Source organism: Solea solea, chromosome 4 (assembly GCF_958295425.1).
Source record: "Solea solea chromosome 4, fSolSol10.1, whole genome shotgun sequence".
Taxonomy (NCBI): Eukaryota; Metazoa; Chordata; class Actinopteri; order Pleuronectiformes; family Soleidae; genus Solea; species Solea solea.
The window spans coordinates 8436244-8580422 of NC_081137.1; the positions used below are offsets into that span (position 1 = coordinate 8436244).

Here is a 144179-nt window from a genome sequence, read left to right on the forward strand (position 1 = left end):
AATGAAGACCCATCTAGATTTGAATATTTCTCAGGAAGTAATTTGATGACTTGCCATCAACAAGTTCCATTTCTGATATTTTGTTTTAGTTTTATTTATACTGTATGTATTATTGAAGGCTGAACAGAGAATGTAATTTACAGAGGCCACGATTTTATTTTTCTGACATTCGCATCTCCAGATCCAACAGCACCCTCCTCCTTCTCCACCCAGAGATAGGTGCACGATCCCGGCTTGTTCAAAGTCCGACCCATTCCTCTTGACTTCTGGTCTCATTTTGGGGCCGTCAACAAATTAACGTTGAAATGCCAATATTTACATAGAAATTAGAGGTAAATGGAATAAAAAGAGGGGTGTCCTCACTAGGCAGTCTAGTACTATGGTCCTGTACTGATTTGAAGTCTTTAGGTCACATGACCTGAAAGATATTAAGCTAAAATGCTACTATTTACATTAAAAAAAAAAAATAAAAAAAATATGAGGTATTTAAATGGAATGAAAAGAGGTGTGTTGTGACTAGGCAGTCTAGTACTATGTTTCTGCACAAATTATTGAGCTAAAACGCTAATATTCCAGATTTGTCAGATTTCAGTCATATAAGTATAGACTTCTTAAAGAGGCCATAGCATAGTCCAATCTCACCTATATGTGAGATATGGAGGTGTACTTAAAAACATGAAGTCATTTTTATGGTCAAAAACGTCCTAGTTGCTACAAACGAGCCGATGTAAATGTCTCATCACTGACACTCTCGTCAGCTGCGCTGTTTCAGACCAAAACCACACCCTCAGAACGGACTGTCTTGTGATTGGCCAGCCAACGAGAGCTTTCCCACTGTCTTATGATTGGCCAGTTACCTGGAAGTGACGTAATTGGCACATCAGCTCTCAGACCTGCAGCTCCCCCTCTGGAAAGGCGGATGCACCGCTAGCGATTATCAAAACATTGAGTAATGCCGTAATCCCTTACGCATTTGATCCCGAGTCTGACCCAGAGTCAGAAGACACTGTGACAAGTGAACCACCTCCATCGCAAAGACTACTACAGGACGCCTGTAGCTTGGATAACGTTGTGGTTACCGAGACGATAAACACACATGCAAATGAAACACGAGCGTAGCGTGTAGCTTAGTGTGTAGCTTAGCCTGCAGCCGGCTATCGCTAATGCTAAACGTCAAAACAAGCACACAAAGACAGTTTTACGGTTTGTAAAAATTGGAATATACGTATTGTTGGCACTGTTCCTTCCTTTAGGTGAAGTTTGGTGCTGTGTCCTGCTTTATATTACTACTTTCAACCGTAGAAGAAGAAGAAGAACTATACTCTTGTTGTAGCTGCGTATCGGTTGTACGGAGCTACGGTTGAAAGTACGTCACCGGATGTGCCCGACTCTAGTGCCCGGACTAGGAGGCACTGCTGTTTAGTGGTGCAATTCGCCAGTGACGTAATTAGTCAATGGAAGTGCCGCTTCGTAGAGCTCAGGAAAACAATCAAACCCTGCGGTCTCAGCAGTGGCTGAACTGATTGTTATGGACTTTTCGGGCTTCATAAACGAGGTAATGACGCAGATACACACAAAAACGCTTTGGGGCTATGTCCTCAGTAGTGCAGGATTTTATGTTTCCTGAAATGACCCATAGGTGGCGACATTGCTGCTGAACTTCAATCACACACCCTACTGGAAAAGGGGCAATAGAAAGACAATTAAGAAAAAGAAAGTTTGGACATTTTGGAAAAACAGAGAAGGTGGTTGTAGGTGGTCAAACTTTTGTTTTTAATCTTAAAATGGGGTGTTTCAAAAAAGGACAGACAGAAGGTCACGGTTTTAGTGATATAAATGTGACATCTGAGCAGTGGTCTGCAGTTACAAATGCTTTTTTAAAAGCAACAACAAAGACTATCTGAAGTGGTTAAAGGTCATCTGGATTGAAGTCAGACACGGAGTCCAAACAGAGGTGCTTCATGCAGGTAGGCTACTGTTTAAGAGCTAAATAACTAAATAGGCTAACTTTTAAAAGCTATTGTATTTTAGGTTCCGATATATTTTTGTTCCTGTTTAGGAAAATGTCAAGGTTATTGGAAACTGTGATACTGATGAACAGAATAAAAGAAGAAGAGCTTTCTAAAATCTGCACAGAACCAACAGGTGAAGACAATGAGGACAGTACACAGGACAGCGGAGACCTGTGTGTCGCACAGCCAGAGTCTGACAGAGGAGAAGAGGACAAAGGTCCTGAAAAGAAGCTCAAAGTGAAAAAATTGAGGCACAGAAAAGGACAGGACAGTACTGATAGAGAGAGTGATATCAAGAGTGACGAAGACGGGCCAAAATCTGTCATAGACAGTGCAGAAGAGGTCAGATATAAGAAGACTGTAGGCCAGACAAAAGTTCTCCCTAATAGCAAAAGGAAAATTACAACAGTGCACTAAGAGAGACTACAGAAAGTGGCAAGCAGGACCAAAAGTGTTCAAAAATAGTGATAACAAAAAAACAGTGGAACAAAATCAAGCCTAAATATGGGAATGTAAAAATCTGTCCCCCATGGAATGATATATTTTATAAAAAAATTTTGGGAAAGAATCCATGCTGCACACTCACATTCAAGTATCAGCATGTTAAGAAGAGTCACAGCCGTAAACGGAATTCAAAAATTGTTCTGTGCCTCAGCACAATGTTCATTTTCTCCAAAAAAAGAAGGCCTAAATCAGCAGATAAAAAAAATATGTTTCAAAGTCATGCATATTGGGGAAGTTACACACCATAAAAATGAAAGAAGATGTAGACCAGCGAAATACCTGCGGAAGCTCTAACCAGTGGTGTCAGTAACTATTACTACAGTATGTTGAAAAGAATGCCGACTGAAAAGATCATGGCTGGCAACATAACTAGAAGCCTCACTAAAGACATTCTGAAGAAAATATCCTCTGAGGAGAAGAAGAGTGCAAGGCTCCACAACAACATAATGCTTGAGCTCAAAAATACATCAATGAGAGCAGTAGTCATGCATCATCAAAAGGCTATCTTCGCCACCTCCAAATAGATCCTTTTGCTATACATTTACAGACAGACACAGGGATAAAGATTTTGGCTGAATACTTAAAGCAACCATCACCCATCACCCTAGAGGGTAATGGTTGCTTTAAGTGTTAGCTTTCTTGATGCTACAGGTAGTATGATACAGAAAATACCTGAACAAAAGAAACCAGTCTTGTATTATGCTTTAGTTTTGCCAGGCATGGGAAAGGATAAGCCTCCCTTGCCTGTCACAGAACTGATATGCAACAGGCATTCCATTCCAACCCTTACCCATTGGCTCATGGAATTCAAGAGGAAATTATCTTACACAACAAAAAGACAAATACCACAGGTTGAAACTGATTACAGTTGGGCTTTGATGAACAGTGTTCTTCTATCTTTCAACAAGGAGAATATTTCGGTCTACCTGGCCAGAGCTTTCGAAACAGTGTCTGGACAACCTGCAGTGATTCCCAGCATCACTGTCCTGCATCTGTGTTCTGCTCACATCATGAAAGCTGTCTTCACAGCATTTGGGGGAAAAAAAAACTGAGACAGAGGCATATTGGAGTATGCAACATTCTGTTTTGCTTACCTCCTCAACTGCACAAGTATGCATGTGGCCCTTGAGGTTTTTTATCACGTGTGTGATTTTTGATGCAAAAGATTCCAGTGATTTGGTCAAACAGAGCAAAACTTATCTTGACAAGTGTGTTTTACAAACCAAGGACATGCAGCTGGAGGAAGATGAACTGGTGATGGTAGAGGAGGAAGGCACCATTGGGAAAACTGCCAACAGTATAGTTGGAAAATCACCTTTCACAGGTGCTTTTCAGCTCAGACGGGACCAAGCAGAGTGCAACATCCTGTCAGATGATGTAGTTGGTCAAAAAAAACATTAACTCTGTCCCGGTATCATTGATGTGCTGATGAGAAACTATATGGGGATTTTCCCATGTTGGAGTGGTTTGTTGCTTGGCAATCTGTCACGGCATGGAAAAAGCCCAAGTATTGATAAAAAAGACAACATAACCAAAGCAAGAGATACCAACTGCCATGTTGAACTGTGGTTTGGTTTGGTCAAACACTCCATCCTGCAGAAGAAAAAGTACCTTAGACCAGCAGAGTTCATTTCGAAAAAGTTTTCCTCATTAGAGGGAAGATACATATAGAGCACATTGACCAACATAATCTGCCAATTCAGATTCTGGACAAAAACCCTGAAACGCTCAGTTTAAGCAAGACAGATGACGACAATGAAGGCTATTTCAGGAGGTCCACAGACTATGACAATGAATTTGTTTCTCAACTAATGAATTGCAATCTGAGTTTCTTAATGTTAATATGTACATACTAAGCACACAGGAGATCAGATTTGTGTGTATAATTTGCAGTTAATTAACAATGTACAAAATGTAAAACACAACTTGGCAACAATTTTTCAATAATGACATCATTTTTACAAAAATTATGAAAATGCTCTCTCTCTGGTACACACTCGCACACAGTTACACACTCACACAGTTACCCACTCACACACTCACTCAGGGATACTCACACACACACACACACACATGCTGGACACAGCTGGCTCCGGGTCTGGCTCTTCTGGCTCACCAACATCTTCGTCAGAATCAGAGGCTTCAGTGTCCTCCTTCGATGGAACTACATTGTATAAAAATATTAATATTAGAAATGCAACCACCATTGGAAAAACAACACACATCAGTAACCAACATTTCAAATATCTAAACTTAACTTAAAATGACTGAACTGAGCATGTGATTGTGACTGCGACTGCTTCTGTAGATGCTCTGACCTGGCGATGATGGGCTGTTTTGTGCCTCACATTCTCTCTCCTGACTAGTCCCGGGATGAACACTGCAAGGACTGCTGATCTCAGAGCTGAGTTCTGTCTGTCTGTCTGTCTGTCTGTCTGCCTCATCTTTGCCTGACTTGCTTCTCTTTAAGAAGAAGTCATGTATCTTGTCCCCCTGTCTTTTCATTCTCAACTGACCATATGAAAAAATAAGCCAGTCTTGTTACTCCTAGCATCACTTATAATTGCACAATGTTATTAAATCCCCACTTCAAGCCTAAAAAAGGTCAGGAGACATAGACCACTGTAGATGTAAGTTTAATATTCAAACTTTTCAGCTAGTTGACAGGCTGGCTACCATCTTCATGTTACGTTTTTAATAGATTTTATTTTCAGATTTATGTAATGTATACAAACATATCAGTAACATATACCAACAGTATAGAGACATGACAAAGGTCAAGACGTGAAGGATAAACAGAGCATGAAACAGCTAGCTGGCTGATTGTCTGCTAGTTTCATTCCTCTAAAATCATCGGAGAAACATGTAAATGTATCCTAAGCAGCAACCTGAATTAAATGTAACGTTAGACGTTAATGCGGAGCGGCTGTTGGAAGCTGACACTGGTCATCTGTAGACGCCATGAGATGTAACTTAATGTTAACGTTGTTAACTTTATACCCGTGGCTCACTGACAGTGACTCATTAGGAGGTCCAGTGCTACCCCGGCAGTGCTACCCTGGTCCCCCCTCTAGCTTTGCCTCTGCTCACATAACTGATTACTTTCTCTTCTCTGGTTGTTTATGTATTTTCTGATCAGTAAAAGTTTGTTTTAGTAAATATTCTTACTCTTACACAAGAAGTTCCTAAGCACAACAAATATAGGGCAAAAGAGCAAAAGTGTTAGAATTTGTCAATGAAAGTCTGTTTTGTTTTTTGCCACTGTAGGTAAAATTTGACAACTATGGCGCTATTCTGTCATTTGTGCTTGTCAACAACAACCACTGGAAATTACTGGTTTGTAATTTACATTTCATTATGTAGTATTCAAACTTCAAAAGTAACGTATTTGTGGCTATAAGTATTTTCCTTCTTTTGTTCTGTCACAGTACATGAATGCAGCCATAAGCAGCGTATTCATACTGGATCCAGCATCATCATCATCAGAGCTTGCTGACTCTGAACATGCTGCTAAAAGAATACAGTAAATAAACATTCAAGTTTTTTTTTATTTTGTTATATTAAATACCTAAATATTTAAATTAAGTCACATCTAGTTTCATACATTCATTCACATTTCACAAACAACACTAAAAGCTGAATTATGACAATTTGGGAACTGAAAAATATCAAAGTTAGTATTTATTCAGTCATACCCATTCCTCAGTGATAAAGTGAATACATGCAATGGTTATTTAATGGTGACACCAAATATCTGTCTGGGCGGACTGGGCGGATGTGAAGTGGAGAGGGGGAGTTAAGTCCCACACACTTCAACAAGATGGAAGCAACTGCTTGACATTGTTGTCAAGGTAAGATTTTTTTATTTCATCATGTCATGTAATTTTTTTTTTCTGTGGAAGGCAAATTTACAAATCTGTTCAAACATTTGAACATTTCAACAACCGCAAAGTTCTCAGGTGCCTGCGTAAAGTTGACAAACTAATGGTAATACCATCTATGTGACTTAAGGACAGAACTACCTCCCAGTAAGACACTGGGAGATAGTTAAAAAGTAATAACTCCGAAAAACCAACCATGAAAAAATAAATACTCAGAAAAACAGAAATAATTATCTTTTCAAGTGAATGCAATGCGTTTCCGTAAATATTGTCATTTGGTCCCTAAATGAGACCTCGGAAGTCAAGAGTGATGGGTTGGACTTTGATTAAGCCTCGATCTTGCACCTATCTCGGGGTGGAGAAGGAGGAGGAGGTCACTGGTGGGTCTGACTGAACGGCAAATGCTACACAAAAAGGTGGCCAATACATTAGCTCAAGCTATAGCCGGAGCCAGAGTGACAGTAATTGGCTTGGTAAACAGCATATAAACATTTCTTTGGCAACTTTAATCTGCTACAGAACACCCTTCTAATGTACAAATAAAAACACAATAAAATAATAGCGTGTAGTCTGGGAAATAACATGCAAACAGGACGCCAATACGGGATACACGAGACACGAGGCAGCCATTACTTCAGTATAAGACTCACTTTTAACTTGGTTAGCATACCTTGTCACTAATGACCAGAATCATCTTATAACTGTATTAATTTGTGTGGTGGACACTGACCTGTAACAGTAGGAAAAGTACATAAAGAAGTGAGACGAGATGACATGTGTTGGAGTTCTTTCTCCATTCATCTGGATTATATGAACTCAGGTACTGCACTCACATGGCATTGTGGAATGCTACTGTTGCCACCTGCTGGCACAATGTGGAATAGCATGCCCTCATTTTCCTTACTTTATTACTCTGACATGACAAACCTATAAATTAAGTAAGAGAGCAAATAAGAAAATATATCTTCAAAACAAAACATTGTTTTGTGTTGCGTGTTGGAGAAGTTCCATTTTTGTTTTGTCTGTTTAATTTAGTTTATTTCCTTAGTTTGTTTTGTGTACTTTATGTTTTGATCAGTGCCAATGACATTATTTCTTTAATTTCATTTCTAGTAGTACATTTGTAGCAATTCTTCTTCTTCTGTGTTTGGAACATATTTTGATTATTATAGGAATTCATTTTCTTTTCTTGTTGCAATCATTTGTAAAGTATTTTGTTTCGGGCCACCTGCCTTAACAGTTCAAGGGGCTGTCTGTGCTTTGCAGACCTTTCAACCCTGAAACATTTTTCTGAGTAACAACTTACCGGGGAGTTATTGTCAGCTAGTGTCGTGCCTGTGCACTGTTTTGTTTGGTGTCTTTTGTGTGTGTTTTTAGTAATTGTTGGTTTGGTGTGTTTGAGTGCTCATTGTTACTATTAAACAGCAAAAGTTCAGTGACATTACTGGTGAAAGCAAATACTGATACTGAAATAATGGCATACAATAAATATGGTGAACTACATGGATGCAACATTTGGTTGGTTGTCACTGGGATGCAGAGCTAGAGTTCAGTAGGGTGACAGCTGCAGGAAAGAAGCTTCCTCTGAACTTGCTGATTCAGGTCTGGAGAGACCTGTAACGCCTCCGGGAGGGGAGTGGGGTCTGTGGTTGGGGGCACTGCGTTCGTTGTATATAGTACTTGAAAGCGATACTTGACCAAAAGTACAAGTATCTTACCAGAAAATGACTTTGGTAGAAGTTAAAGTCACCTTTTAGAATATTACTTGAGTAAAAGTCTTAAAGTACCTGACATTCACTGTACTTAAGTATCAAAGGTAATTTTCTGAAATAAAATGTACTAGAGTATTAGTAAAGTATTAGCAGTAAAAGTAAAAGTATTTCAAGAAAGTGAGCAATTACAATTTTGAATATGACATTTATTGTGGCTTCTTTACAATAAAGCATAATAGGTAGACCTACATGAGAACAACTTCAAACAACATTAAAATTAACCTTCTGTCATGAATGGTGACAAGCTCTCTCTCTCTCTCTCTCTCTCTCTCAACCTCCATGTGTCTGCTTGTATTATTGAAACTTTTGGAGTCTGTGGAGCTTCTAAACACACTGTGTTTTAATTCAACTTGGAAACGAAATCTGCAGTTTATCTGCGCGAGCTCGCTAGCTCACCGGTTGGCTGCTCAGCTGAGAGCTGAAACAGCTGAAAGCTGAAACCTGGCGTCCGGAGTGTACAACAGAAACCCGGAGACAGGAGACCAGAAACCCGAAGACCAGAGCCTCGGTGTCGGACACGGTAAACAACGAGCTGCTGGTGTGTTTTAAGTCCACTTGGAGCCGAAATCTGCAGCTAACAACTGAGCGGCTAACAGCTGGTGCCACTAAAAACAACTAGCGACAACAAACAGGCATTAAATCACCATCTCAACTTTTATTTTGTAGTAACAAGTAACGAAGATGGTTAAGGGAAATGTATCAGAGTAAAAGTACACATTTTATTTAATGTAGTGGAGTAAACACATAATTATCTCTCATGATTAATCACCTCCCCATTCACTTCTATGTCAGATATTCAACGTACAAATAGACAGTGAAGAAAACAAACTCTTTGAATGAAAAAGCAATTATTATTTAACATTCGATTTAAACCCATACAGTTGTCTATATTATTCTGATTCACTTTATATATTTGACATAGGCTAACTGAAAATCACAAAGGACATGTTATGTCCCTCCAACAGGACTTTAACATGACAGAAATAACTGAAAGATGTCTCTTAAACAGACACTGGACATTATAAATAACTGAAAATCACAAAATGCATGTTATGGCCCTTAAACAGACATTTTACATTACTGCTGAGGGGCACATATTCTCTTCTTTTTAGGTTTGCTGCCCTCTCTCTCCCAGATGTCATGTTTATTAACTGCAGACACACACACACATACACACATACACCACAATCATCCCCATATTTTTTCTATAGGATTATTTCTGTGCCACATGCACTTGCGTGAAACTGCTCCTGGTCTGTTCCTATAAAACAATACTAGGCTACACTTTCGAAACTCTTAAAAATCCTGCACGACAGCCTGTTTACAGCAGCTCTTGCTACTTTCTACTGTAAATGTCCTCAGTGAGGGATTAACGAAAGGCAATCTCATTAGATTTCTTGAGCTGTGGGGTTAAAACGGTCATGTCAGTAACGTAATTAAAATTAATGCACTTCACAATTTCACATTCTCACAAAACCAGTGAGACTAACAAAATGGACCGAGAGGGATAAAATCGACTTTGTCACTTCATCTCGTGTTTGACGCCAGGATGGAAACGAGCGTAACGGTTGGTCGAAATCTTCTTCTTCCCGCAGGCTAAAGTTGCTAAAGTACGACCCATAGACTGTAGCCTGTGTGTTATTGCACTGATGCACGTAAACATATGAACTCAACGCTGTTATTCCCCTTTCATGTAGTTTGAAGTGACACATCGTAGCAGCGTAGTTTAATGTCAAAATGTGTATCTGCTTGAACTATCACTTTAACTGCTTTAGCTGTTACACCCCCTTGTTTTTAAAAAATCAGTGCATCCACCAAAGCCAGAGGTCTCAAACTCGCAGCCCCTGGACCAAATGCGGACCCCTAATTAAATTGATGTGGCTGACCAATTTGCATGTCAAGAACATCACTTCTGTCTGTCGCTGTTTCGCTCATTACTGTGCTTAACAGAATTTCCACATGTTGTTGAAAAAATGAATCCATGTGGATAAAGTTTTAAAAATAGAGAATATCTGTTTTCAGATCAACTCACGGCATGTGAAAATGAAAGTGGTGTGGTACATGCAGCATATAATTCTCAAAACTAGCGATGAACAAAACTCAGCCTCAATGTGTGTGAGATTTTCATTCCATTGTTGATTACACTGAATTACATCACTGCATATTAGTTTTATAGGATCTACAGATCTTTTTTTTTTTCCATGGATAGAACAAAGATAATGACCAATTAAACATTTATTTGATTATTTGCTTCAAAGTTGGCTGCATCAGTAGTGACCCCAGTCAAAGGACAACTTACACACTGTCCACTTTGTCACAAAAACACTTTGAAAAAAGGTTTGAAGTCAGTGTGGTTTATTTTATTCCTTGCTATAACACTTTATAATAAGTACACACTATCAAGCATTAGTTAAGCATTAAAAAATATTGAATTCATCATTAATAACGCACGAATACTCATTAGCATGTAGTTTATAAACACAGTTATCCAAATACAGTGTCCAAATAGCTGCTTTAATCCCTCAGTTCGGTCCAGCAGGAGGATCCTCTGTACACAAACTGCCAATCAGCATCCACCTCCAACAAACAAGCTCTCTGATCAATTTACAAGGGACTGCTGTCTCACCTCTCCAGCAGTCGCTCAGTACATGCCATCACTTCAGCACTGTGTATATTTAGTGGCTTGCTTATAAATGAAGTAAAATGAGTAAACATGTGTTATAAATATTTATAAATGCTTAACTAATGCTTGATAGTGTGTACTTATTATAAAGCATTACCTATTCATTTTGTGTATGTATTGGGTAATTATGCGCATGCATGCATGGTTTTATTTATGGTTGTCTGTGCTCTGAACAGCTTGGGTCCAGAAGGCCCCAGTGATACTCATGGTTCCCCCCTCCACCACAAACAAATACACATGCTCTTTCAGCTGTGAAGACTCAAACTGTGACTCATTCAAGGAATATTCTACTTTCCCCCCTTCTCATTTCTTCATCTTTCCCAGAGCTGAAATACTAAAATGTTATTTAGCAATGACCTTCAAACAGCTGTAGACACATTTTATTTACTTTTATGTCACATGTCACATGTCTATTTTATACACACATAACACTGACCCTACTGTATTCAGCAGCTACATTATATAGTGGCAGATACATTTACTTTCACATATTCTTGTTAAAAGCCATAATTGATGGTTAATGTAAAAACTTGAGTAAAATTACTCTCAGATTAAGATGTAAATATTAGACACTATTAGACCATGAAGGAGTGAGAGAAAGAAATCATAAAACTTAAAAGTAAAAATGCAAACTAACTTGTGTTTCCCCTCAGTAACTATACAGGCAACCATTTCCTCATTTCCTTCTCTCTGATCCTGACTACACTGTTGCATGCAATGACTCCACCTGAAACTTTTTTTGGCTTGCAATAAATTGCTTCTACATGAGGATATTCACTCCCACAAAAATGTAAATCTTGGCATGAAACTGGAGAAATAAGTGATAAAAAATCTGTCCCGGAACGCAGTTTTAAGATCATTTGAGGCGAGAAATTAGTCATTTAGAATTCAAAAATGTTGTTTGTGTATTAAGATGGTAAGTATTTATTGTTCGGCAGCAACGTTGTCGGAGGTGATCAGCTCCGCGTCTGAGGACGCTCGGTGTTCACAGTGCCCGGCACAGAGCAGCGTTACCTCGGCCTGTCCTGATGAAATGATCCGCTGGCTCAGACGTCTCCGTCATTAGATACTTGCTGTGATCGATAGATTTGTTGTTGACGCGTTATTTTGTTTTTAATGTAAAAGTTTTGACCTGACAGTTAGAAAGTTTGTATATTATTAATGTTTTATTTCTTTTAACTTTGAATTTTAGATTTATATTAAAGTTGCACTGTCATTGTATATGTGTGTGTATATATACAATATATATACATAATAATAATATAAGTATTATAATATACGTAATATATCTATTTCCACATGGTACTGTATTTTAATAATATAATATAGAGAATAAGAGGATTACACATTTTCCCATCAGAAAAGGTTGTCTAATTGCCAGATAAAGCTGTAAACATATTATTAAAATATCACAGATTTAAGCAAGCATATTTGCTTAAATTTGCAAGCAGACAAGTGAGTCTTTTTTTTGGCTAAAATCAGTTTTTCCTTGTGTCTCTGCCAGCAGCCAATCTTGGGTTACAATTAAAGAACGAATGATACACTGACGGTGGGTAAAAACCATTAACCTCTATGTTGAGAGCAACATCTCAACATAGTGGATTCGGCCACATTTCCATTAATCAGCAACTTAAGAGAGAGAGCTGAAAGTGAGGCAGATGTTGCTCTTCATCTTTCTTATGCGAATTGTTGTGTTCCCCAGTTTTCCAAAAGCACATAAACTCTGTGGTCAAGTAGTAAGCAGAACTCACTGAACCAATTTCTTCCCATTAATCTCAACTCCCACATCTGAATATGTCTCTAGATGGTGGTGACATTGACCACAGCTGTAATGAGAACAGTTGTATAGAAAAGTGCTCACTCATAAACGGATTCTTTCCCTGAAGTTAAACCACATCTACAGACATCATGAGAAACATGGTAATGTCAGAGAGAGGGAGAGAGAGACAGACACCAACACACAGGGAAAGAGAGAGACACGGAGTATGTCGAGTATGGTGTTGTTTGAAACCAGTTTTTCGTTCACAAATGTTTATAAATACATGATTGACTCAGTCATTACCTGTCTCACCTACTATCGAGAAGACACTGACAGATCTACAGCTGCACACAAGAACATGAGAAAGATATCCGGCTATCTGGGCCAGTCTGCTCAGAATTTTCCTATCTTTTGTATTGGCGGGGGATCTCTATACTGTAAACTGAGGTTAGATACAAAAAAAAGCGGAGGTATCCTACAAATAAAACTTAAAAAAGGAAAAAAAAAAAGTTATTTATTATTTACCACTGCTCCACAGACATCATCATATTTGCAATTTAAAAAGTTACCTCACCTTGCACTTAATAAAAAAAAAGTTCACTCTGTAGTGTAAATTATCCTTCATGTTTCCTGGAGTAAAAGTTCAGTCACGTTGCCAATGAAACAGGGTGATAGTGCACTGCCCTCCTTAAGCCACACGAAAAAAGAGAGGAAAAAGATTATATTTTGCTGGTCTAAGTCTTAATATTATGGTCCAATCAGCAGCCTGAGTGTCACTTTCCAAAAAAAACAAAAAGACAAACAAAAACAAACAGTAGCCCCGCCCCAGCCAATTTCAGTCAGATTGAAAACCTAGCAAAGTAACTGCAACTCCCACTGAGACCTCCCACGGCCAAGCGGACATGGCCTGATGCCGGCAGAAATGGAAATGCCTTTGCTTGCTTCTATATAAGTTGTGCTAACTTTACCTGCGCTTAATTGACAGTTTCATCATGAAAAAAGAAGCACCAAACACCTTTCTCTTGCTGCAAAGTAAGCCGTTTCATAGAAGAAAAGCTTTGGCTTATAGAATTCTGAATGGACCAGCCGAACGTCGCCATAAAGCAGCAAACAAAAGATAGAGGGAGGAATTACACATTCTTTAACCAGGAGCTGATATGAGAAGAAGGACTGGTTGCCCTCAGACCAGTGCCATGTTTTGTTTTCCCTGCCTCCTCATTCAGATACCGGACATCGAACAAGCCTGGATTCAGACAGGTATTACAGACTTAAAACATTTCTCTGAAATAGCAAAACAACACGAATAGACAAGGATATACACTGCCTGGCCAAAAAAAAAGTTGCCACCTAAAAAAAGGGTTTACGGCACTCATTCACTGTGGCATTGTTTCCATAAGCTACTGCAATGTCACAAGATTGATTTCCATCCAGTGTTGCATTCATTTTTCACCAATATCTTGTATTGATGGTGGGAGAGTCAGACCACTGAGCATAGCCTTCTCCAGCACATCCCAAAGATTCTCAATGGGGTTAAGGTCTGGACTCTGTGGTGGCCAATCCATGAGTGAAAATGATGTCTCATGCTCCCTGAACCACTCTTTCACAATTTGAGCCTGATGAATCCTGGCATTGTCATCTTGGAATATGCCCAGGTCATTAGGGAAGAAAAAAATGCATTGATGGAATAATCTGGTCATTCATTATATTCAGCTGACCTCATTCTTTGGGCACATAATGTTGCTGAACCTAGACCTGACCAACTGCAGCAACCCCTTACCCCTAACCCCTATTTGCTTAGTTAAATCCATTACATTTATTACATGTCATTTAGCAGACGCTTTTGTCCAAAGCGACTTACAAGTGAATTGAGTACAATCAGCCAGGGGTGGAGTTGAACTTGCGACCATGAAGTCTTTGGTACACAGGGTACCGGTCTGAACCACTGAGCCACTCCACCCCCAGGTGGTGATTCTTTTTTTGGCCAGGCAGTGTATATGGACAATGCTTTGCGAACAAAAGAGAGAAGCTTGCATGTTTAAAGGAGAGATGGGCAAAATGCCTGAAAATACACAACAAAAACTTTTGTTCAGATCATCTGTGTTGAGTTCTCTGCGGCTTCAGTAGCAGACCTGATGGCCTTCCTCTTTGCCTCCCCGGTGAGGCCCAGCACCGTGAAAACTTTACAGAGGGACCACCCTGCAAATCCTCAGCAGCCCACCTCCAGAGGTTCACAGCAAGTTTTCCAGCCTTGCCTCCTGCTCTCGTCCACCAGCTCCTGGTACTTGGCACGCTTCCTCTCATTGGCCTCATCCATACGCTCTTCCCAGGGCACTGTGAGCTCCAGAATGATAAACTGCTTGGTGGAATCTGACAAAATGATCATGTCTGGTCAGAGCCGTATAGATGTTATCCTGGCTGGGATCTTCAGCTGTTTGCCAAGATCCTCTTCCAGTTTCCAGTCAGTGGTGGAGGTGAGAAGGCCAAACTTCGCTCATGGTTGCGTGTTGGGCTCTCTCCGTCTCTGTGGAACCTGATGGTGTTGATGGCCGTGGCTATGCTGTCGGCAACTGCCCTAAACACCTGGTCGTGGCGCCAGTGATAATGCGTGTCTCCAAGGGCTTTTGGGCAGCTGCTGAGGAAGTGTTCCAGGGATCCCCGTCCTGGACACCGGAGACAGGATGGTGTTTCTGCCGATGCCTAGATTCCCTGCAGGATACTGCAGGACGTCCTGTGTTCTAGACACCATGAACTCTTCTGCAAGGCCGTCAGGTTCTCCATAAAGGCTCTTATATGGCGTACTCCTGATTTCGTCCGGCTTCATAAACAGTCTTCTATAGAATCTGTCTGTACACCTGCAAAGTTATGGACACTTTGGTTTGTCTGTAGGAACCATCTCCTCCATACCACACAAGTGAAATATTTTCAGCCTTACAGTGGTTTTAAAAATAGTGATTTGTCTCAACACAATTCTAATGCCCTGTGAACTGCCTAGCTTTTTTTGTCGTAATTGCAAAACATGAAATTTCTCAAAAATTGTCCGATTGACATGATTGTGTTACAAACACATAATATGTCTCCTTTAACAGCAGCACAGAATTACTGAGCGCTCCAGTGGATTTAGGGGTCCCTTCTTAAGCCAACAGTTTGTTCTTGAGGCTGTTCACTTTTGGGGAAAGCTTTGAACAATCCAGCTGGAGGAAGAGTTTCTGAAAGGCCTCAAAAGTGTACCTGAGCTCCTTGGGATAGGCGAGATTCATTGCATACGTCAATTCAATAAGCATGACACATGCCCTTGGAAAGTTACACAGAGTGGTCAGGACCTTTGTTCCCTCTATCACAATCCCGATGTCCTCTGTACCCTCTGACAGATTAGTCTGAAGGTCCTAAATAAACAGAGACAAGAGAGAGCGATCACCTTCTATATATTTCAATATGCATGTCAACTTACATCATACTTTCATAGTACCTTCAAATTTTCAGTACAGGAATAGAAGCTACACTTCTAAAAAATTATCTCAGAGAGATTGCAAATATTGGCTATTTACCAAAATATTGACGCTAGCAAATAAGAGTGGGTGGTAGCTGGTGCTAAAAGAGTCATTTACATTTATACAGAACATACGCTGGTAATAGCAGAGTAATACATGTAAAACACATGGACATTATTTAAAATGTGTTTCAAAATGAAAATGTTTAATCAGACATTTTTGACAATGTCTGATTAAACAATATTTAATTAGGTGACCATTAAGTCACAAACTGCTGTATTAAAAAGATATGCACTGATTTAACATACATTTTTATAGACAGTGAAAGGAAGGATACCTTCTATAGGATAGCCTGCAATCTCAATCCCATAGTTCCGCCCTTTGAGTGGAAGAGGTTCAGAAGCCTGGTAGAGTATTCATCGAGCATGGACATGAACTTTGATTCCAGTTGCACTGTTGTTATTCTGTGAAACTCATCCTGGATCTAAAAGACAAACGGTGTAACCTGTGAACCATATTTTTAACTTGAAAATACCTGAAAACATGTTTTACAAAACAGATGACAGTAACTCAACATATTTTGTACCAAATAGTAAACCCCTCACAGTTGCAAAGGAATCCTTGTGATTATCATACACTTGCAACTCACAATAGATGCATCAAATAGAGCTGGCCATCTGCTTTGATGTCCTTTATGGTGGGTGACCGGTTGATGATTTCATTTCTTCTCCATCTCCATTCTCTGTGAGCCTGGTTATAAGAATATGAATAGATAGAACCAGAGGTTTAGACCATACATACAGTGAATAATACAATAAAGATCAAGAAACAATTAAACTCAGAGAATACATTAATGACAAATAAAATACACTTGAATTTTCATTTAAAAATATATATCGTTCAAAAGCAAGTTCAAGTACTAAACTGCACGTAGTCATTTTTATCAAGTGCAGGTTACTAGTATTTATTTAGTAAATATTAATTGAGCCCAGTCCCAGTTTTTACAGTGTAATTAACTTCCACCTAATATAATGAGTTATGCATTTTCGACTGAGTTTTGTGAGTTGTAAGTATTGAAAAACGCAGGTTTGCAAGTCACTTCAGTTAAGTATAAATTACAGTGTCAACTTAACTTAACACAATGAGTTAGAATATGAGAACCGGATCTCTCTCTCTCTCTGGTGTGGCGGCAATATCAAGGCGTGGTGGGTGCAAATAGTCCTGAAATTTGATCTTGATCTGATAAGGAATTGAGAAGAATGATATGAGACTTTTATAACACTAAAGCAGGCTCTCCACTCTGCTGCCCCATTAACAGAAGAGGGAAACAGAAGAAAAGGAGGACATACAATGGCCAAAGGTGTTAAGAAGTCAAAGAAGAGTAAGGTCAACTACTGCCCAGATCCACCTAAAGGACAGAGTCCTGAAAACATGGAGGAAAAGCGTACATTGATGGAGGTTGAAATGCTGAAAAAGGACCCTGATCACCAGCTGGGGGAAGACCTGATGGTTGCTACGTTTTATCAGCGCAGAAAAGAGATTATTGGAGATCAACCACTCATTACCGAAGTAATTTCTAGATGGCCAGCTCTGTTCCATGAGAGACAGGTACTCAGTCACAATTGCACATTCCACAAAGAGACAGAAAGCATGTTGTGCCAGACACTGTATACTCTTGTCTTATTAACAAATATGTTTGACTAATATCTTTTATCTATGTCTCCTCAGATTAGGGCAGAATTCAAGAGAATCATCACTACAGACCTTCTGGAATCTTTTCTCGACAGACTCGATGGCCTGGTCGGGAGACTGCTGGAGTTGTACAAAGCAGCAACTAGGTCTGGAAAGAAGCAGTCACTCAGAGACATTTTGGACTGCCTTGAGAAAGATGTAAGTGGAGAAGCTGATGTCCACAAAATAAGGCACTGTTTATTATGTTTGCTAAAATATTTCCATCTTACTGCAGCTTTCTTTGTCTTGTAGTTGAGAGGAGGACTGCTGCCCTGCTTGGTCTGCCACACTACATATCAGGCGAAGATCCATCAGTCATCATCAGGATGTGTGATGTAAGACCTTGGCTCTCCCTAAGCTTCCCTCAGCAAAGGTAACAGCAATCGTCCTTCTCCACCAGGTGGTCCGTATCCACGGTATCCCAAAAGACGTGCTGTCAGACCGGGGTCCTCAGTTTGCCTCCCGCTTCTGGGGGGAGTTCTGCTCCTTGCTGGGGGCCAGTGTCAGCCTGACGTCCGGATACCACTCCCAATCCAATGGGCAGTTGGAGACCTGTCTACGGTGCCTGGTATCCCAGAATCCAGCGACCTGGAGCGAGCACTTGTTATGGGTGGAGTATGCGCACAATTCATTGCCCACTTCTGCTACTGGTCTGTCACCACTTGAACGTTGCCTACACAGGCTGGGTCGACTGGGAAGAATACGACCCAGAGGAGAGGTCATGGGTACCAGCGAGCTACATCTTGGACGAGCAGCTAATCAGAGACTTTGATGCCACGACCTTGTAAGGGTCTGGGCCGGACCAAGGGGGGGGGTACTGTTACACGTCGGCAAATTTGTTAGTTATGTTTGTTTTGGGAGTCATGTTTTTGTCACTTCCGGTTTTATGTACCTCTTCGGTGTAGGTCTTCCTCTTGAAATAATTTCCTTCTTTTCTCCAAACGATCGCCGTGAAAAGTGCACACGAAGGAGATCAGAAACATGATCGATTGGTGGTGTTAATGCAGTGGCCATAGCTTACTTCAAAACCCGCCAAAGGTTCAAACGTCGTTGATGACAACAGCGGGACAGCGGGACAACATCGCTGGGCCTGGGGCGTTCTGTCACTATGCATCAAATTTTGATTGGCTGACGACACACGTCAGTCAAAGTTATAACCAAATAGGAAATGGCAGCTTCAACGAAAGGCCAGCAATACTACTAGAGCAGGTCCACGGAGCTATGATGCGTTTAAAGACATATGGAAAATCCAGCTCAGCTTCACTAAAAATAACCATATTCTTTCTGGAAATATAACCATAACATACTGAAAAAGTAATTGAATTTTGACACGTTCAGACACACATTAATTTGATTATTAAAAAAATATAATAACAATAATAATAAAAAAAAATACTTTTTGAGAAGGCCCTGCTGGCCCTGACAGCCCACCACTGCATCTGATTAGTATTGCAAAAGTGTGTATATTGCCAACCTCTTCCCAGTCCTTCATAGCCTCAGTGTCATTAGCCATAATCCAATTACAGGTAGTGTGGAGGAGAGGTGAAAATTTCTTTTACCATTTTTACATTTTTCTAGGTTGTTAAGGAAGGCTCTATTTTCACTCTGTTTTGTAGCTTGTCTGTGTGTGTTGCAGGGGGCGGGCCTAATTGGACTGATTGACAGGCCTATAAGGAGACGGATCATGGGTCTGTGGTGGGCGATCTCTGCTCACTGCGCTCCTCGACTCTGCCCTGTGTGCTGCTCTGCTGTTCCGACCGTGGCTCCACTGTTCCGTTTGGGTTTGGGATGGAGGGAGCTGATTTGTGAGCGTAGACATTTGGGACTCTGCCTTTGACCGTCCACCTCACTTTAATAAATGTAACTTAAACTTTGACACTACGGTGTGGTCTCCCCTTTATGTTGCGTCTGCTTGAGCCAGGCAGCCGTAGCATGTGGGGGCTCGTCTATTGTACCGTATATTGTATGTTGCCGTGCATAAATTAAATTGATGTTGTGAAACGCGTGTCTCATTAGCGCGATTGGGATCAGCTGTCAATGAGAATCAGCTGTGAGGACGCGGTGTGTTCTTTGGGGAAACCCCTCTGTAGCGATTTGATTGATTAACGTGAGCTGTGACATAAGTGGAAATTCCCCCGCTTCATTCATTCGATTGGGTCAGCGGGGCTAACAGAAAAAAAAAAAAAAACACAACTTGGCAGGTGGTCTGTTCTTTTCCTTATTTGAAATACTGGCCACAGACCATGGATGGAATGATTCAGAGAGGCTTTTGTTTTTACAGAGTACTATTTCGGGCAAAGCACAAGAAGCTTTTATCGCTTTGAATGAGTTGCAACGGAAACATTATAACACTGTAAAAGAAGCGATTCTTAAAGGCGACATAGACCGGAAGCTCCAATTAACGCTGCTTTTGTGTGTGTATCTGCTTCATTACCTCGTTTATGAAACTCTAAAGTTTACGAACAAACCTCACTACTGTAGCTTCTCCTGGTGCAGGCACTAGTCCGGGCACATCTGGTTGCGTACATTCAACCGCAGAAGAAGAAGAACTACTCTCGTAGTAGCTGCTGAGATGCAGATCATCCATCGTGCCAGAGGGGGAGCTGCGTATCTGAGAGGTGACATACTAATTACGACACTTCCAGGTACCTGGCCAATCACAGGACAGTGGGAAAGCTCTCGTTGGCTGGTCAATCACAACAAAGTCCGCGTTCTGGGGATGTGATTTTGGTCTGAAACAGTGCGGCTGACGGGAGCGTCAGTGAGGAGATATTTCGATCGGCTCGTTTGCAGCGACTAGGAGGTTTTTGTAGTTCTGTAGTTAACATCGAATCTGTTATGTCTCCAGAGCCTGAGCCTGACCAGTGTGCTGTGGACTTCCCTGTTGTGTTCGCCTCTTGTGTGGTGACCCGTGCCATGAGTTGGGCCAAAGAGGGGGGACCATCAGAGGGGTTAAGTACAGGTGGTATTCGCTTTGATTTGCCGGTATTACCACCAACACTCTCCCGTGTGACGCTGGCCTGGAAGATGGCCAGTAAAAACTTGACAAAGGCCCAACACCGAATGAAAAAACGGTATGACGGTCGTGCTGTTGAAAGAGAGTTTAGCCCCGGTGACCAAGTTTTAGCTTTATTGCCCATGCCTGGTTCATTGTTCTGTGCTAAATTCTCTGGTCCTTATGCCGTTGTATGTCAAGTGTCTGAGTGTTACTACCTGCTAGCAACTACAGATCGGAAATGGTCTACAAAGGTGTGTCATATAAATCTTCTTAAGCCTTACTATTCCCCTGATCCATCCCTAGATGGCTCATAAAGTCATGAGCTTTGGGTTGAGGAATGCACCCGCAACTTTCCAGCGACTTATGAACAGGGTTGTGTCCAGCCTGGAGGGTGTACGGTGTATTTAGACAATGCCGTGGTAGTCTCAGATACTTGGGAAGAACATTTGGTCCGTATACAAGCATTTTTTGAACGGTTGGTAGAGGCTAAACTTGCAGTGAATTTGACTAAGTGCAAATTTGCTCGCGCTACAGTAACTTTCTTGGGCAAGGTAGTCGGTCAGGGTCAGGTTCGTCCAGTGCGGGCAAAGGTCCTGGCCATACCAATTTCCACCAGCTCTACTTGTTATCATAGTACCTGGTACCAGGTACTATTTTTAGTACCTGTGTGGCGACACGAGGTATGGGGGAATGCCTTTTTAAGGCAGCATCGATAAATTTAATTGTTGCCAGACAACGCCACCCTGGGAATTTCACCCAGGGATTTCTTATAAGTGAACTCACCCCAAATAAAGGGAGGCACTGAGGTTCGTTATGCAACGAGACAGAGACGGCAGTTCAATAATACAAAAACACTTTTATTTACACAAATTTCTATTTTAAAAGTAATATAAAAGAATTACTCACGTAAGGGGACATATAAGGGAAACCAATCAGTGCTGAGACCTACAGCGAAAAACCGTATCCAAAAGAAAAGGGATCCCAGGAACACCACACGTGAAGCAAATAAAAGTAAACAAAACAAAGAAGCTACAAAGTGCTAACACAACAAAAAGGGGACACCGTGACCAGGACACCAATCCACCACCGTAGGCTCAGCACCTGAATGGGGGCGACCAGAAAGCAACAAATTAGAAAATAACAAATAATGAAACAAAACAATAACTAATAACAAAAGAGAAATCAAAGAATTAATTGTACAGGAATTATAATAATTAAACCCAATGACAAATAAACAAAATTCTATATAAAAGCAACTGGAAAGCAACCCATAATAACCCAAAACTAACAGAATAATTGTAATTATGGGTTACAGCAAAACAAATTACAAACGAAAGTAAAGAAATTACCACAAAAGAACAAAATCAAATATATGTTATATTCCCACACTGTCCTCTCATGCAAGTACACACACACACACACACACACACACACACAGTTAAGATGAGGCTGCGCCAACAATCGAAGATGCGTTACCAAGCGACCGCTTCGCCCTGCGAGCAACGGGTGAAGCATGTACACTATCACCAGCCGAATAAACGGACAAGGCGATCAGAAACTGGGTGGAGCAGTGAGTGTCCGGCGTAAGGCGAAACAATAAGTCCCGCAAACACACAGTTCCAATGCGGCACAGCAATCAGTCCAAATAATCTCTTCAACTGAGGGAAAGAAGTGGAAACAGAGTAGAAGCAAAGCAGCAGCGGTTCTAGGAGCGGATTAGTCGGCGCTGCGCCGTTACGGTCAGTCGTCCTACGATGAAGTGAACAAACAATGAGAAACTTATGAATGGCTGGAGGAGGAAGCTAAGACCACTGCACTACATACCGATCAGGCGATCCCGGCCAACACAGCGTGGGACGGAGGAATCACGCTCCCCGAGAGCGACCAGCGGCGGACAGTGAGCGGCACACAGCGCGGCACACAGCGCGCAGCCAGCAGCAACACCCAGGTGGACCTTTATAAAACAATAACATTAGCACTGGATGGGCGACATACGTGAGAAGTGCAGCCGGCAGCCCACCTGTAACCACACGAACGCGGAAATGGAGGAAGCACAGGAGTGACGCGACCCAGCCTCCAGCAAGCAAGGGGCTGACAGGTGCTTTACGCCCGCCTTTATGTGGCAGTCTCCCACGGTGATTGGGTGGAACTGCAGCACACCTGACAGTTACCAGGACAATGAACTACGTATTGCCACACCTGCTCAGGCGAGGTCCAAAAGCGGGCTGAGTAGGTACTATGTGATGATTGGTCAGACTGCCGGCCACTGACTGGCCAGAGTGCCGTCACAGGAAGAGACGTCCCACACACAAATCAAGCCGAACAGCGCCAAACTGTAGATCACTTAAAACTACCTAACAATCCTAAAACCGTGGGTTAATCTCCAACAACTACCAGGGAAATCTCTATATTTAACTGAGGAGTCTGGCGTACTTAGGGACAGCAACGTTGATCGCGAGCGGCATCACAGACTCTGCTGCTGTCGTCTGTGGAGTAGGAGTAAATGCTGCGTTTGTGTGTGTATCTGCGTCATTACCTCGTTTATGAAACCCTAAAGTTTCAGAACAAACAGTTGAGCCACTGTTGAGAAAATAGTTTTTTTTTGTTTTCCTGGGCTCTGCGAAGCGGATCGGCACTTCGTATGTTGATGATGTCATCAGTATACCTCACCACTCCACTCACCACCGTAGCGCCTCCTGGTACGGGCTCTAGTCCGGGAACATCCGGTTGCGTACATTCAACCACAGAAGAAGAACTACTCTCGTTGTAGCTGCTGAGATGCAGAGCATCCACCGTCCCAGAGGGGGAGCTGTGTATCTGAGAGCTGGCCTACCAATTACGTCACTTCCAGGTACCTGGCCAATCACAGGACAGTGGGAAAGCTCTCGTTGACTGGCCAATCACAACAAAGTCCACATTCTGGGGGTGTGATTTTGGTCTGAAACAGTGCGGCTGACGAGAGCGTCAGTGAGGAGATATTTCGATCGGCTCGTTTGCAGCGACTAGGAGGATTTTATCCATGAAAACAAGTTAATATATGTAAGTAGACCTCCATAACTAACATATATGTGCGAAACGAGCATTCGATGTCACCTTTAAATCTCACAGGATTTTGACCTGTTCACTCTTGAGGAGATCCTGGCGTGCAACATTTTCTTCCCCCCTGCTTGATTTAGGACATTGTGTGCTGAACTATTCTTGGGTAAGTGTTTTGTTTTATTTGTTTTATCACATACACATAACTGTATAGCAGTCATGATAACATGTGTTACACCCTTACTGGCTCAGTGTTTTAGAGTTGCTACCATAGAAGTTGTGGCGTTACCTAGCTAACTGTTAGCATCTTTAAAGGGGACATATTATACCCTATTTCCCCAATTAAAATAGTTACCTGGTGTCCTAATGAACATGTCTGTGACATGCTTTGGTCAAAATACCATAAGGATGAAGCACCATAGTAGTTCAATAACCCTGCTAAACCCGCTCCTTTCAGAACGCTCTGTTTTGTGCGTGGTCCCTTTAAATGCAAATGAGACACAGGCAAACTGTAAATCAGTTAAAAAGACTTAGGGACAGCACCGCTGATCGCCACCACTGATCGCCAGCGGCGCGTGGCGAGCTGCATAAACTGCCGCTGTATGTGACTGTATCAGACTGAGTCTGTGCTCCAGAGCTGGCGATCAGCGGTGCTGTCCCTAAGTCTTTTTAACTGATTTACAGTTTGGCAGTGTTCAGCTTGATCCTTGTGTTGGAGGTCTCCGGAGCACAGACTCAGTCTGATACAGTCACATACAGCGGCAGTTTAGTCTGTGCTCCGGTCATGGAGGACGTACTGAACAAATATTTTTAATTAGGACGTGTCAGAGTGGTCAGTTATGAGCTCTATGTGACCTTTTCTTAAAAATGTGTTTGTACGTCGGTGAAATACGGTCGCTGACTAAATACGGCGACCGCTGGCCGCAGTCTGATGCAAAATGGTGCGAATACACAAACACATGTTTGCTGACTTTATCCGGCACATAAGCTTCATATATAAAATCCTCTGAGGCTGAAAGTTTGTGTAAAACACTGCTCCACTGTGCAGCCACGAACAGCACACTTGACATAATACCGCTCTTCCTCCCTCGCCTGCACTCTCGCATTTTATAGGGACAAGTTGGAGCTAAGGTGGAGCTAAGGTGGAGCTCTCAAAGTAAACTTACTGGTGGGGTGGTAACATTCGTGGTGGAATGCGTATGCTGCCATCATAAGTGCAGGGAATTCAACATCATGTGTTTTATCGCCTATACTTACACTAAGGGGAACCACGAAAATGGACTGAGTATTCTTTTTCCACACTTTGGAGACTGGTAGGGCCTCCAGAGTCCCAAATATAAGTATTAAAATGGTTAAAAAGTTGATTTTGCATAATATATCCCCTTTATCTTAAGAAGGAGGGAAGGCAGGGCTGTTTGAATGAAATGAATTGATGTGAGTACCTGTAGTATTTGGAAATAGGTAATGACAGACTTTTAGGCGGAAAGTTTCATTTTAAAGTTACCTGACAGCTAGTTGGACAAAACTAAAGTGTGTGTGTGTGCATGCGCTGTTTCTCTCTCTCCCTCTGTGTGTGTTTGTGTGTGTACATGCTGTTTCTCTCCTTTCTCTCTTTGTGTTTTCTCTCTTGCCCTCCCTGAGTTGTGTGCATTTGTGCGCTCTCTTTCAGTGTCCACCAGTGTTTTCTGTGTGTTGTATCTCTCTCTCTCTCTCTCTCTCCATTTGTGTCTCTCTCCCCTCCCTCTTGCTTTCACTGCTACGAACAGAGCATCATGTCTGATATTTAATCAATCACCCACCACTTCGATCTGTGTCAGTTGTTTTTTTTTCTTTTTTATTTCTCTGGAAAGATTTACTAACATGTTTAAAACATCATAATGCCTTTTTTGTTCCAAATGTGTACTTCACAGGAGAGAAACTGTGTCTAAAGTTTAAAGAAATTAATTTAAATATACTTTTTGTGTTTATTCTCCATTCAAAATTGTGTGGTTAATTTGTTAATTGCTTTTTAATTGATTGACTATACTATAATACTATAAATATATGTTAAAGGTTCAACATAGGAGGCAGTTACCACATATAAACCATTCATAATATCAGTGTCAACATTTAGGTCATGTATTTATGCAACAATAGATAGGGGCAGTTGTCGCTATCCATGTCCATACAAAGGTTGCCCATGTACGTTTACCACAGGAAGCAAACTCCTCAATCACACATATAAAAGTCACGCTAAACAGAACACTCAAGAGTCAGTAGTTCCAGCTTGTACATTCCAGTGTCATGTGTGCTTGTGCAGAGAACTAGCAACAGAAAGAGATTTTTTTCAGCACATAAATAAACATCTTAGGGACAGTGAAACTGTCCCATGTGGGTTTTTAGGATGCACATTTAAGACCAATATTTACAGTATATTCAATACCCACAAAAATAGGAAGCATAACCAATATTCATTAAAAGGTTTTAGAGCTGATGTTATCACTGCAAGCAGTCAGTTGCATCAGACAGACATTTCTGCAGATAGACCAGCAGGGTCTGTGGATACAGATGCTAAAGAATAACACTTGCGAAATGTTATTGAAGATAAAATCGCTAGCATCTTATTGAAGTTGGAAAACATTGTCCATGTGCTAAGGGCAGCAGTTGATGAAGTCTTCTCTGAACTTCACTACATATTCACTACAGCATCTTTGCCTATCACAAAAGTGATTATTTTGGATGTGTTTCACAGTCACAAACTACAAGTTGATGAGTCCTTAGTCAATGAGTTTTCCAATGTGCTATGCAATTCTAACTTATTGGCCATAGCTATTGCAAAGGATGGTCCTCTTGCCACTGCGTACAGACGCACACAGTATTATACCTCTCATTTTGGTGTTATAGAGCCAGTGGAGTATATACTTGATTCCCACAGAAGTAGGACATTTCAATATATTCCTCTATTACAGTCATTACAACACTTATTCTCTCATAAAGGTGTCCTTGAACATTTTGAAACTCCAAGGATCAAAAAGCAGCCACTTGCTTCTCTTCAGTATTCTTACATAAGAGATGGTGAGTACTATAGACAACATTTGTATCAGTCCGGTGAAAGTTTGACAATAGCAATTCAACTTTATGTTGATGATTTTGAGGTGTGTAATCCTCTAGGGACATCTTGCAAGAAGCACAAACTCACATGTGTCTACTTGGTTTTGGGTAATTCACCACCAGGTTCACATTCAAAGCTCACCTCGATCTACTTAGCTGTTCTTTGCAAATCTGATGATGTCAAGGCATATGGCTATGAGAAAGTGCTAGAACCGCTCCTACAAAACTTTATCATATTGGAAAAACATGGAATCTTTATTTCACAGCTTGGTCAGTTTGTCAAAGGTTCTGTCCAGTGTGTAATAGCTGATAATCTTGCAGCGCATGGAATTGGTGGATTTGTTGAGAGTTTATCTAGTAGGTCAACTTGCAGGTTTTGTACTGGAGATAAATCAGAATTTCAGACTAAGGATGTCAATTCCATGACTCTCATGTACAGTTTGCTCAAGAGAATTCTACTATTTGCACAGATGTAAAAGAAAACAGTGTGTTTTCACAAAGTACCTCACTCATTTTGATGTTTGCACTGGTTATCCCCCTGATATTCTCCATGACCTCTTTAAAGGTCAAACTTGCATGCTGTATCAGTTTATTGATCTCCAAAAAAGTATTGACCCTTGATTTTCTTAACAGATTGATCCAGACATTTCCATACAAGTGGGGAGACAAAACCAATTGCCCCCAAGCCATCCCACGATCTTTCAGATCTTGCAACACGATACGTGGTAATTCGCATGAAAATTGGACCCTGCTAAGATTGCTTCCCTTGTTAATTGGACAAATTGTGCCTGAAGATGAGCCTGCATGGCAGGTGATTTTAGATCTTAAGGACATAGTTGAGTTGAATGTGGCTCCTGTTCACACAGATGAGACAGTTGCATATCTTGAGGCGAAGATCTTTGAACACAGACAGTGGTATCTTGATGTCTTTCCACATACTAAGCTACTACCCAAGCATCAATATTTGGAACATTATCCGCACATGATCCTTGCTTTGAACCATTAATTAATTGCACTATTGACAATGAGATTTGAAGCTAAACATAGCTTCTTCAAGCAGGTTGCCCGGCATACAAACTGCTTCAAAAATATATCTGGTCACTTGCTGTGAAACACCAGTTCATGATTGCAAATCACATCTATTCAGCTACTCTCAAGAGATCATGCTTGGAGGTCACAGATACCTCATTAATGCCTGTTGACATTCTCAATGAAGGGGTAGTGTCTGCACTTAGGCAAAGATACCCAGATGTGACTGAGGTACATGTGGCAAAAAGGGCATCTTACAGTGGTATACATTACAGTGAAGGAATGCTTATAGCTCATGGATCTGTAGATGGACTACCTAGATTTCGCAAGATCATTTAGCTGTGCATCATAAAGGAAGAATTATGCTTTCTTGTGAAAGATGCATGTGCTTGGTATAGGGAACATTATCGTGGGTTTGAGTTATCTGAATCACATACTGGAGAAGTTGCCCTCATTGAGCTTGGTGACCTACAGGATCCATAATTCATGAACCTTACCTCAGTGTCTGAAATTCAAAACAAAAGCACTCTGAAGGTAATATACTTAGCCCCCCCACGGCCCTATGTCACTTTATATCCAGTTGACTAATTTGATGAGAATGCAGGTGCTAGTTCCTCAGAGTCTCACACCCCAGCTTCATCTTTAGCCTCATCCTGCAGTGACAATACTCTACACACTTCAACCCCTCATTCAAGTCCTGAAAGGCAGCCCGCCCGAAATTCACTTACAAGGCTGAATTTGAGCTACTGCTAAAAGATACAGAGTTTGAGGCAAATGGCTCATACTTCAACCCTGGACCAAGTCATCCTAGATGTTCTTGCACAAGAAATGATGAGGTACATAAAATATCCAAAAGACTATCAGTGCGAAGAGGTAGCAGCATCTTTGACAAGGGCTCATCCTTGTTTGGGGCAGCTTGGATCTAAGACAGGATTTTAGGGATGGAAACAATCCCTCAAGTATAAAATGCAGAACTATCGAACAAAACTTGGGCGACTTGGACATCCTGAAACTGTATGAACTCCTTGAAGCACAAAAGGGAAGGCCAAGGCAAAGCTGTAGCCAACATTAAGAAACCAAGAAAGGCTGAAGTTAACTATGTTCCTCTGCACGCGAAAGGTGAAACTTCAGAAAGCTTGGAAAAAGAGAGAATTGCCTTGTTATCAGAAGTTAAGAAGCGGGACAATGAAGTGGTGATTAAAGAAAAAATGCAGAAAACTCCCTCAGACGACTAGAGATTGTGGAGCAGAGACCCATGATCAAGGAATTCAAAAACAGATGGCCCGCCCTGTTTCAGGAGAGTGAAGTAAGTCAATTTGTAATAGGTTTTATTGCTCTTGGTACTGCATATTTTCCCCTAAATGGACATTATTAGGACAAGAAGCAAATACTTTTTCATTTGTTTAATATTTTTCAGCTGAATGCAGAGTTCCTGCGGATCACTACCAAACCTTTACAAACAAAGTTCATGTCCCAATTTGACCTCCTCTCCAATAAGCTGATGAAGAGTTTGGAAACCAAAGGAGGAGTGAAGGGACAAAGATCAAGGCTGTCTTTGCCAGCAATGATTTGGTCAGTACAAATGCATGTATTATTCTGTCAATCTTGTCTATGTTACAACTTTGTATAGCAGAGGTCATTAACAGGCGGACCGCGGTCCAAGTCAAAACCCAGACGCTGTCCTATACGGACCTGGACCTACAGTGAATAAATTATTCAAGTATTTTAAATGTTGACGGAGTGCTTCTATTTTGACCAGTGCAGCTTCTCTAAACTTTACGATACTGGTTGAGTGAATCATGAAATCCACTGTTCAATTGTATTTCGAGTTAAGCCATCCCAAGCCAATCAAATCTGTGCATCCCACTAAATATTGCGACCCTGAATACGGACAGATGAAGGCAGTGAGGAGCGAGTGACAGACAGGGCATCAGTGAGTGTTATAGCGAGAGAAGACGAAGAGAAAAGAGCGATACAGCGAGAGAAGACAGAGACGAGTGAGCGAGAGTGAGAGAAAACTAATTACCAGGTGTGCTCTCTAAGAAGAGAAAAGTGGAGAGCGAAAATTAGAGCATTCAACCCAGAATGGACAGACTCATTCTTCCCCCTGGAAGCACAAAAACAGTCTGTCTCATATGCTCGGAGACCATGGCACTTATAAAAAGTGGCAACGTGACACGCAACTATGAGACCAAACACAAAGTTTTTGACCAAACACACCCACTCAAATCTGATCTTAGGTTACTATAATAATGATACATATGTTCAGTGTTACATAATTGTATAAAAGTGACAATAAATATTGTTGAAATGCTTTTGAATTGTTCTTTCCATATTTGATCTGACAGTCAGTTGTTGAATACATGCAGACTACTAGGCTACTTATATGTATATGTCACTATGTCATTATGATGTTCCAGACCTTTGCTTGAGGAAATTTTAGTGGACCTAATAGAATTTTAGTTCAATATCCATGATGTATAGTATAATTCATAAATCCACAATTCAATTTGAAGTGTGTCACATTAAAAAACACTGTTAAAATAAACAAAAAACATATTTTCATACAACATGATGCAATATTTTCGGTAACATCTTCTCACTCCACTACCATCACAAGCACAATTGACTAAATTCTATCTTTATTTGTTGCTCCTGCTCCAGGAAGCTATCAACGCAAAGAGGGAATGCATCCTTAGAGGTCTTGCCACCTACCTAAATGAGGACCCTGACTCATTCTTCAAGGAATATCTGGTAAGTTTATTACAGTGTTTCCAAGTTAGCCTCAAAAATGTGTTTGTACAGATTTCAATGAGGAGTTGTCATTTTATCCTAATAGAATTAAATGTAACCAATCCTTGATCTTAATCAATTAATCGATTATTAATCAATCACCTTAATTAATCGACAACTATTTTGATAAACGATTAATCGGTTTGAAGCTTTTTTCAAGATTAAAACAAGATTTAAGCTTCTTAAATGTGAGTATTTTCTTAATTTCTTTGCCCTGGATAACAAGAAATCATTAAAGGTTAATCATTTTGGTTTGCGGACAAAACACGACATTTGAGAACATCATCATTTCCAGGTTTGACGATGTTTTCTGATATTTTGTGGACCAAACGATTCATCAAGTCATCAAGAAAATAATCGACAGGTAATGAAAATAATCATTAGTTGCAGCTCTAGACTTTTGTGCCAATATTCTGTCGGGGAGTCTGTAACAAAAGTTGTATCTCCCGTGGTTAAAATAGCACATGCTAAAGCTCTAATGCACACTAATGTGAAATACCCCATCGCAGACCTGCTAACCTTGAAAAAGATGTTTGAGTAGCAACTTACTGGTTGATTTATTGTCAATGTTATTGTTCTTACATATGGAGTTGGTGCACATGCTTACTAATCACTTCCCCACTCACTTCTGTCAGATATTAAACATACAAATAGACAATGAAGAAAACAAGAACTCTTTTGATCTTTTAATAATTGAAATTCCCACAATGAGCAAAGACTAGGCACTAGGCAGTGGAGCGAAAAAAACTCCCTTATAACAGGAAGAAATCTCTGACAGAACCAAACTCAAAGATGTGCAGCCATCTGCCTCGACCGGTTGGGGCGAAAGTAAAACTGGGGGACAGAGGAGAGGTGGGGTAAAGTTGTATCAAGTTATAATTTTAGAAAGGACACTTCTGAGTCAGTGATGACATGTTTAAAGAACTACAATGTTATTTATACAAGCAGCAGCAGAGATTGTTGATAACAACTTTAATTATATATTATTATAATAATAATAATAATAATAATAATGGTGATGATATGAATGATAATTATAATAATAGCCTCGAAACTGGATCCGGACCTGCAAGAGGCGGACACACATACAGAGAGAGAGAGAGAAGACAGGAAGGAAAGACACAAACTAGGGAGAGAAAGAACAAAGTTAATGACATTGTTTGTTTTGTTCACCTGGATAAAATGCAGCAGTACAATGACAGCTCAGAAGTGGCCTCATTGCAGACACCAATGTAGCACAGGGGGGAGAGACCTTTGCAATCGCCTGCACATGATTCACTGTAAAAGCAGAAAGCATCTCAAAATTTGGCAGAGTCCAACTATATAAATAATCTTCAACTGTTGACATGAACTGAAATGTGTGCTCAGCTTTCTCATCAGGCAGAGTAAAAAACAAACCTTCTGGTGTACAGTGGATAGAGGCATGCAGCTTGCAAAGCAAATCTCTCCCCATCAGACCAATCTTAGCATATTACCTACACTTTTAGAAACTCGCCCGAGCAGGTACTAATAGCTAAACAATATTTTGTTTAACTATTAGTCCTTAATCGGCAACAATTAAGGACTAGTTAAGGACTAATATGTCCTTTCGGCAACGAAAGAACATATTCAGAATTATATCACTTTGTTTTCTGACCCCAAACTGCGCACGCATTCTCGCTAGCCTTGGAATGTTTGTATACAATGAAAGGGTCTATAATAGGATCTTTTGTGGGATTTTTAGAAATTAGTATTGTGGCTGCTTGCATGTTCACTGATTTTTCTGATCTTGTTTACTCCCCTATGTCTCCGTATTTATGTTGGTTGAAGGCTGAATGTGAGTTATCAGCAGCTGCAGGACCTGGAGTAGGAGGAGGTGGTGCTGGGAGTGCAGGATATGGAGATACGGGAGGGACTGCCTGCTGAGGGCCGGACGCCTGCATTCCTCCCACCCATCCCTGTAGCATGAAGCCCGCTCCTCCCACCCAAACTAGTGGTGGTGAGCGGATGATCAGGAGCTGGTGTTGACTGGAGGAGTGAGGGGAGGGAGAAAGCGAGTTTTTTGGAATAACGAGTGAATTAACAACATATCAAAGTAGTTTGAAGGAGTGTGGGAGCAGGAGGAGTTGGATTGAGTGGTTGGGTGGATATCGGCCGATGACCTGTAAGGTTCAGTGTACGATATCTCAAACTCTTTCTGTCAGAAATGGCGGAGGCGATAGTGGCAGCGATCGAGAAAATTCAAGTCGCGCAAATGACGTGTTTGAGGCGATTGAGCATGACTACTCTGAGAATGGCTCAGAGATAGGCAGCTGGGCAGGAATGGAATTTGGTGAAGGGAGAGAGGGGGAAAATGAGGGAGAGTGGAGAGGATATAAAGGTATGAACCAATGCAGCCAAGCAAAAGGGAAGAAGAGATTAAGAAGGGACGGTGATGAGCATAATCAGAGTGAAGAAGGGGGCTTGAGCAAACACAAACGGTGAGACAGGAGAAGTGTATTGCTATAATAAGGTATGATGAAAAGGGACAGGAAAAAATTAAGAAAATAAATCCATTCACGATGACAACAAATCCGGCTAGTAAAATAGGAGAAATACAATATGCAAAGGTACTAAGTGATGGGAATCTGTTGGTGAGGTGAACAGTGAAGAACAAATTGATTTGCATTAAGTTTAAAAGAGATAGGAAACAACAAGGTGGTCAGCACCAGAAGGGTGGGAACACAAAATGGAGGGTGCAAAGGAGTAATAACGGGAGTGCCTATGAATGTAAGAATGGAGGAGTTAAAGAAAAGCATCAAAGGTGGAAAAGTAAAGGAAGCGCAAAGGCTAAAGACGACAAGAGATGGAGTGAAAAAAGATAGTGAAACAGTGATGATTGAGTTTGAAGGCGAGAATGTGCCCAAGAGAGTGTTCCTGGGGTTTGTGAGTTTCCCAGTGAGAGCATATGTGCCAAAACCATTAAGATGTTTTAATTGTCAAAGGTTTGGACATATAGCCAAGAACTGCAAAGAGAAGAGGAGGTGTGCAAGATGTGGGGGTGACTATGAGTATGGGAAGTGCGGACAAGGGGTGCAGCCTAAATGCTGTAGCTGTGCGGGAGCTCATAGTGTAGTATATGGTGGGTGTGAGATTATAAGGGAAACGAATATCCAAAAAATAAGAGTTGAGAGAAGAATCACCGATGCAGAAGCTGTGAGTGTATCAAGAACACAGAATCAAGATAGACATGAGCAAAGAGCTGTGGAAACGCAAGAAACACAACAAAAGGCAGATGACAGGACGTATGTGAAGAAAAGAGACTTAGTGACGTTCATAACATGAGTGATCAATAGTACAGCCGAAGTGAAATCAAAAAGTGTAATGCGAGGAGCTTGCTGGTGAATGGACAGAAGTTTAAGCAATTTATCAAGGCAATGGCAATAAGACCAGATATAGTATGTGTTCAAGAAACATGGCTAAAACCAAGGTTAGACTTTGTGGTACATGGGTATACAGTGATAAGGAGCGACAGAAATGATGGTGGGGGGGTGGGTGTGCCACATTCATTAAGCAAGGTATTCCATATAGGATGCTGGAAAAGGGGGAGGATCAGGAGTATATAGTGGTGGAAGTGTGGGAGAAAAAGGAGAAGGTGGTTATAATTAATTATTATAATCCATGTAACAGGTTGGAGCTGGATCTGTCAGGCACAAGCAAGGGTGAACTCACAAAGCAGAATCCAGACAAGGCAACAGTTCAGGGTCTTTATTCGGTCAGGCGTTGGTACACAGAGATCAGTCCAAAACAGGCAAAAGAGAAGTCAAAAATCAATCACGGTCTAGGCACAGTCACAAGGGAATCAGAAGTTAACGCTGGAACATCTCGCACAAGGGCAAAGACAATCTGGCACTGAAGGAGGGGAAGACAGAGACTAAATACTCAGAGGAAGGTCACTGGTGGACAACCACACTCTATGGCCACTCTGGTAGGATGAGGCAGGAAGCCGGTGCCAGTCCGCCGCTTTCTTGTAGTGGGCCAAGTTCCTTAAGAGGGCCTGTCGAGCTAGGGTCCATATCTGGTGACACCGACGGACCAGATCCAGTGCAGAGGGGACACTGGCCTCCCTTTCCAGTGAAGGGAACAGAGGAGGCTGGTAGCCTGGAATGGAGACATGCCAGATGAGGAACAAGGTAAGGTGTTATGTGCATACTCCACCCAGATCACATGCTTGCTTGCTCCAGGATGAGGGGTTCTGAGAAGCGATGCACCGCAACCCAGTCTCCAGTTCACACTCTCTGTCTGTCCATTGGTCTGAGGATAGACTGACGGTGGCCCCGAGTAGGTTGCAAAAAGCCTTCCAGAACCTTGCCACAAACTGTGTCCCCAGGTCAGACAGGATATCCCTGGGGAAACCATGAAGACGGAAAACATGGTGCAAAACCACCTCTGCTGTCTCCTTGGCAGAGGGGAGATTAGGCAGTGGAATAAAATGAACCATCTTAGAGAATCAATCAACAACTGTAAGAATGGTGGTATTACCTTCAGAAGGGGGCAAGCCAGTAACAAAGTCAAGGGAGATGTCTGACCAGGGGCGATAAGGCACGGGTAGCGGGCACAGAAGGCCAAAGGTGGTCTTGTTCCTAGAGCATACTGGACAGGCAGATACATACTCAGTTACCTCCTTCCTGAGAGATGGCCACCAAAATCATTGTCGGATGACAAAGATAGTTCTCTGAATCCCTGAATGTCAGGAGAGGAGTGATGAATGCGCCCAGTGGATGACCTGAGAACGGAGAACAGGAGGAACAAACAAGACGGTTGGGGGGAACCCCATTCGGAATCCGACATCTCTTATTGGCCTCCTTGACCTTATTCTCAATCTCTCAGGTAACAGTGCCAACAAAACGTGAAGGATGCAGAATGGAAGAAACAGCCTTAGGCTCAGATTCAGGAGAAAAAAGTCTTGAGAGGGTATCAGGTTTAAGGTTCTTGGAACCTGGACGATAGGAGAGGGTGAAGTTAAACCTATTGAAAAATAGTGTCCATCTTGCCTGCCTGGCGTTCAGTCTCTTGGCCGTTCTCAAATACTCCAAATTTTTATGGTCTGTCCACACCAAGAATGGCTGCTCAGCCCCCTCCAACCAGTGTCTCCACTGCTCCAGTGCCACTCTTATGGCCAGAAGCTTACAGTCGCCAACATCATAATTCCCTTCTGCAGGTGAGAGTTTCTTGGAAAGAAAAGCACATGGATGTAGTTTACTGTCTTTGACTGACCTTTGAGATAAAACGGCCCCGATTCCAATGTCGGAGGCATCAACCTCTACCACAAACTGGAGGGATGGGTCTGGTAGGACGAGGACAGGTGCAGTGGTGAAACTCCTCTTCAGCTTCTGGAAGGCTGTCTCGGCCTGTGGGTTCCAGCAAAACTGACACTTGGAGGAGGTTAGAGAATACAGAGGAGAAGCAATAGAGCTGAAGTTTCTAATAAACGTTCTATAAAAGTTAGCAAACCCCAGAAAATGTTGAACCTCCTTCCGACTGGAAGGAGTTGGCCAATGAGCCACAACATTGACTTTCACCGGATCCATCTTCACTTCCCCCTCAGACACAATGAACCCTAAAAAGGAAACTTTAGCAACATGAAACTCACATTTTTCTGCTTTCACATATAACTGATTCTTCAGGAGTCCCTACAGAGCCGGCCAGACATGGTGAACATGAGTCTCCTCATCCGGGGAGAAGATGAGGATGTCGTCCAGGTATACAAATACAAACGAGTTCAGTAAAACAGAAAAAAAACAGCTGGAAAACAGCTGTGGCATTAGTTAATCCAAAAGGCATAACCAGGTATTCATAATGTCCACTAGGAGTATTAAAGGCAGTCTTCCACTCGTCCCCCTCCCTTATTCTGACTAGATGATAAGCATTGCGGAGGTCCAGTTTAGTGAATACTTTAGCACCTTTTAACAGTTCAAAGCCAGAAGAAATCAAAGGGAGGGGTTACCTGTTCTTGATGGTTATGTTGTTGAGGCCTATGTAGTCGATGCAAGGCCTGAGGGTCTTATCCTTCTTGCCCACGAAGAAAAACCCTGCACCAGCTGGCAATGAGGATGGGCGGATGATTCTTCTTGCCAATGAGGAGTCGATGTAGTCCTTCATTGCCTGCCTGAAAGGGAATAGAGGCGCCCCTTTGGAGGAGAGGTGGCAACAGATCGATGGCGCAATCATATGGGCGGTGAGGTGGTAAGGAAGTGGCCTTTGACTTATTAAAAATGTCTTTAAGATTCATGTAGAAGGTGGGAACTTTAGTGAGGTCAGGGAAATCCGTCTCTGATGGGGGAGGAACGGAGTTCGCAGGGACTTGAGAAACAGGGGCTTTGACTACTCCTGGAAAACAGCGATGCTTGCAGTCTGCTCCCCAAGCTGTGACCTTGCCTGTGGACCAGTTAATGTGGGGATTGTGGAGTACGAGCCAAGGATGGCCCAGAATCAGGGGGTGTTGGGGAGCCATGGTACAAATGAAAACTTAGAGTCTAAACCGCTCTGGCCTGGACAGGTGGATGTGAGGAGTGGTGGGTACCACCACCGGAGGTGGGGGCTCGGGAGATGTGACTGGAGAATTGCTGACGCTGATATCACTGGAGGTGGGCAACATCTGCAGCTTCTGCACCTGCTCCACTAAAAAGCTCATCTGTGACCCAAAAGCTGACATAAGACTCTCCTGATGAGTGGACCGCTCTCTCACCTCATACCTGAGATGAGCTACTGTAAATGCTCCTCTTGTTGAAGAATCCTCTGTCCTTGGGCTTGAAGAGCAGCACGGAGCTTATCTGGCTATGCGGAGTGCATAGTGTGGCCAGATTGTACTGTTAGGCACAAGCAAGGGTGAACTCACAAAGCAGAATCCAGACAAGGCAACAGTTCAGGGTCTTTATTCGGTCAGGCATCGGTACACAGAGATCAGTCCAAAACAGGCAACAGTATCCAAAACGGCAGGCAAAAGAGAAGTCAAAAATCAATCACGGTCTAGGCACAGTCACAAGGGAATTAGAAGTTAATGCAGGAAAATCTCACACAAGGGCCAAGACAATCCGGCACTGAAGGAGGGGAAGACAGAGACTAAATACTCTTTGTCAAATGAGAAACAAGTGCAACACATTAGGGCGGGGCCAGTAATCACACAGGAGGGAAACTTGACAGGAAGTGGATCTGAAATGAGACAATGCATGAGTACCAAAATAAAACATGAACCAATGAATGAATAGAAAAACAAATAACATAACTTAAATGTCAGAACGGGACATGACAGGATCAATTACTGGCAATACCAGGGCAAAACAGTCAAAAAATAATATGGTGTGCAGATTACAATGCCCATAGCTCAGTGTGGGGGGGCATGCAAACTAATTCAAATGGGAAAGCAGTTGAAGAGTTGATGGATGAAAGGAACTTGGTATCTATTAATGATGGGAGACGAACAAGGGTGAACACAGCTACAGGTAATAAGTCAGCATTAGATGTAACACTAGTGTCAAGTGCCATTGCGGGCGTCTGTGCGGATTTGACTGTAGGTAGTGACCACTACCCAGTGACATGTTCGGTAGGAGAGAGAATGGAAGTAAGTGGTCAAATAGTGGGTATACGCTAAGGCGAAATGGGATCTGTTTTAGGTGTTGAGTGACGAAGAACTGACAAGAGTGGATGTTTCAGGAGATATAGAGGAGATGAATGAGAACATAGCCTCAGGAATTTTAAGGTCAGCAGAGGGAGCCACATAATAATGAGTAAGAGCAACATAAATAGGAAACTGGTACCGTGGTGGACAGAAGATTTGTCGTCAAGCTGTTAAAAATAGAAACAGAGAATTTAAACAACTCAAAAGAACCCATAGCGTGCAGCAGCTAATCCAATATAAGAAGGCACAGACAGTAGTGAAAAGAACAATACGCCAGGCCAAAAGGGCAAGCTGGAGAGAGAATTTTGTGAAAAAATAGGAAGAACACCTGTAGGAGAAGTAAGGAGAATGATAAAAAAGATGGGGGAGATGGAAAGATATGGGATTATCCAGTCATGACGTGTGGGGAGGAGACTGCAATTTCTAACAGGGATAAGGCAGACATGATGGCAAAGTCATTTGCAAGAGTACATGGCATTGAAAATCTATCAGAAGAGGGGAGGAGGAGGAGGAGAGAGAAAACAATGAATCAGTATCCAGGTATGCTAGACAGGAGGGAAGAAATGGGGGAAGCAATTGACAAACCATTTACTATGGCAGAAATGACGAGGGCAATAAATAAATCAAGACCAACCTCCCCAGGGAAAGATAAGATATGCAATATAATGCTAAAACAGTAGAGAATGGGACCCCTCAAAGGAGTGTGATTAGCCCTTTACTCTTTACAGTAATGATTAATGATGTGTTGTCAAAAGTACCAAAGGAGATAGGTAGGTCACACTTTGAGGATGATGGAGCCTTGTGGAAAAGAGGAAGGAATGTGGCATATGTTGTGGGCAAAGTACAAGGGGCTATTGATGAGGTGGTGGAGTGGGGCTATGATTGGGGATGCCGGTTCTCAGTGGAAAAAGCCCAGTATTTTAGCAGGAAACGAAGAGAGAAAGAATGAAACTGAAAATGTATGGGAATGAGCTGAAAAGAGTTGGAACATTTACATTTTTGGGTGTAGTGTTTGACTCACAGTTAACATGGGCATGGGCATATTGATAGTATAGAAGAGACATGCAAAAAAGTGATAAATGTGTTGCGATGTTTGACAGGTAGGAGTTGGGGAGCTCGTTGCTCGGCACTGAAAAGAGTGTATGTGGCTTTAATAAGATCAGTGTTTGATTATGGCCGGATTTGCTTATTTGTCAGCTGCTAGCTGGATGTGATTTAGGCACAGGCGCTGAGAGTCTGCAGTGGGGCTGTTAAGACAACGCCAATACCTGCATTACAGGTAGAGATGGGAGAGGTGCTTCTGGGGCTGAGAAGGAAGCAGTTGATGGGAAATTACTGGGCAAATTTGGGGAACATCGAATATGTTGGGGGTCTACATGGTGGAGATGCTGGCAGTGTTGGTAGCTCTAAGATGGGTGGAAGAGGCCAGACACAACAGGGTACTGAAATATTGCAGTCAGTTACTAGAGTAATGAACAGAGGAGGTCAGGTTGGATTTATGTGGGTACCAGCGCATGTAGGAGTGAGGGGGAATGAGAGGGCAGATAAATTGGCAAAGAGGGCGTTAAGAAAAGAAAGAGTGGAAATGGAAGTGAGTGTTAGTAAGGCTGAGGTTAAGAGTGTCATCTGAGGGAAAATCAACCAAATGTGGCAAGAGAGGTGGGATAGAGAGGGTAGAGGGAGGCATTTCTATCAAATACAGAACAGTGTTAGGGTCAATAGGGTAGGTATGGGACACAGGAGAGAGGAGGTTTTGATATTGAAGTTGAGGCTAGGGCACTGTGCACTGAATTAAATCACTTAAACTGGTAGGGAAACATCAGACAGTACTGTGTGAGAGTTTTTGACTCCTTATTGTAATTCTGTGGTGGTGAGATTTGGTGCATTAGGTAAGTTGGGTACCCTACATTTTACATCACGTAGGTCATAATTTCTGTTAAACACACTAGGTTTATTGGTTGGTGCCACACATGTATTTTTTGGTAAAGACTCTTTGTAGATAATTAAGTTTGGCCTTTGTGTTTGATTTTGTGTGTTGTATGTTAAGAGTAGTCAGACCTTGTTTTGTTCTTTTAATTTCAATTATTTGGCACCACCACTTCTGCCCATTTCTCCCACCATTTTCTGTTTCACAAACCTTTGTTGAACATTTTTTTGATAACTTGTTAAAAATAAAGCTTTGATTTAATTCCACTCCACGTTGACCTGCCTATCTTTTGGCTGTTGTAGTGTTGCTTCCCTGATACTTTTAGATAGGGGATGTAACAAGGAAGTAGGATAGAAATTGGAAAATATATAGGGTAAGGGTATGTGTGTGCGAGTGTATGGTGTGATGTTGGCATATTTTCTGGCTCACACTCCAGAGTAGAAGGGGGCGGTAATGCCCCTATAGATGGATGCCAATCGCCGTAAAACAAAAAGAATTAGAAGAAGAAGTAGACGTCAGTACGTTATGAACGAGTGTACATGCTACAGCTCCTGAACTGTTTTCACATTTCCTACAGGAAATAAATGTGTTACTCCGACAGTGAGCGCCGTTTCATTCTTAAAACACATACATACCCTACACTCAAAAAAAAGATGTTTTGGATTTACTTAACAATGTTTTGTCAAGTGGTTCCACAAAACTTCATTAAGTAGATGATAATAAACCAGATTTCATACAATGTACTCAATAGAATTAAGTATGTTGTAAAAAAGTTAAATAAGTGAGTTGAACTTAATTGGGTTACTTTCTTTTTACACATGAAGCCTATGTTAAACTTATGTGATATGGTTAAGTTAAGTGAATGGACTGGATATACATTAAAGCAATACAGGGTTATTGAGTAAAGGCAACTTAATGCGTCAAGTTAGACCTAATTGAGTTTAGTTTGTTCAATTTAAATGTTAAAAATAGAAAAAAGGCCTTCAACAGAGAGGAAAAACATTAGTTGTTTCAAAACAGCATTTTATTTAGTGTTGATAACCATTCAAAAAGCTAGTTATACAACACTTGAACACGTAAAAATGCTTCACATGTATGAAAATTACATGTATAATGAACAACATGTCTTGTTATAAGCTTCCTCACACAACATCCTTGCAAAGTACAGCATGTACAGTAAAAACATAGCTCTAAATCCCAGAGTCAGAAAATGTAAAAAAAAAAATTCAATATCAAAAATAAATCAATTTAAACTGGTTTTAACACTTTGGTGCCACAAGAAACTTTTTTGCATTTTCAATCAACTTATACCTTAGAGATAAAAGTCAGAGTAATGACGGTCAAAACTACAGCTCAAGTCAACAGGATAAATGTGAACCGGGTCCCTGAACAGGACAAGAAGGTTAAAGTGCACCCTTATGCACTGTAACATTACATTATAAAGTTATAAAGCCACGAGAATTGTATTATTTTTTAATAAGCAGCAGTAACAAATAAAGTAACAAACAGGGAGTGAAAATTACAGCTCAATTAAACATAACAAAATTATGAACTGTCACTGAACAGCCTCCAGGCTTCATGCATTCATTCCAGCAGTTTGTTTTTGAGTACCTGGATTTTGTTTGAAAGCCTGTGTATCAAGTTCCATCAGGTTCTTTTGAATGAATTCAAACATGTACCTGAGATCAGTTGGATAGCTCAAAGTTTAGGTTGTAGATGATCCCCAACAGTAAGGCACAAGCAGTGGCGACATCTTTGAGTTCATGAAGCACCTGCACACCTTCGACTATGATGCCAACATCTTCTGGCAGTTCATCAACGTCTGCACCTGGATGTTTAATCACATAGATGCCAATGAAAGTTTGATCCAAATCTATCTGGGTTTCAACTCTAAAAACAGACAAAAAGACAAGATAATTTAATAAAAACTCTCCCACTGAAACACATGTTCACGTCATGAACATATACAGACCCTATCAAGGGAAAAAAAATACTGACATTGGATAGGTTTATCAAAGTGCACAAATTATATATTCAGCGATATTTGTAGGCAATGAAAGTAAATGGAGGCAAAACTCAACACCTCTCCTTCACAGAAGCATTGAATCTTGGCGAGTCAATTACAAAATTTTACTCATTGAAGAGAACATATTTAGCACTCTATTCATTGTTGAATGAAAATAGCACGTTAAAACAACAGATGACTTACTCCATACTCCTTCACTGGCTTTTCAGGGTCTTCATTGAGATAGACAGCTACTGCTTGGAGGCTACAAGCTCTCCTTGTTTAGATGGATTCATTCTGCAAAACACAACAGGAAATATACTACATAAATAAGTCACTGACATTTAGAAGATGGATGAATTCCAGAAAATGATCCCTGACACAGATATCAATTGGTCAGCTAGCCTTCATGCAGGTGACAGGTCACTCACAAATGCATAAAAGGCCAATTGGCAACAAGGGCAGAGCAAATAAGTGTGAAAGGCAGCAGTTGGCTACCGAGTGTGAATTGTGTTACCGTAAGGGTGTGGGGTCAGATTTATTTTGCAGGTATGCATTAGCATGCAAGTAATTTTACACAAACCTGGTCAATGACAGCCATAATGTTTTTGATTTTGCGTCCTGCTGCTCCTCCTTTCTGACGGAGCACTCTAGACAACTTCTCAGAGTAGCGGTCGAGCTGCGACATAAACTTTGGGATGGTCGTAATGCGGGTGAACTCAGCACTAACCTAGGTACATGTTTCAACAAGACAAAAACAAATCAAGTACAGAAGAAGGTTAACACCAAATATCTTAAAAAAGTGAAAGTCAATGTGAAGCAAAGACAATTTATTTATGACCTGAAAATTCAAGACTTGCCTCATGTTCCATAAATAGAGCCGGCCATCTACTTTTGAATACTGCAATGAAGGGCATGTCTTGAACCACCTCATAACACCGATGAGCAAAGGTTTTCTCCATTTTCTCTTTTATCACTTGATGGTTGTTCCTTTTCTTGACCTCAGATAGCAGTTCCACTCGCTCCTTCTCAAGACTCTCTTTGTCTTCTCCAGCTGGGTACTGGGGGCAGAAATTGACTTCAGCCCTCCTGGGTTTCTTTACTTGGTTAGGACTGGAGGAGTTACCAGGCTTTGCGGTGTTTTTTTGCATCTGTAATTCATAGGAGAATGGAGGAAGAGGTAAACTGAGTGGCCAGCCTTGACATCTTGGTCAAAATCACTGACCAGGTACTGAAGTCTGAACTAGTATGTGACCTGCTTAAATGACTATGAAGAGCATTCCAAGTTTTGAATATCCACAGGCAATCGGAATAAGTGCATGGATATGGGTGTCTGCGGCTTAAATTGCCATGAGCTAACCTGTATTGTTTTAGTAGAAGGACTCTTGTTGATACAGTTGGTCCACAGTCCTTACAAGACCACATTCATATCTGTTGAAAAAAGAAAGTGAGATTACAGTCAAAACATTAAAGATGGTCTATACATGAGACCCTTCAACTATCTTGCCAGATTCACAATTGAATTGACTGTTGCTATTAGTTTATATGTCTTGTTACAGGAATCATGTTTTTTTGGACACTTTTTGCTTGATTTTAACTGATATACTGTATTCTAATAATCAAAAATGTTGTAAAATACAAAATTTAGCTTTCAAAAAACTCAGGAATTTTTTTTATATATCATTTTCCAAGAAAAATAATGACAACTTTAAGTACTTTCATGATGATTAAAAAAACTATTCCATTTAATATTTTTGGATTGGTTTACAAATAAAGCTAACTTATCGTTATAAATACTATTATGGTTAAAGTAGTGATCATAAAATAAAGTCAGGACAGAAAACCTGCAGACTTATGATCATATTATTAGGAACAATACCAACGTGCTAAACGTAGTTGTAGAACTCAACATTCTTTCACTCAACATGTTTATCTTCAACTCTCTTCATGTGTTCATCAGATTAATCAGTAACTTTATGAACAGATAAGGCGCATTTCGACCGGCTCTACTCGCCTCAGCACTGTTTAAGTAGCGTTTCCACTAGCATAGCACCTGGTACCTGGACTGCACTGCACTGGCGGCCATCTTGCGTTAGCCGTTAGACACTCCGCCGTAAGACATCTACACTTTATATATCTATGTACACAACTGTATACAACTTACGCTATTTGATTTATAAAGTAATGGCAGTGAAAATATGATTACTTACCTCGTATTTCGATGATGGTTGTGAATCCCGAGCGTGCCGTGCTTCTCCTCGCGTGGGACAAAAAATCACAAGGCGGGAGTAACGTAATCTCGCGTGATTGCGAACGAGATGAGAGGGGATGTACGGTGTGCGCAGAGGGACACATTACTGTAGTGTTTTCCGTTTTACATGATTTTTACTTAACAGAGTTAATTTGGGCAAACTTACACAGCCAAGTAAATCTGGCATAGCATATTTTTACTTTAAAACAACACAACTAACTTAAGTTGATATAAAAAACTTGTTTTTTTGAGTAATAAGAAAATAAAACTATGACTTAAAGCCAAGAATAGTGACAAATCCTTTTTTGAGTGTACACTTGACCGTCAGTGGCCCTGCAGATGAGCCACAAGCTTTGGGTAGTCCCCCTTTGTATGGCAAAAGTGTTTGAGTTGTATCTCCTCAACTTATTTTGTATTTTTAACATGGGAAAATATTTAAGCCACAATCAAGTAGTAATTAACTGGACTACATTTGCCTGCATATTCATTTCAGGCTAACTGAAATGAATACAATCAAATGACACTGTTGACCGTGATTCAACAGAACTTTTTATTTCTAAACATTAAATATTTTATTCATCAAAACGTTCATGAAGAACGGAGGTTGCATGTTTTCAAATTGGCAAGCTGTGTGCAACTTCTTAGTCATTTAAAGATTAAAAGTGATTACAACTAAATAAAGAGCATGTATTTTATCTTATACGTTTCTTGGTTGAAAATGAGACACCCTGTCTCAGTGGGGTAACCTGTATACATAAAGGTTAAAAAAAGACCTGCTGCAGCTTACTTGCTATTACAATCGCTATCGTTACAGCATGCAGAAATTACTGGTTAGCAAACCAAACTTAATTGATTTAATGTATACAAATAATGACTATTCATACAGTATTCAATATCAAAATTAGTTCTTTATCCATTCTTACTTTTTCCTCCGTCACTGTTTACAAATAACATGCTTTTTTCTGTTGTCGTTTTCTAGCTTTTGAGTTCTCTCTCTTCATCCTTCTTCCTCACGTTTCAGACGCAGCCTCTTCTGACCCAATCAGTGTCAAGTAGGCATGTCAAAAGGCGGTTCTCTATCCAGTTCTTAATACATCATGGTTGGGAGGGTAGGTGGGTGGAGCTTCCGCATACGTTTGTTACACATAAATGTGTTCTAATGCGGTATGTTTGTGCAGGCATGGTGCAGTAATCATTGTTGTACTGTTTTTATACACGTTTAACTAGATTACTGCTACTCTTGTGTTTTGCACCATGAGTTAGTGTTCATGCAGTTAATGACCCTCTGGGTTTTCACTGAGTGTGGTGTCTTAATCAACACTGAGTGTCAAAATAAAAGGCACTTCTTATTCAATTGAATTTCCTCTACAAATTATGCATTTAAACACACATTTTGGTGAAATCCAGTTATTACATTATCGGGTTTTCATTATCGGCAGAAAAAAAACATACTGATACGAACCGGTGTTAAATTAATAGGCTAATATTGTAATACTGTAATGACCTGAACCAAAAACTAAAACTCAATCACAGAACTAGTAACTGACATTAAGATATCTGGTATAATAAATTACAGACAAAATTAGTAATGATTTTAATGGCTTTATTTTTTGAATAAATATACTGAAATCAAAGGCAATTACAAATGTTTGTAAAAGAAGATTATTTGCTCAGAGCTCAATAAATGTATACATAGTATACAGTACAGCCTGTGTATGTCAGTGGTTCATTTAGCTGTACACAGTGCAAAAGCTTGTAGAAAAATGTAATCCAACCATACAGGATCCATCCTGTAGCTGGATGTTGGACTGAACAATGTCACCCATGAAAAAACAAAAAAAGAATATAATAGGTTATAGAATTTCATTAAGTATATAAAGGGGGCATCTTGGTTCAGGCTGTGGGGCCTTGAACAAGGAACTCCTGGAAACCACATATTCTGCACAGTATTACAAAGGGCTTGTTTTGCTTTCCCTCAGTTTTATCGTTTCACTGGTAATACATTATCTGTGCTAACAGTAACAGACAGGCCTCACAACTTGCTAAACACTATTGAACCGAGGAGACAATCATAGTCAGATGAAGGAAGCAATCAACCCATTGAACACAGTACATGTGATAAGTGTGTGAAATCTGAGATTTCAGGATAATCTCAAGAGAGCTGTACAGTTTTGGGTGTAGCCGAATTAAATCCCTGACCAAGCAGTCACACTAGCTAATGAGAAGCAAACCACAGCTCAGTGTTTCCTATATTATGTTTTTTTTTTTTTGGTTTGTTCTGAGCTCAGATTTGAGTTTGAACTGTTTCCATGAGTGCGGTCAGTTTGTCTTGAAGGCAGGAGATGTCTTCCTATTTTACAAGGAGAGCACCGTGACAATAAGAAATGTCTGCTCCATTGCTTGTGTATGTGAAACTTTAATAGTTTACTAAAGCATGCTAAATAATGATATAGTGGCTGTTACTGAAGAAATATAATTTGTTCCATCAACTTGTATTTCTACAGTTATTACAATACAGCTGCTATGTAACTGATTCAAATGTATACAATTGGACCAGATAAACACAAGTTAATAACTGTATGTGTAAATCATTTTCAAAAACATGGGCTTGATGACCAGTGAAGGGCAAATGAAGTGTTGTGCAGCATACAGATATGAAATTTTAGTCGACTTGGTACAAAGTTTTGTAAACCTTGTCATATTTTCATTTTCATTTACATTGTTAGAAAATAAAATGGGATCATGACCCATACGCTAAAATTAAAAATGGGTATTCTGCATTTGCTGAGGAACTGGTGGTGGATTTCTGCAGGAGTCGACACTCTCTTCCAACACCGGTGAACATCGAGGAAATGGACATTAAAATGGCAACAAGTACCTGCGTGTTCACATAAACATTAAACTGGACTGGTCTGATCATACTGCTGCACTTTACAGGAAGGGTCAGTGCAGAGTCTACCTGTTGAGGAGACTAAGGTCTTTTGGAGTTCAGGGAGAACTCCTTAAGACCTTCTATGACTCAGTAGTGGCATCAGCCATCTTTTTTGGAGTGGTCTGCTGGGGCAGTAGTATCACAGCTGCAAACAGGAAGAGGCTGGACAGGAGTGATTAAAAGAGCCAGCTCTGTCCTTGGATGTCCCCTTGGTCCAGTGGAGGTGGTGGGAGAGGAGAATGACTGCTAAGCTATACTATCTCTGATGGACAATGTCTCCCACCTCATCCTAAATGTCTGAAGGAGCGTTATCACAGGTCGTTCCTCCCTGCAGCCTGCAGCTGTTAGACTCTACAACAAGCACTGCTCTCAGTAGACCACACATTAGCAGGCTATTCATCCCACGTGAAATACTGTGATTTTACACATTTTTAAGTGCAATATACATATAATATCACACGTTCAATTTCTGTTTATACTGTAGATATCGAGCCCATATTGTATATAATCTGGAAACTGTCTATGTAATGTACATTCTTTTTTTTTACGTTTTTTATAGTCTAATTGTTAATATCTTTCTATAGTGTACTTTCTTGAAGATTCATATTTATTATCTTCATCTTTACTGTATTGCTGCTGTGACAATGTAAATATCCCCACTGTGGGACAAATAAACTTATCTGACAGTAAAATGGATTTTACTGAATCATTTTGTATTATTTTGCTATTAGAATTACACCTAGGTCATTCTAACAGTCCTTTAAATTAAGAGTGACAAGAAGCAAGTTTCCTGAGTCATGAGGTCAACAGTCTCAACTAAAACAGTCTCAAGAAAAGATGGTGTTCATAATACTTGCAGCTGGGCAATTTGGGACCAGCATTTGTAGTTCAATGGTTTTAGTCACTAGCAAAGCCTTTCATTACAGAAGTCCAGCTCCTGTGGTTTGTGTAAGCCAGAGCAGTGGTCCCGTGGGAGGAGATGCCCTGATTGGGTTTTGCATTGCAATGGTCGTCTCTTGAAGCCCTTCCCACAGGTTCTGGAGCAAGGTGACCACAGCCCGATATGCCACTCAGGACATGGGTCTCCACAAACCCTGGAGGATGAGGGTCTTAGTGAAGAGTCACAGTCCAACCCTGGATTGTCATCCTGTCTCTGACACTCCACCATGCGCCTCTGGATACCACTACCACAGGTCACTGAGCACTCATCCCAGCCTGTCGATATCCATTTCCCAAAAGCTGTATCCTTGCTGTAAGACTCCTTCAGAGTGTCTCCTCCCTTTTCGGTGGCTTTATCCTTCGCCAGGACACTGTTATGGAAGTTTATATGCCCCTCCTTCCTCAGAGTCTTGTCCCCCTTTGTCTGACGAGCAAGGTAGAAGGAGTAACGGATTCTAGGAGGCGTCCTCTTGCCTGCACACAATACTTCCACAATCAGAGTTTCTCCTAAAGGCTTCACAGCCTGCAGGGTCTCAGAGAGGCCAGCAGTGCCACTGTAGCGCAGCAGGCTATTTTTTACCATGATGTCCCTTTCTCCAGCAGATACAATGTAGTTCCCATTGAGAAGGTAATAGCCCTGGCTGTTCTTTACGGCTAAATAGTTGTCATCACTCATCATTCCCTTGTAGCCTCGCTGACGGATGTCTATGTTGGCTGCACCCACTGGCAACATAACCACAAAGTTGTAGCCATGCCTGCATGCCAAAACATGTCACTGAGAGATTATAATAAAGTGAAGTTGATAATGCTATCACATTGGTCATTGAACAAATTACATAAGAGGTAATTATTTGCTATTCTATGATGTTATGCTTTTTACTCACACAGGCTTTGTGAAGAGTCCTGACACCTTTTTGCAGCCCTTGTTATCACCGCCACAGATTTCACACTTATCATACTTCTTGTTGGAGCCAATTTTTCCATCACAGCCAGCCTTGATGCACCTTCCTTGGACACACACTCCTGTGGAGTCTGGGGAGCATGGGGTCCCATCTACTACCTGTAAACACACTTGAATCTTAACTGTCACATTGAATTTTCATAGTAATGTTTTCATACAGTACAGGAAAATAAAACCTGTTAGTCAGAGGAAATTAAAAGACCAAATGATTGTTCACACATTCTGTCAAAAGCTTACTTCTGTTTCATGCTTTTTGTTGCAAAGCTTTATATATTAATTTGATGTTATTATAGGTGCTACATTTACTTTAATTTCTCTTCTGCAAAATGTGATTCCATAATGTGGGCAGATGGTGATAATTATTGGTTGCCAAACGCTTGTCATCTCTATCTTTACACCACTGGCAGAAGGAATGGTACAGTGCCTTGCTATTAAAGCAGAAGGAATGGAAAGGCAAAGGGTAGCTCTTTATTATCATAACTTACCTACCAGCAAAAAAAAAGTTGTTTTCCACTACTAGAGCAGTTAAAGGAACCAATCCTGACACAAACCTAACTGATGAGGAAAAACAATAATTTAAACATAATTAAAGATAATGCAGAAAATGTGGAAATAATAAAACTTGCTTAAATATCCATTAAAATATTTAAGTAGAGGTGTATTGCTGTCACGGTGGGAATTTTTTTTTTTTATCAGTATCACGTTATAACGTGATATTATATTGTATAAACGTGATAATTATATTGTATAAATGTGATCATTTTATGAGAACCAGAGCTTTCACTTTCTGCAGCAGTACATCCGAGGACTGGATGATGCAGGACAGGGCAGATGTTATATGTGTTAACAAAGTTAAGGGGCTGTTCACACTTTGGGGGCATGAAGAACAAGTGACAGCAAGCGTTCGTACAGCTGTCTTGAATTAGTGACCTATCAGCCAATCAGACAATAGTATTCACTGTTGCTGGGCAGACTGGACGTGCTGCACGCTTGCACAGCTTCGCAGACCGCTTCCACACAGCTGGAGTCGCAAGACTAGGTTTTTTTGGGATTCTTCTCGCACGGAAATACACTGTAAATGTTGTAAACACAGCAAACAGGGCAGTATTTCTACCGAGCGAATAAACTGGAGCACGCTGAGCTCGCGAGGACTCTTTCTGTAATGTGTTTTCTGAAATGAGTGGAAACACAAAATAAGTTCTCAAAAGCACTGGGAAGAAACTCTGCAAAAACGTCAGCGGTCAGTCTGACAAAGAAACTGTAACGATCTGGCAGCAAGGTACTGGAGTATTTAAGCAGAGCCTTGATGAGATTGGCACCAGGTGTGTAACCTGCAGCTGCCTGATCCTGGGACCCGCCCCTAGTGAGAGAGTGACACACAAGGAAGGGAGGGGAAATGCAGGAAAAAACAAACTGCCAGGCATGGATATGACGAATGATGATGAAATAGAAGTGCTGCGTATACACTCCAAACCCGGTAAGAGCCAGCTCATACGAGAATTCAAATGTAATGGGAGGTGTTTAGCCAGAGAAGGCAGTACATACACCCATTTTTAACATAAATACGTAATTCAAATACTTTAACGACCAAGAGTTGGACCTGGATCACTAAATAATATTACTAGATAACCAGTTTTAACCTGAAAAAAGTTACTCTTCAATTATCACTTTTATACAATATAGTATCACGTTATAATCTATGATATTTGGTTACTCCATGGTTAAAACATACAGCTGCTTTGTGCCTCTTCAGCTCACTCCACACCATGCGATCTGAAATATAATAAATAATCTGTCCTCCTCTGGCCTTTCTTCGGTCTATGACCAAAAGCAGCTGGCTGGCGAATATTAGAAATGATCCTATATGGACTCATATCTTTAGTTCTATCTATTGTATCTTTCATTTTGTCTGATTACCAGCCACATTACCTTGGGTGCCAAAACATAGAAGTAGCCAGTGGCATTAGCTCTGCAAATGAGTTTACATCTGTCATCAGGTGACACTCCAGAATACTTTGGTATCCACACCACAGAGGGAGCTATGCCGTTACTGTTGAATAACCGGCCACTGCTCTCACACTGCTCTTCACGGTAAGTTATACCTGCACAAAGTGGAAAAAGGGAGAGTAAGAAGATGAGAAGTGTGAATGCTGCAGGGTAAAATGTCAATGGACATTCTTGACTTGTTTTGAGCGACTCATACCTGTGTCAGGACAGTGGTTCAAGTTGCAGGAGCGGTATTTGACCCGAACCCCTTGGCAGTATTTACCACCATTTAATGGAGCTGGGTTGTTACACTCTCTTTTAGACAAATGGACACCACCTCCACATGTGCGTGAGCAGAAACCAAATGTGCCCCACTTACCCCAGCGGCCATCCACCTGGAAATACACAAGAAGGAATAACAAGAGACCCTCGTGATAAAACTCTACAGTATGTATTAGTTCAAGAATTGAGTCTGTGTGTGAAAGCTACCTTCATATTTTGGACCCATTTGTCAGAGCAGACACCTTTGCCGCACACTTTTCCAACCCCACAGCTAGTGCCATCTGCCCAGGGGAAGTGTCGAGTCATGCACACCAAATGGCCATTAGACTTTCCTGTGCACCACAGACGACCGCATGGTGGATGCATGAAAGGACAAGGCTTGGAGCCCTCTCCAAATGCAAGTTCACACTGACGTTCCAGGGTGTAGATTACTCCCGGCAGCAAGTCCGGGAGGGTGAGCGGGTTCTGAGGCTGGTCAAGCAAACATTTCCCTAGAAGAGGGAGAGTTATATATGGATTGTGGAAGTAGTTATTACCATGTGATCTGGGCTCTTTGAACTGGAAGTTCAGCTTGATGCAGTGTATTCACGACAAGCCACATATTACATGCAGACAAACACGCATGATAGCCCCACACATAGTCACCCACCCCATTTCATCCTGAAACTCTCCCCATAATCCCTATGCTCCTGTTCTCTTGTTTGTATGACTTCCAGAGATACATTTATACTAGAATAAACCTTTGGATTGGAAATGTTAGCTTTAATCGGTTAACCAAAATACAATGCACCTAGTACCAAGGCACAAATCCCATTCACAATAAATGACACACAAAACCTTTCCAGGAACAGGCTAATATTTTAATATGCTAGTGCTTGGAAACATAAAAAATGTATGAAAACAAAGGAAGGAATCTTCAGAGAATCACAAAACATCTCACTCAAATGGGGAAATTACACATTCAAAATGAGACAATTGCACTTGGGGAAAACTGGTGCTAGGTCTCAGTTTGCATCCTTGCACACTCATGCACTTGCTACTCTGAGTGTGTTCACAAAAAATGTCTCCCAGGTTGTTCCTGGGGCCATTTTGGAAGTGAAAATGTATTGAATAGCCATTTGAGGAAGACTCCAGTGATAGCAAGAACTCCATTTGAATCTATGAGAGTATGGGAAATGTACGGAGCCCCAGACATGACATGGGGAAAAAAAATTATTTGTTCCCACAAAATAGGTCAAACGAGTGCACGGAATATTCATTTGTTCCCACAAAATAGGTATAACGTCCATCCATCATCTACCACTTTATCCTCCACATGAGGGTTGTGGAGGGTGTTGTGCCAATCTCAGCTGACATGGGGCGTTAGGCGGGGTACACCCTGGTCAGGTCGCAGTCCATCACAGGGCCATATGTACAGACAAACAACCATCCACTCTCACATTCACAGAAAGTGTCCAATTTACCTAATCTTCCTATCGCATGTTTTTGGACTAGGTCATGAGAATGTTAGTATTTCGTGGCCAGACATGAAATAGAAATGAGCTTCTAATTATAAGTAAACATTTTCCATGGGGGTTTATGAACTTAATTGCTAGTTGTTGTTTTTTTTAAATAGAACATGATTTCAATTTGTAAACTGTTTTCCAATTTAGAGGAAATCAGACATTATTGCACATATGAGTGGACACTAGTGTGATTGACAGTATCATCCAATAGGAGCCTTGTTTGCTGGTGATGCCTCTATACTTGCAATATATAAACATGGTGCTGGGCAAATCCAGATTCTGGAGTTTTCAAAAATAGACCTCAGATTCTTAAGGTTGACATCACAACCAGTTGCCACCTACTTTACCTAGTGCACTAAACAGTTCATTGTGAACACTTCTCGCCATAAATGTCTAAATTGTGCATCTAAAACATGCAGGACAGTGGCTCCCCAGGACCAGGAGTGAGAAACCCTGGTATACACCAATGTTCCCAATCCTGGTCCACAGGGACCCCTGCCCTGCATGTTTTAGATGTTGACCTGCTCCAACACACCTGATTCAAATGAATGGGTAATTATCAGGCTTTTGCAGAGCTTGATATATATATAATATAAATATACACTTCAAACCTGACTAGTTTTTTTCAGGTTCCTTTATTTTAAATAATGATTTTTCTTTTTTTTTTACCTTGCACAGGAGCCGATCCATCTTCTCCACAGCAGATAATCGCTCACTTCTCTAGTTTCCTACATTCGCCATTCAAACAGCTATGTGCCTGACGGTTGCACCTGGCTTTTAAATGGAATGGCAAACAAACGTCTACTCCAAGGTGCAGGAAAGGAGGTTCTGATCGATAGTTGAACCTATGAGCAATGTGGTTTTTTTTGTGTTTGTCCTGGCTGTGTGTGTGTGTGTGTGTGTGTGGTGAATGAACAATGCTTTTTTTCCTCTTCACTGCTTTTTGAAGTCTAGATTTATGACAGTCACCCATGAGAACCCAGTCTACAACACTGTTGGGTCATCATCAATCATTCCCTGGCCAAACAAAAATACTTTTCTGTGTCTTGTTCTGGATCTTCTATTCTTTTCAGACCATCCCTGAACTGTAAAGAAAACTTTACAGTAAAACTGCATGGGAAATACTGGGGCAGATATATAGCTCACTAGCCAAACCTCTCTGGTGACTCTCCCCAGAACAAGCCCTCTAATTTAGGACAGATGTGGAGCAGTTTTAAAGTAAAATTTTATCATTGCTTCCAGGCCAAGTCCTGTGGCGTGGCCTGCTTGGAAAACAATCTGCATCCAAATGATTTTGTTGGCTTTCAATAGATATTTCTTCATCATGACATTACACTGTTGGCCAGCAGATATTGCATTATAACTATAGATGGACAGTAAAATCCAATCCTGGTCTCAGTTGCATTAAAATAATATGACTGAAGTTGGAAATCAGGAAAAAGTCTGACACAAACTAGATTCTTCCACCAGAGCATGAAATCATGCTTGATATGGTGACATGTTTATCAACCAATTAAACCTTATTCAATGAGTCTGCCTTGGGGATCTTAATAGTAATCATCAGTCATTCATTGCCATTAAGAATTGAAACGATTAAAAATTAATACTAATGCAACAATATTTCTTTAATTTAGTTTGTTTGTGAGGCCTCACATGCTGTGTCGTTATACCAGGAGAGTATGTACAATAACCAAAGTACTAATAAAAGTAGCAGAGTCAAACTTCCTGGATTAAAATGCTCTTTGCTGCAAACAGGGAGCTGTGGCTGGCCCTTGCCTTGCACAACCAAAGTCCTGACCCAGGAGGAGTATAGTGAAGCTTACATAACATTATTGTCTGAGTATCATTACTTTTCAAGTGTATCTAATGGCACTGAAACGAAGTAAAACCCTTCCTCCAGATAGAGTTGTATGTCCCGAGACCACTTTTACATGGTCTCGGTCTTGTCACCGCCTCGACGGTCTTGGTCTTGATCTCGGTCTTGTCTTGGTCTTGATACCCTCTGGTCTTGGTATTGTTTTGGTCTCGGTTTAGGCGGTCTTGACTACAATTCAGTGCCGTCACAGGAAGAGACGTCCGACACAAAAATAAAGCCAAACAATGCCAAACTGTAGATCAGTTAAAAATACTTAACAATCCTAAAAATGTAATCTAATCTCCAACAACTACCAGGGCCATTCCTAAAATGTCAATATTTAACAGAGGAGTCTGGTGTATTTAGGGACAGCACCGCTGATTGCGAATGGCGAGCTGCATAAACTGTCCAGTAACTGTGTCAGACGGTGTCTGTGCTCCATAGACGTCCGACACAAGAATCAAGCCAAGTGCCGAACTGTAGATTACTTGAAAATACCTAATAATCCTAAAAATGTGGGTTAATCTCCAACAATACCAGAGAAATGTCTAAAATCTCAATATTTAACAGAGGAGTCTGGTGTATTTAGCGACAGCAGTGCTGATCGCGAGTGGCGGGCGGCATCACAAACCCTGCTGCTGTGTCTCAGTCCAGTGACTGTCAGACGGAGTCTGTGCTCCGGTCAATATTTTGATTTAACTGATTCTAGTGATTCAGTTACACTGAAAACAACTGCTTTACAAGTCACTAGTCACTTGTTTGTGTGTTTGTGTGTGTGTGTGTGTGTGTGTGGTGTGTAAATGCATGCTTGTGGCATGTGCACATGGCTTTGTATTGTTGGATTGCAGTATTGTACTTAAAATGGTGGCGTTTCACTACATAAATGGGATCATTGATAATTATTGAAAATAACATCTGCATATCACAGTTGTGTTGACTTAACATTAGGCCTAAACCATTTCAGGGAACTTGATATCATACAGTGTAATTTGCAAATGCAATTTCAGGTTTATAATTGTGTATCTTCAATTTGATGATACAATTTCATCTACAAATTAAGTATGATTTAAAACAGTTACATATTTCCCATTCTTTAGGTGACCGGTACTGACTTTGTGACCAGTCAGTACCAGTCATGTCAGTCCCTTCACAAAAGTTAAGGGAGTCTCAATCCTCTAATAGTGCAGTAACAGCCATCATACAATTGCTACACATAGTTTATTTCACCCAGTCTGTGAAAACATTTACAGTGAGTGAGCTCACATGACATAATATGTCTCTGTATTGTTCTGTCTGTAGTTGAAATGATACCTTGTAATATGTATTGACTGTAAACTGCGGCTAAACCCTAGTAAGCTGCTGTTCTTAAATTCATGCAAGTTATTGTGTAACTTCAACACTGGTCTGTTTTTTCCCCGTCTCGGTCTTGTCTCAACTTGGTCTTGGTCATGACTTGGTCTGTCTTGGTCATGCTCTTGGTCTTTTCTTGGTCTCGATACCCTCTAATCCTGTTGACTGTGGAAAGCCAATATGACATGGTTTTCCAGGTTGGCCAGACAATATCTGCACATCCCAGGGAGGGAGTTATGTGCAGCTGGACTCACTTACCGACACAGGTTTATTTATTTATTTTGTATTAACAATACAGCACATTTAGCTTAACTACCAGCTGACATAAGCATCTTTTTTAAACAACAGGCTCATTGTTTAGTTTTGTTAGTGATTTTTTACACAAATTCACTTAACTAATGTGCCACTTACGTATGAAATTTAAAATTTAAACTGAGAAAAGTATGTGCATTTCTGTTAGCCTATTTATTATTTAACATACAAGTTAGCCTGGCTAATGTCTGACTGCATCACACTCTAATTTGAGATGGAGTCTGAAAGGGGAGTAGTCACCTCCCATTTTCGAGAGGCATGACCAACAGACACAGATGAAAATGCCCCTGTGCTGATAGACCTACAACCAATCAAACCAATGATCAGGACAACAAACATGCTTATTGTTGTTTTCTAGGAGTGATGGCTAACTAGTAATGGTGATTACCAGCTTTTGCCTGTGGGAGCTCCATGGAGCAAGTCGCTTAAAATGGAAACAACAGCCAAAATGTAAAAAAGCTGCTCTTATGTGTATACATCCATGTTGGATGTCTTGACTTTGGCCTCATACATAAGACTCAGGGCAGCCAGAAACTCACCATGCCCACTGTCCAGAAATTCAGTGATGATAGCAGCACTGCAGGGAGACCAGGGGCTGGTGCGGTTGATTTGAATAAGTGTGGGAGACATCATGTGGTTGTCCTGCAGTATCCCAAATACATCCTCACAATCCTTTACATTGTCATGTGGCATGCTAAAAATGTGTCCTGCAGATACAGAACACAATATCAGATATGTGTCTATTATGAACATACACATGCTTTAATCTATGACCGTACTCATGCATTCACACAGAAAAGTGGTGGTGTCTCCCAGCTCACCAAGTTCATGGGCAGTGGTGAAGGCTGAAGGCAGGCCATCATCTTCAATCACAGAACAGCTTCTCTTGGGGTCACACATGGTGCCAACATCTGCCATGCCAAGAGTGTCACAGGTGGAGGCTCCACACAGATCCTGGACAAAACAGAAGTGAGCTGAACAGAGAAAGCTGGCAGATCACGGCACTTAATTAACTCACAGGCAATTCCCATCGAATGACTGGGCTTCTTCGACGCCCTTGTTATTTGCTTGGATCTTAGAACATAGAGACATGAAACATGAAAGTTGAGTAAGTAACAAAACAAAAAGCAAAAATTATGCTTTTAACAAGTCTGACTGTAAATGGTCTTTACTACTATTGTAGTCTTGATGACCACTCAAAGCTGCTTTACACTACAGTTTTTGCCATTTCTCCATTCACTTGCACTTTCATACAGTGCATCTATGTGCAGCACATTTTCTATCATACATCTTTCATACCCATTTACACACTGTTGGCACAGCTGTCAGGTGCTGGGTTGAGTGTCTTCATTTGTGTTAATGGTGTAAATGATGAAGGTGGCCGCAAATAAATCAATGTATGGACCAGTCGGGAACCTTCAGGGCCTTCTATGCCTTCAGACAGAGAAGGCCCAACATTAATTCTGGACCAAAAAATATGAGTATTAAATAATTATATGAATTAATTAGTATTCATTAATTTATTATACATATATAATATATATTTAAAAAATATAATACATATAATATAATATATATTTTAATAAATCTATGTCTTCCATTATCTCTGGCCGATCGCATTAACTCAGTTAAGATGGTTATTCTTCCAAAATTTCTATACTTATTCCAGACAGTTCCTGTTTTCTTGCCAAAATCATATTTTAAAGAACTAGATAAATGTATTAGCACATTCATTTGGAATAAGACTATACCACGTGTATGCAAATCTGTCCTGGAGAAACGCAAAACAAATGGTGGTCTTGCACTGCCAAACTTTTTATATTATTATTGGGCAGCAAATATTCATAAAGTGATTGTCTGGGGGGCTCATACAGACATCCAATTGTGAGAGGCACTCTACGTATATGGACCCAATTTTGTAAACACTTTGGCCTTACGCATGCTTCGGTGTCAATGCCTTTTATCGCCAATCCCCTTTTTAGACCCACTTTGTTAGATGCAGCTTTTCAGACTTGGTTTGGGAATGGCCTTCATTGTGTAGGGGACCTATTCATTAATGGGCTGTTTTGACCAGTTTGTGAAAGAGTTCAACCTACTAAAGTCAAACCTCTTCAGGTACCTTCAAGTACGCAATTTCACTCGTACATATTTTCAATCATTCCCGCACAAACCTCCAGCCTGCCCACTTGATGAATGTCTGAAGCTTAAGCCAGGTTGTGTGTCTCATATATATCATTTACAGGACATGGAAGGTCATTCTCTCCACCATCTGAAAGAACGGTGGGGTGAATTGAGCATGGGGCTTTCTGAGGAAACCTGGCAAAGAGCTATCAAAAGAGTACATACATCCTCAATTTGTGTGAGGCACGGATTGGTTCAATTTAAGATACTCAACCGCCTGCACCTGTGTGGCGTCAGACTGGCCCAGATATACCCCGGCTCAGATCCAAACTGCATCAGATGCCATCAGGCTCCTGCCACTCTGGGACACATGTTTTGGACATGCTCAAAACTACACACATTCTGGTCAGAGATTTTCAATACATTCTCTTATATTTGTAAAAAAAGAATTGAGCCAGATCCAGTTATCTCAGTATTTGGGGTTACCCCTAGCAACAGCGGGATATCGAAACATCATTCAGACTTCATAGCATTCTCAACATTACGAGCCCGCCGACTTATCCTTTTTGGTTGGAAATCGACCACACCTCCATCCCATTCAAGTATGTATGTACTGTATGTATATTATATACGACGCACACTGGAGATGATATCCATGTATGGCATTCATGCAATTGTGTCTATTAGTGCTGTCTGTTTCAACTGTTTTGTTTTGTCTTTTTTTTTTCTCACTACAGTTTTTTGAAAACTCAATAAAAAACAATTTGAAATAAAAAATCAATGTCATTTAATTTAATACAATACATTTAATACATTTTCTCTTATCTATGTTCTACAGTTAAGTTTACTGTCAAGTTCCCATCAGCAATGAAAGGGTTACTGTCCTGAAACATGTTATCCAATCAGAATCGTCCGTCTGGCTCATTCCTTGGTTAAGACTTCTCGAATCCCGGAGAAGGCCAAACTATGTGTTTTGATCTGGAGAGTGATGGGCAAATTGACCAATCACTGTTTGATTTTAAGTGGGCGGGCCAAAATAAAAGATCCTCGGCCTTCGTGAAATCCTAACAGTGCAAGTCTAACTGCAGACCACAGACACGCCCCCCAGTGCTGAGAGAGGTTAAGAGAGCGATGTTGTGGCTAGCCTGATAGCATCGCCTTCATCAAGGCGGCCTTTCACAGAAAAACTTCAAGTAATAAAAAATGGAAGTCCAACTCCAGAACTCGAATTAAAAGAAAAGGTTATGAGAGTGGAAAGGCATTTCAAGACCGAAAATTCTTATTAGTTGGAGATGTGCGCACAGTGTACTGAAAGCTGCACAGTGGAAACTACGGGCTGCATTTTGACTTCCGCAGGCTCAAGATTGAACTGACAGTCATGTACAAAGGAGCCCATCAGACCCTCTGCACTTTACGCTTTCAATTCATCGTACTGTTGCTTTTTTTCCGCGATTATTTATTTTCTCTGCAATGATGGCTGAGGTGAAGTGTGGATTCTGTCTCTCAGAACCCTTTTGCCGAATCACAGGTTCCATACTGTAGTCACGTCATCTCTCTAAATAACCCGTTATTCCCTTTGTGTTTAGTACTGCTATGTTCTTGCATCTTGTACTGAACAGCTTCCATTTTATTTTTTCACTTTCCCTTGAGTAACAAAAGGTCAAAAGTTATGAAAACATTCCACTATTGTCCCTGTTGCAAAGATAAAAAAAACATTTAACATTTAATGATTTCAGGCCTGTGGCGTTGACATCTTTAGTTATGAAGAAGTTGGAGAAGCTCATTAAAAGTGAATATACATACAGGCCTCGTAGAGGTTTGGAGGACACCACTGTCACACTGTTACATCTTCTGTATCGCCACCTTGAGGGATCAAAACTCAGGCAAGACTGTTGTTCATAGATTTCTGATTTACTTTTAACACTATCCAGCCACATCTGTTAGCAGAGAAGCTAATCAGTCTTTTTAAATTGGATTTTAATCTTGTTGGTTGGATACTGGACTTCTTGACCAACAGGTCCCAGTGTGTGAAGGTAAATGGCTGCTTTTCAAATCAGCTCCAGTCCTCCTCTGGATCTCCGCAAGGATGCTGTCTCTCCCCATTACTTTACATTCTGCACACTAATGACTGTCTCAGCAACTATGCAAATAGACACATTCTTATTTGCTCTGTCATCGTGAGTCTTCTTGAAGGGGATGAGCTTCTTTATGGGCCTGTCATAGATGACCTTGTATCTTGGTGTGATGAATCCTTCCTCCAACTAAATGTGTCCAAAATAAAAGATATGATGGTCAGTTTTAGGAGGTCTAGTCCTTGTCCTGTATTAACCAGCATTAAAGGTGCAGATATTGAGCTGGTGAACAGCTCTAAATACCTGGGAGTGGCTGTGGATGATAAATGATGCTTTGATGCTCACGTTGCCTCCACAACAAAAAAGGTTCAGCAACCGCTCTATTTCTTGAGGAAAATGTCATCTTTTAATGTCCGCTCAGAGATGATGACCCTCTTTTATAGAAGTTATATTGAATTGAAAGTTCTGTATTGTATAAGTGTTCAGAAAGGCATCTTTGATTTTGACACCAGAACAAATTGCAAATGCAAATCGTACTTGGCAATAAAGCTCTTCTGATTCTGATTCTGAAATGTGCAGATCACCCTCTTCAGTCTGAATTTGTACTGTTGCCGCCAGGACGTCAGTGGAAGGTGCCTACTCTTCGGACTAAGAGATTTAAGGATTCCTTTGTCATTCAGGTGCTGAATAGCAGATCATTTATCAATGATTTGTAATTGCCAGGTGCTCATATTTATTGTTTACTGATTGTTCAGGCTGTGGAAACCTGCTTGGGCACCTTGCACCTGCGCATTTTGCACTTTATGCGTCCATGCTGCTTATTTATTTATATATTATTATTTTTTTAATCATATTTTATCTTTACTATTGGTTCTTTTAAACTGCCATGATGTTTAGTCTGCCCATGATGTTATCTGTTGTTGTCCATCTGTGTATTATGTCTGAATATCTCTGTGTGTGCATCTTCCTGGTTGCAAACCTATTTTCCCCGCTTTGGGACAATAAAGATACCTTGACCTTGACCTTGCTAGCAGCTGCCTAGGTTATAGTAGACTTACACCACCAATGGGGTAAATGTAAATATTAATTACTAACATTTACGCAATTGCTAGTAAATGTGGCGTAAACCATGTAATTACTAAGGTTAGTAAACAATTAGTGAGGTGCCCCTGGAGACACTTTGCATTCACGCATGAAAAAGAACATTAATGAATTCATTAAATTTTATTTGCATAGCGACAATTCATAACATACATTATCTCATAAATCCTCATGTGACTCTCAGAAAAGGACAAGCCTTAGATGAAAGATGGATGAGATTAATAGTAATATTAGCAGTAATGAGTAGCTATATTATATAAAGTAACATGGTCAACTGCATCTGTAAACAACCTCTGATTATGGATAAGAAGGCCCATTCAGGATGCATTGGGTGTGTTCAGACCAGTGGCTGGTGATAAAAAATGTTGGGGGAGCATTTCTTCTTTTTCTTTTTAAAAAAGAAAGAAAGATCAAACATGATGCTCGTCGTTCCGAGCTGTGAGGGTGAGATGGAGAGAGAGCGAGAGAGATCAGAGAGAGCGTGAGAGAGAGACGGAGCGTTGCCTATTGGTATGCAAGATGTCCTCATTCTTCATAAATTAGGGAGCTGTGTATCAGTATTGTTTCAAACCAGATTGATGTGCACAAATATACTGTAAAGAAGTTTGTGTACATAGTCGATAAAGCTATGATAAACTAAGTCCTTATGGTACTCATGGACATGGAATAAGATGGAGATGGAGATGGACATTATCATTTGAATTAAGATGGCTTTTCTCAAATTTTCTCTCTACACGGCCCTTATTTTTTTTAAGGAAATAAAAAACAATTTGGCAAAGGTAAATAAGACAATTGTCTAAAAAACAAATAAAAAAAACTCATCAACTCAGTCAGCAGTGACACTGTCAGATTTGCAGCTGCACACAAGAGCATGCCCCAGTAGTAACTGTAATTCTCCCTGGGAGCTCGAGGTCACCTGACTACCAAAGGCTGAAGCACATAAGCCCATACACTGTGTGAGTAATCTTTCAATTTCAAAATGTTGACTATTGACGAGCCGCGACTGGTTCAGACCTGTACTCAGCAATGTCCACTTGTGATTGGACAGATGTTAACACCAGCTCTGAACGTGTCTCAATTTCCCCTGCTTGACTTACTTTGAGTGATGCAACGATGCTGCCAGACCTCAGCCATTAACAATGTTAAGAAATTTCAATTCCAATAGAAACAATGATACAAACTACAAATATAACACTTCCGAAGTTATAATAAAATGTAATTATACCTATATAGTCCCTATAGTCACTTACCATACATATGACCTTAGATTGTCATGACTAAAACCAAAAAATACAAGGAAAGTTGATCAAAATAAATAAATAAATAGTCCTCTGTAAATAGTAAAAAATTAATTTTTCCAAAATTGCAAACTCATCGCCATCATACCATGGTGGGTGTTATTTTGACAAATTTGCAAATAACACAGCCGGTCAATTCTTTATGATTCTCATTTATGCTTAGAAGATTATTTTACCCCAAAACTAACCACAGCCACTGTATACAAATAAACAGCAAAACATCTCTCAAACTGATTAAAACGTTTTGTCCAAGCCTTAGTTGACATTACCATAAGACTTGTTTTCTAGATACTGGGAAAGGATTTGACAATGCAAAGCAAGCCTCTCTACACCCAGTTCAGTTCACCTTCTTCTATGGGCTATTGTATCTCCAATCATAACATTTCTATGTCAGAGCAAGGTTTCGGCATGACCTATCTCTCCACCAAAAGGTTTTAAACCTAATCTTAGAGACTATCTATTTGGAGCCGAACCTTTTAACTTCAGCAGTAACAACCACAGATGTCTGGATGTGTACATCTGTGCATTCATCTGAACATTTAGATAATCGCTGAGCAAAGGATTCAAATCTGAAAGATAAATAATGATAGCAAACATGCATGCCAATTAGTTTGTTCTTTGCTTTGTCCTACATTTACCACATCTCGTTACTGTCTTTGCATTTTTTATGTATAATTGAAAAACCAAGAAGCATGTAAAATAAATCTGTGTAAAGATGAGATTTATATGCTTTTAACTACTTCCCAGGTTGTTAAATGATGGTTTTTTGTTGTTAATGTTCAAAATTATCAAATCTTCCTTGATCACTATTCAAAATTCAGACTAAAAGATTGGAATAATTATGTCTAATTATGTCTAAATGTCTAAAGACTTATCACTGAAACAAAGCGACCGAAACAGGATGTTGTGATGACACATGCAAACTGCGGCCAGCAGGCTCCTGTCCTGCTTCCCCAGACTTCACACCAGAGAACATTCTCTCTATTTTCGCCCCCTTTGAGGCAGTTAACTAAAGAGACGTTTTTGTCTTCTATACAAAGTTTGAGACTGACCACGGAGTGAAAACAATGAAATGAATGACTGTACTCGATCCTCGTCATAAAGATCATTACTTGGATGTGGGGATAAAGCAGTGCAGGGAGCAGTGCAGTGCAGGGAGCGGTTCACAGCCTTTAACTGATTTATTCTTTGAAGCATGATATTAATCTATATATCTATAATATAACATACTGTAATTGCTATGCCTTGACTTTAGTGAGGTACGTACACACAGTCCCAGCCTTAACAACAAAATTAGTTGAAAGGACAATGGTAGAGAATTGGCATAATAATTTATTTCAGTGTTTCGGTTTTCGGCCAAGTATTTCCTGATTTTCGGTTTTCAGATTTGGCCAAGAATTTTAATATCGGTGCATCCCTAAAAAAGAGACAACTATTATTTATATTTAAATACCAAAGAAGAGGTATAAGTCAGCAGCAGCACCTGCAGTGAGTGAAGGATGGCTCTACCAATGATAGTGGACATTATGGTTGAGACATCTTTCCAAAATTGTTAGCCTCTTTTCACTGCCAAATCATATGAAAATTAATACTTAAAAAGGTTACTATATGAATGAGTTCTCATTCTCATTCAAGTCTCATTTCTCTACAGCTGCAGAGAAATACCACTCAGACACTGGAACACACCCCCTCCACTACTCCTCAGATCAGCACAACTTTGCAGAAAACGATGTCATCCGACAAGGCACGGTCATTTTCAGAATACTGCTTATCTCACACAGTTAAGTTGTAGTCATTTTGTCACAAACTAACAAGTCAGGTTTATACTTCTGCTTCACCTCTGCACAGTAGCTATTTGTTTTTTTTGTGAACATTAATGTACATCATGCACACTATACAGGATGTTTTGCATGAATTGGTGTGGTTTTATGGAGCCATATCACAGATACTGGCCACAGATTAGTGTAGAGTTTGCAAATGAGCTTGTGTTCAATTATAATTTGAAGTTCAAATTCAAAGAATGGACACCGCTTAAAGACATATGTCTTCTGAATGTGTGTCGAGACTATCAGTGGTTTTCCTCCCACTTTTCTCTGCTCCTCACTAGGAAATTCCGATGAGAAAACCTGGGCTATAGCCGCCCCACCACGCCCACCCGCTGGCCTTCAGATAGATAGATAGATAGATAGATAGTAAAATACGGAAACTAAATAAATACATGTTGCACTGTTAGTTGCAGGGCAGATTAAGACCCTGCCAATGCTATGATGTGGAATTGACAACATATCTGACCAATAGCTGTGCTGTATTTCTTGTAACAATAGATCAAATTTCCTTCAGGCAACATAGCAGACTATTAGGTGCGAGAGAATGGGTGAGTGAATGGGTGTGAATATGTGAATGGCAAAACTCTAGTGTAAAGCATCTTTGAGTGGTCACCAAGACTAGAAAAGTGCTGTATAAATACAGACCATTTACTGCAAATGTTTCATCTATATGAAAATGCTAAATCTAAACATCAAATGTTTGATCTAAATCAGTGGCCAAGTGTAAAACTAAATAATTGGAAAATATCAATCAACAATGCCTGCACTGTGGTTCAGGTCCCCTCAGAGAAGACTCAGCTCAAATGGCCTTGAAGGGCCTCCCGTATTTTTGGAGGCAAAAGGGGAAAACGGGGCAGGGTGAGGTGAAGCTTCCGAAAATGTAAGACTTTGACAGTAAAGTGTGGTTGACGTGCTACATTATTTTCTCATCAATTCCTGGTATGCTTTAAAACCTTGACAAACCGAGCACAAAGGCTGACAGTGGATCAACAAACATAGAGACAACATAGTCACTCTGAACATAACATGGCCATGACTGTTATGTTCAGAGTGGAAGTTGCCATGGTGATCTAACCAGGTTAAAAGAGAGTCACCATGTTGACATGGAAAAAACTGACTTTAGACAACATACCACAATAAGCCTCTCTAAGGAATCTGGATACAGCCCTCTTTTGCTGTTTTAGGAAATACGCCCATGTAATGTGATGACAGTAACAACTGAATGTATTTTTATCTGGATACTTGTGTGCTTGTGTGTGTGTGTGGGTGTGTGTTTGTTTGTGTGAACTCTGTAAAAGGGTTTGTTCACGTATCAAAACACTCTTTTAAACCATGTGAATACTCTTCTAAGACTCCAGAGATGTGTGGTGGTTTGTTACTTCACTCTCAGTCTTTGTGCTCAGTTTGTAGAGTTTAAAAAAAAAAACACCAGGAAGCAATAAGGGAAAATTGCCTCCCTGTTTGTTGTTCACTCTAAATGATAAACTTGACACGTACTAAGTCACAGTATTAATTGATTCTGTTTGTCTTGCACAGTTAAAGTAAGAAATCCCATCCTGTTGAACATGGGGTCTCCTGAATTAACTCTAGAGTCTTACAGCCAAATGATGAATGAAAGATGTGCTGTAAAGATGCAGCAGGCTGACTGCAGCTGTGCAGAGCCACCCCTCCGTCCCCCTGGAGGAGCTAGAGACATTTCAGCAGGGCCTTAACACACACAAAACACTCCCTACTAGTGAATCTCAGACATTGACAGTTATTATATTAGGTAATGTTACAGGTATATGTGCCATGTCATATTAATGTATAAGGCAAAAGACATTTCAACACCTTTGACTGGTTGGTGCCAGAAACTATAAAACTATAAATATTCTGTTTGTCCATCCATCTGCCACCTTATCCATCTACAGGTGTGCCAATCTCAGCTGTGATGCAAGAGGAAGCTGGAGAAAACCCACGCACACACTGCTGCAAAAGCAAGAACCACTACAACAACCTTGTGGCCTATTCTGTTCAATCAACTACCCCCTCCTGGGACTCAATGAAGATAAACCAGACTGTTGCTGACGTTATAAACTAAATGATCACTCCCTGAGTTCAACAGACATCAGATGTGCAGACCAAACTGACAGGTTTATAGCAGGTTTATAGCACCGATTAAACATATTCACATATACATGACGCTAAGAATATGTTTATCATCATCATCATCATAATGCCAGATTAAATTATGTATGTGCGTAATTATGCGCAATTACGCACACAATTTTACACTCAGCCTTTGCATCAGTGCCTGCAGTGCAAGTACAAACAAATAATGTTTACCTGTCTCGTGAAAAGGATTGCTGTATCCCAGTAATCTGGGTGTTTGTCGCTGTTTTTGTTCATCTTTGTTTGCCATGTGCAGAAGTTTCGCAGCGTGATGGCTGCGTTCGCGGACACCCTGGGACCTTTGTCCTCCTCGGTTATAATCACGATCCGCACAACTGCGATGCTGATGGAGTTAAGAATACTGGGGTGTTTGTAGAGCCTCGCTGTCACCGACATCAGGGTCAGGAGGTAACGTTTCAGGTCATCTCCATGGAACTGCGCCATGGACTCGTCCGCCACGACGAGCGTCTCCACGTATCTGGGGACTGAGGCGAACCTTTTGGATCTCCCTATCCTCCTCAGCAGCGATTCGTTCACGTTGTTGTAATATTTTAAATGCTTGTACTTCTCCAATGATCGAGCGACCTGTAGATGCATGTCGCTGTCCACTGCGCACCTAGAGGTAGAATTGAGCTTCAGCTTGTCGCTAATTCTTCGCTGTAACATGTGAGCGCCTCCTATACTTTCATTTTGCACCGGGCTGATAAAATAATCCCATCCTTGAAATCCAAAAACACCGTGTACACCCTTGCAGAGGCTCAAAGCGGCATATGAATAGCGGTCAGCATTCACATATCCAGAGTAAAAACATTGTCTCAAATCAGTGGTGACATCGGAGTTGGAGAACATGGAAGGAGCAATGAATGAAGAGTCTTGATGTAAATCGATCAGCAGTTCCTGCTGCAAAGCTCGTATCTTTAGGATACATTTTCCACTCCCTACATGGACGTCGTTGTCTGAATCCCTACTGTCATTGTTATCCAATCTGACTGGGAAGCAAAGTTCACTGTCCATGCACTGGAAACGTTTGGAGAGTGAGACCACAAAGAAGAAGATAGTTCTGATAGACATGATGATGCTTGCATTCGGTAATGAATGCAGCTGGTGACCAGAGAAAACAATGTGATGTTGAGTTAGTGAAAGTGAGTGAAAGAGCGACGTCAGTCACAAAACAGGACGCATAATGCAGCGCAAGAGATTCCACAACAACGCAGGTCGTTCAAGTCCACTCAGAGCTAACTCCTCCTGGTCACGGCCCAATCCCATCCTCCACGTGTGTGTGCTGAGTCTGCTGACTGCTGCCTTTTATGTGGGCTTGCTGCATCTTCGTCATATGGCAACTCAGTGGGGGAAGTCTTTGGACTTAGTCAGCCCTTCATGTCCTTAACACACTGGTGTTTCAGTTGCTCTCCTATTAACACAGCTTTGTACACTGAGTTACTACTGCCTGATGACTTTTACAATATACTGTAACAGTAGTCAGTACAATATGTACCGTGTCATCACTGGACTGAAGCATTAGTCATCACTAGGACTTCCATTTATGATACTTCGAGGTTTCCTTTCTCTCCATCCTGCGTTTTAGTCAATGTTACTTATTTTATGACGCCACCTCCTGGTAAGAAATGGCTATCACAGCTCCTGAAAGTACACAGTAAACGTAATATTTTCAATCCAGAGCAAAGGAAATAATTTAAAATTAGGAATGTCACAATGTTGTTTTTAAATGAGATTTATATGTACGTTGGATATCACTTTTCTGTGTCTGACATCACAAACTCCTATCTACCAATACCGAAATCAGATAGACCATTTAAATATATAATAGTAATTGATCTAATGATACTTATAATAATGAGGTGGAAATTGTGTGTGGGGGCACAATTACATTAATATGGTACAAGCAATTTAAAAAACGTCTGAAGACGCTATTAGCACTGGTTAGGCAAGATTACATTGGTTGTTATTGTGCAGGCTCAGGCTTGACATATTTATTTAAATGTCCAGTGTGTAAAATTTAGATCAAATTATTTCCATTTGGCAGAAATTTAAAATACAATAATTCTACCATTGTTTTTATGTACTCACCTGATTGTATGAATTGTTGTTTTTCTTTATCACTGAATTTATTTATATCACGAGCTGGGTAACCTCTATGGAGACCACCATTTTGGACCACCATGTTTATACAATAGCCCACAATGGACAAACTTAACATCTTTGGAGTTTTGATACTAACTGAAGGCTAAGGTATAAGATATTCAACTGCAACATGCAACTTTTGATGTTTTATCCTTTTACTGTTTTTATTATTTGTCTTAGGGCATACATATTTTATTGTTATCTGTATTTGTTTTATCTGTACAGCACTTTGGTGAGGTTGCTTTTAAAAGTACTATAGAAATTATCTTTACTTACTTAATTAACAAAGCAGGTTGATATTACAATCTCCAAGCAGCATTACACCTCTCAGTGTACAGTCTGCCGTAAATGTTTGTATAAGAAGAAGACTTTGGAGTATGAATGCAAGGAGTTTTAAAAGTCTAAAGTCAGTGTAATACATCTCTGTTTTTGGTATTTATATATTGGATCCCTTATTTGTGAGTTGACTGCAACTTAATAACAGTTATTAAGTTAATACATTTTTGTTTTTCAGATGCAGAATCATCTGTGTGAGTTTCGATGATCTTCTAATCCTGTTGAAACTTGAATTAGTTGTTAACTTACAAAGTGCAAATTATGTTTTACACATAGTATGCTAAATATGCATTTGGCTGGGGTATGGAAATCCATCCATCCATTCATTTTCTACCACTTTATCCTCCACCAGAGGGGTGCTGTGCCAATCTTAGCTGACATAGGTGGGGTACACAGGGGCCACACATAATATTACATTTTATTTCAAGGACACTGTACAGAACAAACAAACAACAATAAAAAACAGAAAACAGGACAACAGCAAACAGAAAATTACAGAGAGTAGGCTATTTTAAACATGTGGGTTGTGAGTCTGGATTTGAAGAGGGGAAGAGAGTCGGAGTTGCGGATGTCTGGTGGGAGTGAGTTCCAGAGATAGGGAGAAGAGACATAGATACAAATCATTCACTCTCACCTACAGTCCATTTAGAGTGAGCAATTTACCTAATCCCCATACTGCATGTTTATGGACTGTGGGAGAAAGCAGGAGAACCCAGAGTAAACCCTGGCACACGTGGAGAACATGCTTACTCCATGCAGAAAGCCCCTTGTTCCAACCAGACCATACTATTTGCTCATTTAGGCTTTTTGTGTAATAATAACAACCAAAAGATGATGATGGATGACTTTGTTCATATTGGAGACTGATGAATGAATTTAATGCTTACCCTGTTGTTGATACTAGAGTAAAGCTTAAGCAGAGTAAAGATGGTTACAGTAAAAGCAGAGCGTTAATAAAACATTGAACTAATTCTTTAGCGTCCATTAATTATATTAATGATACATTTAATTTTCATCCTTGATGTAACATGTTAACCTGATGGCGATGTTGTAGCTGGGAGGGTGTAGAGTCATACAATGTTACTCCATGTAGACTTTTACTGTATATTCAGACAAAAGTTCTGTTGGTTCACACAGATTAAATGTTGTGTGTTATCAATATTATCATTACTGTGTCAGACATAAAACCAAAATGGTATGACTACAATAGTGACGAAACGGTCACAAATCATTCAGCCATTTCCTCTCTGAGAGCCATTTTTTGTCAGTTATATATTTTTTTATATATATTTTTTGCATAGCATGCTGTGTAACAAGTGTGATTCATTTGGAATGATTTTTGTGCAGCATATGTAAACATGCACAAAAAAGGCTTAATTTATTTTAACTATATTTTGATATTTATAAAAAAAATGTGTATACCTGTTAACTGAAAGTATTTATTGTACTTTTTTAGTTTTTATTTACTTGTTGCTGTGGAAACAATTGCATTTTCCCAGTGTGGGATTAGAAGGGCAATCTTATCTCTATTCTGCAGTCTATCTTTCAATAGTGGGCATGTTTGTATTTTATCTTCATACTTTGTCAATTAAAAATGATTATGATGACACATTTGTCTCAAAAAACAAAAAAAAAACCAGAAGCTCCACCTACCGCCTGTTTTGTTTTCAGTTACTAGGAACGCGAAAGTGGTTGTTAGGATGAGGACCCATAAGTGTGTGCTGTCCACAAAAAAGCCTTAGACTTTTGCATTTCACCTGAAAGAAATAAATAAAATTACTATGTCTTGTGGAAAAAAAAACCCTACCTATAGGTCACACATATAACACTAATAATAATGCTGCGGCAAGTCGAACTCTAAGCTTGGTCTTTTGCCATTTTTTTGAAGCGGCAGGTAGACTGCTTGTCGTGTTGTCGCAGTGGAACGCAGTAACGACCCAACTATGCGCTGATAGTAGTGGCTATACGTAACTTGTGGTGGGTTATAATTACACGTTTTAAATCCAGCTGTGTCGCTGGTTTAATGAATTGCGTTGCTACAGTTAGCTTTCTCCCGTCAACATGGATCGGTATCATGTTCTAGAGCTGGTGGGAGAGGGTTCATTCGGTCGAGTTTTCAAGGGAAGGAGAGGCTTCGGTGGTCAGGTGAGTACCACGGGGGCCGGTCAAGATACCTGCAGCAGGTGTTTTAGCCTGTTCAGCACTGGGGGGGACTAAAGTTGCTGGTCCTTACCAGTTATGAGTCTCGTACACATAAAATCTAATTAGCTGCCCAGACTTCAGTCAGTCCAACAGGCAGGTTATAACAATAACGACAACAACAATGATAGTAATAATAAACTCTTCGTCTTTCAAATGGAAGGTTGTGTTTCGGATGGATGTGTCGGCCAGCGTGTGAATGGGGATGATGATGTGTGATAGAAAGTTGTGCTGCACATAGATGCATTCATCAGTGTATAAATGTGTGAGTGAATGGGAAAAGGGTAAATGTCAAACTTTAGAGCAAAGCATCTTTTGAGACTAGACTAGAAAAGCACTATATGAATACAGACCATTTACCATGATTATGATAATAATGCTAACAAGGTTTCATGTTATTATTGTTTTATAATTGTGTAAATTGTTTATGGTTTGTGTGATGATGACATCTTCTTCAGAGTATCTCACAGCCTTTTCAGGTTGTTTGCCCCGAAGTTCTCCTCTAGTTTCTGTCTGTGTGATTGTTTGGCATCCCTGTGTTTCTTCTTTAAGTCCTTATCAGGCTGTTTAAGTTTGATATGGTCTTTATTTTTAAATGCACATTTTCTGGTGGTTATGTATAATTTATTATTTGGTGAGATTTTGCCAATTTCAGCTGACATGGTGTGATAGGCGGGGTACACCCTGTAGAGTTCATCAGTCCATCGCAGGGCCCCACACACAGCGACAAACTACCATTCACTCTCACATTCACACCTATGGTCAATTTAGAGTTACCAATTTACCTAATCCCCATGTTGCATGTTTTTGGACTGTGGGAGGAAGCTGGAGAACCCAGTGAAAACACACACACACACACACAGGGAGAACATGCAAACTCCATGCAGAAAGGTCCTTGTTCCAACCAGGGCTCAAACCTGGGTCTTCCTGCTGCAAAGGCAAGAGTGCTAACCACTACGCAAACTGTGTGGCCCATCCAAGGAGTCATTGTGACATAATTCCCAATCTGTCAGGTAAAAACAAAACAAAAAAATTTGTCTTTACTCTCGGGGGACCAAATTCTGATTTCCCTCTCTTCTGGCTTTTTAATTTTGGGAATTTTGTGGGAATGAAAAATACATTATGATCAGAATGTGCAGGAATTATGTTGTTTCTTGTTTCATTTTTTACAAACTGATAGAAGCCAGGTAATTAACTCCAAAGTACGGTGATTTAAATCCCCAGGACAATAACAGTATCGTCTTGTAGGCCTATTTTTTACGTGTTTGTATTCTGTAAAGGGCTTATATAACTCCCAAAATTCCCTCATAGCGCTTTGAGGATTGTTGATTCATAGATTACTAAATGGATGTCAATGGTTTTGATAATCTGTTTATTGATTTGAGTGTTGGTTTTAATTATTAAAAGAAGTGTTCTGATTTTACAGCTTCTCAAATATAAATATGTTATGGTTTATTTGCTCCGTATAACAATGAAATCATTAAAATGTAATAATTTATGTATTATGTATATAGAATTATATATCAATACTAATATTCAATCAAACAAACATTTAAATGAGTCAATAATCTACAGATTAATTGATAGTGTCAAGGTCAGGACTCAAGGCAGGACTCAGGCACAGAGGAAGTACTTGGTAACAAACTTTATTGTTTCTGATTTTAGTGAGAGCCTCTTCCCAAAGACAAAAATACTCAGGCTATAAAACAATGCTATGATAAACAAAAAAATCACTCTCAAGGAGGCTAAACTACAGATAAAGTACTAGGTTCTAAGTAACAAAATGTAGCAACAAAAAATTCACTTGAAACGAGGAACACAAAATCAGAACCAAGGCAAAGTGCAAAAAACACTAAATACACATGAGGGTGGAAACAATCGGGTAATCAAGGGAGATGATCAGACTGGTGAGAGTTACTCTTTCAAAATAAAACACAGGAAGTCACAAGACAAAGGCAAGACAGGCCTCACCACAGTGTGACAGATACTGTAGTTGTTAAATGCAGCACTAACCTTTATCTCATCATAATCTTGGAATTATTTTGTCAGTGGACAGACCACAACCCCCTCTCTCAATGACTGTTTGAGTGTTTTGTGTAGTCGCATTGTTTCACTGTGGGTCTGTTGTACTTTAGGTGGTGGCTCTGAAGTTCATGCCAAAGGTGGGTCGTTCTGAAAAGGAATTACGAAGCCTCAAGAGGGAGATTGAAATTATGAGAGGTCTGGAACATCCAAACATCGTCCAACTCTATGACAGCTTTGAGACTGAAACGGAGGTCTGTATTTACACTAGAGGGATGCATCAATGCCATTTTTATCCTGACTGAGTAAGTAATAATACCATTACAACAAAATTATTTTGAAAAGAAATTTAATTTGCCACTTTCACCATTCAGAGTCTCCTCCAAAAGTATTGGTATTATTCAGTATTATTATTAAAAGTATTATTCAGAATTCTGAGTTTAAAGTCAGAACTCAAATATGTTTTTCCTCTGTGGCCCTAATCCTCTTCCGTAATTATAAGACAAAGAGATCAGTATTTCAGATTGTATTTCCAGGTATTTTCATGGAGATTTGTTAAACAACTTAGAAGATGGCCTCATTTGTAATGGAAGAGCAGATATTTATGTGAGTATAGAACCTTTGCTGTGTGTCATGGTGGTTCTCTAGTAGTCTATAAAATGACTTGTTGAAGGAGCTACTTTTCTCCTCCTGACAGTCTAGCAGAGCACAGGTTGCGGTCTGCTCTACTTTTGTCGTTATTGCTTATTGCTAGTATTTCCACTGCTGACATACTTGCTGACTTATTGCTGCACTGCTTAGGTCACTTGAACATATGTAAAGTGTTATCTGGTGCTGCAGTTTAAAAATTTTTTATTAAATATTTTATATTAATAATATATTTTAATATCATTTTAAAAATACGATTGAACAAGGGCAGCATCAGACCCAATAACTTTATACTGGTATTGGCATTGGTGCATCCTTACTAGATTCCCTAATCTGTCAAACTAATGGCATGTTTCCACCTGCTCCTTGCCTCGCCTCGGCACGGCACGGTTAAGTTGTGTTTCCACTAGCATAGTATACTTTTTAGTACCTGCTCTGGCGAGGTTTCAAGTACGCTGAGTAGGTACTATGCGTGATGTTGCCAGACTGCTGGCCACTGATTGATCAGAGTGCCGTCACAGGAAGAGACGTCCGACACAATAATTAAGCCAAACAATGCCAAACTTCAGATCTGTTAAAAATTCTTAACAATCCTAAAAATGTGGGTTAATCTCCAACATTTACCAGGGAAATGTCTAAAATCTCAATATTTAAAGAGGAGTCTGGTGTATTTAGCTACAGCACTGCTGATCGTGACTGGTGACAGGCATCACAAACCTTGCCACTGTATTTCACTCAGAGTCTGTGCTCCGGTCATAGAGGAAGTACTGAGCAAATATTTTTGATTAACTGATTGTAGTGATTTGATTCTGTTATACTGAAAACAACTGCTTTACAAGTCACTAGTCACTCGTGTGTGTGTGTGTGTGTGTGTATGTTGCGTGTAAAATTAAGTCACCACAGTTTCATGCAGCCGTGCAGTGATGATTCTGCCCACGTTGAGGAGGTACTTTTTTTGTAGTGGAGATGCAACCTAAACCGTGCCGTGTCGAGGCGAGCTGGGACCATGATGGAAAAGGGCCATAATTGTCCTCACATCTGAGTTGATAATCCACACCTGTCTGTATTTTGAACAGGTTGTGGTTGTAACTGAGTATGCAGAGGGTCAGTTGTTCCAGATTCTTGAGGATGATGGGAAGTTACCAGAAAGCCAGGTATTCAGTGTCTTCAGTGAAGTTCAACCATTAAAAACTATCAAAGTTTCACATGTTATGCATGCTTTGTATGCTGTTCTGTATTTCCTTCATCTAAGGTCAGAGAGATTGCGTGCCAGCTGGTCTCAGCCCTGTATTATTTACACTCCCATCGGATTCTTCATCGTGACATGAAACCACAAAATATACTCCTGGGGAAAAGTGGGGTGGTGAAACTGTGTGACTTTGGGTATGTTCTTTATGTCAATTATTTGGTTTTGTTCATCATTTTCATAAGGGAAAACTAAATGTGTTGCAATTCTTCCGTAGGTTTGCCAGGGCCATGAGTGTCTCCACATTAGTGCTGACGTCTATCAAAGGAACACCGCTGTACATGTCTCCTGAGCTGGTGGAGGAAAAGCCATATGACCACACAGCTGATCTGTGGTCTTTAGGCTGCATCCTGTATGAGCTCCACACAGGGATGCCTCCTTTCTACACCAACTCCATCTTCCACCTTGTTCAACTCATTGTGGGAGAACCAGTAAAATGGCCAGACATGATGAGTGACACCTGCATGGTACAGTACAGTGAAATTCATGCTGTATCAGGTTTGAATCGGAGCCAATAATTACACTCTATAGTTCAATTGCCATTATATAAGTGGTCACACAATGGAATAATGGTTACTGTTGCCTTATAGCAAAATGACCTGGGTTCACAGGAGGATAAAGTGAGAGACAATGAATGAATGAATTTTATAAGCTCCTGATTCATAGTCAGTAATGTGCCCCAGCTACTCCTGCACCAGGGAACCAGGTTCAGACGCTCTAACTGAAAACATGGTTACCAGCAGGGACACAAGAAAATACAGATTTTATCTAGGTCTAGGTCTCCAATAAAAAAAATTGTGCTGCTTTATATACTGCATGCTCCCCACACACAGTTACAAAAAACATATACATGCATAATATAATAATGCAATTACATGTCATGACTTACAAGGGAATTGAGTACAACCTGCCAGGGGTGGAGTTGAACTTGATGATGATGTCTTTTGCACACAGGGTACCGGTCTGGAGTTAGTCCAGTGGTAGTTCAAGTGGGGTGGGGTAGCTCAGTGGTTAAAACCAGTGTACACCGTAAATATATCTGTTCTTTTCTTTAAATCTCTTGAATATTGTAGCCACATAGAATCTCCTGACATTGTACTCTCTGTCCTGCTTCCCTCAATGACCACAACCAGATTCTATCACAGTTGGTCGAATTTCATCTGTAATGACTATTCTTGGTCTTCTTTAGCATTTCATAGTGTTTTTTACAAAGTAAGGACTACAGTGAGAGTGAGAGTGTCTCAGCACAGGCAAGGAGTATGCACTACACTGTCAGTACTGACAGTGTATCAGTACCTCATCTCACACACCCACAAAAACTTTGAATTATACCTTTATCTACTGTGGTTATCTGTTTTCCTTGCAGAGTTTCCTGAAAGGTTTGCTAATGAAAGACCCTCAGAAACGGTTGTCGTGGCCCAACCTCTTGCACCATCCCTTTGTTGCTGATGGTGTTCTAGGTGATATGTCATGAACTCTTCATTTAATTAGAAAAGGACTGAATAATAGCAGTGCTGGTTTGTTTTAAAATAACGTGGATGTCTTTTTTGTCGTTTTATTTCCATTTTAATGTGTTGGCACAGCTTTTTCAGACCCAGGTGTTTTCAGCCCTCTGACGGTCACACCCAGCCCAGACATGATGACACAGAAACTTCAGCAAGTGGCAGAGAAGACAGTAACGGAGGGAGGGAGTCGATTACTGCGAAAGGCCAGGGAACTGAGCAACAACAGCAGCAGAGGGAAACCAGCAGATCGTGCCAGTGCAACAGTTAGTTTCCAGTTTATTTTTCTATCTTGAGTTAGTCCAGTGGTAGTTCAGGTTTTATTGAAGTGTGGTTGTATGGCATTCTTATTTCATAATTTTATGTTCCTGAGGTAAATATGAACAAAGGACTCCCAACACTTAAGTCACACATCTGAAATTACTGATGGACTTTGATGAGAGTTAGGTACATATGTATTTGGACTTTATACTGGTATTGCCTCTTTCTACCCTGAAGATGTGCCTTCAGAGAAGGAAACACAGGTGTTAATATCAGTGTGTATCATCGTGATCATATCCAGAAATAAATAGTCAAACCGTCTAAATGTCTCAATAATAAAAGCATGTTCAACTGAATCAAATGCCTTTTGAAAATCCAAAAACAACATAAAAACCCTCATCCTCAACTCAGTGACTGTAATCAATAAGGTCCAGAACCGGTCGGATATTGTTGTGATAGATCTTCCTTTGAGAAAACCAGATAGTCGAGTTTATTATTACAGATATTCCTACTTTTAGTTTTAAATCTAATACTTTTATGAAGATCTTATAATCCGTGTTTAAAAGTGTTATTGGTCTCAGATTGCTTAACTTTTTTTTTTTTTTATCTTTACCAGGTTTTGGTAATAGTTTATTTATCCCTTGTTTCATTGTTTCCATCAATTCCTTTCTATTAATGCATTCTTGTTACGTTCTTATGTTGTTTGTTAGACAAACAAAACAGCAACACGACAAACCAAGGATTTTAAATGAGGCAAAGACGGTTTAAAGAAATTATATTTAATAATGAGTAACTTAAACACAGCCTGGTTTACACAAGGTGGGGGAGGAAAGGAGGGAGGTGGAGTGCCAAATAAATGAAATCAATAAAACAAAACCAGTCCTTCTCTTAACCTTTGTTACCAAACAAAAAAAACCCTGTCCGCTCTAAAAACAAGAGTTCAAAATAATTGTCAAAATGTTATATGGGACCTGAAAATTTATGTGAGAGAGCAGAACCAGGTACAGGTAAAAGAATCAATACCTTATCTCCTGGTTGAAACAGTCATGCAACTGCTCTCTGGTCATGACGTTTCTTCATCTTCCTTTGGGAAGAGGTCAGCGCATTCCTAGCCAAAGAGCAAGCCCGCTGGAGGTGCTCTTTGAGCTTGGCCACATACTCAGGAATGCTTTTTACCTTTAATTCAGGGCTGATCAAATGCTCCTTAAGGACCTTTAAAGGACCCCTAACCTCACGTCCAAACACTAGTTCAGCCGGACTGAAACCTAGTTACTCCTGTACTGCTTCACGGGCAGCAAACAAAACTAGGGGAACACCATCATCCCAATCCTTCTGGGAGTCAAAACAGTGCTTCCTCAACATGGATTTCATAGTCTGATGGAATCGCTCAAGTGCCCCCTCCCCTGGCTTTCAGGGTGGTAAGGGCTAGATGTTATGTGTTTAACACCTAAGGATTTCAGGGCCTGAGCAAACAGATTGGATTTAAAATTTGTACCTTGGTCCGTTTGAACCACTTTTGGCAGACCGAATAGCGAAAAAAACTTTACCAGGGCTTTGGTGATCACTGGAGCTGTAATCTTCCGCAGGGGTACAGCTTCTGGGAACCTGGTGGAAGCACACATGACGGTTAAAAGAAATTGATTCCCAGCTTTAGTTTTTGGTAGAGGCCCCACACAATCTACAATTACCCGATCAAATGGTTCACCTGTTACTGGAATGGGACAGAGAGGAGCGGGGGGAATTACCTGATTTGGTTTACCAACCATCTGACATACATGACAGGAGCGACAGTACTGCACTAGATCAGATTTAAGTCCTGGCCAAAAGAAATGTTTAAGGACTCGGTTATAGGTCTTTGTGACCCCCAGGTGTCCTGACCATGGGTGGTCATGAGCTAAGGACAATACCTGGGATTGAAAAACTGTAGGCACTACAACCTGATAAATCCCACCCCAATCCTCGCTCTCTGAGACACCACCAGTCCAGTGGCGCATCAACAGGCCATTATCAAGGACATAGGCTATTTTCGTCTGCTTAGCTTCTTCCTGGCCAACAATTGTTGAGTGACATTTTAAGAGTGTGACATCAGCTTGTTGGGCCCCAATGAACTCTTCCCTAGTAGCTGGCAAGTTTCCAACCCCTGGACCAGGGAGGGAAGGTCTCATGTCTCCTTGCTGGACATCAGGTTGATGGTTGGACTCAGTCACCACATCAGGAAACTGTTCCCAACCCAGAAAAGAATCAGAAATGTCAATGCCATATTTCTTTGACTGAGCTCTTGTAACCGCACAAGCAGGAAAAATCTCAGAAAGTGGGTGTGTGATGCTCGCTGACTCTAAAGTTAAATCAGGACTGTCCAGTACCTCAGAGAGGCATAACCTTTCCCCCAGCTAAGTCATTACCCACAATAATATCTACACCATGAATTGGCAAAGCAGGACGCACTGCAACTTTAAAGAATCCATTGATCAAGGAAGAACAAATGTGTATACGATGTAAAGGCACAGGTATGAATCTCATCCCAACCCCCTGAATGATGGCGCTTGATTGACAGGATGTTTCATGGGACAAAGGCAATATGCCTTCTCTAATAATGGACTGAGAGCCCCCTGTGTCACGCAGCATTTTTACTGGTTGCTGGTCTTTCGGATCTCCTGTAACTGAAACAGAGCCTTCCAAAATGAAGGGCTTAAAGCAGGGATCAGGGTCACTGGCAGTTTGTGAGATCTCATTATCTGGAAACTTACTTTTAATCAGGCCCATGCTTTTGGGCTGTGGCATGTGAGGTTGTAACTGTTTACGCTTCAGAGATAAACAATCAACAAGAACATGACCTTTCTTATGGCAGTAGAAACATTCACAAGTCTCTCGTGGTGGAGGCTGTGGGCCCTTAGCCTTCTCAAAAGGAGTATAGCCAGGATTAGATCTCACAGGACCCGATACCGGATTCCTTTCTGGACGGGAGGAGGACACAAACACATTTTTGTGGGTTAAAACAAATTCATCAGCTAAGACAGCAGCCTTAGACAATGTGGTAAATTTTTGCTCATTCAAGAACACTACCAGTTTCTCTGGCAAAGCATTCTTAAAATCCTGCAGTAGCATTAACTGACGTAGGGACTCAAAATTACTTTTTACCCCACTAGCAGTGCACCATTTATCAAACAGAACCCCTTTTTCTCGTGCAAACTCGACAAAGGTTTGTCCACTAGGCTTCTTATGAGTCCTGAACTTCTGCCGGTAGGCCTCTGGCACAAGCTCATACGCACGTAATATTGACTCTTTAAGCGCATCATATTTCAAGCTATCTTCTAAGGAAAGAGATGCTACCACTTCTTGCGCTTTGCCTACCAGCTTGCAGTGAAGGAAGATGGGCCACATGTCTTTAGGCCAATCTAATGCAGTAGCAATTCTCTCAAATGCGTTGAAATAAGAGTCGACCTCTGACTCCCTAAATGTTGGCACCAAAGCTACATTTTTAACAACATTAAAAACTTGCTTAATATGGGTTGCCTGTGTAAACGTTTCTGATTGTCGTAATATTTGGCTAGAAGATATTCTCTGGGCCTCTACTTCAAGCTGCCGTAACTTAACTTCCTTCTCAGCTTCTATTTCAAGCTTGCGTACCTGTAATCGGAGGTCATACTCTGCCTTACGCACATTTTCCTTTTCCTGTGCCTCCAGCTGAAGACGAGCAAGGCGTATCTTGATTTTAACATCCATACTGGATCCATGTTACTCTGGGGAGAAAGGCGCAAAACGAGGCAAAGTAGTAGGAGCAGGCCCACTGTCAGCCGTTTCAGCTGGAGGTGTAGCCAGTGTAACTGACTCAACTTGGTCACCTTTCAGAAAGAAACCCCCTTCAGCAGAAGGATTATCACCAAGTGACACAGACATTGAGAGAACATTCAACTCAAGTAACTTCTCCAATACTTTGTTTTTAATCTCCCTTTTTACACCATATTTTTGCACTGGAATATTAAAGTGCGCTGCAATAGCCAGTAAATCATCCTTGCGACATAACTCTAGTTGATCAAAGCTTGGATTTTCAATAAACTCCCCCAACTCAAAACCCATAGTTAGATATAAATCTAATACTTTTATGAAGATGGGCCACACGGTAGTGTAGTGGTTAGCACTCTTGTCTTGCAGCGAGAAGACCCGGGTTCGAGCCCCGGTTGGAACAAGGGCCTTTCTGCATGGAGTTTGCATGTTCTCCCCGTGTGTGCGTGGGTTCTCTCCGGGTTCTCCGGCTTCCTCCCACAGTCCAAAAACATGCAATTTGGGGATTAGGTAAATTGGACACTCTAAATTGACCATAGGAGTGAGTGTGAGAGTGAATGGTTGTTCGTCTCTATCTGTGTGTGGCCCTGCGATGGACTGGCGAACTGTCCAGGGTGTACCCCGCCTATCGCCCGATGTAGCTGAGATTGGCACAGCACCCCCCGCGACCCTCTGGTGGAGGATAAAGCGGTAGATGATGACTGACTGACTTTTATGAAGATGGGCCACACGGTTGTGTAGTGGTTAGCACTCTCGCCTTGCAGCGAGAAGACCCGGGTTCGAGCCCCGGTTGGAACAAGGGCCTTTCTGCATGGAGTTTGCATGTTCTCCCCGTGTGTGCGTGGGTTCTCTCCGGGTTCTCCGGCTTCCTCCCACAGTCCTAAAACATGCAATTTGGGGATTAGGTAAATTGGACACTCTAAATTGACCATAGGAGTGAGTGTGAGAGTGAATGGTTGTTTGTCTCTATCTGTGTGTGGCCCTGCGATGAACTGGCGAACTGTCCAGGGTGTACCCCGCCTATCGCCCGATGTAGCTGAGATTGGCACAGCACCCCCCGCGACCCTCTGGCAGAGGATAAAGCGGTAGATGATGACTGACTGACTGACTTTTATGAAGATCTTATAATCCGTGTTTAAAAGTGTTATTGGTCTCAGATTGCTTAACTATCCCTTGTTTCATTGTTTCCATCAATTCCTTTCTATTAATGCATTCTCTTATAGCTTTAAACAACAGATTTTTTAAATCTTCCAAAAAATGTTTATAAAAGTTGTCTGTTAACCCATCGGGCCCTGGAGAGTGGTCAGATGCCATACTTTTGATTGCACAATCAAATCAAGCCATTCATAAATCATCCTCACACATTTCTTTACAATTATCATCTATAACTGGAATCCAATTTTTAATTTTGTCAAGGAAGACAGTAGCATGCTCCGAGTATGAGGATTTGTAAAGGGTACTATAAAAATCATAAAGTTCTTTAGAAATAAGTTTGGGATCCGTACATTATTCCTCATCAATCTCAAGTTTGCAAATAGAGTTATGTTCTTGTAAGCGTTTTTCCAGTTTACAAAAATAAGATGTTTTTTAATCTGAGAAAAAAAACAATAAACCATAGACTAGAGGTTCGATTCACATAGATGAACCAACTCAAACCCATTAACTACATAACAAATGTTATGTTTAACTTGCATAGCCTTATGTCCCACATTGTAAACAACAACAAATTGAAAACATTTTATCATGAATGAAAGGCTGTCTAAAATAAAAATCTTTCAAATTTGCCAGCAGAGAAAAATTAGCTACAATTTACAATCAGTTTACAATTCAGTTAGTTATAAAAAATGTTTTTTCGAAAACAATTGTTTTTATTTTATTTTATTTTAATTTAATTTAATTTAATTTAATTTAATTTAATTTAATTTAATTTAATTTAATTTAATTTAATTTAATTTAATTAAAATGTGTTATTAATTTTAGTTATCATTATTTTATTTTGTTAATAACCTTGTATTATATCAAAACACAGGTGATTATTGAAGTTAATATTAAACATAAAAAACCCACCGATAGATATACATTCACTGTTATGGTCAAATCCTTGGCAGGGGTCAGATCAGCAGAGACTACGAAAAGCAGTTCCTGTGGCATTCAGGAATCAAGAAAAGAGACGTAGAAACTTGCTTCATCCGCAGACCCACTTCCTCTACTCCTATTCTCAGTCTACACAATCACACAGTGCCACCTAGTGGTTGCAAACCAGTATAAATTGCAAACACAATAGTTCCCTTCTGTTGAAGCTGGCCCGCTTCAACAACAACATTTTTAAAACCTTTCTCTTTAACAGATTACAAAGGGTCGAAGGGGAAATCAAAGGGTCCACAAAGCGACTACAGCAACAGACCAGACAGCCAAGCCCCACCACAGTGATGGCTCTGTCACCTCAGATCAGTCGGTCACGGCAGTTGCCGATCAAATCCTTAGCTCCAAGATTCAACCCTGCATGAGATCAAAACACAGGTGATTATTAAAATGAATATTAAACAAAAAAAACGACGGATATACATTCACTGTTATGGTCAATTTCTCAGCAGGGGTCAAATCAGCAGAGACTACGAAAAGCAGTTCCCTTCTGTTGAAGCTGGCCCGCGACTGCTAAGGCAATCCACTGACAAACACCAACAAACCACAGTGCTCCAGCAGGTGATTGAAGATTTATTCTAGTTATATGAAAACAATTTAAATTTAGCCATTTAATTTTTTTTAAATATGTATATACATATATTATATACATATATACACATATATATTACATTACATTACATTACATGTCATTTAGCAGACGCTTTTATCCAAAGCGACTTACAATAAGTGCATTTAAACATTTGGGTACAAATAAGAGCTAGAAGTAAGTAAGAGCTTCAAGTAAATCCATCTATGAAGTGCTAGTCATAAGTGCGATATGTATATATATATATATATGTATCTCACGTAATGAAGGATGTGTTACATAAAAATATGCCTCATGTCTTCCTCTTTCAGAATGTTGACAGCGTGGAGTATTGGGAAGAACTGGTCCAGGAATCAGATCCATTCAAAGAGAAGAAAGAGCAGTTCAATTACACTGATATTATACCTTTACTTAAAGTCAAGCTACTGGCAGTTCAGGTTATAAGATGAAACTATGCATTCATCAAAACTTCCTCTTAAAGCATCAAATTTAATTTTAGTTTTTGTTTTTTTGTTTGGTCAGCTAACCGCTGTTGAAGAAGCATGGCACATCCACCAACCACTCAAAGTCTTACGCAACCTACTTCTGAACTCTGACCATGAGAAGACAAACCACATTGGTCGTGAACTCTGTTTACCCCATGTCCTCTTGGATCAGGTCCATGATAATGTGGAAAACTCCAACTACGTCAAGGTAATAATGTATATCAATTTTGAACTGTCAGTAAGTAATCAAACAATTATGTTTATTTTTCTTATTAATTGTTTACATTTCTTTTCTGCTCAGCAACCCTGGATTGTGTCAGCACTGGGTGAAATGATTATAGTGCTCATGATCTACTGGGATAAGCATCCTGATAGTTTGAAAGAAAATCAAAGGTATGTTTTTTTTTTTTAGATTCTTTTTTATTTGTTTAATGGTGACTATCATAAATCAGTTTTTTTAATCAAATGCAGCTCATCATCTGTAGTTTTTATTTATTTTTTATTTTACTTTATTGGTTATTCAATAGTGAAAACCAATAAAGAAAATCCAGAAAATCACATAAAACAAAAGATTTAAATTATTTTGCAATTCAATGAGTGAAATAAGTATTTGACCTCCTATCAAAACATTACTAAGTTCTTGGTGGAGAAACCCTTGTTAGCAAGTACAGAGGTCAGACATTTCTTGGAGTTGATCACCAGGTTTGCAAGCATCTCAGGAAGAATTTTGGACCACTTCTCTTTGCAGATCCTCTCCAAATCCTTAAGGTTTTGAGGCTGACGCTTGGCTACTCGAAGCTTCAGCTCCCTCTACAGATTTTCTCTAGAATTTAGGTCCAGATACTGGCTAGGCCTCTCCATGACCTTAATGTGCTTCATCTCAAGCCACCCCTTCATTATGCCGTGGCTGTATGTTTTGTTGGAAGACCCATCCACGACCCAGTTTCCTGGCTGAAAGAAGGAGTTTGTCACCCAGGGTTTCACGGTACAAGGCCCCATCTATCTTTCCCTCGATGCGGTGAAGTTGACCTGTCCCCTTAGCAGAGAAACACCCCCAAAGCATAATGCTTCCACCTCCATGCTTGACAGTGGGGTTGATGTTCCTGGGGTCATAGCCTGAATTCCTCTTCCTCCAAACACAGTGAGTCAAATTGATTCCAAAGAGCTCAAATTTGATCTTACTTGACCACATCACCTTCACCCAATCATTCTCTGAATCATTCAGGTGTTCATTTGCAAACTTCAGACGGACCTGTACATGTGCCTTCATGAGCAGGGGCACCTTACGGGCGCTGTTGGATTTTAATCCATTACGGTGTAGTCTGTTACCAATGGTTTTCTTGGTGACTGTGATCCCATCTGCCTTAAGATCATTAACAAGTCCCTCCCATGTAGTTTTGGGCTGACCCCTTACCTTTCTCATGATCATTGATGCCCCACGGGGTGAAATCTTGGGTGGAGCCCCAGACCGATGGAGACCGCAGTCATTTTATGTTTCTTCCATTTTCTAATTATCGCACCAACAGTTTTCTCCTTCTCACCCAGCTTCTTGCCAATGGTCTTGTAGCCCTTTCCGGCCTTGTGCAGGTCTACAATCTTGTCCCTGATGTCCTTAGAAATATATTTGGTGTTGCCCATGATGGAAAGGTTGGTGTCTGATTGATTCGTTCTGTAGACAGGTGTCTTAACACGTTGAGATTAGGAGTACTTTATTAAAGTGAGAGGACTAGTCTGTGGGAGCCAGAATTCTTTATTTTTGGTAGGGGATCAAATACTTATTTCACTCAATGAAGTGCAAATAAATCTGTATCTTTTTTTTAAAATATCATTTTCTGGATTTTGTTTTTGATATTCTGTCTTTCACTGTTAAAATAAACCTAACATTAAAAGTATAGACTGTTAATTTGTTTGTTAGTGGGCAAACTTACACAGTCAGTGAGGGATCAAATAACTATTTCCTCCACTGTATGAGGATCGTGGGGGACGCTGGTTCTCAAGCCCATATAAAACCTTGTAAATAGAAAAAGCATATTTAACAGTTTTAAACTTCTTACAACTCTGATTTTTTGGTGATATCTACAGTGAGAAAACCTAAATAACAACACTTTGATCGCTTTTAAAAAGGTTATTCAATTGGTTTAAGTGTTGAATCTCAAGTGACCAGTAAATTAAACAATACTCACTATGACAAAAACATAGCATGTAAAAACATTGTGGCCTTCTTTGTCTAAAATTTTGTAAATAAAATTTTACCTTTGCTATGCTTTTTATGTGTCTCTTAAAGGTAGGGTGGGAGATCCTTTTCTGGAGCATTTTTTACTATATCACTTAAAATCCTCTTCACACCCTGATTGTACCCAATTAATGAATACATTGTCATAAAAATTAAAAATGTCAGTCATTTGTGGAACGGGCAGGACTGTGAAAACACCATCCAATCATATTGAACGGCCCAAACTAATTAATTGGCTCGTGACCAATCAAACTGCCATCTGCACCCCCCCAAACCTCCTGCCCCCCATGCACGTACCGCTCTTCGTGCATTAGTCGCTTATGCTCAGAAGTTTTTGGGGAAACCAAGAAAAAGGCTGATGCAGAGCAATCCAAGACCAGAGTAAACATTGGTGCTGTGGTGGTGACTGAAAGCCCAGAACGGGCTGCAAAGTGAGGCTATGGTGGCCCTGTTTCTACTGGACTGGTGGGTTAACTTCATGTCTTTGTGATCTTTTGAGAGTTTATGTTTTTTTCAGCATCATATTGTCATTTGAACAAGTATCCAAAAAAAGTAAAAAGATTAAAAGAAAGATACAGATACTGCGCAGTGCTTGTGAGCTTCAGAGGGAAGTCTGAAGAAAAGGGGCTTTTGAATTCAAAATGTAGCCTGCTCAAACAGTTTTTCCAGGATCTCCAACCTTTTCTTCAAATTATAAGTTAATGTAGAAGCTAATGTGACACTGACTTACTTAAACACATGTACAATGTCACTGTAGACTGAGAGAAGAGTTCACCAAACCCTTCGTCTTCATTCTTTGTGAACCAGACCTCATTCCTTTGGCAGTGAGTTCCCACTCAACATAGAGAATGTATATTTTGACACATTTATATACAGTGAGCTGGGCACTTTGATATCACATAACTTTCTGCTACTCTTCTTTAGCCGGTAGCTGCCTCTGTTTTGTCTCTGTGTACACAACATGATGTGGATGTCGGCACAGATATGATCAGTGTCACATCATTGATGAAAAACCTTCTGTTGGACTTGTTTAAGGTACTGAAACCATCAAAAATGATTCATTATGCCATTTTTATGGTGATTTATGTAAGCACTGATTGAGTTGAAGTGTGACCTTCTTTGTCTGCCTTGTAGCCCCAGCTTTCTCTTCCCTATGGGTGGGGCCTCTTTGATGGTCTCCTGTCTTTGCTCCTAAACCTGCTCACTAAGGTCAGTCTACCTGTGATATTATTTAAGTATTTAAATTGGAAAACTGCCAGACGTAGATATTCTATCTTCTGTAATGTACTGTACTTCCTTTCTTTTTTTTCAACAGCATGATGGTGGGTTTGAAGGTTCCAGTTTAGATCCTGATGTGTTTCTGAATTTGTGGAAGAAAATTGGGACCTTACTAGCAAAGACAACAGCAGACACAGACTTCTGTTCTGCAAAAGGTATACTATGAGGACTATACTATGAGGTATACTATGCAGTGCATAACTTGGTGGTTTGCTGTTGATGGTATTCCGCCTATGTCTGGTAAATGGTTTGTATTTATTTATATAGCGCTTTTCTAGTCTTGATGACCACCCAAAGTACACTACAGTTTTGCCATCACCCATTCACACCCATTCACTCACACTTACATACAGCGCATCGATGTGCAGCGCATCTTTCTATCACTCATCTGTTTAGGTTTGTGCTTAGCAATGTAAGCTGCTAATTTATAGAAGGCCGAATAATAAGTTTAATAATAATAAACACCCCTCATTATATGGGAATGATCCTAAAGCATATTGAGGCATAAGAAAAAATGTACCCACTATTGATAAAATGTAAACACTTTATTCTACAATGAGCTTTAGCCAAATTGAGTTTTGTTATGGTTATCTTTGAAGTCTAAAATGTAGCATTCACTTCACAGACTACCCTCTCCTTATGACAACTGTGCCTTGACACGTTCAGCTGTGGGTGGTGACAGTGTGGCATTAGATAGTGAAGTGTCTTGGGTCATCAGGTCTTTGAGCAGCACCTGGAAGTCCTTTTCCACTCAGCAGCCTCACAGCAACAATCAACCTCTGTAGTTCTGAGGTGCTGTAGGAAGAAGCCAAACTCTGCGACTGTCTTAAATCACATGTCGTGGACTAAAAACCTTCACAAAGTTAACTTTAGTTTTGTCTCTTGCTCGATCAGACTCTCTTCTGAAAGTATCCGCTGTGGTTTTGTTCACTCTGCAATGTTGTTCTCCTTGTTTACATGCTGTGTGCCATAAAGTTTTGCACTTGACCCCAGTGGTCTGGATCAGAGGCTGAAGAAACCTGTATGGCCCTGTATAACTTTAATCAGCATCGTGTGTAATTCATGAGTAATTTGAAGGATTGCTGGTTCAAATCGCGGGACAGGTCTGGGCTGAGGTTGCCATTACATTACATTACATGTCACTTAGCAAACACTTTTATCCAAAGTGACTTACAATAAGTGCATTTCAACATTTGGGTACAAACAAGATTAAGTAAGTGCTTCATATATGCCAAACTATACAGTGCTACTCATAAGAGCGAATTAAGTGAAAAGTTTTTTTGTTAGTTTTTTGCTTTGTTTTTTTCTTGTTGTCGTCAAGGTAGACTCGAAAGATATGTGTTTTTAGTCGGCGGTGGAAGATGTGGAGGCTTTCTGCTGTCCGGACGAGTAACTCTGCGATCCTCTCAGTGAAGGGGTAGTTCAATGAGGTTAGTTAAGCTTGAGAAAAGTTTTTTGGGGTTAGAGAAGGAGGAGGAGGAGGATTGAATTTTAGTCTGATATAAAGATTGTTTGGCTGCAGAGATAGAGGCAGTGAAGGTGGAGAGAAGAGAATGATAGGAAAGCAGGTCGTCAGGGTGTTTTTGATTTCCTTCATTTCCTTTCTGCTGCCCGTATCGTGGCTCTCTCAGCACGCACTGAGTCAGACAACCACGGGGCTGGGGAGGAGTTATGAACCCATCGTGAAGTTAGAGGACAGAGAGAGTCAAGAGAGGAGGACAGAGTCGAGAGGAAGGTGTCTGAGTTGGGATGCATGAGGGTTGTACCGGATGAGTTACAGTTACTGCATGAAACTCAAATGACTGTGCAGAAAAATGTGGCAGTGGGTAAAGAGTGAATGTCCAGTTGGGGTACCTCTGAGCAAAGTATCCAACCCCCATTGCTCCTCAGTTGCAGATATGTGCTACCCACCTGGTTTGTGTGTGTGTTCACTACTGGTGTGTAATATAGATGGTCTAAATGCAGAAGTAAAATTCAATCACTACCGCTTTACCATCCACATGAAGGTCGCAGGTGGCTGGAGCCAATTCCATGTGACATAGGCTGAAAGACTGGATACACCATGTACAGGTCACCAGTCCATCGCAGGGCAAACACACAGAGACGAACAACCATTCACTCTCACATTCACATCTACAGGCAATTTAGAGTGTCCAATAAAACCTAATTGCCAAAATCTGCATGTTTTTGGATTGTGGCAAGAAGTAGAAGTAGCCGGAGAGTACCAACTTGCACACAAACCAGTGACCTTCTTGCTATGAGGCAACCATGCTATCATTAATATCAATGTGCCACAGCATTGCTGCTTGTTGAAAGAAATTCTATAATTACATTCTTTTTTTATTTCATTTTGTTTTCCACCAGGTCTGTTTTCCTTTCTGTCCATTGCACTGTTCGTCTTCACCAAGGATCCCTACTCATGCATTCCTCTGTTTTCTGTGCGTGAATCAAAATGTGTATACACTCTTGGCCGGCTGCTGGACACTGACTGGTTGGTGTACAATCGTTTTTATCAATCTAATATTTTTATGTGTAGCACAAATGTTACAGCAGCACAGCTACTATACCTGCAGCTAATAGCAGGCCTTTTTATACTCCACAGTCTTCATCCATTCATTGAAGGTAGTCCCCTGTGGTTGGAGGTGGATCCGAATCACCACAGACTCTCTATGATGAGCTGCCAATTGCTGTGCTTTCCATTTGCTCTGGATCTGCCCCTGCATGCTATGTCCACCATTCTCCAGTTGTATGATAGTTGTGGAATTGTGGAACGCCTTGTGCAGGTGAGCACCCCCCCACACACACACACACTACCACTACCTCTGCATCATTATAATAACACCTTGTTTACCCTCATGTGTAATCCCTATGGTCCCACCTTTACTGTGGGCATATTTGCAATATGTGCAGTTTTTTGATGGTAAGGTTTATTTATTTATTGTATTTTTCCTTAAATTGTCTGTATTTATAAAGTGTTTTTTCAAGTGTGTATGACCACTCAAAGCTGCTCTATGCTTTTCTATCACACATGTTGTCAGGAGAAACATATGGTTAAGTGTCTTGCCCAGGGACAGATCAGTATGTAGACTAGCGGAGTTGGGAATTGAACCCTTGACCTTCTATTTGAAGTACACCTTGCTCTACCATTCATTTCCCCCTATACATAAATGTGTGTGCCTTTGTGGGGATGTATGTAGTGTTGATTCTTGGGGTGAACAACAATTTCATTCCTCTTTTGGGGCCCAATGACAACGTTTTAGATCTAGAATCTGTTTTATGTTCTTACAAAGCCATCAATTACAAACATAATTCATGATGCAACACAGGACTTCTGCTCCCATGAGGTGCATACTGCTGTACATCTGTATGTCTTTGTACTGTCAGAGCATTGTCTCTTGTTTTTCTCTCCCCCCAGTTTTTGATGTTTGTCTCTTGAATTTAGTTGTTCATGTTTTGGCAGGTAATTCAGACCATTCCTGTTCTACAGCTGGAGCTGCCTCTCTCCCTGCTGAGCCATTTGCTCCTGTGTGACTCTGAGCCCTCTGTTTGCAGCCTCAGAAAAGCTGCTTGTGTGTTTTTCACACCACGCAGAGACAGCCTCATCAGTGCTTCCAAACACCAGACTCCAGCAACCAGGACTGCAAACTCTCTGCTCTTTGACTTGCTGCAACTTGATGTGCTGTGGGATTCTGCTGCCGAGCTTTTAACTCTGTGGTCTCATGTTGCCCGTTGTTCTGCTCAGCCTGTCTGCCCTCAGTTTCACTTTGAAGCCTCACTGCTACACCAGGCACTGGCTCACTCTCATGACCAGATCAGGGCTGGCACATGCAGGCTTCTTGGAAATCTGGATCCATTCAGGCCTTCTACATCACTGCAACCTGATATTTTAAGAAGCATAACAGTCTGTCTTCATGATTCCTGCCTGTCAGTGCGGCGGATGGCCTGCAGGGCAGTTGGGAACTGGTTGGGATATATTGCAGTATGGGCTGGGTTTAAAATGGGCTGGTCCAATACAAGGTGGAGTAAAAAACTTGAGGTTTCACACAATGAAGCCTCTGCAGCAGCAGAACAGGGAGTAGATGATGAGGAAAGGAGCAGGTGGATAGATGAAGCTAGTAGGACAGCGGCCACACTGTTGTCTCTGGTGACTGACCCTGATGACATTACACGCAGTCACAGTTGTGCAGCCCTGGGAAACTTGGTATGTGTTGATGGTGCCATGTCCTTCTTGGTGGAGGAGAAGGTGTTCACCTTACTTCTGAGAGTTGCATGCACAGATTCCCATAATGCAGTGAGAAAAGCTGCCATATCAACCCTGTCCATCTGCAGCAAGCAGGATACAATAGGTCAGGTCATGAAATGAACAGGTTCCAGGCAGAAAGACATCGGCAATGGATCAATTTCTGTCATGAGGACTTATCCAGAAGCATTCTCTAATAAGAGGCAGATTAGATATTTATGTGGAGGATAAATCACCTAACCTTGCTTTAAACGTCTCTACAACTTTATCCCTGATCTGTCTAATGAGCTCCTTGGTCTTCATGATTCTGTTGGTTTGGTAATGTTCTCTACCAAACCTCTGAGGCCTTCGCAGAACAGGTGTATGTATTCTAAAATTAAATTGTATGATGAACTCCATTTACTATTTATGTGATTTAAGGCAATTAGTTGGATTGGATTTTACTTAAGGGTTTCACAGTAAAGGGGGCTGAATACTTAAGCATAACCCTTTTCAGATTTATATTTTTAATCATTTTGAAAACCATGTAATGTTTCCTTCCCACTTCAAAAGGATGTACTATTTTGTGTTGGTCTGTCAAAAAAAAATCTCATTAAAAAAATAAATAAAAATGTGGTCGTCACGTGACAAAATGTTTACGACAAAAAAGGTTCAAGGGGGGGTGAATACAATGCAAGGCAAGGCACTGTATGCCTGTCTCAACTGCGCATGGTAGCACTTTGGACACTGAACTTACAATTGAAGATTTGTATTTATTTGAACATCCTGATGTCTATCGATGCCACTGATAAATCAAGGCCTCACGACAAACGTGTTCCTCCACAAATTGACTCTAAGCAGCTCATTGGCACCGGATATAGCAGCAGATAAATATAGCAACAAATAAAACAGTCAACCTAACATTTGCCTTTTTGTCTTGTTTTTTATTTAAAACATAAAAAGTTGCCTCATAACTAATATATAGTTATTCCTCTGAGGTGTTTTGTTTCAATAACAAATTGTATGTTAAAGGAAAATACACAGAAACAAGGGTAGATTTCTTTTTCTGTATTTTCTATAAATGTTCTAGCCAACCATGTTGACTTACCGGGTACATTTTTATCTGTAAATTCTAAAATCGCATATATATGATGTCTAAAATTAATTCCCTCATTATATTTGAATGCGGTCATGTGCTTTTTATGATTTGTGGCAACCCCATAAAAACAGCTCTACTTGAACGGTCACTGTGACTAAGAACCAAAGAGCCTTTTTTGAAAGATCGAATTAAGATACAAATTGAGATAGCTCATTTCACAACATTATATATCAAATAAAAAGCTATTATTAATGATCAAATAAATATTGTCTTTCCTCTGACTGGACAGATGATTCAAGGCCAGACGCTCGGATGTGGAGTTTCAGGTCAGGGCCACGTGGCTCCACACTTCATTGTGATTAATAATATTAATAATAATGATAATAAAAATCTAATCTCGTCTGGTTGTAGCAGGTTGGTGCGGGTTCATCATCACGTCTGTTGTGAGGAGAGAAAAGCTCTGAATAAACACATCGGACTATGAGATTTTATTTTCACACTGAGAAAAGCTGACAACACACAAAGTAAATATACATAAATGACAAAATTGACTTGACATTATAAATGCGTATATGTGCTTTTAGATATGCTGTCATTAGGCTACACATTTTTTGGTTTTTAACAAATGATAGTACATCGCAGGGGAAACTATTTGACACAAGATTCTAACTGACAGAATCAATAAATCACACATGTTCATAAGTGTCTTAAATATGTATAACTATCTTCAGTAATAGGGACAGCAAAAAACAGCAACTACATTAATGATTATTTAGAATTTTATCGTTCTCCACCCAAACTAAAGTCTAATCCCTTTATAGTCTAAAGTTACGTTTCCACAAAGAAAAGGCTCAAACACTCTACTCCCTGAATTTACAAAGGTTGATACAAATTAGTGCAGATCGGCCAGGGGCCGATAAACATATTGCCTTCATTTAAACAGTTTAGAGAAGAATAATTTATGAAAGATGTCATTTTCTATTCCAGAGAGTGAGAAAAAAGTGAGAAATTAGTGAGAAATAAAGAGACAGAGAGAGAAAAACATTAAAACAATTTATAAACTGGCACAGAAACATTAAACTCTTAATTTCCACCTTACAAACTTGTTGTTTTTGGTCAAATAATCTGTATTTTTCAAAAATATTTGCAGCCACTGTTGCAAGGTGGTTGTAGTTGATTTGCAAAAATCGGAAGGCAAATTTTAAAAAAACGTAGTAGTTAAATGTTTCAAATTAATCGGGAATGTTTGAACATAACTTTAAAAGAAAAAATGGAAAAAAACCCAAAACACACAATTCCACTTAAAAATATTTGTGTCTGTATTAAAATATTGTTGAATGAAATGTCTATGATATTAAAATAATAACTTTGCTAAGGCAGAAAAATTTATGTCAGCAGTTACATTTATATTTTAAAATATTCATAGCAACTGCAAGCCAAGACATTATTCTTGAAAAATGTTGGTTATAAAATGTATTTAAAAATAAAATAAAAAATAAAATTTATATGTAAAAATAAAAAATGATACAGGGAAAAAACATATTCCACTAAAACGGCAAGTGATACAGTAACTTCAAATTAAAGAATAAGTTCTATTGCTGACATCAATTCCAATTTAAGGCTATATTAAAAAAAACATTTTACTGTTGTATTATAAATATTTAACCTGCGTAACATTACCTATAGAACAACACTGTAGATTCCCTCAGTGTGAGACCTACTGTATTAAAGATGATTGTCATTTTATGCATTGCAATACCACAGTTCAGGCTCAGGTGATTAGAGTGCAAAAGCAGAGGAAGAATTGGACAGTGTTGATTTTAAGTGAAAAAAATAATCAATGTTAGCAAAGCATGCATTCACACCTCTTGTTATGGAAAAAAAGGATTTCAAACATTTAAAAAATGCTCCTCCATTTTCCCTGCTACACCATCTTTACATGAACTTGCTGGAGCCTAATGTTGCGCTGTTATGTCCCGTTTAAGCCTTTGGCTCCGGGCCTTGTAAACCTCGATCAGCAGGTCTTTAACATACTGGATTTCACGTTCCACGGACTCTGCCTTGTCCCGGAGCTCCCGGTTCCTCCCTTCAAGGCAATGCAACTGTTCCTCCAAAGAATCTAGCTCTGCCCTTTTTCGCTGGCGATACCTGCATTATTCAACACAGGGAAAATTAATTTAAGTTTGAAATATTTTATCACAAATTGCTTTTGATCAAATAGGAACGTCAACTCGCCTGTGAGCGGCAGTTTTGTTCTGATCCCTTTTCTTCTGTTTGCGTTCCCCGCCTTCGCCGGGAATGATGTCCTCTTCGTATTTTGTGTCACAGTGGTCATCCTTCAGCCTGCAAGTCTCTCTGTGCCCTGACGACTCCAGGCTCACACTCTCCCTCGCCATCAACAGATACTCTGGACCCTGATCCTCCAGGAAATTACAGTGTAAGTCGTGTTGTCCTATCTGCAGACTCTCTGCTTTGACCTGTTCATTGGCACTTTCTAAGAAGCTGTGATAGACATCAGACTGTGGAATCGTTGGAAGAAAACAACCTTCACTGCTCTCACTTTTCCAACACATGCTGGCTTTTGTCACATCCACACTTGCTTTGATATTGTTCAGCACCTCATTGTTACAGGTAATTCCACTGACCTCTCTCATGCTATACATTAACAAATCCTCTTTTTTGTGTGGAACTTCAACTGATCCACCAAAACTAAACCCTCCACCAACACCCTTCACACCACCTATCACATCTTGACTGAAACAGCAATTTTTCTCTTCTTTGGGTAGAACGCCACATCTTCTAACCTCGACTGCCCCACCCAGACAGTAATTTTTACCGACCAGATGCTCATCTTCTCCACAGTTATAATTTGCCGTCAGGTTCACTGCTGAATTACCTGAGGTGTTTCCTTTAGAACTCAACAAACTGTTGTCATAGCCTTCACTGAACCTCACTCCATCAGGGACTCTTTTCCTACCACACCCACCGGGGCGACTGCAGCTGTATGGGGTGTGTCTTGAAATTTTGGATCGCCCAATAGGCCCCCCACAGATACTGAGCAGGTCCAGTTCTCCCGTTGCCAGGGTAACAAGAAGTGGACTGGATTCTGATTGGCCAGATGTAGAGTATGATACATATGGCAGCTGACTGAACGGCTGAGGACCTGCCGGCACCGGACCCCTGTCACATTTTCCTAGCCTCTGTCCTTTTTCTGGCACCGGCTCAGACAGGAAGTAGTCTTCTAGTTGGGAAAGTTCCTCCTGCAGCAGGGAGGTCATGACCTCCAAGTCAGAGGGCACCTGGATATCATTCTGAAGGGGTGAGGGGGGAAGGGAAGCATTGGTGGAAGAGGGAGGGGAAGGAGGATTTTGGAGGTACGAGGAGAAATCCACTTCTTCCGTCATCCAGTCAGTGAGACCATCACCTAATGAGGAGGGGGGAAAAGATTGTAGTCGTTGCAGGATATCTGGTGGAGGAAAATATTATTCGCTAAAATACAGCATTTGTGCAAATATTAAGTAAAATATCAGTCATTCAAGCACACACACAGCAGCTATCTAAGCTGACGATCTAAGATGACGATCGTTACTGCAAAGCAACATATTTTTCTAAATAAAGTAGGAGAATATCAGTATCGTATACAAGCCAAAGCTAGTTTTTACTTACTGCTCAAGAAGGACAAATGTGCTGCAGTGCCGAGCCCACCTGAAATGGGGAAAAATATAAAAAAAAGCAAACTCACTGCAACTCACCAATTAAGTGCTGATGCTCCTCTGACACCTCCCCCCTGCACCCCTGTGATTGGCTGTGGTTAGCCTGTGGGTGAGAGAGAGCGAGGGGGTCTGCCGGGCAGACATGAAGACTCTTCCAAACAGCAGCTGATGTTGCCATCATTTTGACTGTTGGTGCTTTGATTCAGTCCAAGTCCAAGCATGTGCTGGGAGCAGGCAGGGTCTGACAGCTGGGCCACAAAGAGCAGGGCTGGGTGAGCATTATGAACCCTGGAGGATAAGCAGAGACAAACATCAGATCAAAGTTATTCAGTCTACTCAGGAAATCAGGAGTATTCTGCTTGCAAAAGTGTCAGGCTGTTTTGATGAAAATGCTCTCCTGATTATTGAAATAATCACATATAATGACCAATAATCAGGCTTGTTGACAAGTAACTATGTTAAATGTGTATTTCAACGGCAAATGCTAATTTTTCAAATACTATTGAGAATTTCAAAAACAACAGTCAAAACAGTCAGTTTGTGGTATGGAGGTGAGATGTGTGTCCTCTGGGTTTTGACCTGCTTCAACTTAAAATGCACTTGACAACCTGAAAACATGTGGGACCTGGAGATGCTTTCAGGAGAACACTTCATAACAGACACACACACACACACACACACACATCCTGATACTCTTTAACAGGATTCACGCAATTACATGTACCTATTTTAATTCATTACATCTGTTTGATCACTTAAGCTGTTTAACTGACAGTGACATAAATTTAACACTTAACACATTTACACAAAGTCACTAAGCTCTTAGGTTAACAAGAGCAAATGAGCATTAAATGTCAAAGCAAATAGCCTATTTGAAGAAATAAAATGGAAAAATAACTTCGAAACCGTTCAAAGAACAGACCATAGAACAACTTGAGAAAACAGACAACAAAAGTGACAAGCGCAGCAATTACTTACTCCATTCTTGCGGAAAACGTGTAGAGTACTTCAGGTGCGTTGCTTAAGCAAAGCACGACTTGTTTTTGGGTCCAACAGCTAAACAAATTCAAAAAGCCATATTTAAGCTCGGAATATCCGAAACAGCGCGGGAGAAGCTGGCGTTTCTTGTTGTGGTCAGACTGTAAACTGAGGTGCAGCTTAGTTTATGACAAAGCATCAGCTCGCTCACACCTAGCAACCAACTGCGTCACCACGACTAACCGCACTGCTGCTCCGTCTAGATCCCTCCGCCACCACCTTCCTTTTACCAGTGAAGGACGTCCCACTACTAGCACCTGCTCACTGATGCTCACCTCCGACAGAGAAGTTAGTCCGTCCCCCCAACATGAGTGTTTTCAAAGTAATAGCATCACTATTACTGCTGTAATAATAATATAGAGTAATAATATTACCGTCATGGGCTGTCACGTTTGTGCAATTTTTTTCATCAGAAATGTAGTAGCCTATGATACTTTATGATATGTTAATTGTTAAATAACATATACTGACTAGACTACAACTTGTAAAACAAACTTACAAACATTTACGATTGTCTAAAATGAATGTGTTCTTTACATAATCGTGTATGTAAAGGAACAAGTGGGGGATTATAGGCAATTATCTTACAAAAACGCCTGTTTCTAACCAAAGTGTCAGTGAAACTGCTTAAATGTGAAGAGCATGGAGTAAATAATTACACATAATTCAGAGTCGTTGCAAGGGGAGAATGAGAGGCATTAATATGAAGAGAACACACGAGGACGCATTTCACATGTGCGCCGGCATGCTTTTGTTTTGAAAGAGACTAGATTCACAGCGCACTTTGTTGTTGTTCAGCAGAAACTCGTTGCATCCGCGTTGCATCAGTGGTTCTGTGCTCACAGCGATTGGCTGCGCGAGTTTAATAAACTGTCGTACTGTGATTGGTTGGATTAGGGTACATGTGAATTATGATTGGTCGGCAGTAGGCAGGGGAAATCATGACTGTCTTATCATTGCTCTCTCTCTCTCTCTCTCTCCCCCTCTCTCTCTCACACACACTCACGCGCACTCACAGTGTCGACTGTGCACATATCTCAGGTAAACAAATGGAGCACAATCTGTAGTTTTGACATTTCTGACGTCGATGACATTTTGAGCTACAATTTATCTGGTCTAACATAATTCAATTCGAACTTTATTGCAGACTCACCAGAGGTTCATAGAATAAAATGAAATGAAAAAGCCACAGAAATCAATGTACACAAATGTGTACATATGCTATGGCACCAGTGCTTTCTGAGCCTGGATGCATACCAAAAGCAGCTCTTCCTTGGGCTGGTTTAAACCTCTATGATGCTGTTTTGTGACAATGTCTTTTGACTGCTTCACCAGAGGACACAAAGAACTATACTCAACAGGTCAACATGATTATTATTATTATAATAATTATAGCAACAATAATAATAATGATAATAATAATAATAATGATCATAATAATTATTATGATTAGTATTATCATTATTGTATTATTATTATTGTTGTTATTATTATTAAATACAATAAGAACATTTTTATTAGTCTTTTATTAATCTTTTATAGAAATTTTACAGTGTCACAGCAGCAAAGGTAATAGTTAATAAATATTAGGATTATTATGACATCATTAATATTATTATTATTATTATTGTTGTTATTATTATTATTAGTATCATTGGTGGATGGAAAGGATAAGAAATTTGCATTTTCAAGGGACATCTCAAGTTGAATGGTTTGGCGATAAAGTAAAAGAGTCACATGCAGACAAAAAGGCGAAAGAGGAATATTCTTCTTCAATTTAGTCAGTCTGTAGTAATAATGTCAAATCATAATTCCATTTTTTTTTAAGTATTTACAAAGTTGTAGTTTTCGTTACTACTATAGTGAGAGAACTGGTAAAGAATGTTCATTTACTGATACTATCTGTCAGTAACAGTTATGTGAGGACTAAGGCTTTGTTTTTCTGCCAAGTGAAAGTGCTGTTTCCCTGTTGCTATAGTAATAGTGGACACTGCCCCCTATTTTAGACTTGTTTTCTGGTTGCTGTTGCCATGGGATTTGCATCTCTCTCTTTCTCTCTCGCTCTTCCTTCCACTTCTGTGCGCTCCCTTCCTCCCCCCCAACGATCCCTCCATCTCATTTGCTGAGCTGCACATCTGTGTCATTTTTATTTTGTCCATAGCAATGGGCTTATTTCCACTTCTGCTGAATCTGCATATTGACAGGACACTAGACTCTAATAAGTGTGTCCACTCAGCTGCATGTTCACTTGTGTTTGTGACAGAAACTTAGGAAAGACCTACTGTAACTTGATCTGATTTTCACATAATCACATCAAACAAACTACAGAAAAGAAGTTCGATTTACCATTGTTATTCTGCAGAAACTAACTGTATTTTTATTACACAGAATCTGAATGAAATGGTCTACATAAATCAGATATTGTAATTTTACTGCAGTTATTCTTCAAAACCTAACTGCACAGTGCAAAGACAACATCTGATTTCACAAATTCTGAATGAAATGGAAATGGTCTGTGTAAATCTGATTAATTTTAAGAGACAGTCCTGTTACAGACGTATTTCTCAGCAAACTGACCACTATGTGATAGCTAAGATTTGGATTTGTAGAAACACAACCTGATGCAATCTAAATAAATGTAGTCATAATGGATACCATATTGAAACAGTAGTAACTGAAGAAGTTGAATGGTCTCCCAGGAAATGGCTGACTGCTCTATCTCTGTGTATTAATTGGTCCACTGAGAGCTCCCTGTTTGCACATCATGAAAAAAGTCCAAGGCGCTGCTCACGGCAACCCTGCTCTTTGTGCCTATTGTCCCACTAGTGTGTATAACATCATTTTATTCCATTAGAAGAACAGATAGGTAAAATATCTCAAAATTTAAATGTTCTAATGTCTTTAAGTTATTCAAACAACACAACCAAAGGTTGCTGCTGAATTAAATGTAGGACATCAACGTCAGATCAAAATAAACTTCAAATGTATTTGAAATGTTTTATTATCATTCTACAGTGAGACAGGCCAGTCCATCAAATGACATTTGTTGTCTCATTATTATTGTGTATGAGCCCAGAAGTCAGAAAAAAATCAGTGCTGCATGCCAAGTGCATGGATGGTAGATTTGTAAGGGTTACACCATAATTTCATCATCACCTCCCTCCCAATTTATTGTCCTCAGCTTTTGCCCCTCTTTGAACATATGAAGAAAACATGGCATTTGGTTACAATATGTGTAGCTTCTCAGAGGAAATTTGTTTGTGTGTGTGTGTATACTTGTATATGTTACATCTTTACGATCTCTTCTTTCATAAACACAGACCTTGTGAGGACAAAAACCTGGTCCTAATGGTAAGTATTTATATCCTACTTTTCTAGTCTTGATGACCTCTCAAAGCTGCTTTACACTACAGTTTTGCCATTCACTTTCATACAGCACATCAGTCATCACAGCCGTCGAGAGGTTAAGTGTCTTGCCCGAGAACACATCAGCATGTAGACTAGCGGAGTCCAGACCCGAACCCACAACCTTTGAGTTGAAAGACAACTCTCTACCACTGAGCTACCGCCAGTCTCCATGTGGACCACTGGCCCTGACAAGGTCAGTGTTTGTAGCAGAAAAGGTCCTAAATCGGAAAGAAATACAAGAACACAGACACCAAGCACGAGAAGTGAGAAAACAAGTGAATATACAGTATTTACATTGAGGATTTCATGTGAAAAGAAACGCAAACATCTCCTTTTTTTTTTTTTCTTCCCATAAATTTCTTCAGGTTGAATCATTCAGACGTGTCATGCAATTTCACTTCCTGTTAAATACATGCCTTATAATCGTAAGGTCTATATCGTAATCGTAACGGCTAGAGAAATTAGTTAATGATATAATGATCCGATCAAAAACACCTGACTGTTCATGTGTAAATAGTGGAGTGTCTTGTGTGTTCTCTATGAATATAAGCATAAAGTGGTATTTAAAGAAGGAAGGTCATTCATTACTTGCTTGTGTGAAACACTAATTTAGGAAACGACGAGAAAAACAAGCATTATACATCTTTATTAATTAGATATAAAGTATTTATGTATACTATAGAACCAAAATGTATATATTTTTGTTAAAATGTAAATATGAAGTTTTGTTGTTATGTAAAATACATTAATGAATTGACATTTGTACTGTACTAATCTGGCTAAAATAGACTCTTATAAAAGGGTCGGCAATTAGGATTGGTGATAGTCCGGCCCTGAAGACGTCTATAATAAAATATTCAATTTCGAAAACAGCACCCCCTGGTGACGGCAGACAACATGACATTTGATATTTGAACAAACTTGTCCTAGAGCTTTTGTGCGATCACCTTCAAACTTGGTGAGGTTGCTGTGGACCCGTTGAGGATCTAGAGTTTTTGAACGTTTTTTAAAATGTCGCATTGCGTACAAGATAGGGGGTGCCAAAGTTGGCGAAAATTCGGATTTTTCTCAACACACAACAAAACTCTTATAACTTTGCGATGGAAGGTCCGATCCCAAACAAACTGATGATGGGTAGTTGCTGAAAATGGTACGTTTTGAAAACAGCACCTCCTGGTGGTGGCAGAATATTTTTTTCTGTTTCTTTACGATTCTGGGAATACCTTTTACAGAGATCATCGTATCCAACTCAAAATTGCTGAATACACTGAAGACACATGATAGATGATGCGTGTTGAATATGATCATGCATCGTTATATGGTGTTGGCAACAATGCAAGTCAGATTTTTGCGACAAAAAAACAAACTGTTACAACTTTGCGAATCCTGGTCCGATCTGAACCAAACTTGCTAGGATTGATGATAGTCCAGCCCTGAAGATGTCTATACAAAAATATTCAATTTTGAAAACATTGCCCCCTGGTGACAGCAGACAATATGACATTTACTGCTCAAACAGGGATTGTTTTATACATCGGATGTGACACCAGGGACCTGTCCTGAACATGTCTGTAAAAGATGACCTCCCAACAGGCAGTGGAACGCTCGAAACAGGAAGTGAAGTCTAACATTGTATGATCTGCACAAACTTTCATATGTAAGACAAGGAAACTTCTCTGAACACGTTTACGGACACACCTTTGACCCAACAGGAAGTCGGCCATTTCAAACAGGAAGTGCCCTCTAACTTTGCAGTACGTTGCCCGATCCCCTCGAAACGTGGAACGGGAGGCCGGGGACCCGCTCTGATGCAGTTGTTGCACACGTTGCAGTGGCTCCACAGCCCGACATGCGGTGCTGAAAATAACTAGAACTGAAAATAAACTAGTACCGTGCGGTAAATGAACGGGTTCCAGCTCGAGGCGTGCATGGAGGTGCGGGCACACGTTACTAAAATGTGTTTTCGAATATTATAAATGTTTTTCTCATCTGAGAAATGTTTAGCAAATTACATATGTATCAAAAGGGGAAAAGGCATCAGTTAGAGTGATAACACTGCATGCAGAAATCAACAAATTGGAAGTGTAAACAGTTTGAGCTTATATGACAAAAGTGTTCCTCTCAAAACCTCAAAAAGGATATCGTCCTTAACAGAATGTATTAAATGTGGTCTTGTTTCTTTGGCAGTTTGTTCAGTCTATTTATCCTTCTTACATATTATAAACATTCATGTCATACAGATGTCCATTTATAACACATTTGCTGTATATCATCCATCTCAGCTCCAGCCTCGGCACAATCAGAAGGGAGCATCCATCCCATCATCTCCCCTCATCTGTTGCCCGCTGGTCCCTCAGCTCATGAACTGTGTGTAGCCTTCAGCACCTGTTACTATGACATCCATCCAGATCCTCATGGCCTCTGGGGATGGGGCCACCATGTAGTAAAGTCGGTCGTGGGTTTTCACACAGAAGGTCAAAGAGGGATTGGGACTCTGGAGGATCACAGACAGAGAGAAGGAGCATTTTAGGGCATGAAAGCAAAAATGGAAGTCAGGGTTTGAGCCCTATATTTCCCCCATATGTTTCATGTATGAACGGCCTTTAACTCTTTTGTAAGTTAAGTTATTAACATTTAAATTTAGTTAGCATAACAAAAATAATTCGTTTTTTTTAATTGGAAATAAAATAAATTGTGGGTATGATTGCTGTAAAGGTAGTTTTATTCTGAAAAAAACTGTGTACTATTTTGAAAAATGGGTAAGTGTTAAAGCTGAGTAATGCTAGATCTGTATAATGGAAAAGCGCTATTAGATCCTCAGGTGAGGCCTTTCTGTCTGTTCAAAAGTCAAATCTTGAAATCAAAATCTAATGCTCCCTGATTTAGTGGCTAATTTGGAGTCACTTCTTAAAACCTATACTTTTCTTTATGGGAGTTGGCATTCATAGTGTTGCATTACTGCCTCCTTTAACCAGTAAGTGGTTAAAATAACTCAAAAGGCATTTGTCTGTAGGATTGTAAGAGATAACACCCATTCCACCACCCAATTACCCTGCTGCCCTCTGGAAGACACTATAGAGCCCTGAAATGCTGCATCTCGAAACTGAAGAACAGTTGTCACCCTGTGTCCTTACATGAACTAAATTCTATAATTCTGAGAAAAAGTCAGAATTCTGACTTTTTTCGGGCCACATGCAAAAATACAATGAAAGAAAGAAAAAATAATAAAACAGCATGAATTCTGAGATCAAAGTGAGAATACTTTTTCTCAGAATTCTGAAATTCCGGGGAGGCATATTTTTTGAAAAAGCCTCCTAAGTGGGAAAATCTCATTCATTATCTTGTGTTTGGAGATTGCTTCACAGAGTTACAAACTACCAATGAAGATATCACTACAACACGTCCTGTCTTTAGAGATTTCACACACAGCGGTGAAAAAAAATATAAAAAAAATAAAGAGAGGAGAAAACTGCGCTCACACAGCGCTTCTGTGTGTGTGTGTGTGTGTTTGCGTGCATAGATGGATCTCACTCGTGCGGCAGAATTGTTCTCGTAAAATATTTAAGTTTATAACAGAAAGTTGCTATATTTGTCGCTAATTGCTTTTTTTTATTATTAAAAAAGTCGAAGTAGATCAAAAAACATTATTTCCCTTTCTTTCCTCTGAATCGGTTCATTCTGTCTCCATTTCTGTTATTATATCTAATGTTTAATGTCTTGTTCTGTTTCTTGGTGTAATGTTAGCGCAACTACAGTGCTGGCATATGTACTACAAAGTTTTGAGTCGTTTCAGGGGGGTTTGTGTGGAAGGAGATATTTCCTGAAGACAATGCAAATTGTTTTTTTCCCTTTTCAAGTGCAATATGCATTTTTTAGGGTCATGTTGTTTTTACATTATTTGTTTGGATTTTTTTTGGGTGCGAGTATGTAAGTGTGCATTTTAGGAGGAGTGAACATTTGCACATTTTTGGGAAATTGAGTTGTATTGTTTACAATGCAATCACAATAAATTACTCTATTTTATTCTAAGGAATAAAAAAAGTTTACCTTAGTGGCACTGCGTAGATGATCATAATACACCTCCTCGATAGCCTGAAAGTAAATCTGTCCTTTCAGCTTGGTTTCATGCTTGTCTAAGAGAAGAAATAGAAAACAAATAGGTTATTACATTATGTCTTGAACGGTTGCCTGACCACTGCCATTACAAAGCCAGTAATGTGGGAATCATTATTTTTTTTAGTTTTTGTGGTCAAACGTATTCTTAATTATAATAGGTTGTTGCAGTTTAAAGTAAAAGAGAGACAAAAAATGTTTTATAGAAGAAAAGTGTGAATTCCCAGCAAAATGTAAATCATAAATAAAGTATGAGCAGCCATGTATCAAGTCTATTTCAAGTTATGCCTGAAGTCTTTGCTATCCCTTTAATGTGACTTGTTTGCTTCAAGTCTTTGAATTGTCCCTGTGTTGTATTTTTTTTTCCCTGCTGGTGATGTTGAGATATTTTTGTAAGGCTAAAAAAGAAATGCTTCTTTTGATTATGAGACAATATCTTACATTTCAACATTTCCCTTAAGCAGCTCTGAGTTTCTGTCCAGTGATCAGGAGTTTTGCTTTTTGTTCCTAACATACCTTTAAGCACTTCAGACTCACTCCACACTGAGGAGTTTGCTAGATATGCTTCAACAAATTCAGTGGATGGAGCTTATCACACAGTCATTGGACTGATACTTTTTTCTAGTTTGGGGCAGAATTGTAGGCAATGTAAGTGTAAAGGAGGCTTTTCTTTGAATTAAATCAGTTTCTTTTTTATTATTAAGAAAGTGGTCTTTTATTTTTGTCTATTTTTGTATGTTTTTCATGCACACTGGAGTACATGGCTCAAAAACAAACACCCACTGAAATTAAGTGCAATCTGTTGAAATGCACTAAATACTTTCTCCTGCTCACCCCTTTCCTGAAGTCAAATCTGCTTAGTAATGAAATAAATGTTTTTGAAATGTAAGTTTTGTTTTTTACGAACAAGCCAGGAGCGAGACTCCTCCCCAAGAAAAACACATCTAAAGAAAGTATTGCATCGTATTTCATCACCGCCATCATCATCACCATCATCAGACATGAAGGGGTGAAAAGTCTGGGCAAGTGAGAGGAGAGAGAGCAGCAAAGAGAACATACTATGTGTTTTTTTTTTTTTTAAACTTAAAGTAATACAGGGCATTATTTTAGATTTTTGACCCACAAGCACCCCCACGGTGTCGAGTGTAACTGCACTGTCGTAAATACCACTCTGACGCTGTGACATGCCACCTCCTCCACTGCTCCTCAGATCAGCACAACGTTGTTGAAAACAACGTCATCCGACAAGGTACTGTTATTTTTCATGTTTTCCAGGAATATAACTTATCCCACACCGTAGTAGTAATGTTGTCACATAAAGTAAGTAAGTAAGAACAAGTCAGCTTTATACTAGGGAATCCAAAGTGTAAAAAAATGCCGACCTTGTGGAAACGATAGAGGGATCGGCGATCACATCTCCAGTCCATAAAACAGTCAAATTATTATAATGGATTTTTGTAAAGGTCGAAATAATGCCCTGTATTACTTTTATGTCTGTTCAGTTATTTAAATATGAATGTTCTCTTTCTAAATGTCTGACACATGTGATGTTTCAACACCCGTCATCAGCATCTTTGTACAGAATTATTTAGTGTGTTGTGCCTGATGAAAACACACTGGTAACATCCGACAGACACAGCTGACAGAGTCACAGCACTGCTGTTGGGCGAACAGCTGGGAACCTTTTAAGATAAAGTTTACACCACAAACACACAGTGATTTTTTTTTTTAATTTGGAGTGTCAAATTAACCTCTGCATGTTACTTTTTCTTTGAGTAGTGTTTGCAAATTTTGGAATGCTCTTTGATAAACAATCTCAATAGCTAACACAACTTTTCTGGTCAGATCTCACAAGCCAGACCTCTATTAAGCAAAGTGTATAGAGTTGCATATCATCACAGCTAGCTGTGGGGGAAAAGGCCCATGATTCTTAGATATTGAATAATAAGGATTCATTGCAGAACATTTTGGAAGTGTTTCTTTGGAAACAAAATACAAACATCTCAATACAAGCATCTGTATCTACCTGCCTCATGTTTGCTCGTGCTGATGCCATGAGATAGTCCTAAACAGACATTACAAAATGACAAACAATCTGCACTTCTCTAGTCTTGACGATCTGTCAGAGTTTCCACCCATTCATGCCCAAATACTCATATAAACTCATCTATATATACAGCACTTCCATTACACATTATTCACAGATATTCATACTCTGCCAAAAGAACACAGAGCTAGCAGAGTGGCCAATATTATATATAAGGTTTCCATTGAAATCATCTCTTTCTCTCGCTCCCTCTCTCTCTCTTAATATATAGGATAGCAACAAACAAATAAGATACGTTAATAAGTAACCAAAAAAAAACAAATCTGAACACAAATATGAAATCCATACATTCTCATTTTAAAACTGAAATCCTTACCGATGTAATAGCAGAAGTTTCTCTTGAGACGGTCGAAGACAAACCAGCGTTTCTTCCATGATTTGATTTTACCACCCATCTTTACCAGGTGGCCTTTACACAGCTTCTCTGTGAGGATTACAAAGGGGCAGGTATCTATGCTGTGGCCAGATGACTCCACATGGGCACGCAGGTCAAACTCCTCCTTTCGGTTGGGCAAATAACGTGTCATTGGCCGGGCCTGTGAAGAAAATATTTTTGATTCTGATCAATAAATGGTTTGAAATTATGGGGAAAATCAATGGGGGTTAGTTTTTCTTGCTTAAATATAATTCTGCATTCTGAAAGCCAGGAAAACAAAGCAAATAAAATAGTGTGAAAATAATTTGACCTGGTTACTCCAGTGACCTGGTGTAACACTGACTTATACACTGACACTGATATCCTGAACCACTGGTCAATGGTGGATAATGAGTTTAATATTTAGTCTATTTTAAAATTTTGAGTATTTTGTAGATTTAAGCAGCTGCGGTTTTATTCGGTGAGTGGCTAAAATGAGTGAGTGGCTAAAATTATTTTCCTTGCCTCCTGGCTGGCAGACATGTTGTCAGTGACAGTGAGACTCCAAAATTGGGGGTGACCTATTGAACTGTGTTTGAATAGAAGTCTATGAGAAGACGAGCACATGATGTCAATTTTGTGAATTATGATTCAATTTAGATTTAAAAAAAACAACAATTGCATTTATGGTATGAGTGGACACCAGTGTTTGTTGATGATGTTGAAATCCAAATTTCAACATTTGAAAATGTATTATTAATAATTATTACACTTATTTTCTAAGTGTACAATTACCCGATCGTATGAATTGCTCTTTTTATTAGAATTATCTTTTTATACTTACATCTGGATCTTGGTCAGCTTTTTTTGTGTGCTATCTTCATTTACTCTTCACCAGTAACAGATGTACTGATATTTACACACCTTAACAAATCCCGCAAGTGTTCCCTTTACTATGACACCCAAAGTATTCAAATAGACCTTGTGGTTGCAGAGATATACTCATTTCTTTATGAGTGTGCAATTTTCGAGCAGAGAACTACAAAATAGGCTTAATGGGATCATTTGATGCTAAATTTTAGTTAATAGTTTCATTGATGCTAAAGGAAGGCTTCATTGGTTCTCTAACACATCTGGGAACAGTGAGGTATTCAACTGCAACATGAAGTTTCACCAATTAATGTTATTACATTTTACAGTGATGTGTGTTGGTTTTACCCATTCTCATCTGACAGAAAACAATACAATAATTTAAATAAAAGCTTTTATTTATTGAATAAAAGTTAAATTAAGTGTATGTTTTATATTCCCTCCAGGTCAACTCATTTCCTTCCTGCTCTCTCCTCTCACTCCCTCCACTCACTCCCACTTCTTCTCCCTTCCTTGACAATCTGTGATCTTCCCATAAATCCCTCATCACATATCCCTCCTTTGACTGTCACACCGCTCATCCTCGCTCACTCCCTCTCTGCCTCGCTTTACTTTCTGATTCCTCCTGCTGCTCCACTGACCTGGGAGAAGTGTTTCTCTCTCATCTTCACCTCCTCCTCTACCAGCCTCTGCCTGTGGGCCGCCTCGTCCCGAAGCCTCCTCTCGGCTTCCTCTCTCCTCCCCCGCTCCTCCTCCAACATCTGTCGTCTAGCCTGCACCTCCCTCTCCTGGGAGTGATGGGAGAGGAGGAGGAGGAGAAGAAGGAGAAACAGAAGAGAAGAGAAAAAAATAACAGGGGCAATGGGGAGAATATGTTAATGGAAGGCAAATATTGCAATACAAAGTGGATGACTATCAGAGGAGGAATTTAAGTCCCAATCCAGGGTTTTGTAAAGTATATCCTTTAAGTCTGTGCACTGAAGCTTTGCTGATGTAAAATGACTCTTTGCAACTTTCAAACACTTACATACAGGTAGGCTTTGTTTCAACTTAGACAATAAAAACTACACAAGACATTTTTCTTTTAAAAAGTGAATGTTGAAAACATGTAAGTGTTTATTACACTGAACATCAATGTGATTGTTTTATGTAATTTGAATACATTTGACACATTGACTTTTAATTATAATATTGAGATATATATTGATAGGCCAACTTGTCTGCAATCTCATGTAATCACACACACACAATGTTGCAATAAGTGATGTACGAAAATAGTGACAAATGCCTGCAAATGTAACTTATTACGTATTCTGGCGAGGTTCCAAGCGTGCTGAGCCGATACTATGCGTGACGTCATCAGACTGCCATGCACTGATTGGTCAGAGTACCATCACAAGATGAGGTACAAAAATCAAACCGAACATTGCCGAACTGTAGATCAGTTAAAAAGACTTAACAATCCTGAAAACATGGGTTAATCTCCAACATTAATCGTGGGTTACCCTCCAGAGACCGGTGTATTTAGCGACAGCACTGCTGAAAGCCCGCAATCACGAGCAGTGAGCCGCATCACAAACCTTGCTGCTGTATTCAGTGACTGCGTCATGGAGGAAGTACTGAACAAATCTAATGATTCAATACATTGAAAACAACTGCTTTAGAAGCAGTGTTGGGTATTAATGTGTTATGAGTAACGGCGTTACTTTATTCAGTAACTAATAATGTAACGCGTTGTTTATTTAAATTCAGTAACTCCGTTTCCGTTACCAAACGCTGTGTTACTCCGTTCCTTTTGCCGAGGTTTTACAACAGCACACAGTTCCCATAACATTTTAGCGATCAATAAAGTTTAATTGAATTGAACAACAAAGCACTCGTCGCCCTCTAGCGTCCCACACGTAATCAAACACGCGCCATGAAGAGGACTGGACATGTTGGCATGATGGCGAGTGAGAGGGGAAGATAAGTTTCTCCTCGTGGAGGTATTCACATTATTTTCAACTGGAGAGCAGAGGGAGAAACAACATTTCAGTAACTTGTAGACTGTGTCCCGGTTCAAAAATACTTTCTACGGTGAACAACAGCAACAGCAATCTGCTGAAGCACCTGGAGAAGCGGCATGCTTCGACAAAGTTAGCAGCTAAGGTAGCTAACGCAGCATCCGAGAACGAGAGTCACAGCAGCGAGCACACACACACACACACCCACTCCACCCAAGCAGCAGCGGTTGGAGTTCGAAAGACGGACCCATAGCCAGGCACAACTTGATAAAACAATAGCACGGTATGTTTAATTGTTTATTTGGATCTCTTTTAGCAATATCAGGCTATTATGGAAGACTTTATGGCCTGACTGAAATAAATAGGCATTGAAAAAATACTTTGGTGTTTGTGTCGAGGTTTGTGTTGGTGCACAACGGATCATATTGCTTGGATGATTAGATTCAGTGATGTGGATGCAAATTAATTTAAACGGTTGTTTTAATCAACAGTTTGTATTATTCAGCATCAGTACAGAACTGGTTTGACGGCTTTAAAAGGTCTTTTTGTTTTCTTTTTTTTCATTAAACTCTTGTTATTTTTTTCAACCTGCATTTGGTTCCTCCATTTTCACTCAAGCAAATACAGGGACACAACTGTGTGGTCACGGTACTTCATTTTTAACATGCACTCATAACATGAAGTCGGGGCATCTCAGCCAATGACGTCACACTCATGTGACTCCATTATGGGGTACAGCCGTATGTTAAAATCACCATTTTATTATGAATTGACAGTTTTCTAAATTGTAGAGCACCTTTGTTAATACAATACATTGACATCTAAACTCTGTAGTACTAAAGTTGGGAACTCACTCGTTTCTCAATCAGTCTGGCTTTCTCTTGCTGTGCTTCCTTCAACATCCTCTCCATCTCTTCTATCCTATGGGCCTCTAACCCGCAGGTGCTACAACACACACAGAGAGGAGCGTCTGATCACACAGCTTTGTGACAAGGCATGAAAAAAGTAAAGAGACATGTCTGAAGACTAAGTACTGAAAGACAATGTTTTCTTCATGAGCACCTGAAAACAGTTGTTGAACATCTAAAAAAACCTTGAAGAGTAAAAAGAGCAGTGACCCTTCTCATAGGACATAGGGCAGACTCAAGTGTTCCCATGGAAACAGAGCCAATGTCTAATTTTCCACTCTCACCTTTCTGGGGTACATGCAGAGTTGCCAGTGGAGACACTGGTCTCCATGCTGTCTGAACTCTCCAGGCTTAGGGTGTCATATGCCTGGTTTCCACCCGATGGTGACTGACGATTCAGGATGGAGTGATAAGCCGAGGGAGAGGGAAACACATCTGTGCACAGACAGGGTGCAGAGACAGCTGTCACAATCTCAGAGTGCCCCCTACTGATGAAGCCAAGTCATAGCCAGAAACTGACTGTGATCAGACACAGACCATGCTAAAATCAGTCATTTATTAAATACACTGTGAGCAAGAGGCTACAGTCATGTTTCTGAATAATTTCAAAGTTGTTCTCAGTAGAGGAAGCTTGTAGACAGCTGACGTTTAGTGTGTTGAATAGATGAGATGTACCTTTGCTCTGCACAACCACCTGCCTCCTGGGGTCCATGTCTAATGGGTTTGCCATCTCTCCCAGCACTAACTGTAATCCCTGAAAAGCACACGGAAAGCATTGTGAAACACAGTGAAATAAATCAAAGGTTCAGTTACAACTCAGCTGTGAGGATCCTGTGCTCACCTTGGGCACCTCATTTTTCTCAACAGCAGTTGAGTTGGAGTGTGACAGGGATCCAGCATTGCTGACAGGACAGCATAACGCCATCTGCTCATCCTCACAGTCTGATTTGGACTTAAGTAGCTGAGGGGAGAAGGACACATCAGTTGCTAGTTTTTATATTTACTTGGAGGGCCACTTAGTGGCTAACACTGTTGCCTTAAAGGAAAAAGACCCGGGTGCGCGACCCTTTCTGTGTGGAGTTTACAGGTTCTCTGGTGTGCATATACTGTAGGTTTTCTCTGGGTTCTTTGGTTTTCTCCCACAGTCCACAAACATGCCAATTTGTCCAGTTTTTAATTGAAATTCAATGTTCAATGAATACCTTGAAATGGTACAAAGGTATGTGCTGAACTGCCAGAGGTAAAAAAAGAGAAAAGGTAAGGATACCCACAACTGAAAAATAATTTCAGAATCATACAAAAAGGCCTTTTTCAGGGATCAAGACAATGGTTTAAAACCTAAAAGCTGTTCTGCAGGAATGGAGGTAAATCAGGCCTTGACAGTTGGTGCTACCAATTCCAACAGGTGTACCAACTTGATTACTTGCAACCCCCTCTGTCTGCATAAAAGTAGTGTTGGAACACATTGCGGTACCATATCCTTGAGAGCATTATTTGGACAGTATTGTACTGCAGAAAGTATTATATCGCGAGAAATTATAATTATAAAATGGAAGAGAGACGGACCATCATAAAACTTGTACAAATGTAGGTTTTTCCTACATAGAAATTGCAAATAAAGTCAAAGTGTCAGTGAGTACAGTTTCCTTCGGCATCAAAAGGCAAGCTGGCAGGAAGAGGCCTGGCCGACCCAAAGCCACAACATAATCAGAAGAACATTTCTGAGAGTTGGCAACTTCACAGGATAATAGCTTCAAGCTCAGCTTAATTCTGGTCGTAATAAGCAAGTCTCAATTTTAAACAAATCTAGCAACAAATCTCCCGGACCAGATAGACTACGAGCTGAATTCTACAGACACTTTTGGGACATATTATCACCACTATTCAACAGAGTAACTTTATAAATAAAAATCACTTCCACCATACCCAAACACATGAACACAGCAGCCATGACGTTACTGTTAAAACCAAACAAAGACCCATCTCATCCCTCTAGTTACCGACCTCTTGAAAATGATCACCAAAGCACTAGCCACCAGAATAGAAACCGTCATTCCCATACTCATTCATCCAGATCAGACAGGCTTCATAAAAAATAGACACACCACAGATATTGTCCGCAGATTGTTCAACCTTTTTAATATATCGCAAGAAACACAACAGAAAACTATTATCATTTCACTTGATGCAGAAAAAGCTTTCGATAAGGTAAACTGGTCATTTTTATTCAATACTCTCTACAAGTTTGGTTTTGGAGAGTATTTTCTCCACTGGATTAAAACACTGTACACATCACCCAGGGCCAGTTTCACACTGCACCAGGGCACCAGACAAGGATGCCCTCTCTCGCCTTCCCTCTTTGCCTTTTTTATTGAACCTCTCGCAGCAGCAATACGACAAAATAGTATAATCAAATGAATTCAGGTAGCAAACATATAACAAATCTATCCTACTACCCCTCTCAGACGATGCATGGGATTCTCAACCTGTCCTCCAACTGAAACGTAACTAGGGGTAATTTTTTCCGACCCCTGAATACAACCTAAAGGTATTTTTTTACTATACTGATGCAGTATTTTTCAACTCGAATACGCACAGGTGTTACTGAGGTTAGGGTTAGGGCAAAAAAGACAGGGTTAGGCAGTACAAATTTAAAAAAATATTAAAAAGGTGGTATAGTTATAGTTGGTCGAACCCTTGTTGACCACACTCGAGCACAGTGCTCTCCCCACTAAGCGGACTGCCAGTAGCGACCTCAGCAAAGCTACTAGATACCACTTCCAAGGTACCAGGTTGCTGTCATGTATACAACTGCTAGGGGCGCTGGTTTTGAAAACGTAGACATAGGTCGTAATTCCTGCATACGACCTATATGTACGTTTCATCGGAGGACAGGTTCGGGATTCTGGTGCTCAGGACACTTCCCTTCACCTTCACACTGGCAACATTAAGTACCTAGAGCTCTTTACCCTCAACTATACTCTCTTCCTCAAGAAAATCGAAGACGACTACAAACTCTGGCCCAAACATCAGATGGTCACGAACAGATGGCCACACATTCTCCTTCAGGATTTTTTGGTAGACAGCAGAATTCATGGTTCCATTTATCACAGCAAGTCTTCCAGGTCCTGAAGCAGCAAAACAGCCCCACACCATCACACTACCACCACCATATTTGACTGTTGGTATGATGTTCTTTTTATGAAATGTGGTGTTACTTTTACACCAGATGTAATGGGACACACACCTTCCAAAAGGTTCAACTTTTGTCTCGTCAGTCCACAGAGTATTTTCCCAAAAGTCTTGGGGATCATCAAGATGTTTTTTGACAAAATTGAGACAAGCCTTAATGTTCTTTTTGAACTCTGCCATGCAGGCCATTTTTGCCCAGTCTCTTTCTTATGGTGGAGTTATGAACACTGACCATAACTGAGGGAAGTGAGGCCTGCAGTTCTTTAGATGTTTTTCTGGGTTCTTTTGTGACCTCTTAGATGAGTCGTTGCTGCGATATTGGGGTTATTCTTGTTTAGGTTGCCCACTGTTCCATGTTTTCTCCATTTGTGAATAATGGCCCTCACCGTGGTTCTCTGGAGTCCCAAAGCTTTAGAAAGGTCTTTGTAACCTTTTCCAGACCGATAGATGTCAATTACTTTGTTTCTCATTTGTTCCTGAATTGCATTAGATCGCGGCATGATGTCTTTCTTTTTTGGGATCTTTTGGCCGACTTCACTTTGTCTGACAGGTTCTATTTAAGTCGTCTCTTGATTCAGTAGGTCTGGCAGTAATCAGGCCTGGGTGTGGCAAGTAAAATTTTCCAAAAAATGTGACTAACCACAGTGACCTGATGATTTTACAAGGGGGGCAATTACTTTTTCACATGGGGCCATGTAGGTTTGGATAGTTTTTTCCCCATAATGAATAAATCATCACTTAAAAACTGCATTTTGTGTTAACTTGGGTTGTCTTTGTCTAATATTTAAATGTGTTCGATAATCTGAAACATTTAAGTGTGACAAATGTGCAAAAAAATAAGAAATTAGGCAAACACTTTTGCACACAACTACATTACAACCCTCTGACCTTATAGAAAACCTCAAGAAAATAAATGACTTCACAAAATTAATCTCTCAGCTATATACAATGATTACAAACCCTACAACAACAATAACACTCCCAACAACCAAGTGGGAAAATGACTTGGCTTTCTCTCCCAACCCTGATTACTGGGAACAAATCTGCAACAACACATTTTCCATGACCGCCAACACAAATCTACAGCTTATACAATACAAAGTAATTAACAGATCTCACATCACTCAAAGTAAAATGTTCAAAATGGGCTTAACTAACACAGGTATTTGTTCACAATGCACAGGTAGCACAGACGACTATCTGCACGCCATGTGGCTCAGTCAACCAGTTTACTATTTTTGGATCACGGTTACTGAGGCACTCGCTACCATCCTGAACTAATGTCCGTCTGTTACCTTGTTGCGTTTCATGTGTTAGATGTTCCTTTTTGGGGTGCTATATGGAACCAATGGTTCCGGTAGGACAAATATGAATTTAATGTAAATTGATGTATCACACTATATCGCACTGGAAAAAAATCATATTGCTTTATTAAAAATTGTTGTCCTCCGAAGAGGGGAGGTGGTGGTGGAAAAAAAAAACAAAAAACTTGAAAAACATTGCAACACTGCTGTCTTCCTCTGAAGTCTTATTGTTAGATTGCATTAGATTGCGATTAGCAAAGAGCTTTTTAAGAATAAAAATCAGAACAGTGACAGGGGTGTGGGCTGAACATGCTCGCATAAAACCTTGTTTTTATCATACTACCGTGTCTTCTTTTCAGAGGAAGCGACCAAGAGAACACAGAAGCAGGAAAAGTGATAGAGTAGAGAATTTACCTGCCCATGTCTGCGTGTGGAAAAAGACTTGGCAGGCAATGGTGGAGGACATGAGTGAGGCTCTCCAGCAGCCATGATATCCTGGTACCAGCGCTCCAGAATAATAGGAGGCATTGCATTTCTGCTCAGCTCAGGCTGACTCTGAGGTGATGAAAAGCATACAGACAAAGAAAAAAGAAGCAGTAAAGCAGCAGCAGCAGCAGCAGCACCAGAGACAAGAGCATCAGGCAGAGAGACAGTATCAGAGAGTATCTTTTTTGATATTCAGTGATAGATCAATCACCAGTAATGTTGCTCGTTATATAACCTAAAAAACAAACCTTTGCAGATAGAAAGGAAGAAGGACCACATGCATTGGAGTGCCAGGATTCAGAGGCAAGTGGGAATGATGGAATAGAGGCAGAAGCTGAGGGATTCAGTCTCTTCATCCCAAAAATCTGACTTAACTGACTGACTGTGATGTAGTCCTACACACACACATATAACAGGGAAGGAGCAGAAATTGGAAAAGAAGTCACAAGTAGAACTGTTTTGTGATAACATAGATTTGCATTGTTGATTTCAATTGTGGTCCATAGACAAGTCAGAGGAATTATTCACAGGAAGCAGGCCTCTGTGTACCTCGCTTGGAAGAGCTGGAGCCACAGCAGGGAGGGGGCAGTGGAGAGCAGCAGGGGAAGAAGAATGAGGCTGCATACAAACATTTCCATACATCTTATAGACATCAGACAGCCTGAGGTACTCCTGCGTCAACAGCCATTGCACAGGGATCAGAAGGCAGATGTTAAGACCAGTCACTGCTCAAGACAAGTCATGCAAAGATTCAAGAACCAAACATGAAACCATCACAACTCATTTCTTTCTCATACACAGAAAGGCTTCAACAAACACCAGCATGCCTGTTTTATTCACATAAACAGCAATAAAGCATTAAAACTGTTAGGGATTGTTTCAAATAGGATTTTGTGTAAATGTACCTCTTGCAGTCCAACAGGACAGAGTGCAGGGGAAGGAAAATGAGAGGAGTAGGAGAAGGAGGAGGCAGAGGAGGGACAGGGTCTATCAGCATCATCCACATAAACAAGGTCAGGTTCGCTGATGTGAAGCAATTCCTGTTTAAAAAGTTCATCCACGTTTTGTTTTGTTTGAGTCCACTTTTGCAGTTAATTTCTCTCCAGTTTAACAGGTGATGTCATGTGTCTCTCATGTTCCCGCTTACCTCTTTCACGCGGCTGCTGTTGCAGGGCTTTGGGAAATTGCTCTCTCCAGTCCAAGCGTGGTATCTCTTCTCCAGAGTACACAACCTGTTTTGTTCCTGCAACATGATACACAATTCTCACTCTTCACTCCACTTAAAGTTATACTGGCTTATTATCACTAGTGCAGTGCAGCTGAGACTGGGTTCATTATGAGAAGTTAACCTTCTGTAAAAGCTGCAGAGTCAGTGTCCTGTCTTTAAGCATTCTTTCACAGTCTTGTGCTGCCTGTAACCCCAACTGCTGCACTTGAGCTTCCAGAGCAGCCATCTTCTCCTGCAGGTCAAAACAAGATGTCAACAAAATAATGACAGCAACAGTAATAATACTAAATTAGAATACTAATGTTTTTTTCCTATTTTTCTGAGTAATTTTTTTTTCTGTTTTTCGTGCTAATTTTTTTCCCCCTCCTGTGGAGTCATTTTTCCCTGAACTTTCGAGAACTCTCACGAGAACCTCCAACCTGCAAGTGACTCCCATATTTTCAGCAGTCTCCTGATCGTCTCTTGAGTCACCACATAGCCAGCCTGAATGCATTTCAAATGCATCATCTTGCATCCATGGAGCATGTCATATCTGTTCAACTGATCCTGGACAAACATTGCTATGTCTAGCAGATCTGAATGAGCTTTCCTTCTGAACAACTGCAAAGTCCTCAGGTGACTCTGTAAAGTCGACAAACTAATAGTAATACCATCTATGTGACTCAAGGACAGGACTATCTCCCAGTGTCTTAAACCCAGGTCAAAGTAAAACTTGATTAAACTAAACAAGCCGTCCATGTTGTTATAAATCAAACTCTGAATAAAGTAATTAATGTGTTTATTGTTTCAAATGTGCTCTAAACTCAGAAAACAAAAATACTCCAAAAACCATGAAAAATAAATTACTGAATTACCAAGTGAATGCAATGCGCTTCCGTACAATTAAAAACAATGTAAAAAGTTAAAGGGATAACATTAAATGAAGGCAAGTATCTGTGTTGGTTTAATAAAAAAAAAACAAAAACAATGATTGAATCTTTTTTCCTTGGACAGGTTGTTCCAAAGTTGAGGCTAAATGATGGCAAATGCACAATCACCCTACAGGTTAATATTTCTTTTTTTTTTTTTAACATTTCATACAAGCTTGATCGAAGTGATCATTAAAACCTTATAATTATTTCTAAAATGCACACAGAAAGCCAGTGGAGAGATGATATTACCATATGTTTATTTCCATGCATTCCCACCTTCCTCTTGGCCAAGCTGCAGTGATACTCGGCTCGCTGTTGGAGAAACTGCAAGCTCTGCTTCTCCTTCTTCTCCTCCAAACTGCTCTCCACCTCCAGCTGACAGAACTCCAGCTCTTCAAACTGCTTGGTCCCCCACTCCAGTGTTTCAGCTTTCTGTTTGCATAGAAACATACATTGTCTTTTTGAAATGAACAAAGCTCCTGAAAAGACAATGACCGCCACTGTCTGTGTCAGCTAAATCTTGATAAGTTATTCCTAAAGGACAAAAAAAGAGTTACAGAAGTCAATGTATACATTTTGATATTAAGGCAATACTGTCTGCAAGCAATAAAAGAGTGCAGGTGTCTTGAATTTCCAATGCAAGCGGCATGCAAACCTTTAGAGCAAAGCTGCTAATAACATTATTCAATAACACTTATTATAAAGAACGGGTCAACCATCCAGGGAAGCAAAAGTGCTGCCAAGCAAATGGCACTGACTTGATGAACCTCACAGGTTTAAAGGGATAATTCAGGATTTTCAAAATGATAAATTCTTATTGCAACTAGACAGTATGTCATGTCGAGGCACCGGCAGTGTTTTCGAATTCTTCAAGGGGGGCAACAAAATGTATACACCAGAACTTTGAGTAGGTGCACATTTTCTCATGTCTCATGTTTAATTGCTTAAACCTGTTTTTCTTTGTGTTCCCACTTGCAGCCATGTTTTCAATGAGAGAGAGCATCTGTGTCTTAGGCCCTATCCACACAGAAACGGAACAAAACGTTAACAATATTTTCTATTTAGAAAAATTCTGCATTGTTTCAGAAAATGTCTTCATCTAATCCAGTCAGGACCTCATACAACCACATTTCAAAAAAGCTAAACTATCTCTTTACAGGCCACAGTAGAAAAAGAAGAGGCAAAGTGTACAGATCATATAGGACTGTGGTATTTGGTATAGTACTGTACTGTTGACAGCTAATGGGCTGCATGAGAACACTGACCCTGCTGAGCTGCTCCTGTAACTGTTCTCTTAGAGACAAGGGGCACTTATCAAACTCCCTCTTCAGCTCATTGTATTCATTCCTCTGCTTTTCCAGGACCTTCCGCTCAGCTGACACATTAGCCCTGCCCTAAAAACACATAGAAAACACACACACACACACACACACACACATACACAATTGGGTCCCCATTCAGACACACAAAACCCTGAGGAACCAGGGCTCTCAAGTTTTGAAGTCAGTTCAGAGTGACATTTCGTTGGGAAGGGCAGGGTATCGGTGGGGGGGGGGTTATGCTTGTGAGGCCTTCAGGACGGTGTAGGCAATAGCCATATAAAATTAAATAATACAACTAAAAGTAGCCTCCTGACTAAAATGGACTATGCACCAAAACAGATGATGGAAATATGACTACACTAGTGTAAGGACAAGAAATGATAACAGAATAAGCCACGCCCCTTCCTATATATTTTTCAAGTTATTTAATTTCAGGGGGGGTTATAATGTCCAGTTTTTATGTATTGTGTATGCAGTGGTCTGTGTGGCAGTGTAGCTCCCAAAATAGAATCTGTGCTCCAGTTTCTGTGATGAGAAGTAGCACATACAGAGAGGTGCGTTTCTACTTTTGGCCACAAGGATCTGCTAAAGTGAGCACTGCTCAGGAGTAAACAAGGCAAGCATGCCAGAGAAATGTATGTTATATTGTTTTCCAGTGTGAGAAATACAATGTGTGGCGGGAGTGCGTGACAAAAGACTGAAAAGTGTGACAGTCGCGTTCAATGTGTGAGACTTGAGAGCCCTGAAAAACAACTTATGTGGAAAACAGTCATAGACATCCTAAATCCATGGAGCCAAGCTTTAAAGCTAACAGGCCAAGGTGGTTAAAGTGTTAGAGCACGAGGCCGAGTTAAGAGTGGCAGGGGTGTTAAGAGTTACAGTCATGACACAATTTACAGTATCATACTTGCCTACCTCATCCTTCTTCTTCTGGATGGCCTTGTCCAGCTGGTTGAGTTTTAACTGCAGCTGAGCGATAGTTTCATTTTCAGCCTCCACCTGTTCCTGCTCTGCCTGTGTCTCTGTCTGCAGCAGGGCTTGTTCCATTTCCGCCTGCAGACAGACATGGAGTCAGAGTCTGCATACCACTCTGAGCTAACATGCTGAATCAAACAGCTTTCTCTCATCTAACTATGAGGGTGAGTTGATCTAAGCATGTAGCACTTTGTGTGTGTGTGTGTGTGTGTTGTGTGTCTTCTGACCTCGCGTTTGGTCTCTTGTAGCCGCTGCTCCAAATCACTGACTCTGTGCTTCAAGTCATCAACCCTGCCTAGGATCCTGTTCCTCTCCTCCTGCAGGTAGACCTGCTCATGTCCTGCCAATAGCTCATCACACTGACAGCAGATTAAGAAACAAAACTTTGTCAGATTCCTTTTCAAAGAGAAACACAATTAACATGCAGTAATTCTCACATGAATGATGGATAAGTTCATTATACCTCCTGATGTGTGCTCTCTGTGCTGCTGGACTCCTCTCTCTGGGTGTCCTCATCATTCTGTCTCACCCCCTGCAGACTGTCTGCACTCTGAAGGAACATCCCCTCTGCTGTGTGTGAGCAGGATCCTGCAGCACGCCCCAGCAGCCCCCTCCTCACCACCTCAGCCAGCTCCATAGAACTGCCCTCTTGATTATACTCTGCACACAAATTCAGGATGTTCTCCAGCCTCTGTCGCTCCTATAGAAGACATGTGAGATGTAAGCATGCTGTCCTACATCATAGCTCATATTGCAGATCAGCCTCAAATGTTCTTGTGTGACATTGGCCCATTTAGGCAGCTGTCCCTCTGGCATTGGCACGGGACAACTGTAACCTGAGAGCAGGAGGGCTGGGGCTGATATCGTGCAGGAGGGCTTCATAGTAAAAACACATGAGAGCTTGACTTGTTTATGAACACGTACTCAGACAGACAGTGGAGCGTGTGAAATTCAATGTACACAAAGGACACAAGACAAGAAAGACAAACACAAAAAAGAATAAGTAACAATTCCTTCACTAATAATTTGCAGTCATCAGTGCCTTCAACCAACATAAAATCAACTCACAGCAAGTCATGCTTGGTCTGCATCCTATTTTTTTTGTGTTCCAAATAATTAATGAAAGCCCTTAAAAGGCAAGGAGATTCTTGTTTTATTTTCATGAAACATATCATCTTCTCCATGAATAAATGGTCAGTATTTAGTGGTTTACTACAGTTTTGCCATTTTTCCATTCACACCCATTAATTCATACGCTGCCAGGACAGCCATCCGCAGCAAAGTGTCTTGCCCACTCACACAGATCTCTAAAATGTGTTATTTTTCTTGATAAAATGTATGTGTGTGCGTGTGTGTGTGTGTACAGAAGTAAAGATAATTGTACAGAGGAAATCATTTGACCTGTTGAGCTAAAATGTATTATTATTCTTTATTCTATTATATAATTATTACATACATTCTGTAACAATAGTTTCTTCTAAATGTGGATTAGCAAGTATGGTGAGTAAATGTTTTTGTTTTTTTGTGTTTGTACGTTCAATTTTTGTATATATTTATGTAGTTTGTTGTTTGTTGGAGAGTGATAAATGTCAGGGGGACATTGATTGGTATCTCAGATTACACAACGCACATTGTCATTCTGATCAGAGACAATTTAAATGTTTTTAGGATTCTAGTTTAGTGTTTCTTTACTGCTATTATGTTGTCTCTCATCCAACCAAACATTAGGATTCTTGTTTAAATACAGCAACAATTAAGAGAGATAGTAGATCAGTTGTGCCTGGTGTGCTTTATGCTGTTTCAACAACCATCATCCCACTCGTGTCTGGTATTTTTAAATACTTGTGTTCAGTATCAAATATCAGATTTCAGGGGTTCAAGAGATGATAAGCACCATTGAAACACAAAGAGCACAGATAACAGATATCAACATCAACTTTTTGGTGAAATTATTATTGATTACTAATTTTATAATTAACTTTTCAAATTATAGTAGTAAAGATATATACACAAAAAATACATCACATTATTATAATTATAATTCATAATTCATTCATTTTATATATTTAAGTGCTAATAGCTTAGCACAACATAGCGAACACTGCACTGTGTGTGTTCCAGGTACATGTATTACATTGTGGGGACCTACATCTCTTAACTCAGTCACATAAGAGATTAAGAGATATTATGATAATAAGTCCCTATAACATGAATCATTACATTTTAAGATGAAGATATGCTGTATGGTTAGGATGTGGTTAGGGTTAGGATTAAGCCAGTAGCAGTTAAGGTTAAGGTTAGATTAAGTCTCCAGGAAATTAATGTCATTGTAATGTAATGTAATGTAATGTAATGTCCAATACAGGAACCAGACTGTATGGGTGGGTTTCAAACCACAAGCAGCGCATAACAAAATTATACTCAGCAGATGACAGGCATTGCAGATTGGTTTTGATGTAAACACCAACACAAGTCAAAGTCCAATCAACAAGTGGCACAGTGTTGTAACTCTTATTTGTTACCAGAAACCCTTTGGTTCCTGAAATAGTCGGTGTACATATGTAGACACATGGAGGACGTTAGGGAATGACCCCCGTCTCTCTCTCTCTCTCTCTCTCACACTCTCTCTCTCTCTCTCTCTCTCTGTGCTCAGCTGTCAGTTCACCAGCAGGCTGAGGAGGAGGTTACTGATTTTCTGAATTACTGAGTTTGGTGTGGGAGAGTATGCAGTTTATGATTGGAAAAGTCTATCTAACAGCCAGATAAAGCAATGTACATATTCTTAAGATGTCATAGACTATGCAAGTGTACATTTTAGGGTCAGGGGCATGTGCAGAGACGTCAGTACCTCACACCTTAACTACCCCTTTGACAGGCAACTATTACTATATAACTATAACTATATAGGCAAATATTTTTGAAGTCACATGATCACTCACCAGTTTTTCCATTTCCTGCTCTCGTAGCCTCTCCTCTCTCTGCCAGCGATGATATTCCAGCAGCTCGTCCTCATTGTCACTAATCTCAGAGATGCTGTTCTTGTGTTCACGTGTATATAGCTTAGGGAGATTGTGTTGCTTGGTGGAGAATTCTGTCACTGTCAAACAGGACTTTTTTCTTTGGCTACTAGGGCTTGCAAGTGGAGACGTAAGAGATGGCCGAGAAAGTGGCGGCGTGTGGTCATACGTCGCCAACAGAGCTTCTGCTTTTGTTGTGAGTTTACGGTGGATCTGTGGGCTCTCAGGGACAGGCTTGGCAGTGAGGCCTTGTGAGGAATTTGGGCGCTGCGATGCTGCAGTCCCTCTACAGAGAGAAGGAAGTTCTCTCAGGCTGGGGGGCCCAAGCAGCTCCATGGTTCTGAGCTGTTGAGGGACATCTGTTTCAGATACATACTGACCCTGCTCTCTCACTGATGATGATTTATGAGTTTGGCTAGAGTTTTCTGCGCCCTGTCCTGACACTGTACTAGGTGGTGTGGGGCTTGACCTTAAGTTCCTAAGCAGGTTTGGGCTCTCCCGGGCCTTCTGTCCACTGCTATGACTGCTTGAGGCAAGAGACAGTGAGGTCCGTGGATTGGGGACAGGAGTTTGGATAGACCGGAAAGGGAATGGAGTGGTATTGTTGCTAAAGTTCTGGCCCCAAGAGTTTTCAAAAACTGAGTCCTCTCTCATGGAGCTGTTTCTTCCATTAAACATGTTTGGAGGAGAGGGCTGAGGAACAGGCTGTATCCCAGATCCTGATGATGGTGGTTTTAGAATCAAGGAGTCCTGGAGGCTCTTTGCAATGTTGTTGATTTTAGGATTAGTGTTGCTTGAAAAAGACTGATAGTTTCCATTTTCACAATGCGAGTCTGTGAAAGATTGACAGAAACACTTGTGCATGAGCATTCCTGTTCGACAAACAAGAAGGTCTCTCTCTCACACACACACACACACACACACACACACACACACACACACTCAAGGAGGCAGTTGTAAAGACACACATAAACAAACACAGTGGAACACCATACACCAAATGTCAGGTCAGGGAGAAAAAAAATCCCCCATAAAAAGGAGAATTATACATACTGTTGCTCATACGCATTTAAATGGTAATACAAGTCTTACTGATACCAATGTTGTCTATAGGAACCAAATATGGCAACTGTGATGTTTTGCTTCGCTCTTGTGTTTTAATCCTACAGGGATCTGGAGCTGCTAAATATAAAAGCAGCAGGCCTGTACCTCATTCAGAGTAGATGAAATCAGGGCCGGTCAGGAAAGAGTGGGCCACACACTGGGCAGGGTGTGGTGCCTCTTGCTGTACTGTTCAGACTCTGACAGCCAAACCAATAAGTTCAGAGGAGAATGGTTTCTAAATATCATCCTCAGCAAAAGGAAACACTTACCACAATTACATAATATCACACGGAACTGTACAAATCATCCAAAATCTGGTTGCAAAGAGGGAACAACCCTTTGTCACAACAGGGTCACACACCAAAATGACAGATTTAACTAGATCACAATGTAGGCCACAGATAATTAGTTTTCAACAAGCTATTTCTGCTTCATGTTAAGGATAATAATAACTAGTAAGCTTCAGGATCAGATGAGCTGGTGATATGAAAGCAAGAGCTGTTGACTTTGTGTCACAATTGAGGAGCAGAAAAAGTAATTCAGTGGGTGCATGAAAACATTTAACCAATCCAGTGTTCAAAGTTATCTTTCATCATGTCCTCTCAGTATTTGTGAGCATAAGCATATTTAAAACTTATTTGGAAACAGAATCTGATCAAGATATGTTGTCCTACTAAGAGAAACACGCAGCACCATTCTCTGTGACCAAGCCAAAGGAAACTAGGATTAGAGGGAGCTCAAGCAACTTTTCAGTTTTTACACAAAGGTAGAAGGAAATGTCAAGAGTTCGTGAAACAATTAGCCTAAACTCAGAATAGCAGCTGAGGAAGCTATGCAGCCTTCACAGTTGTCAATGGCCAGCATATTTCTCGGTGTTTAGAGTTGTTTAATTGTAAATAAATAAATATAAAAGCAAAGTTTTTACCAGTAGGCATAGTTTTTGCAGAAACTAGTTCTTGGTTTCCTCCAGGCAGCATGCTCTTCATCCTTCTGGCCTCTTCTGGATGGTTAAAGCGGAAAAAGGCTGACTTGCCAAAACACAGCATGCACCCTGTTGGAGGAGTAGACCATGAGCTGTCAGTGACGCTTTGCCTGATTATAATTTTCAGAGAGTAAAACATCTTCACACCACCATAAATGCACTGTCTTAGCACTTTTTTGAACAAAAGCTCTAACTTCAACCAGTCAACTAATGCCACTACATTTTTACAAAGAAATCAGCCATACAGTTTTGTGCATATGACTGCAGTTGGTATTTTTGTTCTATTCTATTTTGTATTTATGTACTCTAACTGAACAATGTCAATGTTGAGCAGTTGCTCAACATTCAATAGTCCAGTTTACTTAAAATATCGTAAAGCTACAGTAGGCAGGATGCTTTTTTGGCAGTGATCAGTAATTTGAGAGAAAGAGAATGAAATTGCTAAACCTCTGTTTACTAAAACGAAACCTACAAAAAGGAATGAGTCTGAATGAGAGTTGGATAAAAAAAAAAAATGTTTCAGTATCAGCAGAGCGTTTCAGAGATAGCATAATATGCAGTTATGCACTATGTTTTTACAAGCATTATGAGATAAATATAGTTTCCATTACCACAATTACATGACTATTCTTTCTTTATTTATTTATTTATTTATGATCTATTTCATTTTTATTTGTTATATATATGTAAATAGCTGTAAATGTTCCTGCTGAATTCTTATTCATCAGTTTTTGATGTCCTTAATGTTTTTCCTTTTTACTAAGGATCATTTTGATCTCAATAAATGTGATGTGGGACAAGGGAAGCAAATGTGCGGTCCCATATATAGCGGGACACCTGGTCACCCTAACTTAACATGCTGCATAGAGCACAGTTATAAGCACAGAACAAAGGTGAAATGAAAGAAAGTAACACTTTTAAATTTTCAACAGCCTGAGCCCTGATTACTCCTATTGGCAATTGAAAGTTTCATGAGTCAATAGATATTGCTGTAACAGCGTGGGCTTAGGGTGTATTGAATATATTGTACTCAATGTCTATGGTTTTTTTTTTTATCTTGACTGCTTGATAACCCATTGTAGCTAAGCTAAGTAGCCAAATTAGCAAGTTAATGCTATGCGTTTCTTATGTATTTCGCATGAAATAAAAACATAAATCCAATAAATGCATGCATGTTTACAAGTATCTGAACATAGATTTAGGCAATGCTAAGCAGTAACACTATTATAGACGCCAAAAAGGGCAACTTTGATGTGTAATTTATAGCAGAACAAAACCAAAAGGTGTCCTCCCTGAAAGAAAATAGTGCAGTTCTTGAATAAGAACTGCACTATTTTCTTACTTGATTTTGAGGAATACTTTCCTTCACTGTGAAATCAGTTTCAGGAGATTTTCCAACAATTTTGCCTACTGCAGCTTTAAAAAAAATACACTTCAGCTTTATATGTGATCCTGTGAAGTCCTGTGGTCAGTTTGAAAACATTTGTAACTCACTATCTTTTTTTAGAAAGACATTCCTCTCCTTCAGTTATTTGTTTGTTTTTCATCTTCTTATACAGCAGGCAGTGTATTGACTGCTGATCTGATTTTACAAAAGGGACTATACTCACTTGCAACTAAACAGGAAAAGAAATCAACTCCGTTTTCTTTCCTTGTATTTCCTGGAGCTTTGAAGAACGTCTGAAATATTTCCTGAGAGTCACACGCTTCAGTTTTTTTTTCCCAGTTGTAGATATTCCACAGGGACTATAGTATCTATTCCTTTAAAATCAAGCCAAATGTGTTCCTAATAAATCTGTTTCCTCCAAAGCATTTCATGATTGTCCTTTGAATGAAGCAAAGGCTAAAGTATTCCTGTTGAGCAGCTGCAACCTCCTTAAACATAGGCTGATCACCCAGCTTCAAATGACACTGGTGTTACTGCTGGCTTGGATCCCATGGCAAGGGGCTGAGGGGGTGGAACTGTTGTGCTTTTTTTACAGCAAGCATGTTACTGGGTGAACATTGTGGAGCTGGATTGTGGGTTTTTTTTCCACTTTGCTTGCATTTGAGTCACTTAACAGCAGTGGCAACCTGTCAATAGAGGGTGCTAGGGTGCTGCCCCATCTGTCTCACATGAAGAAGAAGTTGATAATCACATAAAATAATGTAACAAAAGCATGAACGTTTGAATACATGAGCTATACATTATACAGTCTGTAGGTGCCGTGTGTAATCTGCATTTAATATAGTTTAAAAATGTTCTCACTCAATTACAGCGAGTGAACGGTCCTCAGGGCGCAAAAATCTTTACCATAGACTCCATAGACCACAGCTGTCATTTTTTATCACCAGCTGCCAAGCACTGGCTGCCAGCCGCCCAGTCTTGTTCTATACCTTTGTATTATAGTACTGTACATCAATGTGAGCTTTCTGGGAGGAGAAACAATGTGCACTACTGTTTCACTCAATCACTTGTAATGAGGACTGCAAAAACATTTTTAATCAATTTATCTGTATATTATTTTCTTGATGATGATTTCTTGAAGTTACACAGAAAATAGTGTAAAGTTATGATGTCCTCAAATGTAGAGTTTGTTTTTGTGTGTGTTTATTTTTTGTGATTCTCTTTGTTTGAAACCAAAGCCTACTTACTGTAACAGAGAGGTAATAAACCAGAACAAAGCAAGCAAAACAGTCACTTGCCTGCAGTCAGTCAGATATGAGAGACTAAGAGATACAGTAGTAGCTGAAGATGGAGAGAGGTGAAGGATTGTTGAGCGGAATGTTTCATTTTAACAAGCCGAGTGGCAGAACCATTGATAAAACAAAGGTTTTCGGCAATATGACTACCTGGGTGTCACGGCACAATTTATTGACAATGACTTGAAGTTGCAATCGTTTGCCTTGACTGTAAAAAACAGATTGCTGAAACCTGCGCGTGGAAAGTAAGTGGCAAACTAACCACTCTAGGCACCGATAGTGTCCATAACATGCTGGCAGCTGCCCAGCAACTTCCATTTGAACACCTACCCTGTGTGACTGACTATGCTTTGTTCCTTCATTTGTTCGTTTTCTCTCTCTCTCACTTTATCATGACCAAATGTGAATGTCTGAGTTTCTAGGGACATTCTCAGGTGGATTTTTTTGTTGTGACGTTAACACGTGTTCTTGTTACATACAGGATGGCAGTCACCCATGTTGAGCCTTTATTTTAAAATTACCTGGTTGGCACTTGATAGGTCTGATCTTATAGGCCTGAGTCTCTTTGAAACCACATAGTTCTATGTAATTCTGTGTTTAAAAAGAAAGATACAATTAAACAATTCTGTCTGAAATGCACACTATCTGACTACTCATGAATTTACTCATTAGAAGAAAAGCAAGCTTTTTATTGCGATTAATCTAGATTACCAAATTACAAAATGTGAATTTTTTTTTTATCTATTGACAGACCTAATATATATACAGTATATACTGTATATAATAAAAACTCAAAGCAATTGGAAAAAAAGTATAAAAACATTTAATTGTCAGTTTATTCCAACTTGGAATAATGGAAAATATACCACTACTAGTTCTGGTAATAATAATGATAATGATAATGATAATGATAATGATAATCCATCCATTTTCTACCGGTTTATCCTCCACATGAGGGTCAGGGGGTGCTGTGCCAATCTCAGCTGACATAGGGTGATAGGCGGGGTACACCCTGGACAGTTGATTATTATAATAATAACAATAATAATAATAATAATAATAATAATAATAACAATAATAATAATACTAATAATAATAAGAAGAAGAAGAAGAGGAACAACAACAACAACAACAAACTTCATCCACACTTGGTAGTGAAGTAGTAAAATGAAAATATACATGAAAATGTAACAAAAGGTTTCAAGACCACCAAAAAATATAATGAGAATGATAAAAAAAGAAAATTACTTCAACAGAAACATTCATATGACTGCAGCTCACAGGTCTGTGACTATATGCTACCTTGTGTCAGGCGATACGGTTTGGTCATGGTGAAGCCATCCACAGAACACTGGTTTCCACATGGGTACAAGGTGAAAATGCTTGCCTCCTTTTCAATGTAGCAATGCTGCGCTGCAATACCAGGACCCTGCAGAGGGATGTCTGACCCCTCACTGCCCAGTGTGGTTCTTCCTGCAAACAAGAGAAACATGTTATCTGTGTCACTTACTAGATTACCATTTGAACCTGTGAATCTTAGGTTAAGGTTCAAAGCCATAGAGACAGAGTCACATATGGAAACTCAAGGGATGTCCTTTTCTTGGCACATGACTGACCTCTTACAACTGTGCAGACTCTTATACTGGTATTTTATTATTAATATGTATTATTAGTAGTATGAGCAAGAACTTGATGATAGGAAAGATGAGTCAGCAGTTTTAGTTAATTCGTTACTCATAAAATGTTGTGCTGCTCACTAATTAAATAGCCATTGAAACTGACCTGTTGTAAATGGTGTCAACAACAATAACATGGACTACATAGTTAGTACAGAGATGTCTGTGCTTACTACAGGAATGACAATTGCCTGGAGAGTGGTCCCCCAAAACAGCTGAGAGTTGCTTTTCTTGAAATTAGCTGTATACAAGAATGCAACTAACTTCTCCTGCCAAAGTCCTTGTCAAATGTATGAATTTCAACAATTCTCTTGGTGTCATGTGTTAATGTGATTCTATTTTTCAAAATGAACGCTAGAAAATGTCCTGACCCAATATTTCAGAGATGTTCTCGTTTTAGTCCACAAAAGTGACATTTTTTAGAGCTCAGATAAAGAAACCAATATATTCTTAAGATATTATAGACTTAAGCATGTGATGGTTTTACAAGCTGAGTCTTTTGTTAAGTGGCTAAAATCAGTTTTTCCTTCTATCTCTACTGGCTGATGTATTCAGTGACAGTGAGCATCCGTTTCACAACTTGTTTTTGGCACAGCACACAGTTAGGGCTGGCTACTTGTCCATACCTCATAACCACACTTCAAAAATGAGCAAATTAACTCTCAAAATGCCCTTCAAAGTTGGGGAGACCACGCACAAGAAATGATCCTTACCTTACCATAACCATATAATTCCTAGCCCTAATGTTAAGGTAATAAAGTTCAGTCTCATCAGGACCAGGTTATGTGCAAAAAGAGGACAATTGATCCTGAAAAGGTCACTATTTATATCAGAGAATATCTCAAAGAGGTACAAACAAGTACACACACACACACACGTATATATATATATATATATATATATAAATTCTCCACTCGCCCACTTCGATGGTCTTATGTCTCCTTCAAGTTTGTGTCCTCCTTCAGAGGCCTGGGGGTCTGAGGGTTATGCACTCTTCTGGACAGAGATCTCAGCCTGTAGTGCTGTAATTATTTATTGCAGGGGCGTAGGATTTGGAATTCGCAATATCCAGCCTCTGCTGTGTAGTTCCTATCGATGCACCGATGCAATGATTATGATACACAAAGGGTTAACAGTCGGGTCTGCTAGAAGTCCCGCCTCTAACCTAACTATCGCTCTACGATTGGCTATAGCGGTTTCCCGCTAACGAGGGCTTGGCGGTATGGACTAAAAGTCATATCTCGATATTTTTTAGCTGAATGGCGATACTCGATATATATCGCGATATTTTTTCTGTGATGTAATTGGGGTTTCCCCTAAAGCATGATAGCATATTAGATAAAATGTTTTCCAGAGGCAAACCCTTTCAAAAATAAACAAACAGTCCGTTATAAGTTTAAGCCACATGCCAAATGTCAGAGGTCACCGAAATAAAAATGCTCCTTGAAAAAAATAAAACAAATCTCTTTCCTGCATGACATTAATATACAGTAATTAATTCAAAAACACAATACTGTTACAACTTCAACAGAAATAAAAACAGACTTAATAAAATTGAAACATACATGACTAATAAAATAAAAACTCTACCTGTGAAAATGAATGCTTAATTGGGTTAGAACCATTTTCTCAATTTTTTCACATAGATATTTAACACAGCTTGTTGATATGATAATTAAAAAAATGACTTATGTCAATATTGACTACTTTGGGCTTCCAAATGTCTAAAAGTGACTGACAGTAATGGAAAATAAGCATGGATGTATTATAAGAACTGGATAGAGCACCGCCCCCTCTGCCTTGAAGACAATTTTGTTATGGTGGCCACTTCCGTGTACTGCAACAAAAAATATTCACGGGCCCAGAAAGCAATTTTCCCATTGACCACAATAGTAAAAGATACGCCTATAAAACTGTTCACAGGACACCTCGAGACATGGACATAGGCATGTATAGACCTTTATATTCTATATTTTTAATTCATAGAGTTTCATATTTGAAAAACCTTCTTAAAGGCCATAAAAAAAATCTTAGTTCTCAGAGTGACGTCACAGCTGTGTACGAGCACAGCAAATCGTGGTCATGTGGTGTCTCTGGAACGGCGCTACTGTCAGTGAAGTGTACGATGTGAAAGCTTTATGAGAAATGTGAATAACTACTACTGTGCATGCTCATGCTCTACACAACCCGGAAATAAATGCGGAAGTCAGAAAACTTTTTTGGCATATGCACTGGGTGAGCAACTCCATAGGAATGAACGGAACCAGAGGGGCGGTGATCTATCCAGTTCTTATAATACATTCATAAAAAAAGTCATAACTCTATAGTGTGTGAACTATGAACCAGCTAGTTCCCGCCTCCTCAGCACGAGCTGAACGATAAATCTAACAAACCAAGAGAGGCGGGACTTAGACAGAACAGCCAATCATCACACTCAAAACCGGTGTCATGTCTGAGGCAACGACAGGAGAGGGAGGGGGAGAGGAGGCAGCCGCAGTGAGCGCAGAATAGTGATGGGAAGTTTGACTCTTTTTACTGACTAAGATCTTTTACTCTCGGACAGTGAATTGAACTAATCTTTTTTTGAGTAATTTCGTTCGTTTTTACAGCGGGTGGCACACTTAACACTGAAGGCAACATCGTTTGCTTCAGCTGACAAAGTATAATAAACAAAATGCCACAAGCAATTCAAACCATATGAAAACCTAGGAGCAAAGCAAATACACACCTTAATAAAGTGACTTGTGTCCTGTACCCTCACTGCCATTGTTGTTTAACAGCACGACGGTGACTAGGTAGCTGTCACGTGACCTGAGGACTGACGCTCAGTTGAGTGAATCCTGAACTAATCATTTCCCTTTCCTTTCCTGCTGAGCTTATGCAGCTGCCTGCCATCGTGTGGCGAAGGAAGGTACTGCATGAAAATGAACGAACGAACCACTCAGTTGAGTGAGTCCTGAACTAATCATTTCTGTTTCCTGTCCTGCTGAGCTTATGCAACTGTCCGACATGTGGCGAAGGAAGGTACTGCATGAAAATGAACAAATCACAGACGACTCATTACTCTCGAGTCATACAAAAGATTAGTTCATATTGAACGAATCGTTCAAGAACGACACATCACTAGCGCAGAAACGGAGTGGCCAGAGAAACGGAACAACTGTAGTCAGGCGTTTGTGCAAAACTGTGGAAAAACTGCAGAAAAAGTGTGGGTGTTTAACCCTCTCACCAGAAAAAGTATGGGTGTTAAAACATCCACCTCCCCCACGGGTGCGATGCCCCAGTGTGTGTGTGTGTAGGGACGCAGGGAGAGGGAGAGGAGAAATAGCTGCGAACTTGTGGCCCATGTATTGTCATTTTAACGCGAAATGAATTATATCGATACAAGTGATATTGTCCCGTGATCTCGTTGAGAGATAATTAAAATATCGAGATTTCGCCCAGCCCTACCGCTAACGTACATGTGATTGGCCCCACTGTCACTATATATTCTGTTATAATTTCTTGTCCTTACATTAGTGTAGTCATATTTCCAGTCATATCTGTTTTTGTTGTTGTTTCTTTTCTTTTTAAAACAAGTTTACAGTGCAGTTGCAGTAAATGCAGTAGTCCATTTTAGTCCGGAGGCTACTTTTAGTTGTAATATTTAATTTTAGAATTTAAATCCTGAAAAATCTGCTAAACAAAACAAACTTTTATATATATTTTACTTTTATATTTATATATATGTATACAATTTCGCTTAGAAATGCTTTATGTCTCAGACCCTGTTGTCATTGTTGTTACCTCTAACAAGGAGGGGTGTGTGTGTGTGTGTGTGTGTGTGTGTGCATGCATGCTCGGTAATTTATGTCCCCACCAATGTCCAAATCAAACCTACTCCCTTGCTTTACTGTGTTTATCAAAATGTCATTGAACCAGTAGCAGCTGGACTTCTAAATTTCTTGAAGAAACCTCTTATCCAGGATGCCAAAAGGCTTCTTGAATGAGAGGTGAAACGTCTTCAAGAAATCTACAAGAGCAGTTTCTACTGAATTGATGACTCCCAGGTGAACTTTGACCTGGATGAAGGAGAATCTACACAGACAAATTAGTTTACCTTCCAACAGTGGTAACAAAGTGATCGCTGTGCTCAGTCGACCACTTCCCAGACTGACCAGGTGGGGGCGCTCTGCCTGGACTTTCAAGGACTTGCCACTCTCAATTAGGTCTAAAGGAGTACTCTGTCAAAACAAAGTCTTATCATTCAGGAGAAGGACATATAGATTCAGTTTCTCACATCAGTTCTGTGCAGCAACCTAACAATGAAAATGACAAGTATAATGGAAGGATACATTCAAATGAATTCCTTCATCCTCGCCTCTTATTTTACAATTGAATACGAGACCTTGAAACAGCTTTGTGTATGTTATCATGCTTACATTTAACAGATTCAGACATGACATGAATAAAAAGTAACTCAAACTGATTAATCAACAGGATGCTTTACTGCTTCTTCCTAAATTGAATAAACAGTCTTACATTCTTTCAGAATTATGCCACTCTTTAGTTCTATCTAGCAATGTGAAAGAAGTATCGTGAGTAACCAGAGATTGAAAACCTGTTAGTTGGACTGACCTGTAGAACCTGGTGTGTCTGTCGTATATGTTGCAGTTTACTTCTATTCATGTGGTCCATGTTGGCTGTTTTGTCAGAACTATCACATGAAGGTCCTGAAGTAAGCACAGAGAGAGAGGAGAGAGAGATAGATAGAGAGAGAGAGAGAGAGGAGAGAGGGATTGAGAGAGAATGAATGGGTGCACTGAGAACATTTCTGCTACAGTTGTGGTACAATGGGAGCCGTGCTTTCCTCAGAAACCCTTGTGCCCCAGTCAAATGCCCATGTGACCAAACCATTATACTAGATGATTGTTTCTCCAGAGCAAGCCAAACAAACGGAACCAGGCATTAATTTATAACAGTCTAACCGGAACTAAAAGCCTGAAATTCTGTGAAAATGATCGCAACCAAGCTTTTACAGGAGCAGCAAGGGGTGTAAATTAATTCTGCAGTTGTGTGACATGTCAGGAGCTGGATCACTCTTCCTCTGACCATGATGAGTCACTCTGAATCATGCACTCACAAAAGAAAAATGACAAGCCGCTGAGAACTAGGCATGTCTCAAACAGTCTCTCACATAAGTGGTCCAGATTACCTGCCATAGTTTTCTGTTTAAAGCTGGTATCCAAGTCTTTCACTATGTTTTTCAGAGAAATGCGACTGAATGGATTTCCGTTACCCCATACTCCTGGAGCACTGCCCACATGACTCACGAGGGACACTGTCGAACACCTTCTATTTGACGCACCCTCCTCTCCAGGACCCCCAAATAGACCTTACCCATTAGGCTGAGGAGTGTGAGTGTGTCCCCCTGTAGTTGGAACACTACTTCCTGAAGAGGACCACCATCCTGGGCTGCCAATCTAAATAGATCAAGATGGCGCCACGGGCAGCTGCCTCGGTGCTTCACTCCGCAGGACTTTGTGTGTTTTTGCTTATTTGTCACATTTTAAGTTGTCCTTCCATCATCCAAAGTCTGAACATTCAACAGTCACACTTTTTCACTGTTTCCAAACGATTCTGGAGTATTTAGGCAGCCCGTGGCCAAGTGGAAAGGGTACTTGACTTGTAACTGGGGGGTTGCTGGTTCAAATCCCCCCCACTGCTCCTAAGGATGGGTAAAATGCAGAGGAATACTTTCCCTAAGGGGATTATTAATTTTTTTTACAGATCTTTTAGTTGGAAGAGCAGCAGCTCTCTTTAGGATGTTCAGGAGATGCAGACGGGGCAAACGAGCCGGCGTGCTTGTTAAGCTCAGCAGGTTTTTCAGACAGCGCTCCCGTCAATACATCTGGCGAATGCCCACTCCCTGAACAATAAGATGGATGGACTGCTGCTTCGTAACAGTAGAAACTCGGACTTTCACTACTGAAACATGGCTCAGTGAATATATCCCAGACACAGGATTACATCTGCCGGACTTTCAACTTTTCCGAGAAGACCACGTAACAGAGCTCTCGGGGAAGAGGAGGGGAGGTGGAATCTGCTTTTATATTAACGAAGGTTGGTGTACAGATGTCACAGTGTTGAAAAAAGACTTTTTTCATAAACTGCAAGCCATTTTATTCACCGCCGGAGTTCTCCTCGTTTATTCTGGTTGGTGTTTACATCCCACCTCAGGCCTGTGTTACTGAGGCTTTACAACACTTGGTTGACCAGATAACGGACATGGAGAGGAAACATCCAGACTCCTTGCTGCAGGTTTGAGAAGCCAACATTCACACCCATCACCCGCTCCAGCATCAAACAACCCTCATCTCCCCCTGCACCACCCTCATCCCCCTGCCATCACTCAGGATCTGTGAAGAGGATGTGTGTCAGCTCTTCAGGAAACAGAAGACCAGGAAAACTCCAGGCCCAGATGGCGTGTCACCCTCCTGTTTGAAGGACTGTGCTGACCAGCTGGCCCCCATCTTCACCCAGATCTTCAACAGATCACTACAGCTGGTCCTCTGGTGTGGTCAGGACAACCTGGAGCAGAACCATGTCAACTAAGAAAGTCCTACAACATTCAGAGCCTTAAGGAACTCTGGCTGGATCTCATCCACCCCTGGGACCCTGCCACTGAGGAGCTTTTAACCACCTCAGCCCCAGAGATAGAAGACCCCATCTCCGAGTTCCTAGACTCTGTGTCCTCATTTGAAGGAGTGTTAGTGGGATTTAGGAGGTCTTCGAAGTATTCTCACCACTGACCTACAATGTCCCGAGTCCGGTGATACAACTAAAAAGTAAATCATCTGTTGCAGAGGGTATCCTAGTGCCAACTGCACGTATGGACACATGCTTGAACATGGTGGGTTCCTGTCTTGCAAGTTTAGCCCAGGCTGTAAAAGACAACAGGCGTTCAACCTGTGTCTGATGTCACACCAGACAAAGACTGCCTGGTGAAATAGTACATATATGACAATCAAACCCATCTCTCTGTTCATCAACACTGATGCTGGACCCTTCTTCCCTCTTTCAGCACCTTAGACACAGGATGGGTAATGTGTCTCTGTCTGTGTGACTCGCGCAAAAACACACATGTGCATGTGTGCTGTGCCCACAAGCCTAACTGAGTGAACATACACACCCAGACTGGAGAATAGTTTTAATTCTTGCAAATGTGAGGGCCTCTACAGTAACCTGTCATTATGGGGCAGTTCTGCCCTTCAGAGTTTCTATGAGCTTCTGAAAATAGACACCACCAGCCACACAGTCTGGGTCACTAGAAGATAAATAACTTCTGCTGACAACACTGACAAAACAAACATTGACATGGACCCACTGTGTAACAGTTACCTTCAAATTGATTAATAAAATAAAACAAAAAGTGTCTGCAAAGGGTGACATAAATTTGATTTTGAGAAGCAAAAACTCTGCCAAACACAGTCAACACTTTCTGTGCTTCACTGACAGACAGACATTCTTACAATTTCTCTATTCATACAGAGTCCAGACAACAGTTTGGTCTATTACTTTGTGTAAAGATTATTAATCCACAGAACAGTTTCCACATTATGGTTTGTCATACTCATGGCTTTTTCATTCACCCACTATGCTCACTGCTATTTCCCTCCTCACCAACCCCTTCTCCTCCATGCAGAGTTACTGTACATACCTGTAAAGAACTGTACAATTTTTTACATTATATGTTTGTGAATATTTGTTTTTGCAATTAAAAGACCTTGTTGTTTTTGCTGTTTTATGGAAGGAAATCACTTGTCAGATGTTTGAGGTGTCACTAAAGCAAAACATATTAGTATCAGCTGAAAAAGGTAGAAACAAACTTTCTTTTCCTGATGAAAGAAGAGTTTACTCTTTAATTTGGTAGTTTTGGTGTTTACATTGCACACTGTTTTGTGGGTCTAAAACGCTTGGCAGTATGGGGCTGTGCTAAAAATGGCTGGAAGCCGATGAGTTAAAACAAGGCAATCAAAGATGCAATTCACGCAACAAGCGCAGAAACACAGACACACACACACACAATACTTCACTTCCACACTGACCTTATATTAAAATTCTTTTGTTTTTCTTGCTATCATATTGTTGAACAGTATGGAATTGATTGAAGCATCATTAAATGCTTTTAAAACAACTAAATGTTTCAATTAAGGTCAAAATTTAAATAAAACCTTCTATTTTGGGTTGATGTATTTGTACATCCGACGAGTGCCTCCCCAGTCATGAACCTCACTGCACGTCACTGGTCTTAACAGTAGCTGAGAAGGTAGCTGGTGTACTAACGCTCGACAACACCTGGGCTTAGGAAGCATGTTGAAAATAAAACATTTCCTGAGGTGGTGTGAGGAAAAAACACAGAGGCCGGTCTGGTGTGACTGGAGAAGCAGAAAATGTCAGCTTTTCTGCTTTTCTGGCAGCGGAAGCTAGTTTAAGATCTGTCTATGAGCAGTTAAGCATGCCAAAGCTCCCGGTGAGAATGAGGTTGTGTCCTCCGCACATGCTATTTGTAGTCGGTGGCACTATGTGCAGCAGCGTGGATGGAAACGTTCACCAGCCAATCAGGATTGGCGTAATGAGATAAGTGCTTGTGAGGTCACAGCGGGGCTTGCTTCCCATAGCGGGGCTTGCTTCCCAGATTTGTTTTCTTCTAATCTTAACTATCCAATCGTGTCCAAAAAAAAAACAATTTAGGAAATGCAACAATCTCTGCTGCTGATGTATAAATGACATTGTAGTTCTATAAACATGTCATAACTGATTCAGAACTGTTTTGTCTAAACCTATAACCTGATACAATTGTTGTATTTCTGCTCCTGGTCTCTCTTCTATCTCTATACCCTGCCTCTCTTTTGTCCTTTCTCTTCCCCCTTTCTGTCCCCCATTTTTCCTTTCACCCCAACCAGTTGAGGCAGATGGCTGCACACCTTTGAGTCTGGTTCTGTCAGAGAGTTCTTCCTGTTAAAAGGGAGTTTTTTTCTCTCCACTGATGCTTGGTCATTGGGTGAATTGTTTGGTTTATCTGCGCTCTATAATGTCGTCTATGTACAGTGCCTTGAGATATGTGATCATATGTTGTGATTCGGCGCTATACAAATAAAAGTCAATTGAATTGAATTGTTGAATTGAATTTAAACTAGTTGCCTATCTGATACAAGTCCACTTTTCATAGATTTTTTAAGTAATTGGTCCTTTGGTTCATGAGTTTCCTGTAGTCATCATTAAGCTACGGTAAATTACCTTTATTTGTTTTGTTATTCTTGCTCCTTCTTGTAAATTAAGCCATAACATGTATTTGTGAATGTAATATGGAAACGTGTATAAGTAAGTTTTCTTGCAAAAGAAGATAGCTTTGTGATTAGCACTTTTAATAATTATTTCTTTATTTGAATTAGTAGGACTATTTTGAGGGCCGCATGGTTGGTGTTGTGGTTAGCACTTGTGCCTTTGCAGCAAGAAGACCGTACTTGGCTTTCCCAAGTACGGCCACTGACGCCACTCTCCTGCACCGCTTGGGACTGCCGATTCAAATTGAATTATGGGCCGTTTCTCAATATCCATACTTGTCTGTACTTGCGTACTCCCGTACTTCGATCGATCGATCGATTTGTTGTTGACACGTTAATTTGTTTTTAATGTAAATGTCCTGACAGTTTGAAAGTTTGTATAAAATTAAATTTTATTTATTTTAACTTTGAATTTTAGATTTATATTAAAGTCGCACAGTCATTGTATCTGTATTTAAATATAAGATGTACAAATATGTATGTGTACATATATATTTACATAATGTATATATACTACTCTACAACAGTGTAATATATCTATTTTCCACATGGTACTGTATATTTTTATAACATAATTTAATAAATGAAGTTAAATATTTAAAATGTGAAAATAATAACAATATATATATATATGCATTTATTAAAAGTATTTCATATGTTCATTTATCAACACTGTAGGTGGCGGTAATGAGGCTTGGCGCCACCCGCCATTCAAACAGTAGAACAAGGAAGAACAAGGAAGTAGGCTGCTGTTCCAATTGAAGAGATCATACTTGTGTACTCCCGTACTTGGCAAGTATGTACTCTAGGCGTACTTCTCAAGTACGCAAGTACATCCTTGCATACTTGAGTATTGAGAAAGGGCCTCTATACTTGGGCATACTTGGTAAAATGGGTGGAGCGGATTAACAGATTAACAATGTGTACACACAAACACCATTTGAGTTATGATTTGCATCCACATTTTCACACACTGCAAAAACAGCCCAAATAGAAATACATATTTAATATTTGTATAGATATTTATAAATTGATTTCAATTGTCATGTTTTAGGATAAAGAACCGCAACCCTCATGTGGAGGATAAAGTGGTAGAAGATGGATAGAAAAAGAATCTGCCAATGGGATAAGCAAATTTTGCTTGGCTAGAATTTAAACAAGCTTGTAAATCTGCAGATACTTTCAAACTGCAGTGTTCCTTAAAACTATGGAAAACTAGACAAAACTGGCCAAAATTTAAGAAAGTTGTACTTAAAATTAGATTATTTTCCCAATGCAGAATTTGCTTGCCAAATTATATTTTCTTTTTAGGCAAAAAATAACAACAATTTCCCAGAAGCAAGGCTTGTTTTACTTATTTTGCTTATTTTACTGGGCAGCCCGTGGCCAAGTGGAAAGGGAACTTGGCTTGTTGCCGGTTCAAATCCCCACCTGGCCAAAAAGGGCTGGGGTACCCCTGAGCAAGATAACCAACCCCCAATGCTCCCAGATGTCCAGATGTGGCCTCAGACAATTCAGAGAAAAAAAAGATCAACAGGAAGCAGCTGATATTCACATTTTTTCCCACCAAAGAGATGCACCACTTCCTTTGAAATGCCTCACCAATAAGTCTGTGAAGATTCTCTGTCAACAAAGTCAAAGTCAGATTCAGGAGTTAGTTGTAGGCAACTAGACATGCTTGAGTTAAGTTATTTAACCTTTCATCCATAAGAGGAAACATCTTCAATATAACTCAAGCAAGTCCAGTTGCCTTTTACAATCCCAAATAAGAAATTAAGCCACAGTCTCTCCACAATGATAAAGTTACAGTACCGTCACTAAGTAATAAACATGTTAAAGACAAAACACATCACAAAATAAATCCATTACATGAGGCAGCTTTTGGCACTTAGAGGTTGTTATTTTAACTCACTCAGGCTCATGCGCACATCAAATTCCTGTTAATCAACCTGCAGCCTGATCCCACTCACACAAACGTGTCCATTCACAGCCCTTAACATCTCTTTCTTTCTCTATGAAAATGACTTTTATCAGTGTGTGACAATTAAATATTTAAACTTTTTTCGCAAACACAGCATGAAACAGACTTACTGACCACTTACAAAAACATGTATGTTGGCAATTACCTGACGTGGCTATAGAATCATCAGAGATGAAGAATCCTACTAGCTCTTCATGAGAAAAGTCTCAAGATGGAAAGAAGCTTTCAGCTCTCCTCTGCTGTGATACTGTTGACTCCCTACACTCATCTCTCTGGAGGATCCACCCCTCTTTCTCTGTCTTTCTCCACTTCTTTTCTTTTTTTCTTTTCATTTTTTCCATTCATTTCAGTCTACCCACTCACTATGTTGCCCTGTGATTCGCATAGTGCAGACAAAACATGGTAAAAGCAGTCATCATTGCGACATCTCTTCAGACTGGTTGAGGAAAAAGGGACAGCCAACACAACTTTTCTGCCAAATATTATTGAACAAACAGAAAAAACAGCAATCTGAGAAAAATAAATTATATGACAAGCTTTACTTTGTGACAAACAGCTGAACTATAACAGATAGTTACCAAAACCAAAGGACACAAAGGCCCAAGTAATTGGTTCAGCCTGCCCTGGGTTTTGTTCAAACTCAGTGAGTCATGCTGCTTTTGCCACTACTAAATCAACCAAAGGAGACATAAATATATGCATGTTCTCCTCCTGTGGAAATGTTATGAGTGATTTTAGATTAACATGCCTGAGATGTGATGAGAGATTAAGATAATACATGTGTGTGAATGACAGGTGGCATGGTGAAGATATGGGGAGAAGAGGTAGCACAAGTGGATGTGTAAATTCCTGAGGCAAAAATCTGAAGCAATAGACAGTGCACAAGAGAGGTGAAGAAGACAGTGTAGGCAGGGTGGAGTGGGTGAAGACAAGTGTCAGGGATGATGATGTATGACAGAAGGATAGCTGACTTCAAAGAAACACAAATGTTAAATATGACTGTATAAAGGACTGGTGGATTCTTGTGATAATGTTGTTTTGCACATACACACTTGAACACTCACCACCAATTTTATGAAACGGGTGACACCTGGTGGTATATTTAGTGATGTGCACCCTCGCCATCATGAATTAGAAATAGTTATTTTGCACACTGACCAATTAGTGATATTTAATAAATATTACTGTTCTATTTCACACAATGTACTTTTTGCAGAAACAAAAAAACAAGTCTTTGAGAGAAGTGGCTCTTAAACAATATTAGTGTTGCTGTTCTCTCACTTTTATTTGCCACTCTTGAATGTCTGAACAGCACAAACGTCATCCTCCTCACTCACAAATCCTCCATGCTGTGGCCCCACAGTCCTTTTCTGACATCCTCCACCTCTTTTTCCTGGAACACTTTATGGTCCACCCACAAATATGGCCCCCACCCTCTGGAACTGTCTCCCAGCTATGACCCAAGTGTCCCATCTCCAGACATTTGAATGAATGGAATTATTTCAGTTTATGTTCAGACAATACACATTTTTTTTTTTTTTTTTTTAATAATACAAGTGATAAAAATAGATGACACATGGACAAGAAATCATTCTTGCCAAATGCAATATAATTGTCCTCCAGACCTGCTTACTTACATGTATTTTCTGCCATTAATTTGCTTCTGCCCTAATTTAGTTTTGCCCCGCTCCTCTCTCTCTCTCTCTCTCTCATGATCAAAATGATCATTATTCCTATTCAGCAGTCTGGGAAAGCACCAGGAACATGAGTTACTTTGCCCAGCCTGGAATTCCTAGTTTGTCTTGACCCCTGTATAACCAGACTACTTTAGACTTTATAAGATCATTCTACATTGTAAGATCAAAGTACACATTTAATTTACATAAAGAACATAGCATGAAAGACTTAAAACGTCAGTTGTCACACAGATGGCTCTTGCCTAATTTTCTTTATTACATATCCTAAACATGCAGAGGATGAATGTGTAACTTGGAAGTTATATAGCACA

General features: G+C 40.2%; 5 protein-coding genes and 3 long non-coding RNA genes across 18 annotated transcripts in view; 1 reads left to right on the forward strand and 7 right to left on the reverse strand.

Moving 5' to 3' along the window:
- Positions 1-21664: 21664 nt before the first annotated feature.
- LOC131458426 (uncharacterized) lies at positions 21665-23020 on the reverse strand. Of its 2 annotated transcripts, none has more exons than XR_009240089.1 (2): positions 22653-23020; positions 21665-21929 (listed from the first exon to the last, which is right to left on the reverse strand). It is a non-coding gene; the product is annotated as an uncharacterized LOC131458426 (long non-coding RNA). The 2 variants fall into 2 exon arrangements; XR_009240090.1 differs by having other exon boundaries at positions 21665-22577.
- An 18325-nt stretch (positions 23021-41345) lies between these two features.
- LOC131458425 (uncharacterized) lies at positions 41346-43073 on the reverse strand. The gene is made up of 3 exons (XR_009240088.1): positions 42928-43073; positions 42549-42641; positions 41346-42167 (listed from the first exon to the last, which is right to left on the reverse strand). It is a non-coding gene; the product is annotated as an uncharacterized LOC131458425 (long non-coding RNA).
- A 131-nt stretch (positions 43074-43204) lies between these two features.
- LOC131458424 (uncharacterized) lies at positions 43205-44656 on the reverse strand. The gene is made up of 3 exons (XR_009240087.1): positions 44555-44656; positions 43705-43775; positions 43205-43495 (listed from the first exon to the last, which is right to left on the reverse strand). It is a non-coding gene; the product is annotated as an uncharacterized LOC131458424 (long non-coding RNA).
- A 1528-nt stretch (positions 44657-46184) lies between these two features.
- On the reverse strand, positions 46185-68665 carry LOC131458412 (A disintegrin and metalloproteinase with thrombospondin motifs 15-like). Of its 2 annotated transcripts, XM_058627505.1 has the most exons (9): positions 67461-68665; positions 57539-57671; positions 57257-57424; positions 51903-52186; positions 51631-51808; positions 51357-51529; positions 49351-49526; positions 49047-49221; positions 48722-48940 (listed from the first exon to the last, which is right to left on the reverse strand). In XM_058627505.1, exons 1-9 carry the CDS (start codon positions 68355-68357, stop codon positions 48869-48871), a joined length of 2256 nt encoding a protein of 751 aa, XP_058483488.1. In that variant the 5' UTR covers positions 68358-68665; the 3' UTR covers positions 48722-48868. The 2 variants fall into 2 exon arrangements, with proteins under 2 accessions (XP_058483487.1, XP_058483488.1); XM_058627504.1 differs by having other exon boundaries at positions 46185-49221; positions 67461-68661.
- A 3026-nt stretch (positions 68666-71691) lies between these two features.
- stk36 (serine/threonine kinase 36 (fused homolog, Drosophila)) lies at positions 71692-93292 on the forward strand. 3 transcript variants are annotated; one of them, XM_058627499.1, is made up of 19 exons: positions 71692-71909; positions 74099-74239; positions 75710-75787; positions 75886-76016; positions 76097-76346; positions 77246-77339; positions 77463-77647; positions 83773-83945; positions 84017-84128; positions 84468-84593; positions 84679-84849; positions 84943-85034; positions 87632-87698; positions 87799-87909; positions 88009-88083; positions 88190-88307; positions 90517-90643; positions 90755-90935; positions 91613-93292. In XM_058627499.1, the coding sequence occupies exons 1-19, from the start codon at positions 71826-71828 to the stop codon at positions 92513-92515; spliced, it is 3219 nt and encodes a 1072-aa protein (XP_058483482.1). In that variant the 5' UTR covers positions 71692-71825; the 3' UTR covers positions 92516-93292. The 3 variants fall into 3 exon arrangements, with proteins under 3 accessions (XP_058483482.1, XP_058483483.1, XP_058483484.1); XM_058627500.1 differs by having other exon boundaries at positions 84020-84128; XM_058627501.1 differs by lacking the exon at positions 90517-90643 and having other exon boundaries at positions 90775-90935.
- A 651-nt stretch (positions 93293-93943) lies between these two features.
- atf5a (activating transcription factor 5a) lies at positions 93944-98411 on the reverse strand. 2 transcript variants are annotated; one of them, XM_058627511.1, is made up of 4 exons: positions 98162-98411; positions 97223-97471; positions 95706-96936; positions 93944-95618 (listed from the first exon to the last, which is right to left on the reverse strand). In XM_058627511.1, the coding sequence occupies exons 2-4, from the start codon at positions 97362-97364 to the stop codon at positions 95426-95428; spliced, it is 1566 nt and encodes a 521-aa protein (XP_058483494.1). In that variant the 5' UTR covers positions 97365-97471; positions 98162-98411; the 3' UTR covers positions 93944-95425. The 2 variants fall into 2 exon arrangements, with proteins under 2 accessions (XP_058483494.1, XP_058483495.1); XM_058627512.1 differs by having other exon boundaries at positions 95706-96894; positions 98162-98406.
- Positions 98412-101204: 2793 nt separating this feature from the next.
- LOC131458408 (pleckstrin homology-like domain family B member 1) lies at positions 101205-142788 on the reverse strand. Of its 6 annotated transcripts, none has more exons than XM_058627492.1 (25): positions 142317-142785; positions 135482-135576; positions 134964-135087; positions 130491-130661; positions 126450-126575; positions 124343-125253; positions 121867-122103; positions 121631-121762; positions 121344-121481; positions 120372-120500; positions 119356-119538; positions 118317-118427; positions 118115-118210; positions 117873-118007; positions 117517-117639; positions 117216-117362; positions 116896-117036; positions 112827-112946; positions 112661-112739; positions 112270-112420; positions 111932-112022; positions 109716-109862; positions 108166-108385; positions 105677-105762; positions 101205-104123 (listed from the first exon to the last, which is right to left on the reverse strand). In XM_058627492.1, the coding sequence occupies exons 2-25, from the start codon at positions 135539-135541 to the stop codon at positions 103983-103985; spliced, it is 3999 nt and encodes a 1332-aa protein (XP_058483475.1). In that variant the 5' UTR covers positions 135542-135576; positions 142317-142785; the 3' UTR covers positions 101205-103982. The 6 variants fall into 6 exon arrangements, with proteins under 6 accessions (XP_058483475.1, XP_058483476.1, XP_058483477.1 ...); XM_058627493.1 differs by having other exon boundaries at positions 119383-119538; positions 142317-142781; XM_058627494.1 differs by lacking the exon at positions 120372-120500 and having other exon boundaries at positions 142317-142777.
- Positions 142789-144088: 1300 nt separating this feature from the next.
- Positions 144089-144179, reverse strand: part of LOC131458423 (histone H2AX) — a 1329-nt gene continuing 1238 nt past the window's right edge. The window contains exon 1 of the mRNA XM_058627521.1: positions 144089-144179. This exon is cut by the window's right edge and continues 1238 nt beyond it. The gene's annotated coding sequence lies outside the window, so the exon portion shown is untranslated.

Bases quoted from the DNA above. Each gene is read 5' to 3' on its own strand.
- LOC131458408 (XM_058627492.1), bottom strand. From the start codon at position 135,541: ATGGACCACATGAATAGAAGTAAACTGCAACATATACGACAGACACAC. The intron at 120,501-121,343 runs GTAGGCAAGTAT...ATGTGTTTTTAG, and splicing joins TCCAGAAGAAGAAGGATGAG to GGCAGGGCTAATGTGTCAGC. The intron at 118,211-118,316 runs GTTAACTTCTCA...ATCATGTTGCAG, and splicing joins CTCTGCAGCTTTTACAGAAG to GAACAAAACAGGTTGTGTAC.
- stk36 (XM_058627499.1), top strand. From the start codon at position 71,826: ATGGATCGGTATCATGTTCTAGAGCTGGTGGGAGAGGGTTCATTCGGT. The intron at 77,648-83,772 runs GTTAGTTTCCAG...TCTCTTTAACAG, and splicing joins CAGATCGTGCCAGTGCAACA to ATTACAAAGGGTCGAAGGGG. The intron at 90,644-90,754 runs GTTGGTGTACAA...TATACTCCACAG, and splicing joins CGGCTGCTGGACACTGACTG to TCTTCATCCATTCATTGAAG.
- atf5a (XM_058627511.1), bottom strand. From the start codon at position 97,364: ATGATGGCAACATCAGCTGCTGTTTGGAAGAGTCTTCATGTCTGCCCG. The intron at 96,937-97,222 runs GTGAGTTGCAGT...TTCCTCCACCAG, and splicing joins GGAGCATCAGCACTTAATTG to ATATCCTGCAACGACTACAA. The intron at 95,619-95,705 runs GCGAGTTGACGT...TGAATAATGCAG, and splicing joins AACAAAACTGCCGCTCACAG to GTATCGCCAGCGAAAAAGGG.
- LOC131458412 (XM_058627504.1), bottom strand. From the start codon at position 68,357: ATGTCTATCAGAACTATCTTCTTCTTTGTGGTCTCACTCTCCAAACGT. The intron at 51,809-51,902 runs GTAGCTTTCACA...GTGTATTTCCAG, and splicing joins AATGGGTCCAAAATATGAAG to GTGGATGGCCGCTGGGGTAA. The intron at 51,530-51,630 runs GTATGAGTCGCT...CACTTTGTGCAG, and splicing joins GAACCACTGTCCTGACACAG to GTATAACTTACCGTGAAGAG.